This window comes from Scyliorhinus canicula, chromosome 18, assembly GCF_902713615.1.
Source record: "Scyliorhinus canicula chromosome 18, sScyCan1.1, whole genome shotgun sequence".
Taxonomy (NCBI): Eukaryota; Metazoa; Chordata; class Chondrichthyes; order Carcharhiniformes; family Scyliorhinidae; genus Scyliorhinus; species Scyliorhinus canicula.
Window position 1 is genome coordinate 110273609 of NC_052163.1, and position 138168 is coordinate 110411776.

General features: G+C 45.8%; 2 protein-coding genes across 2 annotated transcripts; one reads left to right on the top strand and one right to left on the bottom strand.

The window, feature by feature from the left end:
* Positions 1-20903: 20903 nt before the first annotated feature.
* On the top strand, positions 20904-83095 carry upf1 (UPF1 RNA helicase and ATPase; the record flags this gene model as incomplete). The annotated part of the gene is made up of 23 exons (XM_038776578.1): positions 20904-21070; positions 21891-21980; positions 24038-24205; positions 29850-30030; positions 31937-32098; positions 34322-34406; positions 42475-42573; positions 58001-58109; positions 64262-64421; positions 65879-65997; positions 68940-69104; positions 70898-71012; positions 71418-71561; positions 72231-72444; positions 73833-73950; positions 74290-74446; positions 74865-75007; positions 75781-75955; positions 76908-76989; positions 77382-77546; positions 78380-78600; positions 78914-79033; positions 80304-83095. Coding segments are annotated over 22 exons (3156 nt in total), but the record flags the coding sequence as incomplete, so codon positions are not given.
* A 1187-nt stretch (positions 83096-84282) lies between these two features.
* On the bottom strand, positions 84283-99670 carry ddx49 (DEAD (Asp-Glu-Ala-Asp) box polypeptide 49). The gene is made up of 13 exons (XM_038777972.1): positions 99522-99670; positions 98840-98963; positions 92530-92615; positions 92323-92444; positions 90389-90576; positions 89941-90081; positions 89725-89800; positions 88601-88677; positions 86486-86583; positions 86317-86391; positions 85730-85818; positions 85452-85523; positions 84283-84609 (listed from the first exon to the last, which is right to left on the bottom strand). The coding sequence occupies exons 1-13, from the start codon at positions 99658-99660 to the stop codon at positions 84436-84438; spliced, it is 1461 nt and encodes a 486-aa protein (XP_038633900.1). The 5' UTR covers positions 99661-99670; the 3' UTR covers positions 84283-84435.
* Between the last annotated feature and the right edge of the window lie 38498 nt (positions 99671-138168).

The window sequence follows — 138168 nt, forward strand, 5'->3', positions numbered from 1 at the left end:
ATTTTGCCTGGGATCTTTGGCAAATGATTAGGACCGTTGATGTTTAACATTTGTTATACAAACTATTTCTCAATTTTAAGTTGTAGAAATATCACAATCATCCTGTTGTGTGACTTGCAGTGCATCAAGGACATGGGCTCCGATAGCATTTGGCATTTTAGTTGTTTCCTTTTAGCTCCTATACTGTGTTTAAACACTCCTATTTTCAGCAGAGAACTAATATTGTTCAAAATATTGAATATGAAGTGTTTGATTTTTAAAAAACTTTTCTTGTAAACTATTCAAGCTATACTGCAGTTCAACCTCTGTACTACATGATTGGATCACTACCTACACTCTTCCCCATGTACTCATTTAATTGTTTGTATCCTTAAGTATCTATCACAACTTTTTTTTTGTCCTTTCCATCCCATACTATCCGCAAGAGAGGGCATGCAGCAACATGGGACTTGGGGTGGGCTGGCTAGATGATGCAGAACTGGCTTGGTTATAGAAGACAAAGAGTAGAGGTGGAAGGGTATTTTTCAGAATGGAGATCCGTAGTGAGTGATATTCTGCAGGGATCAGTGCTATGATCTCTGTTGTTTGTAGTATATAAATGGTCTGGAGGAAAATGTGGGTGGTGTGATTAATAAGTTTGTGGATGACACAAAGATTGGCGGAGTTTCTGATGCTGTTAAGGATTGTCAGAGGATACAACAGGATATAGATAGATTGAAGACCTGGGCACAGAAATGGCAGATTGAATTTAATCCGGACAAATGCAAGGCGATGCATTTTGGAGGATCAAATCTAGGTATGAATTATACTGGAAATGGCAGAACCCATAGGAACATTAACATGCAGATCTGGGCATACAGGTCCACAGTTCCCTAAAAGTGGCAACACAGGTGGCCAAGGTAATTAAGAAGGTCTATGGCATGCTTGCCTTCATCATCTGAGGCATTGAATACAGGTGTTGGGAAATCATGTTGCAGCTATATAAACCCTTGGTTAGGCCACATTTGGGGTATTGCATGCAGTTCTGGGCACCACATTATTAGAAGGGTGTGGAAGCTTTGGAGAGAGTGCAAAGAAGGTTCACCAGGATGTTGCCTGGTCTCGGTGTTGGCTATGAGGAGAGGCTGAATAAACTAGGATTGTTTTCATTGGAAATATGGAGGCTGAGGGGTGACCTGATAAGAGGTCTACAAAATTATGAGGCGTAGAGAGGGTGGATAGTTGGAAGGTTTTTCCAAGGGTGGAAGTGTCAATTACAAGGTTCAAAGTTTAAGGGAGAGGTGTGGGGTGGGGTTTTCATGCGGAGTGGTGGGTGCCTGGAACTTGCTGCCAGAGGATGTGGTGGGAGCAGGCACATTAGCAACATTTAAGACGTATCTGGGTGGTTACATGAATAGGGAGGAACTCGAGGGATACGGATCGAGTAAGGGCAGAAGGTTTTTTTTAAAGTTAGGCATCGTGATTGGTACAGGCTTGGAGGGCCGAAGACCCTGTTCGTATGCTGTACTGTTCCTTGAGACCTGTTTGTCATAATGCACCACACAAAAGATATCCTTCAATAGCACTGCACCTGTGCTTCCCCTGTGTAGATTTCTTTCCCATTCTCTTCCCCTCCTCACAGCTTGTTCATGTCTATGTATCTATTTTCCCGTTCCCCAGTGAGTGGCCGGTGATCGGAACACAGTATGATGAACCTACAGCGCGAGGAAGAAGAGCAATTGAAGCAAAAAGGTCTTTCCTTCAGACCCGAATGCTAGATAGTAAAATATATTTGGGACATATGTTTGGCAAGACAGGCTTAACGCTGTGATGTCTAACTGATTGATTTGTGGATTTTTACCGTGCACTCAGGCAGATTCCATGAACACAACACGGCACTGCTGGATATCTGACCTGCAAGACTGGTCAGAGGGATTTTGATGGCGTAAGTAAGTTGTTTCCAATGGCAGGCAGTCGGTAACAAGTTCGAGAGATTTGGCAAAGAACCGTTGGGAGATAAAAATGTTATTTTACTCGGCGTGTTTGAAAAGATGGAAACAGATTCCAAAAGTGAATTGGGTATACTTGATGTAATGCAAGAGCAGGCAATTTGATAGCTCTTTCAGAACAGCCACAGACACAATGGGCTGAATGGCCTCCTTTTTATGCTCTATAATTCTATTTCCTATACTTAACTTGTTCCTAAAACAATTAAAGACTGGGTGACAATGTGCAGCAGTTGTGCACAGTATTTCAACATTTTAAAAGTAAATAGTTATTTCCAGTATCAAATAGGCAGCACAGATGTTGAATATAAGCACTTGCAGTCTAGTTTAAATTAGAGTTTAATTTTAATGGAATTCCTACCATTTTATGATTTCATATACCCTGGCCTATACCCTCCTGTTCAGTGGGCTCTTAGCAGTGTGTATACACCATATCAGTTTGATATTTTTTTGTTGGTCAGAAGACTGCTTTGCACCATATGTGGTGTGGTTTATGTCTCATTGCTCTTGCCTTCTTTTCCCATATTCTGAAACTGGCGATTTAATTTGGAACATTGCAGTTTGGACTATGATTTCCATACTTTATCCGCCCGGGTTGGAAGTTGTGAGTATATCAAATTGTATCTCTGTTGGCAGGTAGGACAAAGCAAATTTGGGTCATTATCATTTGAAAGCTTTTGCTGTGAACATCAGATTGGTGGTTTCCATGGCTGCTTTCTCTGAAGTTCTATGTTGCATTTCCCATATTTTGTAATCACTTTCTGATGGAGCCGTGCAGTAATGACATATGAACCTTGTGTGTAGTTGGGAGTATTGGAAGTTAGTTCCACAATATATATTGCCCATCTTGATACCAGATCCTCTTGGTATAACATTTTTCATCAATATTTTTTAATGAATGAAAAGTAGCAACAAAGGGCACATGTTAATTACTTGTCAATTGTGATGTTCGTGTGAGGCATCAAAGTTGAAATGTAGCCTTTTGGGGAAATGGGGTTAATGGGACAGTGACCCAGAGCTGAGATCGAACCTGGGACCTCGGCGCCGTGAGGCAACAGGGCTAACCCACTGCGCCACAGTGCTGCTCCACCGTCCATTTTTAAACCCAGACGTATTCGTTTAATTTTGCAGTTCCATTATAAACTCCAGTTAAAATTTAAATGCAAATTGCTAATGTAAACTTCTTGACTTGTCACAAACTCTGCTAGTAGATGCCACAGCAGCACTACAGTATCACTACGGAGGGTATGAACAACAGTGACTTTTTCATTGTAAACGTTAACCTAGAAATTTGTCATAGAAAGTTCTGAAGCAGCACAAGGTCTTCGATTAGATTAAATATGTTGATGATGCGTCCCTGCTTTTTACTGTGAACAGTAAAATCCAACATTAAAAGATGCTCCAATTGGAATTAGTCCAGAGAGATGGTTGACTATCTCTTTGCACATTAAATTATTTTGTGAATTGGATCCCAAATCACGTAACAGATATTGCTTTGATGCAACAGTTGATTGACAGGAGTCCAGTGGTCAGCAGAATTGAGCTGCTGATGTTTACTTTTGGGCAGCACTGCTGGTTTAGCTCACTGGGCTAAATCGCTGGCTTTTAAAGCAGGCCAGCAGCACGGTTCGATTCCCGTACCAGCCTCCCCGGACAGGCGCCGGAATGTGGCGACTAGGGGCTTTTCACAGTAACTTAATTGAAGCCTACTCGTGACAATAAGCGATTTTCATTTTTTCATTTCATTTCATAACACTTTAAATAGCTGCTCAGCCACCCCTCCTTGGGATGCTTTACTCCACTTTTCTTGTACCCTAGCTTCAAATGGAGGTTCCAAGTACAAGCTGCTTCATGCTGACTGATAGTAGCTATGCTGTTTGCCTAGGTGTGGCATTTTAAAATTAGCATATTTGTACACTTTCTTTGAGTAATGCTGTAATTTGATTCTGTATCAGTGTTGGGTGAATATTTTATGATATAAAGGTGCTATGTAAGTTATGACGTTGGAATGTCTGAAGAAAGAAGCTCTTGGTAATGGAAGTTGTTTCTCTATATAATCTTCAGATATTAACATCCCATTACTTCTCTAGAAAAAGTTTGAACTCCAAGGCAAGAGTGTAATTAACTATTTCCCCGCCCAGCTTCAAACACTATTTTACATTAACAGATCATCAGTGATGAGCTTTATCTGTCAATCATGTCTATGTTGTTTTGATATTCCATTATTCAAGTGGATGTTCCCTGTGATGCATTGGAAGAGTCTTTGATATGTACACCGTCCCTTCACACGATCTACACTAAAAACTGTCTTGCACCAAAAATATTATAAATTATCCATAACTTTGACAAGGAATATAATTAACACTTGCATTTTATCTATTCATGAGTTCAAAACAGTTTTGATTTGGTTATCTACAGAATTAGGGGCAGCAGGGGTAGCATGGTGGTTAGCATAAATGCTTCACAGCTCCAGGGTCCCAGGTTCGATTCCGGCATGGGTCACTGTCTGTGTGGAGTCTGCACGTCCTCCCCCTGTGTGCGTGGGTTTCCTCCGGGTGCTCCGGTTTCCTCCCACAGTCCAAAGATTTGCGGGTTAGGTGGATTGGCCATGCTAAATTGCCCGTAGTGTCCTTAAAAAAAAAAAGTAAGGTTAATGGGGGGGGGGGTTGTTGGGTTACGGGTATAGGGTGGATACGTGGGTTTGAGTAGGGTGATCATGGCTCGGCACAACATTGAGGGCCGAAGGGCCTGTTCTGTGCTGTACTGTTCTCTAAGTATGGAAGATTTTGTCTCTGGTGAGTGCATTGGTACGGTTTTTTTAAAATCTAAACTGCTGGTCATTTGAATTGCTTTGAGTTTATTGAATTGTACATAACCAAAGGTGGCCATTTGACATCTTATATTTATTATGTCTCTGATATGTTATTCCCTAACAGAATCACTGAAGCCTTTACCCGTAAATATTTCTCGCTCCAAATATTTGTCCACTTCCCTTTCAAAAGCAATTGGGGATTTTGTTTCCACCACCGTTTCTGGTCACATTTTCGGCAATATAGCATCTTTAATGTAGAAGCGTTTCCACGGTGTTTCACAAAGCTAAGTGGAAAAAATATCCTGATAGCCTTCATATGGAAAGAAAATGATCACTCTATCAATCTAGGTGCTAATCTTGAATTCATGTTCATTGAGCAGTGGAGAAATACGTTTCAGACTTGTAGATAAGAGTTGCAGGTGGAGGGAGGCTCTGGTTGCCAATTCAGATGAAGCAGGAAGGCTGGTGGCAATTTTCACTTTTAAACTAGGTGGCTATTAGGATGTTTGGCCACAAGGTATGTGCCACTGCGAGAATTGCTTTATCTCCATGCTCTCTATCGCATGGGCCTCTTTTAATTTGCACTGGCCACTTTATATTAGAAATATTATCACCATAACCCATGCCTTTAAATATTGAGTTTATATTTATATGTATGCTCTGTAGCATTTCAGAAGAACAGATGGAAGCAAGCTGATTAAAATCCTTACCACAGATAGTCTTGTATACTCCAGCCGTGAGCACCATGCGTACCTCAGACTTCCTAAGCTTGCTTCTCAGAATAGAAATGACATTCTATCCCCTCAAAGATACAAAGAACCGTTAAATATATTCTGTTAATTAAATTATGGTATTTACTTTTCAGAATCCTGTGATGGGGTTAGATAATCTTGCACGTGCTGTACAAATTCATACAGGGTAGTACTGTTTTTCTCCCTCTCGGCTGAGCTCCAATGACGTCAAGAGTACCAATGAGTCTGAAAGATTTTTAAACTGTAGCAATTGAATCGTAGCCTGTGGCATCTACTTCATTCTATTATCTATTCCATTTTAAATTACAGAATACTTTTGCAGTGTTTCTTTTTGCGTTATAAATGTGCTGCTTGTCCATTCGTACTGAATGTTATCACCTTGAATGAACAGTGTCTACATTATCTAGTCAACCTTGTGCTGTGGATGGTGACTGCATTTGAACCCCTGGAACTGTACTTTTCACATCTCGCTTTTTTGTTTTTCCAGTAGTATGTAGTAGACTTTCAGTCGAATTTCTGAAGACCAAAATGCACTTCTCATAATTTTATGTTACAATTTACAACATTTGGCTGTTTTTTTTTTTAGGTCTACAATAAGCCATATGGCACCTAAATTATTTGACTTGGAGATTCATGTCTTCTCACTTTTGAGTACAAGTTGTTATCTTGTGATATGGAGCAAAGTGCAGCAGAAACTTAACAGTTTTCCATTGTGCAGTGCTCATGATAATAGGACTAGTGACACTTTGAGGTGCAGCATACGTATTTGTTTTTCTGTGTACAGTGCCATCTGATGAAACCCATCTATTGCAGTTAGAACAAGGAGATACTGTGATCTTTTACTCTGTACTGTAACTCATTCTGAATATTACAGCAGGTTTGCATTTATATTGTGACATTAATGTGAAAGAATACAAAGCCATTGGAAAATGGAAAGGCCCACATTTTGATTGGGTTGATAGCATTGTGTGTACTATTTAAATTGCAGCATGGTGATAAAAGTTGCCAGTAAATGTTAGCCAGGCTTGTATATCAGCCAGTGCTGACTGCCACCATTTAGTGATTTTGCATGCGAAATATGACATTGTGGGACAAAACGCAAACCAGCAGATCTATCAGAGCTACGCTCCGTAGAGGATTCCGTACAGTGACTAAAATAAGCTGTGCGTACCAACTGTAAACTGTAAAACAAAATGAATACAATTATCTTAAATTCATGACTTCATTGACAGCTGTCCGACCACCAGGTAACTGATTGATGGTAAAAGTATTAGATTCCTGTGTGATGTCAGCAAATGTGCTTTGTCAGTTTTTGATTGAGGTGCTGTATTGGTTAAGTGCTCCTGTAATACGAGTCACCAGTGGCACCTTCGATTGTGAGCTGCTGACATGACTTGGCTGTTGATTGTTTGGAATTGCCCTCCTGTGTCAGGCATGGGTTACAGGTTTCTAAGGCATTGGTTTAGGTTTTGTTGGTGCAAATTGGAAATGTTTTCTTTCAGTACTGTACTCTTTAAGCAAGTATTTGTTTAATGACTTTTCCTGAAAAGGTTCAAATGAGATGGTTGCTGTTTTCTCAACATTTGACATCTGTTTGTGGTGAAGGGATTAAATGTGGAATTTTGGGTAAAGATATGGTCAAAATCCAGTATATTTTACTCCTGTCTAGGTGAGGAAAGTGTCTTAAAGTGTAGTGATTTTCGAGTTATCAGCGGTTTGAACAATGCTATGGATTTTACTTAAAGACTAGTCTTTTAATGATAAGAACAGCAGGTGAACAATGATAGATGGAATAGAATGCTTTTGGCTCTAAAAACAGAAAATACTGGAAATCCTCAGGTCATGCAGCATCTGTGGTAAGAGAAACTGAATTAATCCTTCAGCTCAATAACCTTTCTCTTCAGAACACAATCTAGTGGTGCGCCACAGGGATCAGTGCTGGGGCCTCAACTTAAAATTTATATAAATTACATGGATGAAGGGACTGAAGGTATAGTTGCTAAATTTCCTGATAACACCAAGAGAGGGAGTAAAGTTGTGAAAATGTCATAAGGCTACATAATGGGCATAGGCAAGTGAGTGAGAAAAGCTCTGGGAAATGGAGTATAATGTGGGCAAGGGCCGCTATTTTAAATAAGGGTTCACCCATTTAAGGCTGAGATGAGGAGAATTTGTTTCTGGGGTTGGGAGTCTCTTAGGTGATGGAAGCAGAGTCTTTGAATATTTTTTTAAAATTTAGAGCACCCAATTCATTTGTTCCAATTAAGGGGTAATTTAGCATGGCCAATCCACCTACCCTGCACATCTTTGGGTTGTGGGGGCAAAACCCACGCAAACACGGGGAGAAAGTGCAAACTCCACACGGACAGTGATCCAACCTGGGACCTTGGCGCCGTGAGGCAGCAGCACTAACCACTGCACCATTGTACTGCCCATCTTTGAATATTTTTAAGGCAGTGGTAAATAGATTCCCGATGAGCAAGGGGTTGAAAGGTTATCGGGGTTGATGTTACAATCAGATCAGCCTTGACCTTACTGAATGGCAGATCAGGCTCAAGGTGGCCTGCTCCATTAGGTAAGTATGTTTACATCTACAAAAACGTAACTGTTTCTCTTGTCACCCATTGGTGCTGCAGGTCCTTCTGAGCATTTTGTTATTTCCAATTTCCAGCATTTGCAGTATTCAGCGTTTGTATTAAGTTTTTTTGATCTCCATTTCTGACTTTGAGACTTTCAGGGCTGAGAGCACAACTGTGAATCTGAGAGTACGTCATCTGTGTTTACCCACCTCCTAGCCACCTGCTTGGGTCAGTAGTGTGTGACTGGATAATCTGATTAAGGAAGATTGAAGTGGTTGACATAAACTTGAGTTAAAAAGCAAATATCATATATGACCCATTAGTGCAAGCTGTAGCTTTTGATATGCAATTAGAGTGGAGCAAAGTTTCTTCAATTGTTTTTTTTTTATTGAGGGACTTGCTGTCAAATTTCCAAAGCTGAGTTTTATTGCTGAAAGCCACAAATATTTTCACCTCCAGAAAAGGACATTTGGAGCATCATTATTGAGTTGACATTTTGCTACATTAAGTGAAAACTAATCTCATTGGCCTAATCTCTTGGTAGCAAAGTACTTCAAATGCTGGAGATCAGAAATAAAAACTAAGTGCTGGAAAAACTCAGCAGGTCTGGCAGCATCTGTGGAGAGCGTTAACATTTTGAGTCCAATTTACATCGGACTCCGATTTAATGTCTCCAGCTCCACCTTCAACACCATAATCCCAGCCAAAGCTCATATCAAAGCTCCAAAACCTAGGACTTGGCTCCTCAGTTTGCAGCTGGATCATTGAGTTTCTGACCCATAGACCACAATCAGTAAGGGTAAACAACTTCTCCACGATAGTCCTCAATACTGGGTCCCCTGCAAGACTGCGTACTTAGCCCCTTACTATACTCTTCACACACACGGCTGCGTGGCAAAATTTGGCTCCAACTCCATCTAGATGTTTGCTGACGATATGACCGTAGTGTCAAACAACAATGAGCCAAAATACTGGAGGGAGATAGAGAACCTAGTGGAGTGGTGTAACCACAACAATCTCCCTCAATGTCAGCAAAACTAAAGAGTTGGCCATTTACTTCAGGAAGCAAAGTACAGTAGTCCCCCTTTATAACGCGGGTGTTGGGGTCCAAGACAGCCACCCGCGTTGTATCCGAGCCGCGGATATCCATGATGGGGGTTTTAAATTTATTAAAAATCTATGCTAGCGCTTCCCATTGAGAGTCTACGGGGGGGGGCAGGGGGGAGAGGTCAGACCCCCGTAGACTCACAATGGGAAGCGCTAGCATAGATTTTTAAATAAATTTAAAACCCCCATCGTGGATCCAATTAAAATTTCAGCGGCCGGCTCACTTTGATCCGGAGAGGGAAGCTGCTCTCACTGAAATCAGCCGGCCGCTGAAATTGACACTGCCGGCTGCTCTCTCCCTCCAATCCAGTTTTAAGTTTAAATGTTTCTGATTGGAGGGAGAGAGCAGCCGGCAGTGTCAATTTCTTTTTTTTTCCTCCGGCTTGCCCCCTCTCCCCCCACATCCTCCAACTAGACCCCTCTCCCCCCACACCCTCCGGCTCGCCCCCTCTCCCCCCACATCCTCCGGCTCGCTCCCTCTCCCCCACACCCTCCTGCTCTCCCCCACAGCGTCCAGCTCGCCCCCTGTCCCCCACACCCTCCGGCTCGCCCCCTCCCCACACCCTCCGGCTTGCCCCCTCCCCCCCCCCTCTCCTCCCCCGTCCCCCAACACCCGCAGGGCCCTCCTCTCTCCCCCAACACCCGCAGGTCCACCCTCTCTCTCCCCACACCCACAGGGGGTCTCCCCCACACCCACAGGGGGGTCTCCCCCACACCCACAGGGGGGTCTCCCCCACACCCACAGGGGGGTCTCCCCCACACCCACAGGGGGGTCTCCCCCACACCTGCCCCCCTCCTCTCCCCCCCCCCAACACCCGCCCCCTCCTCTCCCGCCCCCAACACCCGCCCCCCTCCTCTCCCGCCCCCCTCCTCTCCCGTCCCCTCTCCCGCCCCCCCTCTTCTCCCCCCAACACCCGCCCCCCCTCTTCTCCCCCCCCCCCCCCCCCAACACCCGCCCCCCTCTTCTCCCCCCCACCAACACCCGCCCCTCCCCTCTTCTCCCCCCCCCAACACCCGCCCCCCCTCGGCAGTGTCAATTTCAGCGGCCGGCTGATTGTTTCAGTGAGAGAGCAGCTTCCCTCTCCGGATCAAAGTGAGCCGGCCGCTGAAATTGACACTGCCGGCTGCTCTCTCCCTCCAATCCAACCTTTAAGTTTTAATGTTTCTGATTGGAGGGAGAGAGCAGCTGGCAGTGTCAATTTCAGCGGCCGGCTCACTTTGATCCAGAGAGGGAAGCTGCTCTCACTGAAATAATCAGCCGGCCGCTGAAATTGACACAGCTGACAGTTGGGGTCCATAAGCCCCCCCGCGAACCGCGGTATTGCGGAGCGCGGTATAACGGGGGACTACTGTATTGTGTACACCCCTGTCTGCATCAATGGGGCTAAGGTGGAGATGGTTGACAGCTTCAAATTCCGAGGTGTGCACATCATCAACAATCTCCTGGTCCACCCACGTTGATGCTCCGACCAAGAAAGCACAACAGCGCCTATGCTTTCTTGGGAAACTATGGGAATTCGGCATGTCCACATTGTCTCTTACCAACTTTTACAGATGCACCATCGAAAGCATCCTATCTGGCTGCATCACAGCCTGGTATGGCAATTGCTTGGCCACAAGACTAAGAAACTACAGAGTTGTGAACACTGCCAGGTCCATCACACAAACTGGCCTCCCATCAATTGACTCTGTCTACACTTCCCGCTGCCTTGGGAAAGTGGGCAGCATAATAAAAGACCCCTCCCACCCGGCTTATTCACTCTTCCAACGGGCAGGAGATCCAAAAGTCTGAGAACACGCACTAACAGATTTGAAAACAGCTTCTTTCCCGCTGTTACCAGACTCCTAAACAACCCTCTTATGGACTGATCTGTTCTCTTCACACATTCTCTACTGAGTAGTACTACACTCTTGTGCTTCACCCGATGCCTGTAGTTACATTGCGTATTTTTATGCTTGCCCGGTGTATTTTCTTTTCATGTACGGAATTATCCTTCTGAGCTGTACGCAGAACAATACTTTTCACTGTACCTCGGTACAAGTGACAAACAAATTCAATTTGCCTCTTCGTAAGCGTTGTGTGCTGTTGGTTGTTGAAAATGGGGTGGGGGAAGGTGGAACAAAAGGAAGATCCGAGATAGGTTTGAGGATGGGGGAGGTTAAAAACCAAAAATGTAATTGAACAAAAGGCAAAGGGGGTGGTAAGTGGTAGGGGTAATGAAATAGTGCATTTGCCAGAGTAGGTGTTAATAGCAGAATAGAGGTCTTCTCTGAAAGTGTGAACATGTAAACAAGGCACAAACTGGCCCTTGAGGTGAGGGGGAAGAATCTTTCAGAATGGAGGACAGAGTTCATGGTCTGAAGTTGTTGAAAATCAATGTCCCGTGCAGATGGTTGTGAAGTACCTAATCAGAAGATGAGCTGCTGTTCCTCCAGCTTGTGTTGGATTTACGGAAATACAGCAGCAGCCTGAGGATAGGAGTGTGCATGACAGCAAGATGGTAAATTGGAATGGTAAACGAATGGAAAGTCACATCATACTTTTGGACTGTGCTAAGATGTTCCTCAAAGTGATTACCCAGTCTGCATTTGGCCTCTACACAAGAGGAGAGGTGTGCGAGTTGGTGAGAATTCGGACATAATCCGCCTCAAGTTTTTTCTCATAATTAGAGTGTCATCTTTGGTGTTTTCATGGTGAATCTTTATCATTTGATCTCTGTGACTTTAATACCCTTTATGTCTAAAAAATGTACTCTTACTGTAGTACAGTAGTCCCCCTTTATAACGCGGGTGTTGGGGTCCAAGACAGCCACCCGCGTTGCAACCGAGCCGCGGATATCCACGATGGGGGTTTTAAATTTATTTTAAAATCTATGCTAGCGCTTCCCATTGAGAGTCTACGGGGGGCGGGGGGAGAGGTCAGACCCCCGTAGACTCACAATGGGAAGAGCTAGCATAGATTTTTAAATAAATTTAAAACCCCCATCGTGGATCTAATTAAAACAGTGTCAATTTCAGCGGCCGGCTCACTTTGATCCGGAGAGGGAAGCTGCTCTCTCACTGAAACAATCAGCCGGCCGCTGAAATTGACACTGCCGGCTGCTCTCTCCCTCCAATCCAATTTTTAAGTTTTAATGTTTCTGATTGGAGGGAGAGAGCAGCCGGCAGTGTCAATTTCAACGGCTGGCTGATTGTTTCAGTGAGAGAGCAGCTTCCCTCTCCGGATCAAAGTGAGCCGGCCGCTGAAATTGACACAACTGACAGTTGGGGTCCATAAGCCCCCCCCGCGGTATATCGCGGAGCGCGGTATAACGGGGGACTACTGTATATGTTTTGTATTAAAAAAATTCCCACATGATTATAGATAAAACCCATAACACTGCTGGCCATTTTATGGTTTTATTTGCAGGTATTTTCACTTTAATCATCTCTTGGTCTCTCTTCATCCTCACCTTTTCCATGGTATTCAATCCCGTTCCTTATCCTCCCAAAATGTATTACCTCAGATTATACTCGGCCACCCTCTATTTTATGAAGCTTTGTTTCCCAAGTCTTAGAATCCTTGTTGTTTAAACTGACCAATTTCCAACCTGAGCAATGCTAACTCTGTTTCTTATCCACTGGTGCCAATCGCCACCAGAGTCACCAATAATGTTACCAATTAATAATGATGCCCTTTAGAGTCGCCAGGTATCAAACAATATCACCACAAGGCTTTACCAGATATCGATCAAAGGACCGCACAACCAGTAGTCAGTTCAAGTTCAAAGGTGGTTTATTTACACACAAGGATTACTTCGACATGCAACACAAAACACTACAAGTTAAACTACACCTAACAACTACAATAACCTATACTTTTTTAAAAATATAAATTTAGATTACCCAATTATTTTTTCCAATTAAGGGGCAATTTAGCGTGGCCAATCCACCTACTCTGCACATTTTTGGGTTGTGGGGGTGAAACCCACGCAGACACGGGGAGAATGTGCAAACTCCACACGGACAGTGACCCAGAGCCGGGATCGAACCTGGGACCTCAGTGCCGTGAGGCGGTTGTGCTAACCACTAGGCCACCATGCTGCCCAATAACGTATACTTAACTTCAGGGCAACCATGTCTATGCAGATGGACAAGGCCTTTGTCCGATCTTGCGTGGCTGGGTGGAACAAGTGGCTCTGTTTCTGCTGGGCTCATTCGTCTGGTAGCGATCGTTGGCTTTGAACTTGTCTGTCTGCTGCACTTGGGTTGGCATAGGCCGGATCCAAGAGAGACCGAGCACATGGCCGTGTCTCTTCTTGTCCTTCTGGAATTTCGCACTCTGGGGCGGTCCTTAACTTGGCCCCAATAATTCAACAGGCTTCGATCACTGCCTTCGATTTTGGCCAATAAAGGGGCAGGTGCCTTGATGGCTGGGCGTTTCCTTAGCGGTCATTGACCGTGGCTATTTGGGCTCTCTGAGTAAAGGGAGTGGTGCCGATTAGTCTGTATCTGTATTGGTTACCTGAGTACAGTTCTTTTGTTCTCGGGAAATGGGCCGTTAGAATGCAAACGAGCGGGGGTTTCGATCGGGTCTAGCTATCTGGGTTGCAAATACACACACAAGCTCTGAGTCTGGCCATAATTCCCATGGTCCTTTGCAGGTGGCCATCTGAGATGGCTACACCACCAGCTAATCTTCTTTATTTATTGCTACATTTGAACTTTGTCATTATGCTTTGAATTTTCCACCAATAATCTTTATATTGTCACAAGTAGGCTTACATTACCACTGCAATTAAGTTACTGTGAAGCAACAGTGCTAACCACTGTGCTGCCGTGCTCACCCATCGCCTGCCACTCCAAAAAAGACCCATTTATTCCAACTGTTTCCTGTGTCTGCTGACCAATTCTCAATCCATGCCAATATATTATCCCATGTGCTTTAATTTTGCACACTAACTGCTTATGTGCGACTTTCTCAAAAGCTTTCTGAAAAGCCAAATACACCACATCCATTGGTCTCTACTAATTACATCATCAAAAAACCCAACATGTTTGTCAAACATGATTTCCTTTTCATAAATCCATGTTGACGTTTATCTAATCCTGTTAATATTATTTAAATGTTTTATCGCACCCTTTATTATAAAATCTAGCATTTTCCCTACTACAGACATTAGGCTAGCTGGCCTGTAATTCTCTGATGACACACGCTGGATGGACTGCCAGGCCATTTTTTTGAAGATCTTGGCTGCATGGCACATTTAATGCTCAATTATTAGTTTGCAATTAATCACAATTGGTCTCTTAATTCATGTTTAACTTGTATTGATTTTGGTTCCGGAGCCTAGGTAGCTGTCCAAGATAGTATTGAGTGTTTCTTTGACTCTTGCACAGCATTTTCTAATTCATTCGTGGGATATCCGCACTACTGGCTAGGCCAGCATTTATTGCCCATGAGCCACCTTTTTGAAATTCTTTTGTTTAAAAAAAAATAAATTTAGATTACCCAATTATTTTTCCAATTAAGGGGCAATTTAGCGTGGCCAATCCACCTACTCTGCACATTTTTGGGTTGTGGGGGCGAAACCCACGCAGACACGGGGAGAATGTGCAAACTCCACACGGACAGTGACCCAGAGCCGGGATCGAACCTGGGACCTCAGCGCCGTGAGGCGGTTGTGCTAACCACTAGGCCACCGTGCTGCCCAAATTCTTTTGTTTAAACAATGGAAGCATGTGGCATCATTCTTTCAGTAAATAACAGGGATATCAATTTTTTTTTCAATGAAAGTTAATGGTCTCAATTGAGATCATAAACCTTGAAATTGAATTTAAAGGTGAAGATAAACTCCATGAATCATTTAAGCAAAGAGTTGTTTGTTGCAGTTGGGGCAACAAAACTTTAGTCTGATGTTGGATGGATGTACAATTGAGGACCAAATAAAATAGCCGTTCCCATTTATATCTCTTCTGTGGTGCTGCTTCAAGATATCAATTTCTCAACTACATTGGAGATCAGGAGGATGTATTGTTCAAAATTGTGACGTGCATTTAATACTTTATGCAGTTGAGCTGAGACTCTGGACTGAAAGACTGCCAACTCACTTTAGGGTCAATTTTGAAAGTAAATAACACATCTCTCAAAGGATGTGAAATTCCTTCAGGTTACTGTTGGCTATTGGCTAATCTAGAATACTGATGTGCCAACTTTCAGACCACATGCCCAACCTGACACAGGTGATCCATTGTGATTTCACTGCTTCCAGTATTGCAAACATTGTTGAGTGTATTTCTCCAACAACCTGACGCCATAACACCCCCCAGAGATTAAGTTAAATCTGCAGAGCACTGTGTTTAGCAGAAGCAGTGTCTCATGTATCAGTCTACAGCATTTGCCAAAATGTAGGATTTCAATTACCTTCTGTGTTTCAACAATGGGTGTTCACCTGAAATATTAACCAATGTTTCCTGGCTTTGAGGTGCTGACACATTTGATATATTTCCAGTAATTTACCATAGAATTTACAGTGCAGAAGTAGGCCATTCAGCCCATCGAGTCTGCACCGCCCCTTGGAAGGAGCACCCTACTTAAGGCCACACCTCTAATTTACTCTAATCTCTGCTACATCCGCCTTGTGGAGGTATTTCCTTTGGATGCAGTGTAATGTTGCTGAATGGTAAAGAATTAAAACTGCACAGTGTGAGTAAAAATCTGCTCAAACCTAATTGAGTACAGCTTCAGTTCCAAACCCTATTGAGCAGATGCTGCTGCATCCTGCTGTGGGTTCATAAATGGGACTGGGAATGACATGTCTGCCTTCTTCTGGAATTCCCTCTCAGCAGCACACTTCCTAGACTGGATGGAATGAAACATTTTAGAAAAGGATGTGGGGGGAGGGGTGGTGGGAAGGTGACTGGGACAAGGATCCTGTGAAATGTTGGAAACACTTCTGCCAACTTCTGCGTGATAGCAGACAGCTAATGTTTCAGGTACAGACAAGCTTTTCAGAGGAAGCATCTGGTGAATGGCCCAAACCATTGATGCTTGTCCCCATAAAAGCACGGTGATTGAGTGCTTCCAGTATTTTGTGGTAGCAGTTTGTAAGGACACAGGCGACAAGACCATTTTTTTTTTAAAGGAAGGGATGAAGATGGCCGGTTTTAAAGAGGCAGTGTGCAAGGAAACGTTCAATACATCAGGTGGCATGGGGGCCAAGAAATAATTTAGCAAGTGCAGGGCGGGAAGCAATGGTTCAGGCATTCACCAACACTGATGCAGTCCAATTGAGGCTGAGACATTCCCTTGTGAACAGACCCCAGATCTGAATATGCTATTCAAGCTAGCATACAAACTAATTAGCACGTTCTCAGACTTGTGCTCCATTCCATGGTCCCATTTGCCCTTTTCTCCATGGCTGTTTACTATCATTACAGTTTACAGTGCTTCCTGCTAAAACCCAAAACTCTGTCCTGTTTCATTCCCTGTAGAGTTCTTTTTTTTTGTATTCTCACTTTTAATTTCATGAATTTATACTTCTACACATTAAACACCTGGCTGCTCTAATTTCTAGACAGTTAGTCCCTGCTGGGATCTGTGTTTTAATCTCTAGGCAGGAAGGCGTCATATGCCCTAGTGTAGTACAATAACACACAATATACACGTGCATGACACAGGTGATAGAATCAGAATTGTTACAGCACGAACAGGCCATTTGGCCCAACCAATCCATATTGGCATTTATGATTCAGTGGAGTTTCCTTCAGCTTTTCCTCCTCTAAATCTATCAACCTAACCCTCTAGTCCCTTCCCCATCACGCACTTGTCAAGCTTCCATTGAAATGTATCTATACTTGTTTTAACTGCACCACGTTCTCACCACCCCCAAGTTTCTTCTGAATTCCCGATTGGATTTCTGGGTGACTACCCTATTCTGATGGTCTTTGTAGTTATGCTCTTTCCCATAACTGGAAACCTTTCCGTATGTCCACTCTTGTCAAAACATTTTATAATTTTGCAGACCTATATTAGAGCACTCCTCTGAGAAAAGAGGCCCAACGCTTTACAAAAGAGAAATCCTTATTGACCAAGTTATTAGACTTTTTTGAGGATGTAGCTAGTACGGGAGATAAAAGGGAGTTATAGGAATGAGATGGGAACTCTAACTCAATGTCATTTTCGCACTTTATTCCCATACCCCTTGGTGCCGTTAAAATCTAAATACTATCTCTTTCTTGAATACATTGTGACTTGGCCTTCTTGTCGTAGAGAAATCCACAGGGTCACTACCCTTTCACTGAAGAGTTTTTCCCCCCCTCATCTCAGTCCTAAAAGGTCTACACCGTATCCTGAGACTGCGTGCCTGGTTCTTGATTCCTCAACCAGGATTGGAGTTAATCTGAAGACCGGAAAAACCTGGGTTACTTGACCTTGAAAATAAGTTACTTGGGAGGGTCTGTGAAGTATGAAAGACTGAAATTGACGTGAAGGTAATTGCAGAACATTGCTAAAAGCTACATTGTACAGAGCTTCACATCAGCAAAGTGCTGAATTGGTGCTGATACTCTGGAACCTCTTTTCACTAATCAACACGATGAGGATTTTCCAAAGAGCTTGGAATGATTAGCTGCTGTTGAAACTATCTACTGTGCACCTCTCCGTGCAAAATCTCTAAACCAGAATTCAAAACCTTGCCCAATTCTATCAGTGACCTTGTTGGTAAAGTTTCTGTCCTGTATTCTGACACAGCTTTTTCTTGCTGCTTCTATGTGAAAGTATCGTGAAACTCATTTTACAAGAGTGACGTTGGTAGATTGTGGTATTCTTTAGGGAACCACCTAATTTCAACCTTAAAATGAGATTTGCAGTTCCAGCAAGGAAAAAGTGACCAGAGTAAAGTTGTAGGATTTTGACAGCACCAGGAATTATAGAATTTACGGTGCAGAAGGAGGCCATTCGGCCCATCGAGTCTGCATCGGCACTTGGAAAAAGCACCCTACCCAAGCCCACATCACCACCATAACCCCACCCAACCTTTTTTGGACACTAAGGGCAATTTAGCTAGGCCAATCCACCTAACCTGCACATCTTTGGACTGTGGGAGGAAACCGGAGCACACGGAGGGAACCCATGCACAGGCTCCGCACAGACAGTGACCCAGCGTGGAATCGAACCTGGGACCCTGGAGCTGTAAACCAACTGTGCTACCCATAATGTAGAAACAAAAATTTAAAGATCATTTGGCCAATCACATCTGGCTGCCAAAGAGCTATTCAACATAATCTCACTTTCCAGCTCTGGGTTCATATAGTCTTGTAGGTTACAGCATTTGAAGTGCACAACCAAATTTTAAAAAAATAGTACGGTTTCTGTCTCTACCACCCTTTCAGGCCGGGTTGCACGCCCTCACCACCCTTTGGGTGAGAAATGTACTGTAACTCCTCATATTTCTACCAATTACATTAAATCCATATCCTCTAGTTTCTCCCTGTATTCAGCCTGGGCCACTGGCCCCTCGGCCTGGGCCACCGGCCCCTCGGCTGGTGATAAGGACAGCCCTTGCACCGTCACTAAATTCAGACTTGCTAACCTGTTGCCTACATATTACGAGCAGGAGCAGGTCTTGTCTGCACGGATCCTTTGCTGATGTGTTAACCTGAGAAGATAGATTAAGATGCCCCACACTGAATGCAGAGTTCTCACGTCACCAGTTGGCAATTGAATTGTTGATTACAAATCTGTTGAATGTTGTGCATTCGTAACCGCTGTTGCCATAACATTGCCTGAATAGTAGGGCTGACTAAGGAGGGGAATCCTTGTAACTACTCACTAACCGTTCACTGTAGGACCAGAGAGAAATCGGAGCCAACTATTCTCATCAGACAGAGGAATATTTAAAAATGATTTCTGATCATTTGTTTGCATCTCGTCATTTACAGTTATAGATAATATGGGACTCCATCCCAAATTACTGAACGTTGTTCATTACTTGCAAAATATAAATATAATTGTCCATGAGTCTCAGACCATGGTACATTATATCAACCTGCCCAAGATCTGTAGCAGGAGGCATCTAATTTCTCCACTCGGGACCATTCCAGACATCCGATTGTTTACAATCAATGGAAAGTAGTACATTTATGTTACTTGCATTTGAGAATAAATGGCATGCAGTTTTGAGTCTGTTCCAATGTATCTATCAGTACGTAAAGTCGCCATAGTCCCAGATGACTATAGGCTGCTTTCCCCCTTAAAGGGGAGAGCTGACTGGTGTTGATTTAACCTGAGGATCACCACCCTTAACTCTTTACCTTCTCTAACTGCAGGAAGTCGTACAGGTCACCCAACCAAGCCACTACCCCGGTGGCGATGCCGACCGCCAGTCCAGCAAAATTCGCCGCCGTGCAATCAGAGAGACGAAGGCCATGACATTGGCCTTTCCCCTCTCCATGAGCTCCAGATTCTCTGAAACCCCAAATATCGCCACCAAATGGTCCATGTCCACCTCCTCCTCCACTATCCTGGCGAAGACCGCAAGCACTCCCGCCCAGAATCTTTCCAATTTTTTTGCAACCCCAAAACATGATGTGCGTGAAAGTGGATGCATTTAATGGTATTTAGTGAAAAATTATTTAAATGTATTACACAAGTATCTTGGTCTCAGGAATCCCACACACTTAAAAATAAATTTAGAATACCCAATTTTTTTTCTCCAATTAAGGGGCAATTTAGCATGGCTAATCCACCTACACTGAACATCTTTGGGTTGTAAGGGCGAGACCCACACAGACACGGGGAGAATGTGCAGACTCCACACGGGCAGTGACCCGGGGCTGGGATTGAACCCGGGTCCTTGGTACCATGAGGCAGCAGTGCTAACCACTTCGCCACAGTACCGCCCTGGAATCCCTCCCATTTTTGAGCTTTTAGGATGTTTGATTTTGTCGCCTATATTAATTTCTTTTGATGTTTTACATTTGAATTAACTGAACCTTAATGCCACTTGCATTATGTACTTGCTATTTTGAAAGCTTATGGAGAATTTTTCATTCGCCTGGATCTGGTTGTGCTCCATTTTGTATATAGTTAGAGAGGACCTGTGATCTGATGTTAAATGAACTTGGGCAGAATAGGATTGTGTAGTCGGGTTCTGATGAAATAGCGATGATCTTTCCAAGTACTGACTTAGAAATCCCTAGACTGTTCCCTAATGGATATTTAACATACTCTCTGAGCTCTGACGATTTTACTTAATGGCGATGAAAAGAGACAATTAGACCGGACTGGAGTAGATTGAATACTGTAGACATGTTCTAATTTTGGAGGACAGTCCCTTGCTGCTACCATTTTCAGTTGCACTTAATGTAAATCATGACCAGTGCTGTGCTTGAATTAGTGATGTTCTGTACAGGCCTGAAACTCTTCCCACATACTGACTTCATCTAACACCACAAGATGATCGAATAGTGAAAACTAGACCACATTCCACAAAATGATTGGTTCACTACTGTATTGTACCATGGCAGAGTGATACTGTTATTTAGGGAGGGGACTACAAGCAGGGCTCTGTACTTGGTACAGAAAAAGTTGAGCAAATCCCTTACTCGTATAACTTTGTATCATTTGAGAACAGAAGCCCATGAAGGGAAGGCAATTGCTTCATTTACCCTTTGCTGTGTGTGCTGACAACGATCCTTCATCTTCACACAGGTGAATGGACCAGACGGAGTTCTCCAGAATGGAGCAGTTGATGATGCCGTTGCCAAAGCAAGTCAGTTGTTACCGGAACTGAACTTTGAGGAGGATGAAGAGGATACGTATTACACCAAGGACCTTCCTTTGCATGCCTGCAGGTACCACAATCTGACTTTGTTTAGTCTGCAAAATGTGAAGTTGGAAGAAGCAGGAGAGCCGAGTCTCGCAGCATTAATCTGTTCAATATAATGAGCATCACAGTATACCTTATGTTATTATCAGCAATTATGAGGTGAAAGTAAACAGCTTGGGCTTCTCATAAAATGCCCTCCATGTGACATGATGTGGTGGCTTCACTCCACAAAGTGAGTTTCCTGTTAACAGGTTGACATAGAGTGGGTACATGCAGTGAATGGGGCCAATAGTTGTACCAGTTGTGTTTAGATTTTTGTATTGGAAAAATTATTGATCTTATTAGTTATCCTCCATAAGATATCTTTGATGACCTGCCCCAAAGCTGATTTTTTAAATTATAAATAATTAAATTTTTATTCAAGTTTTCATAAATTATCATCAACGAAAACACAAAGAAATAAGAACAATTCCCCCCCCCCCCTCCCCGTACACACAAGTAATAACTTAACAGAAATAATCAACACATAGGCACATATACCTGGCCAATCTTTCCTTCTAAGATAATCCCCATCCCAGCTATCAATCAAATGAACTTCCAACGCATTTATATCCTTCCTTAAAATTGAGACCCAAACTGTACACAGTACTCGAGATGTGGTCTCACCAACACCCTATACACCTATAGGAAAACATCTCTACTTTTCTCTTCCATTACCCTTGCAATAAGCAGCAACATTAATTTGCCTTCCTAAGAGCTTTCTTCCCTTAGTTGAAAACAAGCCAGTGAAATCCTCGACCTCTTAGCAAAAGCTTTTATTCCACTCATTCTGTTCTCTTTTGCAGTTACTGCGGAATTCATGATCCAGCCTGCGTTGTTTACTGTAATACCAGCAAGAAATGGTTCTGCAATGGCCGTGGAAACACCTCTGGCAGGTGAGTTGAGATTTGTGTTGAGCAAATTGTGTCCTCAATCTGAGACTTTTAGGATCAGAATAACTCATTTGGTTGCACTCTTGACTCTGAGTTTGAAGTTTGTGGGTTCAGGTCCTGCTTCAGGTCCTGGCATTTCAATAGAGTACAGGGGGAATTCTGCAGTGTTGGAGATAAAGTTTTAGGCTGAAGTTACCTATTCAAAAAGATTGAAAAGATCCATGTCATTATTTGTCGAAGAGCATGGAATTCCCCAATGCACTGGGCAACACAGCTGTGAACCAAAACCACAAAGCAGATTGGCCACTCCATCCGTTGCGCCTTGTGGCAGATTGGCTGCTGTGATTTCCCACAACAGTAACTGAAAAGTAGAATTGATAGTAGAGATAGCATAACTTGGTGTCATGTAAGGCGTGATGACCATTTACAGGACTTCCGCTTAAATTGATCATTAATTTGCTTCTCTCATAGACCTAGTAACCTCACCCCACTGCTATTAATAGTCTGTTTGTTCACCGACATCTAAAGTTTAGAAGTGGATTCAACTTGTAGTCTCTCTGTAAAACATGAATCTGTACAATGCCATGCATATAACTCTATCCTTATGTTTACATTTATTAGATTTTGACAATCTTGTTTATTTTGGTGGCCCTGCCTTTTCTATTCTAATACACTGAATAAAGTTAACTTGCATCATATTTAACTTGACTATTTCTTAACAATCAAAAGTTTATCTTGGTTAATATTTCATTTTCGTTTCAGGAGAAAATCACCTGCATTTATCTAGTACCTTTAACCAAATTTCCCCATAGTGCTTCACAGCCAGTGACCTACTTGAACTGTAGTCACTGATTTTAAGGCAAGAATCATGGCAGCCAATTTATGCAAAAGCAATCTCCCACAGTCAACATTTGCGAGAATGAGTTGCTAATCTGTTTTTGTGATTTGGTTCAGGGATAAATCTTGGCCAGGGCACTGGAAATTACTTTGCTGTTCCTCTTCGAGATAGCTAGGTGTAAAAGATCCCATGGCACGGAGGGATAGACGGGGCATCGGTTTCAACTCTCATCTTAAAATAAAATGGCATTTGGTCAATACTCACTGGAATGTCAGCCTTGATTATTGTGCTCAACCATGTGACTGAGGCAAGAGTACCACCAACTGAGCCATCACTAGCACTTGAATAAACTGATCTGTCATGAAATGAAATTTCCACCACTATATGTTAATTGATGCAATGCTACTAAAAGTGCTGGAAGGTTTTTGATTTTTCTTTTGGCAAATGTTCAGTCGAGTGAGCTACCAGATCACTGCAGCAGTGAGCAAAGGAAAATTAAATATTAAGGAAAGGATTCATTTCACTCACATTGCAATGGGAACTTTCAACAGCAGTGAAATAATGAAATGAAGAGATTAAATTAACTTTCTGATCTTTATATCTTGGAGCTGCAGAGTTACAGTTGTGAGATGCTGCTGAGCATTGAGTAATTCACTGAACTACTCTTCTACACCAACATTTTATTATAGTGAGGCTCCTATGAATCCTTTCAAATGTTAGTGATGACATATACTTGAAAAGATATATTTTCCTGCCAGTGTGCCTCTGTGATAACCCAGCTGATGCTTCATTGCAGTATTGGGGGGAATGCTGTCACTCGAAAGAGCTGCTAGATAAAACCTCTGTTTGCCAGTTCGGATAAATGTAAGAATTCCATGGCACTATTTGAAGATGGGCAGCAGGCTTTCCCCAGTGTCCTGAATTTCTCCCTCGACTAACATTATCATAAAGAGTTTAACTATTTATTTACCTAATTGAAACCTTGTTTGTAGTTTGCTAGATCTGTTTTGCTCATAAGTGGCTATGCTTCAGAAATATTTGATAGCTTTGAAAGAAGGCATGAAAGATATATTTCAGGTTAACTTCCTGTGCTGCCCACATGGAGCATCAGTATCAGCCTCCTGTTGATATTCAAAATATTGATTTTTGTCAGCTGAACGAGAGCTTGCATTTTGATTTTCAAGTTGAATAAACGTCCTTTGATTTCATTCCAACCTTGCAGCCATATCGTGAACCACCTGGTGAGAGCCAAGTGCAAGGAAGTGACTCTGCACAAAGATGGACCACTGGGAGAGACAGTCCTGGAGTGCTACAACTGTGGTTGTAGGAATGTATTCCTCTTGGGCTTCATCCCTGCCAAGGCTGACTCTGTGGTGGTGCTGCTGTGCAGGTGAGTCAACTTGGTTTGAAGCTGCAACGGGTTAAAAGATTAAACTGGTAATGTATGGTCTGATAAAGCTATTAGTTGCTAAGCTACAGAGATCAGGAAAAACCCAGGGTGATCGGTTGGCATGACATCGGAAGATGAAATTGGAGATGATATAACCAAAGAAAAGTACAGCACGGGGTGGCTCGTTGGTGCAGTGGTTAGCACTGCTGCCTGCAGCGCTGAGGACCCAGGATCGATCCTGGCCCTTGGTCACTGTCCCCGTGGAGTTTGCACGTTGTCTCCTTGGGTTTCACCCCCACAATCCAAATATGTGCAGGTTAAGTCGATTGGCCATGCTAAGTTACCCCTCAATTGGGGGGGAAAAAAATTGGATGCTCTAAATTTATCTAAAAAAAGAAAAGTACATCACAGGAACAGGCCCTTCGGCTCTCCAAGCGTGTGCCGATCATGATGCCCTAACTAAAAAATAAAAACTTTCTGCCCGTGCTTGGTCTGCTTCCCTCTATTTCCTTGCTATTCATGTATCCATCCAGATGCCTCTTAAATGTTGCTAATGTTCCTGCTTCCAGGCAGCAAGGTGGCGCCGAAGTCCCTGGTTCGATCCCGGCTCTGGGTCACTGTCCGTGTGGCGTTTGCACATTCTCCCTGCGTCTGCGTGGGTTTCGTACCCACAACCCAAAGATGTGCAAGCTAAGGGGATTGGCCACGCTAAATTGTCCCTTAATTGGAAAAAAAAATGAATTGAGTGCTCTAAATTTTTTAATTAAAATGTTTTTTTTTAAAAATGTTCCTGCTTCCAACACATTCTGTGGCAGCAGTTCCAGGCACCCACCACACCCTGCATGAAAAACCATTGCCAGTTGAAACTGCCCATGAGGCTCTGAGAGTGGTTATTCTCTTTTGAGAAATTTAAGAATTCCCTACCTTCTATAATAATAACCCATGTTGAAGACCAGAGGGTGAAAACTGCCAGGCAACCAGCAATTATGGCTGATGATTATGGGCTGATCCATAAGTTTAAACCTTTTTTCTGTCCCACCCATACTTTTGAAAAGTATAGTAAGTAGAAGAGTGTGAGGAAGGCAGGTGGCCAAGGTAAAGAATGGATAGTTGGGAAGGCTCCGAGACCATCTCCTCAGACAAGGAAAGAAGGTACTGAGGCTGGAGGTGAGACTTGGAAGGCTAGGTGTTACCATTGTAATAAGATAGGATACGTTCGTTCAGCATGTTGGAAGTTGGAAGGAAAGCTCAAGGGACTTGTGGGAATTCATTAGGAGGATTCTGAAAAGGGAACAAAAGTGGAGAATGTGAGAGGGCAGACTGTAGCGTTTACTGAACATGGGAGCCCTGAGGTGTGAGGAATGAGGTAGATGAGAGATATGCTGGTTTGGTGTTTACGGGGAAGGTCATTTCATTTTCCTCAATGCGGTAGCCCAGCCTATAACAATTTTAAGAGACAGGCTAGCTACTTAAGCTCTCTCACTAAGGGCAGCACGGTGACACAGTGGTTAGCACTGCTGCCTCGTGACGCCGAGGTCCCAGGTTCAATCCTGGCTCTGGGTCACTATCCGTGTGGAGTTTGCATTTCCTCCCTGTGCCTGCGTGGGTCTCAACTCCCACAACCCAAAGATGTGCAGAGTAGGTGGATTGGCCACATTAAATTGCCCCTTAATTGGAAAAATGAATTGGGTATTCTAAATTTATTTTAGAAAGCTCTTACTGGAGAAGGATTTGGTTTTCCCTCGAGAGAGCTCAATGAAAACTAAGGTATTGGTGAATGGGATCAGTGGAGATTATATCCCAGTTACATTGTTTAAGATACAATTGGAGTGCGATTTGGTGTCAGGTCCAGTCGTTGTCAAGGTGATTAAGTTGTTACCGGTAGATAGAGTTGACTTACTTTTGGGGAATGATTTGGCAGAATGAAGGTTGTAGTTTCACCCGTGATTATAGAGCGTCCTATGGAAGGTTAGTGAGACAAACAGTTGCAGGAACAATTTCCTGAGATTTTCCTCCTCGTGTAGTGATCAGGGCGATGGCTTTACAAGGGTCACCCCCTGGTGACTACTGTCACACCACAAGCAGGGGGTAGGGCAGCTGAAACTATCCTCGGGGATGAGAATAATTCCGGTGAATTGTTTGGAAGGACTGCTTTAGTTGAGGCACAGGAAGCCAATCCAGCGAGAGATGGGACACAGTCAGCTCGCAGAAGTTGAGGCTGGGGGGATCCTCATAGACCCGCGGATGAGGAGTGGATGGTTGTTCATCAGCTAGTGGTACCGCCAAATATTGCCAGGAAGTACTGCGGATAGCATATGAGATACCAATGGCAGGATATCTGGGAATTCAGAAAACGCAGGCCTCGGTCAACACATTTCTTCTGGCCGGGGCTGCAGAAGGATGTAGTGCAATTCTGTAGAACCTGTCAGGTAATAAATAAACCACATGATCAAACCCGCACCATTAATACCCATCCTGGAGTTTGAAGAACCGTTTAGTTGGGTGTTAATGGATTGTGTAGGGCCGTTGCCGAAAACTAAGGCAGGGCAGCAGTTTTTCCTTACAGTCATCGATATGACCACACGATTGCCAGAATCTATACCTTTTACGGCCCATTACTGACCAGTTTTTCACCTGCTGTGGTTTATCCATAGAAGTACAATCAGACTTTTCCAGGGCATAATTGGTAGGTTGGGTATTAAACAATTAACATCGACTGCCTAGCATCTACAAACTCGGGGAGCTCAGACTTTCCAGACCATAATTAGGGCCTTTTGCCATGACTTTCCAAAAGATTAAATTTCCTTCTATTTGCTACCAGAGATTCTCTGAATGAATCTACTGGGTTTAGCCCATTTCAGTTGGTTTACAACCATGAGATACAGGGTCAGTTAAAATTGATGAAGGAGACGTTTTTAAAAGCAGAGGACAATTCCATAATGTTGGATTGCATGTCTACATTTCTGGGAAGGCTTTCTCAGGGACCTGTAAGATAGTCCGGGAGCATTTGAAGGTTTCTGTAGCCAGAATGAAACTGTGGGCGGACAAGCAGACAAGGTTTTGAACCTTCCAGGCTGTGGTTGAGGTGTTGGTATTGCCGATGCAGGGTGAATCTCTGAAGGTGAAACTCAGTGGGGCCTATAAGGTCATTAGAAGAGTGAGCAAGATAATCTATTTAATCAGTACTCCAGACTAGAGTATAAATATGCTGAAGCAATACTATCGTGAGGAGGAAGATGAAAGGGTACCAGTATCATGTGGGTACAGATGGTGCAGGTGTGTCAGGTGGTGGAAGAGGACGATGACGCCAAGAGGGAGATGGTACACAGCAGAATGACCCTCCAATAGTACGACTAACTGATATTTTGGGATAGTTCGGAGGCCCAGTTTGTCTATTTAAAAGGACAACAGAATGATCTTGTGGAAAAATACTGATGGATTTGTAGGGACACCCCAGGGTGCGAACAGTTAACCAGACATGATGTGGACATAGGAAACTCGAGCTGATAAAGAAGCATCTGTACCAGCTGAATCCCTGAAAACTGGCTCAGTTAGGCAGAGATCCAATATATGTTGGAAAATGTTTTAATTGAGCCTAGTAGGAATAATTGGAGTTTGCTGATAGTATTGGGGCCCAAACTGATAGTATAGATTGCCACACAGTTCTGCATAGATTACCAGATTACCGGAAGATAAATGCTATCACCAAAACCGATTCATATCCCTTTCCAAGATTGTATTGATAGAATAGGTAGTGCCTCCTTCCTGTCAAATGTGGACCTTTTATATAAAAAAAAATGCAGTTTATTACAAACGTGTATCAAAACAGGTTACAGCGATTAAACACTCCGGGAAACATACTTCCCTTCAATCAACCATACAGTCTGTACAGATTCTTCCCCTTTTTCACCCCCTTCCTCCCCCACGATGAATAGCAAATCATACAGGTCACCCAACCAAGCCGCTACCCCCGGTGACAATGACACATGGGCAAAATTTACAGCTGTGCAATCCGAGAGGTGAATGCCAGGACATCGTTCTTCCTCCTCTCCATGAGCTCCGGCTTCTCTGAAACCCTAAATATCGCCACCAAAGGATCCAGGTCCACCTCCTCCACTATCCTGGCTAAAACCTTAAACACTCCCATCCAGAATCTTCCCAATTTTTCGCAACCCAAAAATATATGTGTTATTTGCTGGTTCCCGCCCACACCTCTCCCAAAGATGGACCTTGAACGGTTATTGGCAGACCCAGGGCTGGGGAAATGTTGAATAAACTCAGGAGGTCTGGCAACATCTCTGGCGAGAAAGAGTTAACACATGGATCTAAATGATCCTTCTACAGAATTGAGGCATGGTAGAAATGTACAGAATTATAAAATTGGTAAGGGGGCGGAAGAGGAGGTGGGGCAGAATAGATGACCATAGATGGGTCAGGCAAAGGAGATATGGACAAATTTGTCATGGACATGGGACAAATAATAATCTTTATTATTGTCACAAGTAGGCTTACATTAACACGGCAATGAAGTTACTGTGAAAATCCCCTCGTCGCCACATTCCGGCGCCTGTTCGGGTACACTGAGGGAGAATTCAGAATGTCCAATTCACCTAACAAGCGTGTCTTTCGGGTCTTGTGGGAGAAAACCGGAGCATTCGGAGGAAACCCATGCAGACACAGGGAGAACGTGCAGACTCCACACACACACTGATCCAAGCCGGAAATCGAACCCATGTCCCTGCCGCTGTGAATCAACAGTGCTAACCACTGTGCTACCGTACCAAAGGGGAGTGTTAATTAAGGGATGAACATGCTAATGGTGGCAAAAAGTGAGGTAGCAGAATGTGTTGATGGGAGCAACTGAACAGCCGGGGACAAACGGCGAAGTGAAGGATGGGTGTGGTTGTGTTGGAGCAGGCTGGGGACAGCAGAGTTGACTGTACACGCATATCAGGTTGACTGCATTGTATGCAGAAATTTGAGGTAGATTAACTTGCTGTTTTCACCTGGCTGCCCAGCCCCATAGCATAAATCATGGTTGCGCAATCCCCAAATCCAGGATTAATGTCTTTCTACCGTCAGTTCTTTTCATCAGTCAGTTTTCAAATATGTATTTCTGGTCATGTGGGAATCTATTAGTAAAGAACAAGAGACAGAATTGCAGAGCAGATTTCCTCTTCCTTTGAAAAATACAAAATTCATGTTCTAGCATAGAAAGCAAGGTCGTTTATTCTGTAATTGCAAGCTATAATTTTAAGTGAGTTGAGTCTAGCACCAGTGTGTTTTAATATAGTTGTCTTGACATTTGATGCTGGGCGCACAAGCTCATTAACTCATCTGGAATATTAATGGTGCCATGTTATTAGAAAATGATGTTTCAGCTAAACCCATTTTATGCAAAAGAAACAGACAAACTTAAGAATTTAAGCAGTCAGTGAGTGGCAAGCCGACCAAAGAATAGAACAAAACAGCAATGTTGGTTTATACTGCGTAATTTTAAATCTCGCCATTGTTGACGGTTGCTTTTTGATTGAGTTCAATTCATTTCTAGTGAGATTTATAATCTGATTCTCCTCACTTTCTGCCTTTAGAAGAAGTCAGAAACAATTTTAAAATGTTGCACGCAATTATTATTATTCCACAGACAACCTTGTGCCAGTCAGAGCAGCCTGAAGGATATCAACTGGGATAGTTCCCAGTGGCAGCCACTAATTCAGGACCGTTGCTTTCTGTCTTGGCTGGTGAAGATTCCATCAGAGCAGGAGCAACTGCGAGCCCGTCAGATAACAGCACAGCAGATTAACAAACTGGAGGAACTCTGGAAGGTACAAATTGTGTAATCATAGAATTCTTACAGGGGCAGCATGGTGGCGCAGTGGGTTAGCACTGCTACCTCACGGCGCTGAGGTCCCAGGTTCGATCCCGGCTCTGGGTCACTGTCCATGTGGAGTTTGCACATTCTCCCCGTGTTTGTATGGGTTTCGCACCCACAACCCAAAGATGTGCAGGCTAGGTGGATTGGCTACGCTAAATTGCCCCTTAATTGGAAAAAATTAATTGGGTAATTTAAATTTATTTTAAAAAAAGGAAGGAGGCCATTAGGCCCACCGAGTCCACATCTACCCTCCGAAAGAGCACCCTATTTTGGCCCACTCCCCTGCCCTATCTCTCCAGCCCTGTAACCCCACGTTTGGACGCTAAGAGCAATTTAGCATGGCCAACCCACCTAACCTGGGCTGTGGGGGGAAACTGGAACACCTGGAGGAAACCCATGGAGGCACTGGGAGACAGTGTGAACTCCCAAGGCCAGAATTTAACCCGGATTCCTGGTGCTGTGAGGCAGTAGTGCTAACCACTGTCCCATTGTACCGTAATGGGCAATTTATCAACTGACTCAAATCTACTGTTAATTTTGGAACAAGAAATTAAATGAAAATTGCTTATTGTCACGAGTAGGCTTCAAATGAAGTTACTGTGAAAAGCCCCTAGTCGCCATATTCCGGCGCCTGTTTGGGGAGGCTGTTACAAGAGCATTCAGATGAAATAGTATCACCACTTGCTAGTTGCGCAGCTGACAAACCTGTCATCAGTACCGTAGTTACTGGTTGTCCTGTATTCTGGAAGACCTGACAACCTTCTGGTTCCTGTAGATTCTTATCTGATTTCCCGTCAGTTAAATCTCAGTGCCAACTAAGCTCAATGTTTACTCTGTACTATAACACTGGCTGCTGAGCAGTATCCAAGGGCAGTGGCTGGGTAGCTCTTAGAATAGAATCAATGGGGCGGCACGGTGATGCATTGGTTAGCCCTGCTGCCTCACGACGCTGGTGTGGATATTGCACATTCTCCCCGTGTCTGCGTGTGTCTCACCCCCACAACCCAAAGGATGTGCCTGGTAGATGAATTGGCCACGCTAAATTGTCCCTGCATTGGGGAAAAAAATAATTGGGTACTCTAAATTTAAATAAAAGAGAATCATAGAATCCCTAAAGTGCAGAAGGAGGCCATTTGGCCCATCAAGTCTGCACCGACTCTTCGAAAACCTAGGCTCAATCCCCGCCCTATTCCTGTAACCCCACTTAACTTGTAGACACCAAGAAGCAATTTAACATGGCCAATCCACCTAACCTATGCTCTTGTACCAACCTTTGATAGAATAGGCCTCAAGTAATTTGTATGCATTCTGCGCACTCCGTGTGCACTGTTCCTGCTCCTCAAACGCGAGTGGGCCAAGTGGGGTGGTGGTGGTGGGGGGTGGGGGGAAGAAGTACACTAGTTGTATGTGTGGTATCGGTCAGTGAAATCAGAGAGAGAAACTCCCAGACAATTGTAGAGCATGGAGATACCAACTGGGAATACGTTACAGCTGATTTATGGTGCAGTTTCTGTGTGCCATTACTCAATGTTGATCACAAATTTAATTTGTCTTCAGAAATTGAAATGTACTCACGGTGCCAAGGACCCGGGTTCGATCCCGGCCCCGGATCACTGTCCGTGTGGCGTTTGCACATTCTCCCCATTTCTGCGTGGGTCTCACCTCCGCAACACAAAAGATGTGCAGTGTAGGTGTATTTGCCACGCTAAATTGTCCCTTAATTGGGGGGAAAAATAATTGGGTTCTCTAACTTTAAAAAAAAAATTGAAATGTCAAATCTAAAATTGTATGGGTGATCTTTCCAATTCCTTCTAACATAATGTGGTTTGTGTAATGGAGTGTTTCTCTCGCTTTAGGATAATCCTTCTGCTACTCTTGAGGATTTGGAGAAGCCTGGAGTGGATGAAGAGCCACAGCATGTACTCCTTCGTTACGAGGATGCTTATCAATACCAGAACATCTTTGGTCCATTGGTCAAGCTGGAGGCTGACTATGACAAGAAGCTAAAGGAGTCCCAGGTATTGTGCAGAGCTAACCGTTGCTCCAAAAATGCCACATTTGCAAACATCCCTTGTCTTTTTACAGTGCTACATTTAGCTGCTCTTTGTTGTTCCTTTGGGACTTATTCCCCGTGAACGTGTCTGGCAGCTGATTATCTGACTTTGGTGACTGAGGAATCCTGGAAAAGGCTTCTTCCATAGCCCAGAGTGTTTACCCAGTCAATTGCTGAACAAACACGATCAAGTGGCTCTTGAGTTTGCTCCTTACTGACTAGGCTAATTGCAACTGGACTGCTCCTCTGACAGTGCAGTGCTAACTCAGTACTGCATTTAAGTGTCTGCATCGATCATTGGATTATGTGCTCATTATTGGATTACGTTGGGGAGATGAATGAATTTTCCTCAGCACCTCCTTAAATGAGAGACAACTTATTTTTAAACTGTGCCCCTAGTTCTAGAATTCCCCATGAGAAGAAACATACTCTCAACAAGCTACTCTATTGGGCAGCACGGTGGTGCAGTAGTTAGCACTGCTGTCTCACAGCGCTGAGGTCCCAGGTTTGATCCCGGCTCTGGGTCACTGTCCGTGTGGGATTTGCACATTCTCCCTGTGTTTGCATGGGTTTCGTCCCCACAATCTAAAGGTGTGCAGGGTAGATGGATTGGCCACACTAAATTGCCCCTTAATTGGAAAAAATGAATTGGGTACTCTAAATTTAAAAAAAAAAATACTAGCTACTCTAGCAGTCCCCCTCAGACCCATGTATTTCAATAAGAACAACTTTCTTTTCTTCTAAACTCCAATGAGTATTGGCTCAACCATTCCTCATAAGACTATCCCTTATCTCGGGAATTAAGCTAATGAACTTTGACTGAACTGCTTCCAAAGCAAGTATATCCCTCAAGGTGACCAAAACTGCATAATACTTTAGTTGCAATCTCACCAATGCCCTCTTCAGCTATAGAACATAGAACAGTACAGCACAGAACAGGCCCTTCGGCCCTCGATGTTGTGCCGAGCAATGATCACCCCACTTAAACCCACGTAACCCGTATACCCGTAACCCAACTACACTACGGGCAATTTAGCATGGCCAATCCACCTAACCCGCACATCTTTGGACTGTGGGAGGAAACCGGAGCACCCGGAGGAAACCCACGCACACACGGGGAGGACGTGCAGACTCCACACAGACAGTGACCCAGCCGGGAATCGAACCTGGGACCCTGGAGCTGTGAAGCATTGATGCTAACCACCATGCTACCGTGAAGCCCCTTGCTTCCAAAGCAAGACTTCCTTTACCAATCCTCTGTTCCATCTGAGTAGCTTGGTAATTCTAGCATGGAATAATATCCGCTTGAGTGAGCTACTATGGTATAGAACTTCTCTTCTTGATTTCATATAATCTTCCTGCTTAACTGAACTGTATAAACCTATTGCCGCTGATATTTTAAACCACAATTCCAAAATAAGAATGGGCTGAATCTAAAATCTCCCTCACACGGGAGAGCTGGAACCCAAGCTGCTGAATGAATTCTGATGCATTTAAATTTGAGCCTGTGCAGATTGTACACATTATTAATGAGGCCTGAATAGACTTTGTTACATCATGTGTTATTTTGTTGGTAGGGTTTATGGTAGACAAACAGAAGTGATAACGATACGGAGCATCTTATCACAGTACTGGTTCCAAAAATGAAGCAACACGCTTATTATGCTGTACCAGGAATTCTCCAGCTTAATTAACCCAACTATTGTCAAACCAACAAGATTTTTTCTTTTACTACTCTTGAATTTACCTGCCTGTGAGCACTTGAGCAGGATGGCCACACCTTCTATTTCCCCACTGCATCATAATTCCATTTCTACAAGCATTGGGCAATAAATAGTAGTCCAGCCAGCGACGCCCACAACCCATGAATCAGTTAAAAATAAGACATAAAGTGAGATGGAGGCAGTAATTGAAGGGTCGGCATGTTCCCATGAGACCTGGAACAGCTGATCTACACGGCTTGTATTATCATCCACATGTGCAAACTTTCAAAAATATAACCTGGAGATTAATGAGAGCATGTGGGCAGGGGTTACTACTATTTTCTCTTTGTATTTAAGTATTTAGACTGGAGTATTCCTCCAGTAATCAATAGTGAATAATCTAATCACCTCTTTCCTTTTTATATCCAGCTAATTATCTCACTGCTTGAACCAATAACTGAGTTTAATTCTGTTTCTAATTTTAGACTCAGGACAATATTACTGTGAGATGGGATCTGGGTCTGAACAAGAAACGGATTGCATACTTCACCTTGCCCAAGACAGACTCTGGTAAATTGAACTGATTTGCATATTTTTTCTAATTGAAAGAAATGGAGCGGTTGGTGTATTGGCAAGATCCCAGTTGCTCAGTAAGGCTTTTACACTCAATATCCTGACAATAGGGCCTTTCTCACACTGGGGAATGGCGAGAGAGTGCAGAGGATCGGCTTCAGAAAATGATAGTCAACTCCATGTGGTTTCTGACTTGATTGCTGTAAGGAAGGTTGAATGTAGTGCTGTTTACTTCAGCAGTTGGCAAGTCTCAGCAGCTCAAGTGATAAACTCCTGAATTGGTTATTGCTGACAAGTAAATCTATTTGAAGTCCCAGGCAGTATTTGGTTTATATAGTGTCTGTCATAATGAAAAGAAAATACAAGAAATATTAAATGGTTCGTGTGTAAAATTCACATATTGTAGTGTTTTTCATTCTGGTGTAAATTATGTTCATGACTAGGGTTATAAAGCTAAATGTTGTGCAGCACTAAGTAAAGGTGACACTGCAGACAGTGTATAGCACCATCTGAGAACAGTAGAAAGGGAATAATTAGAATTCTTGAGCATTGGACATTCCCTCACTTGTGACCCATCCAAGAATGCACCCATTGCTTGACGAACAGGGTTCAAGAGAGTAGCTGGTAAGAAGTGCTGTGAGCACTTGACACTCACTTGATTCAACTTGATGTTGACTGCAGACACACTTGTTTGCAATTATGGATAGTCACTCACTATTACTTTCAAAGACAAACTGTTCCCAGGTTAGCTATTTCCACAACCCAATTAACTAAAATGGGCATCTCTAATCATAGATTTTTATTTTTTTTAAAAATAAATTTAGTGTACCCAATAATTATTTTTCCAATTAAGGGCCAATTTAGAGTGTTCAATCCACCTAACCTGCACATCTTTGGGTTGTGGGGGCGAAACCCACGCGAACACGGGGAGAATGTGCAAACTCCACACGGACAGTGACCCAGAGCTGGGATCGAACCTGGGACCTCGGCGCCATGAGGCACAGGGCTAATCCACTGCACCACCGTGCTGCCCTTCTAATCATAGATTGACTGAATAGCAGACTTCTACTCTAAATTCTGTTCATCCAAGATCTGGGTCATTGGCCAGTTTAATTTTTAATCAGTAAGCTCTGCCTAGTTGAATTTGTTTATTGAGTCATGCAAACCTGAATGGTGGGAAATCACTGTATTCTGCTGGGCCAGCCATCGAGATCCATACTATATTAACATGGAGAAAACCTATTATTTCTGCTCTTTGCTATCCAGCTTTCCCTATTGGAAATATATGGTGGTTGAGCTCTATGGTGATGCCGGTCGTGGTTGAATAATCTGCCAACCTCATTAGATTCACATGAATCATGGGTCTGATGTTAGATGGCACCCAGAATCCATGGAGCTACTGTCTTTGGTTCCTCCTACTAACACTGCTCACTCTCCTATCAACTTTATCCCTCTTTTTAGCACTGCTGCCTCACGGCGCCGAGGTCCCAGGTTCGATCCCGGCTCTGGGTCACTGTCCGTGTGGAGTTTGCACATTCTCCCCGTGTCTGCGTGGGTTTCGCCCCCACAACCCAAAGATGTGCAGGGTAGGTGGATTGGCTGCGCTAAATTGCCCCTGAATTGAAAAAATAAATGAATTGGGTACTCTAAATTTATAAAAAAAAACTTTATCCCTCTTCCTGGCAACCATCTGAGGTTGAACTATTTGCAACCTCGATCATATGTGACCCCAAGGTGCACTTTCGACCACCTATCCATTCCATGATTGAACTACTGATTTCAACTTATGTAACATCACCAACTCCGCTCCTGTCTCAGTTCTTTTGATTAAATCCTCATCCATGCTTTGTTACCTCAAGATTTGAATATTCTAATGCACTGCTGGTCAGCTTCACACATTATATATTATGTAAACTTGGTCATCTAAATCTCTGTTGTCCTTGCCTTAACTCGCCATAAGTCCTGTTCCTCCATCACCCATACTGAAGCAGACCATGTTCATATGCAGCAAAACCTGGACAACATTTAGGCTTAAGCGGACAAGTGGCAAGTAACATCCGCTTGAATGGAAGACAATCGGCTCCAACAAGAGAGAATCTAACCATCTCCCCATGACATTCAATGGCATCGCCATCACTGAATCCTCCATAATCCATATCCAAGTGGGGACCAGCCATATGAACATTGGTAACAATACCAGGTCAGAAGTTGGGAATTCTACAGCATGTAACTCATCTCCTGACTCACAAAAGTCTGTTCCTCGTTTACAAATCACAAGTCAGGAGTGTCATTGAATACTCTTCATTTGCCTGGATAAATGCAGCTTCAACAACACTTGAAGCTTGACGCCATCCGGCACAAAGCAGCCTACTTGGATTGGTGTAACTTTCAACATTCACTCCCTCCACCACTGCTGCACATTAGCAGCAGTGTGTTTCATCCCAAGATGCACTGTAGCAACTCACCAAAGCTCCTTCGACAGCACCTTCCAAACCTGTAACTCCACCACCTAGAAGGACAAGAGCGGTAGATTCATGAGAATACACCACCTGGAAGTTCCCCTTCGAATCTCACCATCCTGACTTGGAAATATATCGTCATTCCTTCACTGTCAATGGGTCAAAATCCTGGAACTCCGTAACAGCATTGTGAATGTACCTACACCACATGGACTGCAGGGTTCAAGGTGGCAACTCACCAACACCACCTCTAGGATAATGAAGGGGTGGGCAATAAATGCTGGTGTTGCCAGTAATGCCCACATACCGTAAAAGAATATTTTTAACCCTGTCCTTGCTGACCTGCACTGGCTCCTGGTTAACCAGTGCCTTGTTCTTAAAATTCTCATCCTTGTTTTCAAATCTCTTATGGCCTGTCCTTTTCATCAGCTGCCTCGGCAGCACAGTGGCACTGTGATTAGCACTGCTGCCTCAGCTCCAGGGACCCCGGGTTTGATTCCCAGCTTGGGTCACTGTCTGTGCAGAGCCTGCACGTTCTCGTCGTGTCTGTATGGGTTTCCTCCAGGTGCTCCGGTTTCCCCTCTCAAGTCCCGAATTGGACATTCTGAATTCTCCCTCTGTGTACACAAACAGGTGCCGGAATGTGGCTTTTCACAGTAACTTCATTGCAGTGTTAATGTAAGCCTACTGTGACAATAATAAAGATTGTTATTAACAACTCTGGCATTCCCTCTCTGGATTTCTCCACTCTTTCCTCAAAGATGCAGATTAAAACCTACCTCTTTGGCCAAGCTTCTGGTCATCTGCCCTAATATTTCCTTATGTGACTGTCAATTTTTATTGCACCTGTGGAGATTTGGAATGTTCTGGTATGTTTAAAAATGTTATCTAAATACAGATTGTTGGTGAATCATAACTTGGCAAAGATTTGGTTCTTTTGGAAACAATGGGAATGAGACAGGAAGGCGCTGGAGTGTTGAGTCACCGGGCTAGCAGATTGGCTAGACAAGGGAGTCAGGGGGGGGGTTTGTTCTGCTGACGTGGGAGGGACTTGAGCACTGGAAAGGAGGTCGTGGGTGGAGGCAGCCACCAGGCAGGCCAGGAATGGCGCGACGCACGGGCCGGGGGCCGGCCCGAGAAAGGCTATGGCTGACCAGCGTGGTGGGGGAGGGGGGGGGTGCCCCCCGACCAGGCTGATCACCTGGAACGTCAGGGGACTGAATGGGCCGGTTAAGAGGGCGCGGGTGTTCGGGCTCTGAGGGCGGACGTAATTATGTTGCAGGAGATACATCTGAAAGTGTCTGACCAGACCAGGCTAAGGAAGGGCTGGATTAGCCAGGTCTTCCACTCGGACTTGGACGTGCAGGGGGGTGGCAATCATGATCAACAAGCGGGTGCAATTTGAGGCGGAGGGCATAGCCGCAGACAGGGGGGGGGGGGGGGGCAGATACCTGATGGTACGGGGCAGACTGGAGGGGAGAAGAGTGGTGCTGGTAAATATATATGCCCCGAACTGGGATGACGTGGACTTCATTAAAAGAGTGCTGGGGAAGATCCCGGACCTGGATTCTCGCAGGCTAATAATGGGGGGGGACTTTAACATGGTCCTTGACCCGGCTTTGGATCGGTCATGTCCCAGAACGGGTAGACTCCCAGCAATGGCAAGGGAGCTGAAAGGGTTTATGGAGCAAATGGGGGCAGTGGACCCCTGGAGAGCCAGACAGCCGACAGGAAGGGGCTACTCGTTTTACTCGCACGTCCATAAAGTATATTCTAGGATAGATTTCTTCGTACTAAGCAGGGATTGTATAGGGGAGGTAAAGAACACGGAATATTCGGCAATTACTATCTCAGACCATGCCCCGCACTGGGTAGACCTGCAGATCGGGGGGGGTGAGCTACCAACGCCCGCAATGGAGGCTAGACGTGGGACTGCTGTTGGAGAAGGGGATCTGTGAGACTTCAGATGTGTATGCAAAATCACCTGCAGGTGAATGACATGGGGAGGTCTCAGCGGCGACCCTGTGGGAGGCGCTAAAGGCAGTAGTGCGGGGGGAGCTGATTTCAATTGGGGCCCACAGGGCCAAGACAGTCAGGGCAGAGATGGATAGATTATAGATTGGTCAGGGAAATGGGTCGGATAGATGAAGAGCACGCGGAGTCCCCGGGGAGGTTTTACTCCGGGAGAGGCAGAGACTACAGGTGGAACTGGGGGCACTATCCACGAGTAGGGCCGCGGAACAGCTTAGGAAGGCGAGGGGCGTGGTGTACGAGCATGGGGAAAAGGCTAGCAGACTGATGGCGCAGCAACTCAGGAGGAGGGAGGCGGCCAGGGAAATAGATAGAGTGATGGATGGGGAGGGGCGCAAAGTGGAGGACCCGGCAGGATTGAATAAGGTATTCCGGGACTTCTATCGCAAGCTGTATACTTCGGAGCCGCCGGAAGAACCGGAGGAGATGAAAAGGTTTCTGGACGGGTTAACATTCCCAACAGTAGATGGGGGCGAGTGGATGAGCTGGGGGTCCTGATTAGAGTAGAGGAGGTTTTGGGGGGCCTAAAGGCCATGCAGTCGGGGAAAGCCCCTGGGACGGATGGATACCCAGTAGAGTTCTATAGGAGGTTTTCTGAGCTGGTGGGCCTGGTCTTGGCGAGGGTTTTCAATGAGGCAAGGGACAGAGGGACCCTGCCGCCGACAATGTCGCAAGCCACTATATCACTGATATTGAAGCGGGGTAAAGACCCAGAGGCGTGCGGGTCCTACAGGCCAATCTCCCTGATTAATGTTGACGCCAAGCTCCTGGCAAAGGTACTGGCGGTTAGAATGGAGGACTGCGTACCGGAGGTGATTGGGGAGGACCAAACTGGGTTCGTGAAAGGTAGGCAGCTGGCGGCCAACCTGAGAAGATTACTTAATGTGATAATGATGCCCCCGGCGGGCAGGGAGGTGGAGGTAGTGGTGGCGATGGACGCCGAGAAGGCCTTTGACCGGGTGGAGTGGGACTATCTATCGGAGGTGCTCGGACGGTTTGGGTTCGGGAGGGACTGGTGGATTGGATCAAATTATTATATCAGGCCCCGAAGGCCAGCGTCAGGACTAACAGAGAAGTGTCAGAGTACTTTAGGCTGTACCGAGGGACCAGACAGGGCTGCCCGCTCTCCCCGCTGCTGTTTGCGCTGGCCATAGAGCCGCTGGCGATTGCGCTGAGAGCCGCAGAGGGATGGAAGGGGATGGTGAGGGGCAGGGTAGAACATAGAACATAGAACATAGAACAGTACAGCACAGAACAGGCCCTTCGGCCCTCGATGTTGTGCCGAACAATGATCACCCCACTTAAACCCACGTAACCCGTATCCCAACAATCCCCCCATTAACCTTACACTACGGGCAATTTAGCATGGCCAATCCACCTAACCCGCACATCTTTGGACTGTGGGAGGAAACCGGAGCACCCGGAGGAAACCCACGCACACACGGGGAGGACGTGCAGACTCCACACAGACAGTGACCCAGCCGGGAATCGAACCTGGGACCCTGGAGCTGTGAAGCATTGATGCTAACCACCATGCTACCGTGAGGCCCCTCTCTCTTTACGCTCTCTTTACGCAGACGACCTGCTCCTGTACGTGTCGGACCCAGTGGCCGGGATGGGAAGTATATTGCGAATGTTGAGGAAGTTCGTTTAGTTTTCAGGATACAAATTAAATACGGCCAAGAGTGAAATGTTTGTGGTACAGGCAAGGGGCCAGGAGAACAGATTGAGAGGGCTACCGTTTAGGCTGGTTGAGGAAAATTTCTGGTATTTGGGAATCCAGGTGGCACGAGACTGGGGCAGGCTGCACAAGTTAAATTTGGCCAGGGTGGTGGAGCAAATGAAGGGAGAGTTTCGGAGATGGGATGCACTCCCGCTGTCGCTGGCAGGGAGGGTGCAGACTGTAAAGATGACAATCCTCCCTAGATTTCTGTTTGTTTTTCAGTGCCTCCCGATCTTTGTCCCACAATCCTCCTTCAAAAGAGTTAACAGGATGATCATGAGCTTTGTCTGGGCGGGAAAATCCCCACGTGTGAAGAAGGCGATGCTGGAGAGGAACCGCAGTGAGGGAGGGCTGGCTTTGCCGAGTCTGATTAATTATTACTGGGCAGCCAACATCGCTATGATAAGGAAGTGGATGGTGGGTACGGGGTCTAACTGGGAGCGGGTGGAAGCGGCTTCGTGCAGGGGCTACAGCTTGGCAGCCCTGGTCACTGCTCCTCTACCGCTGCCACCGGCCAGGTACTCCACCAGCCCGGTAGTAGTGGCGACCCTGTGGATATGGGGCCAGTGGAGGAGGCATGTAGGGGAGACGGGGGCGTCGGTTTGGGCGCCAATCTGCGACAACCCCGGGAGTATGGATGGGGGGTTTCGAGCATGGCGGCGGGTGGGGGTGGGAAGGGTGGGCGATATGTTCCTGGAAGGGAGCTTTGCGAGTTTGAGGAGCTTGGAGGAGAAATTTGGGCTGGTATGGGGAAATGATTTTAGGTACCTATAGTTGCGGGACTTTGTTCGAAGACAGGTCCCATCTTTCCCACGCCTCCCGCCAATGGGGATCCAAGACAGATAGTCTCTAGTGGGAAAGAAGGGGAGGGTAGAGTCTCTGATATTTATAAGGTGCTCATGAGGGAGGAAGGATCCCAGATGGAGGAACTGAAACTTAAATGGGAGGAGGAGCTAGGCGGGGAAATGGAGGACGGGCTGTGGGCAGAGGCCCCGAGTAGGGTAAATTTGACCGCGACATGTGCCAGGCTCGGGCTGATTCAATTTAAGATCGTTCACCGGGCCCACATGGTGGTGGCTCGGATGAGCAAATTCTTTGGGATAGAGGACAAATGCGCTAGGTGCGCGGGAGGACCAGCGAACCACGTTCATATGTTTTGGGCATGTCCTAAGCTTAAGGGGTACTGGGAGGGATTTGCGGGCGTCATGTCCCAGGTGCTAAAAACAAGGGTGGCGATGGGTCTAGGGGTGGCAGTTTTTGGGGTTTCGGAAGACCCGGGAGTCCAGGGGGAGAAAGAGGCCGATGTTTTGGCCTTTGCTTCCCTGATAGCCCGGCGACGAAATACCATTGGCGTGGAGGGACTCAAAGCCCCCGAAGACTGAGTTGTGGCTTGCGGACATGTCGAGTTTCCTGGGTGTGGAAAAAATAAGTTCGCATTGAGGGGATCTGTACAGGGGTTCGCCCGGAGGTGGCGGGTAGTACCGGTGGGAGAGGAGTGGGCTTGTGCAGTATGTTATGATTGAAGTATTGAATGTACATGGATGTTTGCACATTTTTGCCTTTTTTGCTTTCTGTGGATGTCTGTAACTGTTTACAAAGCCAAAAACGACCTCAATAAAATTGTTTATTAAAAAAAAAAATTGGTTCTTTTGGGAGAAGGATATACAAACTGAATTGGTAAACTTTAGTCTGCCTCTTACTAAGACGTAGCCAACGTTTAACCAATTATCTAAAAATCAGCCAGCTATGTGTTGGAGCAGCTCTGTGTGAATGAGCGGACAGTTTGAAGTGATATTACTGTAATCTTGTGTACTGTGGCTGTCACCTAGCTCCCTTCACTCTTGTTTTTCAGACATGCGCCTGATGCAGGGCGATGAGATCTGTCTGCGCTACAAAGGTGACTTGGCACCTCTTTGGAAAGGAATCGGCCACGTGATCAAAGTCCCGGACAGTATCCTTTGTATCTTACTAATTGAAATCTATAACCGTTGTACAGCTGAAAAGCCTTCAGTGTTTGCATATGAATAATAAGAAAAGTTTCTGTTGTGTAAGTGCTGCATTCTGGGACAGTCCTCTGGATGCCACGTTAAACCAGTGCCCCATCGGTCACCTCAGGGACGTAACAAATTCCCATCACGCTATGAAAGGTGCACTGGCTGAGCAGCTTGGAAGCAGATTCAGTAATTTTCAAAAGAGAATTGAACAAATACGAGAGGCCAAAAAAAATTAGGGCTTAATTGTAAAATAAGCAGGGGCCCCCTACTAGGAGTGGCCCCCTTTTAATTTGTCCCTGAGTTGATTTTTGTTCTTCTATTAAGTTGATGAACCCTAAAATACTACAAGGATCAATTAGATGATTTTCAAAGAGCCAGGGTGGGCTGAATGGTTGCCTCCTGTGCTGCGACATTCTAGTGGATGGGGAAGTGGAATTTCTCTCTACTCAGACTCCTGAATAATATTTATCACTAAACCAATATCACTGAAACACATTACTGATCACTTGTCGCATGGCTTTGTGGGACCCTGCTGTGCATAAATTGGTTGCAGCATTTCCTTGTGTTGCAATAGTGACTGCCCTTCAAAATAAAAGTACTCGATTAGCTGCAAAGCACTTGAAATGTCTTGATTATGAAATGCTCTAAAATTGTTTCTTCACTGGTTTGAAATGTAGTCTTCAATGCTGACCCTCGTGCTGCAAAGTTTGTCTGCACCAGGTGATGGGAGAATTTTCAGTAACTGGTACGAGTTCCTATTTTAGTTCATTTCAACATGTGTTGAAATTGCAGCACTGAAACAATGTCACCCACTCCAAGTCTGTATTGGTGTGTATCAGCTTCATAAGCAATTTGTCCGTATTCTTATTCCCAAATGCTTTAGCCCACTTTAACCTATCTAACCTGTTTTTAAATGTTAACAGAGCCTCTACTTCAATCACTAGTTCATTCCACAGCCTCAACAGCCCAACTTTCCGGCTCTTTGTAAATTAATATTTAATGTCCTCCGTCTGAACCCCTCCATCTCTTTTCTATCTACTTTGTCCCACCCTATCTATAAAATCACCCCATGATAGTGCAATCAAATCCAATTTTTTCACCCTTCCTTGTGCCAGCAGAATCCAAGCGAATCTGTCCTACCTCCTCTATTATCCCAGTCATTGTTCCACAGTGTCGAGCCAAAGATTGCACATAGAACATAGACATAGAACAGTACAGCACAGAACAGGCCCTTCGGCCCTCGATGTTGTGCCGAGCCATGATCACCCTACTCAAACCCACGTAGCCACCCTATACCCGTAACCCAACAACCACCCCCCCGGACCCTGGAGCTGTGAAGCATTTATGCTAACCACCATGCTACTGTGCTGCCCTCAAATGTTCTCCCATCACTTGGTGCAGACAAAACATGTTCCGACACAGTAAGGGCTGCGAAGGTTCGGTAAGATCCACTGTTACATCCTCGATTGTATGTTCTGTACTTGTCCAGGACTTAATCATCATTTGCTCTTCCTGTATTCACTTACTACTTAATTACTTTGTGAAACCAAGTCGCCCTGTTTATCCATCTCCCATCAAATACCTTCTCATGGGCAGCACGGTGGCGCAGTGGGTTAGCCCTGCTGCCTCACGGCGTCGAGGTCCCAGGTTCGATCCCGGCTCTGGGTCACTGTCCGTGTGGAGTTTGCACATTCTCCCCGTGTCTGCATGGGTTTCACCCCCATAACCCAAAGATGTGCAGGATAGGTGGATTGGCGACGCTAAATTGCCCTTAAAAAAAAAAAAAAAAAAAAAAAATACCTTCTCACCATTCAAAGTATAATTATTACTTTGTTAGAAAAATGTACCATAAGACATGAGAGCAGAATTAGGCCACTGGGCCCATCGAGTCTGCTCCACCATTCTATCATGGCTAATATTTTTCTTATCCCCATTCTCCTGCCTTCTCCCCATAACCCCTGATCCCCTTATTGATCAAAAACCTATCTATCTCTGTCTTAAAGACACAGCGATTTGGCCTCCATAGCCTTCTGCGGCAAAGAGTTCCACAGATACACCCCCCTCTGGCTGAAGAAATTCCTCATCTGAAAAAGAAATGAAATGAAAATCGCTTATTGTCACGAGTAGGCTTCAAAGAAGTTACTGTGAAAAGCCCCTAGTCGCCACATTCCGGCGCCTGTTCGGGGAGGCTGGTACGGGAATCAGACCGTGCTGCCGGCCTGCTTGGTCTGCTCTAAAAGCCAGTGATTTAGCCCAGTGAGCTAAACCAGCCCCTTCTCTGTTTTAAAGGATTGTCCCTTTAGTCTGAAATTGTGTCCTCTGCTTCTAGTTTTTCCTACAAGTGGAAACGTCCTCTCCACGTCCACTCTATCCAGGCGACGCAGTATCCTGTAAGTTTCAATAAGTCTCTTCCCCCCCCCCCCCCCCCCCTTCTAAACTTCCAATGAGTACAGACCCAGAGTCCTCAACTGTTCCTCATACGACAAGCTCTTCATTCCAGGGATCATTCTTGTGAACCTCCTCTGGACTCTTTCCAAGGCCAGCACATCCTTCCTTAGATACTGTTCACAATACTTCAAATGGGGTCTGACCAGAGCCTTATATAGCCTCAGAAGTACGTCCCTGGTCTTGTATTCTAGCTCTCTCGACATGAATGCTAATATTGCATTTGCCTTCCTTTTTAAAAAAAATAATTTTTATTGAAATATTAACAAAATATAAACATCTCAACTCTATTAACAAAACAACCGCGGTAACACCCCAAGAACAATACCCACCCAACTTCAAAAGCAACTACAAACAAAAGACAAAAACAAAAGAGCACCCAAACAACAACAAAAGGGAAAGAGATAACACCCGCCACATCCCACAAACCCATGTATACAGTTCTCCCTCCCGCCGATCCAACCCCCCCCCCCCCCCGGTTGCTGCTGCTGCCGGCCTATTTCCCTACCGTTCCGCCAGGAAGTCCAGGAAAGGCTGCCATCGCCTAAAGAACCCTTGTACTGATCCCCTCAGGGCAAATTTCACCTTCTCCAATTTAATGAACCCCGCCATATCATTGATCCAGGCCTCCACGCTTGGGGGCCTCGCATCCTTCCATTGGAGCAAGATCCTCCGCCGGGCTACTAGGGACGCAAAGGCCAGAACACAGGCCTCTTTCGCCTCCTGCACTTCCGGCTCCAGTGCAACCCCAAAAATTGCGAGTCCCCAGCCTGGCTTGACCCTGGATCCCACCACCCTCGACACCGTCCTTGCTACCCCCTTCCAAAACTCCCCCAGCGCTGGGCACGCCCAAAACATATGGGCGTGGTTCGCTGGGCTCCCCGAGCACCTAGCACACCTGTCCTCGCCCCCGAAAAACCTACTCATCCTCGTCCCAGTCATGTGGGCCCTATGCAGCACCTTGAACTGTATGAGGCTAAGCCTCGCACAGGAAGAGGAGGAATTCACTCTCTCCAGGGCATCCGCCCACGTCCCCTCCTCAATCTCCTCACCCAGCTCCTCTTCCCATTTACCCTTCAGTTCCTCCACTGAGGCCTCCTCTACCTCCTGCATTACCCGGTATATGTCTGAAATCCTCCCTCCAACCCACACCCCCGAGAGCAACCGATCCCGCACCCCCGAGAGCAACCGATCCCGCACCCCTCGTGAGGGCAGCAAGAGGAACCCCTCCACCTGCTGCCTGGCAAACGCCCTCACCTGCATGTACCTAAACATGTTCCCCGGGGGGAGCCCAAACTTCCCCTCTAACTCCCCCAAGCTCGCGAACCTCCCCTCCACAAACAGGTCCCTCAACCTCTCAACCCCTGCCCTGTGCCAGCCCAGAAATCCGCCATCAATGCTCCCTGGGACAAACCAATGGTTCCCCCGTATCGGGGCCTCCATCGAGCCCCCCACTTCTCCCCTATGTCGTCTCCATTGCCCCCAAATTTTGAGGGTAGCCGCCACCACCGGGCTCGTGGTATACCTCGTTGGAGGGAGCGGCAACGGCGCCGTTACCAGCGCCTCCAGGCTCGTGCCCACACAGGACGCCACCTCCATCCTCTTCCGTGCCGCCCCTTCCCCGTCCATTACCCACTTACGCACCATCGCTGCGTTGGCAGCCCAATAGTACCCACAGAGGTTGAGCAACGCCAGCCCCTCCCTGCCCCGTTCCAGGAATGCCATTCTCACCCTCGGAGTCCCATGCGCCCACACAAATCCCGTAATACTCCTGTTGACCCCCCTAAAAAAGGCCTTCGGGATAAGGATGGGGAGGCACTGGAACAGGAACAAAAACCTCGGGAGCACCGTCATCTTAACGGACTGCACCCTGCCCGCCAGTGACAACGGTAACATATCCCACCTCTTAAACTCCTCCTCCATCTGCTCCACCAACCTTGTGAGGTTGAGCTTGTGCAGGGCCCCCCAACTCCCAGCCACCTGGACCCCTAGGTACCTGAAGCTCTTCCCTGCCTGCTTCAGTGGGAGCCTACCAATCCCCTCCTCTTGATCCCCCGGATGCACCACAAACAACTCGCTCTTGCCCAGGTTCAACTTATACCCAGAGAAACCCCCGAATTCACTAAGAATCCTCATCACCTCCGGCATCCCCCCCACCGGGTCCGCCACATACAGCAACAGGTCGTCCGCATAAAGCGACACTCGATGCTCCTCTCCACCCCGCACCAGGCCCCACCAGTTCCCTGACTCCCTCAATGCCATGGCCAGGGGCTCAATCACCAACGCGAAGAGCAGGGGGCACCCCTGTCTCGCCCCCCGGTACAGCCGAAAGTACTCCGACCTCCTCCTATTTGTGGCTACACTCGCCATCGGGGCCTCGTAGAGCAGCCTCACCCATCGGATAAACCCCTCCGCAAACCTCTCCAGCACCTCCCACAAATACTCCCACTCAACCCTATCAAAGGCCTTCTCCGCATCCAATGCCACCACTATCTCCGCCTCCCCTTCCATGGCCGGCATCATAAAGACATTGAGGAGCCTTCGCATGTTTGCATTCAACTGCCTTCCCTTCACAAACCCCGTCTGGTCCTCCTGAATGACCTCGGGCACGCAATCCTCTATTCTAGTAGCCAGGATCTTCGCCAGCAGCTTAGTGTCGGCGTTTAGCAGCGAAATCGGCCTATATGACCCGCACTGCAGAGGGTCCTTGTCCCACTTCAGGATCAAGGAAATCAGTACCCGTGACATAGTTGGGGGCAAAGCCCCCCCCCTCCCTTGCCTCGTTAAAAGGTCCGGACCAACAGGGGACCCAACAGGTCCAAATACCTTTTATAAAATTCCGCCGGAAACCCGTCCGGTCCCGGCGCCTTCCCCGACTGCATGCTCCCTATCCCTTTGATCACCTCCTCCAGCTCGATCGGCGCCCCCAGTCCCTCCACCTACTCCTCCTCCACTCTCGGGAATCGCAGCTTGTCCAAGAAGCGCCCCATTCCACCCCCCCTCCACCGGGGGTTCCGACCGGTACAGTTCCCCATAGAAGTCTCTGAAGACCCCATTAACATCTACTCTCCTCCGCACCACCTTCCCAGCCTTATCCGTCACTCCCCCATTCTCCCTGGCCACGTCCCGCTTTCGGAGCTGGTGTGCCAGCATCCTGCTCGCCTTCTCCCCATACTCATACACCGCCCCCTGTGCTTTCCTCCACTGAGCTTCCGCCTTTCTAGTAGTCAATAGGTCGAATCTGTCCTGAAAGGGCAGCACGGTGGCCTAGTGGTTAGCACAAACGCCTCACGGCGCTGAGGTCCCAGGTTCGATCCCGGCTCTGGGTCACTGTCCGTGTGGAGTTTGCACATTCTCCCCGTGTCTGCATGGGTTTCGCCCCCACAACCCAAAAATGTGCAGAGTAGGTGTATTGGCCACGCTAAATTGCCCCTTAATTGGAAAAAATAATTGGGTAATCTAAATTAAAAAAAAAAAAAGAATCTGGCCTGAAGGCTACGCCTCTCCCCCAGCAATCCCTCCTCTGGAGCCTCCGCATATCTCCTATCCACCCGCACCATCTCCCCTATCAGTCTCTCCCTCTCCCTCTGCTCCCCCCTCTCCCTATGGGTTCGGATGGAGATCAATTCCCCCCTCATCACCGCCTTCAATGCCTCCCAGACCGTCCCCACTCGGACCTCCCCGTTGTCATTGGCCTCAAGGTACCTCTCGATACACCCCGAACCCTCTCGGCCACCTCCTCATCTGCCAGCAGCCCCACCTCCAAGCGCCAGAGCGGACATTGGTCCCTCTCTTCCCCCAGCCCGAGGTCCACCCAGTGCAGGGCATGACAGAACAGAAATGCGGAGGCATTTCTTCAGCCAGAGAGTGGTGGGCCTGTGGAATTCATTGCCGCGGAGTGCAGTGGAGGCCGGGACGCTAAATGGCTTCAAGGCAGAGATAGATAAATTCTTGATGTCGCGAGGAATTAAGGGCTACGGGGAGAATGCTGGTAGGTGGAGTTGAAATGCCCATCAGCCATGATTGAATGGCGGAGTGGACTCGATGGGCCGAATGGCCTTACTTCCACTCCTATGTCTTATGATCTGAAATGGCAATGGCGGAATATTCCACATCCTCCACCCTCGAAAACAACCCCCTGCTCAGGACAAAAAAATCAATCCTCGAGTAGGCCGTATGTACGTGGGAGAAGAACAAGTACTCCCTGGCCCTTGGCCTCGCAAACCTCCAGGGATCCATCCATCCACCACCACCCCCCCCCCCCCCCAAAAATCTGGTCCATAAATCCCCTCAACACCTTAGCCGCCACCGGCCTCCTACCCGTCTGGGACTTGGATCGATCCAATGGGGGATCCAGTACCGTGTTGAAGTCTCCCCCCCCCCCCCCCCCCCCCCCCCCCCCAATGATCAGGCCCCCCCACCTCCAGGTCCGGAATGCGGCCCAACATACGCCGCATAAACCCCGCATCGTCCCAATTTGGGGCATAAACATTCACCAACACCACCCGCTCCCCCTGCAGCTTACCACTCCCCATCACATATCTCCCGCCACTGTCAGCCACCACATTTAACGCCTCAAACGACACCTTCTTCCCCACCAGGATCGCCACCCCCCTACTCTTCTCATCCAACCCTGAGTGAAATACTTGGCCCACCCATCCCTTCCTCAGCCGAACCTGGTCCACCACTCTCAGGTGTGTCTCCTAGAGCATGGCCACATCCGCCTTCAGCCCCTTCAGGTGCGCAAATACCCAGGCCCGTTTGACCGGCCCATTCAGCCCCCTCACATTCCAGGTTATCAGCCGGATCAGAGGGCTCCCTGCCCCCCTCCCCTGCCGATTAGCCATACCCCATCCCTTGCCCACCACCAGCCAGCGTACCCCGCTCTGCCAGTTTCCCACGGCGGCAACTCTCCACCCCCCCCCCCGCGTCCTCTAGCTCCTTCCTGACCGTTTCAGCAGCAACCCGGTACCCCCCCCCCCCCCCCCCCCCCGGCTAGGACCCCTCCCTCCATAGCACTCCCGTGAGCCAGCTAACTCCCCCCCCCCCCCCCTGCTCTTGCGCGGGGAAAGAAAACAGCCAGCAACGACCCACGATTCTCAACCCATGACCCAGGGCTACTCCCATTGTCAGTCCCCCCCACCAGCTCCCCGAACTCCCCATTTGCCCCCCTGCCCGAACCCATCCACCAGACCCCACAGAAAAACCCATATAGAAAAGACAAATCGACATCACCCCACCCACCCTAAGGCCAACCCACATCTTGCATTAAACCAAGCAAATACAAATACAGTATTATACAGCATCCCCCATCTTAGACCCTCAGTTTGAGTCCAATTTCTCAGCCTGCACAAAGGCCCACGCCTCCTCCGGGAACTCAAAATAACGGTGCCGCTCCTTATAGATGACCCACAGACGCGGCGGCTGCAACATGCCGAACTTCACACTCCGTCTATGGAGCACTGCCTTCGTCTGGTTAACCAAACGTTAACACAGTTATTTACAAACCCCCGACCCTCAGTCAGAGTCCAACTTCTCGGCCTGCACAAAGGCCCACGCCTCCTCCGGGGACTCAAAATAAAAGTGCCGGTCCTTGAATGTGACCCACAGATGCGCCGGCTGCAACATGCCAAACTTCACGCTCTTTCTGTGGAGCACCGCCTTCGTCCGGTTGTACCCGGCCCTCCGCTTAGCCACCTCCGCACTCCAGTCCTGGAAGATCCGCACCTCCGTGTTCTCCCACTTGCTGCTCCGCTCCTTCTTGGCCCACCGGAACGCACACTCACGATCCACGAACCGATGAAACCGCACCAACACCGCCCGCGGCGGCTCGTTCGGCTTGGGCCTCCTAGCCAGAATTCTGTGGGCCCCTTCTAACTCCAGGGGCCCCTGGAAGGACCCAGCCCCCATCAGCGAGTTTAACATAACCGCCACATAGGCTGCCAGGTCCGACCCCTCCAGCCCCTCCGTGAGGCCCAGGATCCGCAAATTCTTCCTCCTCGACCGGTTGTCCAGCTCCTCGAACCGCTCCTGCCATCTTTTATGGAGCGCCTCGTGCATCTCCACCTTCCCCGCGACGGCCACGGCCTCATCCTCCCTTTCGGAGGCCTTCTGCTGCAGCTCCCGGATCGCAGCCCCCTGGGCTGTCTGGGTCTCCATCAGCTCCCTGTTGGTTACCTTCAGCGACTCCAGCAGATCCAACCTAAGCTCCTGGAAGCAGCGCAGCAGAGTCGCCTGCTGCTCCTGAGCCCACCGCCATTTTGTCTTCCTTCCCCCGCTTTTTCAGGGGTGCTCTCTCCGTTTTTCTCCTTACCCCACTCCTGGTCCGAACCATAGGACTGTAGGGGTCGACTCCTGCCCTCTTCCCACGTCGGGATTTGCCGACACAGCTCCGTTGGGGGCCCTGAAAAGAGCCCCAAAGTCCGTTTTCAGCGGGAGCTGCCGAATGTGCGGCTTAGCTCCGCATTGCCGCCACCGGAAGTCCTGCATTTGCCTTCCTAACTGCTGACTGAACCTGCATGTTAACCTTCAGAGAATTGTGAACAAGGACTCCTTCTGATTTCCTAAGCATCTTCCCATTTAGAAAATAGTCTATGCCTTAATTTCTCCTTCCAAAGTGCATAACCTCACACTTTCCCACATTGTATTCCATCTGCCACTTCTTTGCCCACTCTGCTAGATGTCCAAGTCCTTCTGCAGCCCACCTGCTCCCTCAATCCTACCTGCCCCTCTACAGATCTTTGTATCATCTGCAAACTTAGCAACAGTGCCTTCAGCTCCTTTTTCCAGATCATTTATGTATATTGTGAAAAGGCGTGGTCCAGCACCGACCCCCGAGGTACACTAATCACCAGCTGCCATCCTGAAAAAGACCCCTTTATCCCTACTCTGCCTTCAACCAGTCGGCCAATCCTCTATCCATGCCAGGATCTTTCCTGTAACACCATGGACTCTTAACTTATTTAATAGTCTCCTATGCAGCACCTTGTCAATGGTCTTCTGGAAATCTAAATTAATCACGTCCACTGGTTCTCCTTTGTCTAACTTCCTTGTTACTTCCTCAAATAACAGACATGACCACCCCTTGACAAAGCCGTGCTGACTCAGTACTATTTTATCATGCACTTCCAAGTACTTCACGATCTCATTTTCAATAATGGACTCTAAAATCTTACCAATGACCGAAGTCAGACTAACCAGCCTATAATTTCCCATCTTCTGCCTCCCTCCCATCTTAAACAGTGGTGTTACATTAGCCACGTTCCAGTCCTCTGGGACCCTTCCTGCCTCCAGTGCTTCCTGAAAGATCATCACCAATGCCTCCACAATCTCGAAGTGTCTCTTTCAGAACCCTGGGGTGTAGTCCATCCAGTTCAGGTGATTTATCCACCTTCAGACCTTTCAGTTTCCCCAGATCCTCCTCCTTCGTAATGGTCACTGCACTTCCCTCTACCCCCTGGTTCTTCTTGAGCTCTGGCATCCCACTGGTGTCTTCCACCGTGAAGACTGATGCAAAGTAACTATTCAGTTCGTTCGCCATTTCTTTGTTTCCTATTATTACTTCTCCAGCCACATTTCCCAGTGGTCCAATGTCTATTTTTGCCTCTCTCTTGCCTTTTATATATTGAAAAAAACTCCTCTAATCTCCCTTTATATTACTAGCTAGCTTGCACTCATACTTCATCATCTTCCCTCTTATTGCTTTTTCAGTTGTCCCCTGCTCGCTTTTAAAGACTTCCCAATCCTCTTTATAAAAAAAAAATGTTATTAAGGTATTTGCAATTTTTATAATAATAACAATAACAGCGACATAAACATGGTACAATAAACATTTCCACCCCATCACAATCTTCACACACCCCAACCATAAAACAACAGTCTGGCCCTCCCCCTCTCCCCTTTGGCATTCTGCTTGTGCTGACATTTTAATTTTCCCCGAGAAAGTCGCCGAACCGCTTCCACCTCCGGGTAAACCCTAACATTGACCCTCGGAAGGCGAACTTTATTTTCTCGAGACTGAGAAACCCAGCCATGTCACTAACCCAGGTCTCTGCACTCAGGGGCTTTGAGTCCCTCCACATTAATAAGATCCGTCTCCGGGCTACCAGGGAGGCAAAGGCCAAAACGTTGGCCTCTTTCGCCCCCTGAACTCCCGGCTCTTCCGCGACTCCAAAGATCGCCACCTTTCTACCCGGCACCACCTGTGTTTTGAGTACTGTGGACATCACCCTAGCGAAACCCTGCCAAAACCCTCTTAAGCTTCGGGCTTGCCCAAAACATGTGGACATGATTTGCTGGGCTTCCCGTGCACCTCGCACACCTATCCTGTACCCAAAAACTTGCTCATCCGCCTCCATTCGCTCCCATCCCCCCATACCGACCTCCTAATCATGGCTATATTAGCTGCCCGGTAGTAATTACAAAAGTTCAGCAGCGCCAACCCACCCTCCCCCCAACTGCGCTCCAGCAACACTTTCTTCACTCACGGGTTACCCGTTCACACAAAGCCCGAAATAACCTTATTTTCCCATTTAAAAAAGGCCCTCGGGATGAAGATGGGGAGGCGCAAAGAGAAACACAAATCTGGGGAGAACCGTCATTTTCAGAGTCTGTACCCTCCCCGCCAGTGATAGGAGCATGTCCCATCTCTTATAGTCCTCTCCCACCTCACAACTTATGATACTGAATGTCTGGCCACTTTTCTGGCCATTCAACAATCTTATCAATGTTTTCTTCCAGCTTACTTTGATCTTCAATTATTTAAAATTCAGCACTAGTATAGTTTGCAATCAGCCCACTCCTCACTCTATATCAAAAATCATTAATGTAGATAGAAGTAATCCCAGAGCAGAACCCTTCAGACACCACAACCCATTTCTATCAATGCTGAGAAACTGCTTTAACTCCGCCTCTGTTTTCTCCCTTCTAACCAGATATTGGCCGAAGTGTCTAACTACTCAGCCTATTCTTTCCCCTTAGTCTTGCAATTTTTCCCTTTGTGTTATGACACCCTGGGCTAGTGCACGATCAATTCCAGCCCCACAGACCCTGGAGTACAAACGCAAGTGAAGTAACCAATAATTTGTGTATTTTCCTGTGATCTTTAACCCGTGACTGCTCCATGAGTTATCGGCAACAGATTTCTAAGTAAAATATTTTTCATAAACTATTTATAACAGGAAAAAAGATGAACATAATAATCATAAGAATGGAACAATGGTCTGCTAATCTTTTTTTTAAAAGTATTTTTATTAAGGTTTTGCAGAATTTTTCATAAGAAAACAGTAGTAACAATAATAAAACAAACTAGAGTGAACATTAACAGAGTGTAAAAAGAGAATATACAATAACAATTAAATAGACATTACCCCATTCGACCCAGTCTTCCCACACCAGCCCAATGAAGCACCCCCCCCCCCCCCCCCATCCCCCCACGGATTGCTGCGGCTGCTGGCATTTTCATTTTCCCCGAGAAAGTCGACGAACGGCTGCCACCTCCGAGAGAACCCTAGCGTAGACCCTCCTTAAGGCAAACTTTATTTTCGCGAGGCTGAGAAACCCAGCTATGTTGTTAACCCAAGTCTCTACACTCGGGGGCTTTGAGTCCGCCCGGTGGCCCTGACGTCAGTTGTAATGAAGTGCTTCGAGAGGCTAATCATGAAGCGCATCACCTCCATACTCCCGGAACGCCTTGACCCACTTCAATTCGCATACTGTCGCAACCGGTCCACATCAGACGCCATTTCCCTGGCTCGACACTCATCCCTAGAGCATCTCGAAAACAAGGACTCCTACATCAGACTCCTATTTATTGACTACAGCTCCGCCTTCAACACCATAATCCCAGCCAAGCTCATATCAAAGCTCCAAAACCTAGGACTTGGCTCTCCACTCTGCAACTGGATCCTTGACTTTCTGACCAACAGACCACAGTCAGTAAGAATGCACACCAACACAGGAGCTCCTCCACAATAGTCCTCAATACCGGTGCCCCGCAAGGTTGCGTACTTAGCCCCCTATTCTACTCCCTGTACACACACGACTGCGTGGCAAAACTTGTTTGCTGACGATACGACCATAGTGGGCCGAATCTCGAATAACGACGAGTCCGAATACAGGAGGGAGATAGAGAACCTAGTGGAGTGGTGTAACGACAACAATCTCTCCCTCAATGCCAGCAAAACTAAAGAGCTAGTCATCGACTTCATGAAGCAAAGTACTGTACACACCCCTGTCAGCATCAACGGGGCCGAGGTGGAGATGGTTAGCAGTTTCAAATTCTTAGGGGTGCACATCACCAAAAATCTGTCCTGGTCCACTCACGTCGACGCTATCACCAAGAAAGCACAACAGCGCCTATACTTCCTCAGGAAACTAAGGAAATTCAGCATGTCCACATTAACCCGTACCAACTTTTGCAGATGCACTATAGAAAGCATCCTATCGGGCTGCATCACAGCCTGGTATGGCAACTGCTTGGCCCAGGACCGCAAGGAACTCCAGAGAGTCGTGAATACCGCCCAGTCCATCACACGAACCTGCCTCCCATCCATGGACTCCATCTACACCTCCCGCTGCCTGGGGAAAGCGGGCAGCATAATCATGGATCCCTCCCACCCGGCTTACTCACTTTTCCAACTTCTTCCATCGGGCAGGAGATTCAGAAGTCTGAGAACACGCACGAACAGACTCAAAAACAGCTTCTTCCCCACTGTCACCAGACTCCTAAATGACCCTCTTATTGACTGACCTCATTAACACTACACCCTGTATGCTTCAACCGATGCCAATGCTTATGTAGTTACATTGTATATCTTGTGTTGCCCTATTATGTATTCTCATGTATTTTCTTGAATTTTGTTTAATTCCCTTTTCTTCCATGTACTGAATGATCTGTTGAGCTGCTTGCAGAAAAATACTTTTCACTGTACCTCGGTACACGTGACAATAAACAAATCCAATCCAATCCCTCCACATTAATAAAATCCGTCTCTGGTCTACTACGGAGGCAAAGGCCAAAACATCGGCCTCTTTCGCCCCCTGAACTCCCGGGTCTTCTGACACTTCAAAGATCGCTATCTCTGGACTCGGCACCACCTGTGTGTTAAGCACCGTGGACATTGCCCTCGCGAACCCTTGCCAGAATGGTCTGCTAATATTAACTATTCCCCAAGCCTTGGCCCACCCTCCACCCAGACAAACATAAGGTGGGGGAAAGGATTGAAAATAACATGGATTTAAATGGCCTGAGATGGTTCTTTACTGCTGACGTAGCAGTGTTTGTAGCTGGCGATCTTCCAAAGCATTGCAATCAACGGTTGTTTAGGATCTTCTGGGCCACACAGGCTTATTATCAGGCTGTGGGATCCCCTCCAGGGATATGCTTCAACGCGTGTTGGACTGAGCCTTACCCTCGGACAATGCACTTCAGGCCTGCTCATTTTCTGATATGTGGTCAGCTTCAGCAGACTCACCAACAGCTTGCCTCAGTTAACCAGAATATCAAGAGCAGCAATTTTCGCGAGGCCTTCGATTGGTTTGGTACCTTTTAATGGGAGAGTAGTCTGGAAAGTCACCCCTCCCCAGATCTATCTTCAAGCTTTGAATGCTTACTAACTGCTCTTTACCTAAAGGGAGTTCCAGCTAAGGTTTGAGAGAGAATTCCACTGCTTCAGCTCAGGAGAAAACACAGCTCCCAACTGGGGTTTTTGAGAGAGATCCACCCCCTTCTGGGGGAGAGATTCAAATGGATTCAGCTCAGCTGAGCAGAAAAAAACAGCCTCCAACTGGGTTTTTCAAAATAATTTTACCCATTCAGGGAGACAGAACTTGAAAGCCTTCTTCAGCTCCATCCCGAAATAAAACTGAAACCAAACACAGTCACCTAGCAAGGCATTCCGGAATAAAAATCGTCAATCTGCATTGAGGATCTGCAATGGAGTTGATTGGTTGATAGCGCAGTCCATCAAAACAACATCACAGGTTATGCCACAGAGCATCAAGGGGGAAGCCTGGGCCAGTATATTAGACCGGAGTGTTTTCAGTTTGACCAAGGTCTGCAGTTGAAAATGAAAACTGCAATGTTTCGCGTACAAGGATTAAAAAGAGAAACACGAAACAGACAAGTATTTAGCCAGCTCTTGCATTTGCAATTCCCGTTTGAAAGTTATTATTGAATCTGCTTCCACTGCCCTTGCAAACTACACATTCCAGACTATTGACACCACTTGGGGGGTGGAATTATGTTCCCTGGCCTGATTTGCCACTTAAATCCGTGTTCTCTGGTTATAGGCCTTCCTCCCAGTAGGAATGGTTTCTCCTTTTTTAGTTCACCAAAATGCTTCATGATTCTGGCACCTCAACTTCCAGCCTCTTGGCATGACATTAATTACCCTGGGTAAAGTAGGCATTAACAGTCATTTGCTGTACACATTCCTACCATCCTGAGGTATCTTTGCTATTTCACCTCCATTTTTCTTGGAATATGTTCCATCAGACCTGGTATTCAAATGTTCTTTAACTTCACTGACTTCTCTGATACTTTTTTTTTGTAGCATCTCGTCTCACTTTTGATCAATTCAGGATTTAGCTCCTTTCTAATTTCCTTTGCTGCTATTGTTACGTCTTCCCTGATAAATACTTCCAGGGCAGGCCAGACTACCTATTAGAACAGATTTGGGGGAAAGAGATGAGAACTGATCCACCTCCTAGATACCTCTGAATTTGCAAGGCTTTATTAAACTTCACACACAATACAAAACTGGAAATGGGTTTTGAGAGCAACTTGTTCAGTTGTGACCGTTTTAGTAGGCACATAAATGTATAGAAGTTACTTGATAATCCTGGAGTGTTTGAGGTCAACTGCAGGTTGGATGAGTGTGAAATGATTACGCCTGACTTGGTCAGGTTGAGTGTTGTGTCTCTAACCTACCTGTACAGATTATGGGGATGAGATCGCTATTGAACTCCGCAGCAGTGTTGGCGCTCCAGTTGAAGTAACTCACAACTTCCAAGTGGATTTTGTCTGGAAATCAACTTCATTTGACAGGTAAGCTGCTAATTTGTCCGCCACTTTTGCCCTTCAATTTGTACTATCAGCCTTTATCCTTTCAGGTGCATTGCCAGCACCCAAGTCCCCACCACCATAATAAAAAGTGCAAGTTGGGCAATGCAAATCAGCATACGGTTTGATTGATCCAACGATCCTACATGGCTTTTGCATTCTTTTTTTAAAAAATAATTTTTATTGAAAATTTTTGAATTTATACAACAATAACGCACCATAGTAAAATAACAATAATATTAACAATCATAAACATTCGCCCCACCCCCATGCACAACACAGCAGGCTTTTGCATTCTCAAGCACACTACAGGATACTTTTCTCAACATGTGTCTAATTTCTAAAAAGAGGTCCAGCTGTATTTAAAAAGTGCAGTACATTAAAGTGTTGTAGACATATTTATTATCCACTTGCAAGTGGTGTGTAGTTGTAGAATATGACCAAAAGACACTGCAGTTGTTCAAGAATAGAAGCCTGACCTATGGGTGTAAAGATCCTAAGCGCTCAGTGCTGCCTGTGGGAGTGAGCTTTAGTTTGTATGTGCATGTTAACAATGGGTTTTGTCTCCTCTAACCTTGGCTGCAGTTGTGAGTTTGTAAGAAGCACTCTTTGAGTATTGAATATAGACCTAATAATCTGGTGAATATTCAATGTGTTATGTTGAAGGATTTTTGTTGAAATTGCAGTACCTCACCAGTGACAGAAGCATTGAATCTTACAGCATAGGAGGGAGGCAGTTTGACTCATTGGACTTGTGCTCGCTCTCTGAGCTACAAATTAATTCAACTTTCCTCTTTCCCGAGAGCCCTGCATTTTTTTTCCTTCCGATGGAGAGATCCAATTCTCAAATTTTCAAAGAAAAACCTGAAAAATGAACATTCCTCTGTGGTATAAATGGAACATTACTTCACTAGAATCCTCTTCTCTTCTCACTTCCCACCCCAGATCAAATTATGTTTGGTAATTTTTGCTGGACTCTTTCCCCCCCCCCCCCCAAGATATTTCAAAGTTTATTCAAGAAGGAAACCACAATTCAATAGTATTAGACATTGGGGACTATGTAGGGGGGCACTGCTCACCCTTTCCTCCCGGATAGACTAAGATGCAGTAAAATCGCAAGATCATTACTTTCAGACCAAAACTAATGGCCAAAGTTTGGCAAATGAGATAATTGCACAGGAGTAGGAAACACAACCAGCGAGAGGTAAAAGCTTTTTGAAAACAGTTCCCTCTAGCTTTAGATTTGATCTCTGAAACATTGATTTATTTGTGAATTAGGAACCTTATTGCTCCATTGTGTATCCATTATTCTTTTCAATCAGGCAGGTACTTAAGGCAATTAAGGCACCTTTTTAACTCCTCAGATGTGGTATGAAGATTGATCTTTTGTCCATCTGGTGATTTATTTACCTGACAGTAGTGAAAGCCAAAGCCACTCTTAATGTCTGGACTAATGTCTGGGGTCTTATCCAGGAGCTGAAATCTTAACTCTTTTTTTTCATCTCTAGCTCAGGCATAGGAGCTAATTTCAGCAGTCACACGGTCCAAGCCAAGATCACAAAATAACAATTATAGAGCAGAAGGAAGCCATATGGCCCATCGTGTCTACACCAGTTCTCCAAATGAGCATCATGACTTAGTGCTGTTCCCCAGCCATTTCCCCATACCCCTGCACATTGTTTCTACTCAAATAATCATCTAATGCCCTCTTGGATTCCTTGATCAAACCTGCTTCCAACACACTTTCAGGCCCAGACCACTCGTTATGTGAAAACGCCTTTTCTCACATCACATTTACTGCTTTTGCAAATCGCCATAAATCTGTGCCCTCTCGTTCTTGATCCTTTTATGAGCAGAAACAGTTTCTTCCTATCTACCCATGATTTTGTTCACCTCTATTAAAACTCCTCTCCACCTTCTCTCAAGGAGAACAGTCCCAACCCCCCCAATCTACCTTCATAACTAAAGTTTCTCATCCCTGGAACCATTCTTGTAAACCATTCCTGCGCACACACTCTAATACGTTCACATCCTTCCTATAGTGTGGCACCCAGGACTGTACACAATTATTCCAGCTGAGGTTTAGCTAGTGTCTTGTATAAGTTCAGCATAACCTCCTTGATCTTGTACTCTATGCCATGATGAAAAAGTCCAGAATACTATATGCATTATTAATTGTTCTCCAACTATCCTGCCACCTTTAATGACATATGCACTTATACACCCAGGTGCCTCTGCTCCTGCACCCCTTAGGAATTCTACCCTTTATTTTATATTGTCTCTCCATGTTCTTACCAAAATGCATCACCTCCTCATTGAACTTTTATCTGCCCACTCCACAAACATTTCTATGTCCTTTTGAAGTTCTACATCATCCTCTTCACAGTTTACAATTCTTCCAAGTTTTGTGTCATCTGCAAACTTTGAAATTGTCCCCTGCCCACCAAGATCTAGGTGATTAATATGAATCAGGAAAAGCAAGGGTCCCAATACTGACTCCTGGGGAACACTATTGCAAATCTTCCTCCAGCCCAAAAAATATCCATGAACATTTAATCTTGGCTTCCTATTATTCGGCCAATCTTGTATCCAGGTTGCTACTGTCCCTTTTATTCCATGAGCAATAACTTTTCTGCAGCCTGTACTGTGGGACAGTGCCGTCTCAAAGTAATTCACCCTCAGCGATCCTTTCTGTTACCATCACATTTTCCCCTTTAGAAACCCATGCTGGCTCTTCCAAATCAAACCACATTTTTCCATGTGACGAAGAATTCTATCCTGAATAATTGTTTACAGAAGCTTGCCCACCATAGAACTTAAACTTTTAAAAAGTTTGTTATGGGCATGTGGGTGTTTATTGTCCATCCTAACTGCCGTTGAATGGAGTGCTTTGCTGGGCCACTTCAGAGGGCATTTAAGAGTCAACCACATTGTTGTGGGTCTAGAGCCGCGTGATCAGGTAAGGGTGGCAGATTGCCTTCTGTAAGGGACATTAGTAATCCAGATGGGCTATGACAATCAAAAATAGTATCATGGTTGTAATTAGATTTTATTTTATTTTTAATTCCAATTAAGGGGCAATTTTAGCGTGGCCAATTCATCTACCCTGCACATTGTTTTGGGTTTGGGGTTGAGACCCATGCAACACGGGGAGAATGTGCAAACTCAAAGAACAAAGAAAATTATAGTAAGAAGTCTTACAACACCAGGTTAAAGTCCAACAGGTTTGTTTCAAACACGAGCTTTCGGAGCACGGCTCCTTCTTCAGGTGAATGGAAAGGCTTGTTCCAGAAATGTTTATATAGACACAGTCAGAGATGCCCCGGAATGCATTCCGGGGCATCTCTGACTGTGTCTATATAAACATTTCTGGAACAAGCCGTTCCATTCACCTGAAGAAGGAGCCGTGCTCCGAAAGCTCGTGTTTGAAACAAACCTGTTGGACTTTAACCTGGTGTTGTAAGACTTCTTACTGTGCTCACCCCAGTCCAACGCCGGCATCTCCACATCAAAGAAAATTATAGCACAGGAACAGGCCCTTCGGCCCTCCCAGCCTGCGCCGATCCAGATTCTTTATCTAAACCTGTTGCCTATTAAAGAACTCCACACGGACAGTGCCCCGGGGCTGGGATCGAACCTGGGTCCTCGGCGCCATAAGGCAGCAATGCTAGCCACTGTGCCGCCCTGTTGTTAGACTTTTAATTCCAGATTTTTATTGAATTCAAATGTCACAATCTGCTGTGGTGGGTAGGATTTTTGAACCTTGTCCCCAGAGCCACCCCTGGGTCTCTGGATTACTTGTCCAGTGATATTGCAGAGACTATCCATACAACCGTTTTTGAACAGGATGTAATATTTGCAATTCTCCAGTCCTCTGGCAGCTCCCCATAGTCTAGAGAAGACTGAAAGATTATGGCCAGTGCCCCTGTAATCTCCATTCTCACTTCCTTCAATGTATCTCATCCGATCCTGGTGCCGTGTCAACTTTTATGTATCGTCAGTCTGTTCAACGCTCCCTCCTTACCAGTTTTGAACCCTTCTAGGGACAGAGTTTCCTCATCTGTCTTCATGGTCTGGGTAGCATCTACCTCCTTGGCAAAGATGAATACAAAGTATTAATTTATATCCCAGCCATGTCCCTGCACTCCCATGTGTAAATTCCCTTTTTAGTCCCTAATCACCTCTACTCCTGTTACTATTTAAAAGCAAAATACTGTGGATGCTGGAAATCTGAAATAAAAACAGGAAATACTGGATAAACTCAGCAGGCCTGGCCACATCTATAAAGAGAGAAAGAGCTACCATTTTGAGTCCAAATGACTCTTGGAACTCAACAGTAACTCTTGTTTCTCTCTCCACAGATGCTTCCAGGCCTGCTGAGTTTATCCAGCATTTTCTGCTTTTACTATTTATATGTCTATAATGGCTGCCAGTCTTTTCTCATTATCCCTCTCCACTTCTCTGACTTTCTTTTTCACCTCCCCTCTGAACTTCTGTAGTCCTCCTGTTTTCTACCTGACTCCTTCATTTAAAAAAATTTTTTTTTTTAGAGTACCCAATTATTTTTTTTCCCCAAATGAAATGAAAATCGCTTATTGTCACGAGTAGGCTTCAATGAAGTTACTGTGAAAAGCCCCTAGTCGCCACATTCCGGCGCCTGTCCGGGGAGGCTGGTATGGGAATCGAACCGTGCTGCTGGCCTGCTTGGTCTGCTTTAAAAGCCAGCGATTTAGCTGAGTGAGCTAAACCAGCCCCTAGTATATATGTATCTATGTACATAGATACATAGAATTTACAGTGCAGAAGGAGGCCATTCGGCCCATCGAGTCTGCACCGGCTCTTGGAAAGTGCATCCTACCCAAGGTCAACACCTCCACCCTATCCCCATAACCCAGTAACCCCACCCAACACTAAGGGCAATTTTGGACACTTAAGGGCAATTTAGCATGGCCAATCCACCTAACCCGCACATCTTTGGACTGTGGGAGGAAACCGGAGTACCCGGAGGAAACCCACGCACACATGGGGAGGATGTGCAGACTCCGCACAGACAGTGACCCAAGCCGGAATCGAACCTGGGACCCTGGAGCTGTGAAGCGATTGTGCTATCCACAATGCTACCGTGCAATACGGGGCAACGTAGCATGGCCAATCAACCTAACCTGCACATCCATGCAGACATGGGGATAATATGCAAACTCCACACAGACAGTAACCCAGGGCCGGGATCGAACCCGGGTCCTCAGTGCCGTAGGCAGCTGTGCCACCGTGCTGCCCCACGTGACGCCTTCATAAACGTACTTTTTTCTTAATTTCTTCGTTTTCATCCAGGGAGCTCAGTACTTGTTTGTCCTTTTAAGGAATTATACCGTGACTGCGTCTGGACCATTTTTGTTTTGAGGGTAGCCCATTTTGTTCAGTGACAGTTTTCCTTACCAAATGTTCATTCCTGTCTAACCAACCCAGCTCCGTCTTTGTCCGTTGAAGTCGGCTCTCCCCCAGCTAATTATTTCTACTCTGGATTTCCCGTTGTCCTTTTCTACCATCCTACACCGTACGAGGTAATGATCACTGTTCCCAAAATGTTCCCCCAGGCACTTGATCTACTTGGCCCACCTAATTTCCAAGAACCAAATCCAAAGGTGCATCTTTTCTTTTTGGACTGGAGATATACTGCTATAGAAAATCTTCCTGACACTCTAAGAACCGTTGCCCCTCTCTGCCTTTACACTCAGTGTCAGTCTGGATCAGCTAGCTCGGCACAGTTTAAGGGTTCAAGTTTGCAGCATCCAGTGGCAGGTCTCAGGTACTCACTTATGACACCATTGGGGGTGCTGACGGTTTCCTGTTTCAAACTCCACTATTTGTACTCAAAATGAGGGGCTGACAAATGAAACCATTTGAACTTCAATGACTACTTGATAGCAAATCACATGATCACACTTATCGGAGGTAGGTGGGAACTTGGTGTGGGTAACATGGCTTTTTTTGGGCTGATTCAATCACGATGGAAGCCCTTGGGACTTGGCCAGCCATTTATCAAAGGATTAGTATGGCTACCTACTCTGAAGTGCAAACTTGCATTGTGACCGATTGTGGCTGGTTAATGAGTGAACCATATTTTTTGTCCCTTTCAGAATGCAAAGTGCGTTGAAAACCTTTGCTGTGGATGAGACCTCTGTCTCTGGTTACATATACCACAAATTGCTTGGCCATGAGGTGGAGGACGTGATTATTAAATGCCAGCTGCCGAAACGCTTCACCGCCCATGGTTTACCTGACCTCAATCACTCACAGGTAGGCAGTTTTGAACAGCTTAATGTGTTTAGATTTATATCTGACTTTTTGGTGACTTTTCAACAAAGTGAACTTGTTCTGAAGTAAGCACCAGCGGTCTACACCCTGACAGTAGTAGCAACTCAGTACTTCCATCAGATCCAACCTGATCTTTCTCAATTGTCATGTGCCAGTAAACCCAATCCACTGAAATGCATTATACACAGATAGAGATGGGGAATGAGACAAATGAGTCCAACTGTTCATTCTCTGACTTTTAGATGAAGCAAATCATTGCCTTGTTGCCCTTTGAGGATATGTTTTAGCATTCCAATAATCTGCTCTGCTATATTCTGAAGTATCTCAGTACCAAATAGTCTTAGTAAGGGCAGGAGCAAATGTTACCTTTGCCTCAGCTGGGAGGGATCAGAACAAGGGACAGAAATGTGACAATTGGGAGAAACTGCATTTAGCGGGTTAGGTGGATTGGCCATGCTAAATTGCCCGTAGTGTCCTAAAAAGTAATGTTGGGGGGGGGGGGGGGGGGGGGGGGGGTTGTTGGGTTACGGGTATAGGGTGGATACGTGGGTTTGAGTAGTGTGATCATTGCTCGGCACAACATCGAGGGCCGAAGGGCCTGTTCTGTGCTGTACTGTTCTATGTTCTATGTTAGTCTGTGCGCACACTTGACTCTTCAGCCCATCGTTGCCACAAGGTGGCAGCATGTGCTCTCGGATGCTGTTGTAGCCTCAGTTTGGGCCCTTTCACCTCTGCAGGCAGCACTGCCATCTTGTTTACTTCAGCGTTGCTACCACAAGGGAAGACTTTTGTAATCAACAAAACTGCAGTGAATGTCTCCTCGCTGCCTCGGATTGATCAATTTGTGCACCAGCATGCATCTGTCAGCATTGAAACAGCTGAGCAGAAAATGAGCACCTTTCCACGGACATGATGGCTGTATAGCCTCTATTTTGCTGAAGGGACAACATGAATACAATAGTTTTCTAGTCTACTCCACATTGTAGGCTTTAATCTGTTAATTGTTCTGTGTACTAGAATCTGATCAGTGAAACTCTGCTTACGCGAACTGTGTTGCTATGAATGAGTCACTTTGTACTGCTACATATTTTTAGCGGTTGTGTTCTCAATCTGTTTATGTTCTATTTACATCTGGGTATCTTTAGCACATATAGTCAGAAGTAAACACTCTGCTTCTGCAGCTCATTATGCAGCTCAGTGAAATCTGAACCATTTAGTAAATCTAAACCATTTGATGTAATCTAGTTGCTGCTCACAAACTGTTGAAGTTCCATCAATTTTGAAGGACCTACTTCTATCAAGGGAATAAAATGCTGTACTGAAAGTAGAAGTGTAATTATCGGTTACATTGCAGTGAGTTGCATTGGCACAGCCAGAGACTAACTGTCATACAGTTGCCACCTGTGATTGATGAGATCCCATTTTAATCTTTCCAACAGGTTTATGCCGTGAAGACTGTTCTCCAGCGCCCCCTCAGTCTGATCCAGGGCCCTCCAGGCACTGGGAAAACTGTCACCTCTGCTACTATAGTGTATCACCTAGCCAGACAAGGCAATGGGTAAGCAGCAACTCCACGCTCACTCGCACAAAAAGGCAACAGTTTAGGGTATAGCTGTCATTTTATGTACTCACTTGTTTCAGTGACGTAGTGATCTAATTTCTGTCCCGATCGCAGCATGGGGATGACCAAAGTCGCAAAAGCTTCCCAGTTGTTGGCTCTCCTTGTTCGTTTATATTCTTTCATGGAATATGATTTATTTCCCTTGAGAAAGTGGTGGTGAGTTGCCTTTTTGAACCGCTGCAGTCCATGTGATGCAGGTGCACCTATGGTGCTGTTAGGAAGGGAGTTCCAGGATTTTAACCCAGCGACAGTGAACAGATGATATAGTTCCCAAAGTCAGGATGGTGTGAGACTTGGAGGGAAACTTGCAGATCATGGTGTTCCCATGCATTTGCAGTGTTTGTTCTTCTAGGTGGTAGAGATCATGGGCTTGGAAGGTATTGAAAGCGGCTTGGTGAGTTGCTGTGGTGCACCTTGTGTATGGAATACACTGCCACTGTGCATGGATAGTGGTGGGGTGTATGTTTAAGGTGTTGGATGCAGTGCCATTCAAGCAGGGCTGCTTATCCTGGATGGTGTCAAGCTTCTGGAGTGTTATTGGAGCTGCACTCATCTGGGCAAGTGGAGAGTTTTCCATCACACTCCTGACTTGCAAATGGTGGATTGGCTTTGGCAGTCAGGAGTTGAGTTATTCACTGCAGGATTCCTGGCCTCTGACCCGCTCTTGCAGCCACAGTATTGATATGGCTGGTCCAATTCAGCTTCTGGTCCATGGTAACAGCCAGGATGTTGTTGGTGGGGAATTCAGCAATGGTAATGCCATTAAATGTTATGGGGAGATGGTTAGATTCTCTCTTGTTTGAGATGGTCATTGCCCAGCACTTGTGTGGCGTGAATGTTACTTGCCGCCTATCAGTACAAGTCTGAATGTTTTTCATGTCTTACTGCATATAATGCAGCATCTTCAGTATCTGAGGAGTTGCGAATTGTGCAAACATCCCTACTTTTTGACCTGCCAATGGAGGGGAGATCATTTGATACAGCTTAATAGGGCTGTACCATGAGAAACTCCCACAGTAATGTCTATCCTGGGGCTGAGATGATTGAACTCCAGCAACCATAACCGTCTTCCATTTGTGCTATATATGACTCCAAATGGTGGAGAGTTTTCTCCCTGATTCCCATTGACTCCCAGTTTTTCTAGGGCTCCTTGATGCCATAATCAATTAAATGCTGCTTGTTGTCAAGGGCAGTCACTCTCGCCTCTCCTCTTCAGTTCAACACTTTGTCCATGCTTGGACCAAGGCTGTAATGAGATCAGGAGGTGAGTGGCCCTGGCTGAACCCAAACATCAATATCACTGTCGACGACCTCTACCATTTGCTGACGATTGAGAGTCAACTCATAGGGCGGTAATTGGTCGGATTGGTTTTATTCTGACTTTTATGGAGAGGAAAATCTCCTGGGCAATTTTCCAAATTCATGACCAACGTGGCATTTGATGGACCATCCATCCTCCACCGTTGCCTCTCCTATTGTCCAACTCTGTCAGCTCTGCTTGTATATTTCTGGACCAAGCTATTCAAATGCCGGCCATACATCTCACCAGCGGCTGCATAAGATGTAGGAGCAGAAGTAGGCCATTCGGCCCATCCAAGTCTGCTCCGACATTCAAAGAGATCATGACTGATCTGAACGTTTTTATAGCTACCAAATATTTGAGTTACTAAATAAAGAGTAGACTTTCGCCACCAGTTCAGGGTTCTCTACTTAACCACATGGGGTATGGGAGTTTCCTGGTGACACCAGTGAAATTTCCAGCTACCCAAGAGAATGATGTTGACAGCCCCTAATTGAAGAGATTTCCACATTTTGGATTTTTGCAGCCTAGAATCACAAGTAAATATTAACAATAGAAACTTTCACCCGTTTAATATTCCTTAAGTTTTCAGTGTTATTTTTCACTCCAACAATTCAGCAACAATTTGCACATGACCATTGGTGTTATAAGATTTCCCAAGGCATTTCACAGAAACGTTATCAAGCACAATTTAACACAACCATCCAATGAGATGTTTGGGCGGGTGATCTAAAGGCTTTAGTCAGAGGTATGTTTTAAGGAGTATCTTGAAGAAGGAGACGGGAGTTAGAAATGAAATGAAAATTGTTTATTGTCGCAAGTAGGCTTCAAATGAAGTTACTGTGAAAGCCCCTTGTCGCCACATTCCGGCGCCTGTTTGGGGAGGCCGGTTCGGGAATTGAACCGTGCTGCTGGCCTGCCCTGGTCTGCTTTAAAAGTCAGCTCTTTATCCCTGTGCTAGGAGGGAATTCCAGAGCTTGGAACCTCTGCAGCTGAAGGTAGGAGTGCCAGTGATAATGGGGATGAATATCAGGGATGTGCAAAGGAGGAGATTTGGCTTGCTCATTATGTTTGTAGTTGTCCTGTGTTCACACCTCAGTACCTAACTAATTATTGCTTCTGATCATGAATAAGGTTAATATTTCCTGGGTTCATGTGCATATTTCCCTGCTATCAGTGCATTAGGTTTTGATAAAGTCTTGCAGGCAGGAAACTCTTACTGTGCTTCGTTGGTCATGAGAGAATTTAATGTCTTCATGGAAATCCATCTTAAAAGACACATTTAGGAAACTTTGAGTTAGTCCAGAGTTGCATTCAATTTGGAGACGGTCTGAATTTCTTATCCATCTTTGAGGTATATTGGGGTGAATTGATATCTGTTAAAAAGGGGCTGGGTTTCTTGCAATTAATGGCTATTTCTAGAAATTCTTGTGTTTTTGCATTAAACCTGCCTGCCCAGGATATTCTGGTCGTATAAAATCATTGTGGGCTGCACTTCAAAATAAGCTTGAAATAAATGATATCCCTGTTGGGTGAGCTGGTGCTACATGGTTCTAAATATGCTTTTCTTAATTTATAGTCCCGTCCTGGTATGTGCTCCAAGTAACATTGCAGTAGACCAGTTGACTGAGAAGATCCATCACACAGGGCTGAAGGTGGTGCGCCTATGTGCCAAGAGTCGTGAGGCCATCGATTCACCAGTTTCTTTCCTGGCTCTACATAACCAGATCCGCAACATGGATAGGTAAGCAGCAACTATTACTTGCTGGCCTTTTCGCATGGACGATACAAAAGCGAGCACACTTGGATAATCCTGTGTTTGGTTTGAGCCTGGCCTTGTGATGTGTGGATAAGGGTGCCTTGAGTGGGCAATAGGTAATTGATTGTTTCAAGATTCCCACCCTTCCATGTCCTAGAGTACTTCAGGAACATTGAGGTGAACGACCAGATAATCTGTTTTTTTGGTGGTGATTGATTTTTGGGTTTGTCCCATTGAGGATTCCCTGATTGCTTTACCCTGTGTCCAGCCGGCTGTCACACATACGATCAAGTGCTGTTTGTGATGGGACTGACCTGATTAGATTATTTTACCAGTTAATCTACTGATACATGTTAATTATTTGAGCGCCTGCCAGTGAAATTGTCCACCATTCTAAAAATGAAAGCATCCTGTGCAAGATCCCAGCCAATGATACAAACATACTAATTAGGAGCAGAAGTAGGCCATTCGGCTCCTTGAACCAACATTGCCATTTAATCAGATCATGGCTATTCTGTTTGTGTTTGGAATTCCACCCCGGATAACCGTGGGAATCTATCTACCTCCACCATAAAAATACTTAATGACCCTGTCTTCACCACTAAGGCAGTGTTCCAGTTGCAGAACCTTCAGAAAAAAATTCTCCTCATCTCTATCTTAATAGGGTGACACCTACTTTTAAAATAGTGCTCCCGCGTTCTGGACTCACCCACAAGAGACACCATCCTTTCCACGTCCACCTTGTCAAGACCAATTAGAATCTTATATACTTCAGTCAAGTCATCCCTCGTTCTTCTAGACTCCAGTGGAAACAAGCCCAGTCTGTCCAAACTATCCTCATAAGACAACTTGCTCATTCCAGGTATCCATCGAATAGACCTCTTCTGAACCACCTCCGAACACATTTACATCCATCTTTAAGGAGACCTAAACTCCGCACAGTATTTGAGATGTGGTCTCACCAATGCCCTGCATAACTGAAGCATATCATCCTTACTTTATGTTCAATTCCTCTCTTAATAAAGGATAGCTTTCCAATAGCCTTTTTAATTACTTGCTATACATGCGTACAAGCCTTTTTGTGACACCTAGATCCCTCTGCACCTCAATTCTGCAGCCTCTCCATCAAAGATCAAACAAGGGACTGGAATATCTTGTGACCAAAGCAAAGTTGTAATTGGTGGATTTGTGGCCACTTTCTGAAATGCCAATACCTCTACTTGATCTCTGATGGTGGAGACTCCACACTGGCAGTGCAGCCATTCATTTAGCCTCGAGTATTTGACCACCGAGCAGTGTCATAGCTTAGCCCTTCCCTCATCCAAGTCACATTGTGTCTGCACTGGATAGCAATCAGGAATGACTGCTTTTCCCAAATGTTTAATTCAGCTTGAACTGAGAATCAGACCAGTCATTTCTGGTCTGTGTGACTCAGCTACTTTTTCTCTAGTGCACAGCTCTTCATTTATTGTTCACACTCAACACAGACTGAAGTGACCACTTGCAGTTAATATGAGCTGTTCCCGAGGACGGGTGATCCTTGTCCATTTGGAGGCTGCTCTCAACAAGGCTGCGAGTGACTAATGCTAGCTGGATTGGTAGCAGCTCCTTGATGAGGGCCACCAGTAACTAAGTATATTGCACCCATCCACCAATGCACTGTTCTGCTTGAGACACAAATCAAAATAGACACATAGATAGCTTATACCTCTAACTTAGCTGCATGGTCTTTGATAGCCGGAATTCTCACTGTGTAATATGTTTGCTTTGTTCTTCAGCATGCCTGAATTGCAAAAGTTGCAGCAGTTGAAGGATGAGACTGGCGAACTGTCATCTGCAGATGAGAAACGCTACCGTGCACTCAAAAGGACAGCGGAACGGGAGCTGCTTATGGTAAGAAACTTGTTGCAGTTTTTCTCTTCTTTCTTTTTCTTTATAAACTTAGAGCACTCAATTATTTTTTTCCAATTAAGGGGCAATTTAGCGTGTCCAATCCATCTACCCTGCACATCTTTGGGTTGTGGGGGTGAAACCCACGCAAACACGGGGAGAATGTGCAAACTCCACACAGAGTGACCCAGAGTCGGGATCGAACCCTGGGTCCTCAGCACCGTGAGGCAGGAGTGCTAACCACTGTGCCACCGTGCTGCCCTCAGTTTTTCTCTTCTGACGTCCATTTCATTGAATCCAATGCTCTGTAATTCCCAGAGTGCAAATACTGAGTATCTGCTTCAAAAATCCATTATTCAGTATGTTCTGATTGAGGTTTGTACCTCCTCTATCTGGTTTTTCTTTCAGAATGCAGATGTTATTTGCTGTACCTGTGTAGGAGCTGGTGACCCACGCCTTGCTAAGATGCAGTTCCGTTCCATTCTGATTGATGAGAGCACACAGGCCACAGAACCGGAATGTATGGTCCCCGTGGTCCTGGGAGCAAAGCAGGTATGTCACATGGAGCTAGTGCCAGGTCCAAGGCTAAGAATACACTGGATTTCATATTGTAATAGCAAAGTCTGTCTTCACATTGTGGGACTAATGCACAAACTTCATTGTCATATATTGTGATTCAATAGCATATTGTGGTGCAGTGTTTGTGTAGGTGAGCATGAAGATACCTGGCTCTACAGAATAACAGTGAGGTGATTTTTGCCAAAATATGTGTGGACTCGTCTGCCAAGTCTTGCAGTATAAACTGGTTTGAGGATAATTGATTAAAACGTTAAGAATCTGAATGGTTAGATTCGACTCTTGCATTTGGTGCTTGTTGAGACTGTCCATTTTATTGAGTACCTACAGTAAGGAGAGGGCGGAGAGATATTTTCATTCTGTTTGTTTGGTCTGGCTTCAGACTTTGTCCCTCAGAGGAGCTGAAGGTTGCTTGAATTAGAAGTGAGGTAGTATTAAGTCGATGAGTTAACGCCTTGATAACGCCGTATTATTGATTTATTTATTGATGCCACCCACCATCCTAAACAGCCAATTCTTCTCACTTGCCTTCCTATCCCTGTGCACTGTTCAGATTCATACTGAAGACATGCACTCGTATTACAATCTAGGCAATGTAACTGAGTAAACCAGTGAATCTGAGTTCTGTGCTTATGTTTCTTGCAGCTGATCCTGGTGGGTGACCATTGCCAGCTTGGCCCAGTTGTCATGTGTAAGAAAGCTGCTAAAGCTGGTCTGTCTCAGTCACTATTTGAGCGTCTGGTTGTTCTTGGGATCCGGCCAATTCGTCTGCAGGTCCAATACCGGATGCATCCAGCTCTCAGTGCCTTTCCATCCAATATCTTCTATGAGGGCTCACTGCAAAATGGCGTCACTGCAGGTATGGACATTGGAATCTGATATTTGGCAAATTTCTGCTTAGATGATTTGTTTCTAAACTGAGATGTCTGTTGGGCTATTAGGTTTCTGTGCACCTGTTGTCAAATTTCTGTACTCTGTGTAGACTAGTGTTACCTCTCTTGCTGTGAATTGGCAGACATTTTCTGCTGTCATACTGTTGATTTGAATGCCCTTCTTTCGGAGTTAGTGAATAGGTCTCTGGAGGTTTGGTCATATTTCTGGGTAACTCCCCATCCAGTTATAAAATCACTGACTCTAAATTATAATGTGGGATAGTTAGTCTTTTCCGTCACTGGAATGCTGGCCCGATTTGGCGTTGCAATGTCATTGTGACTGCTGGTCACAATGAGCAGAAGCTCATTTCCCTAAACTAAAATGGGCCATCTTAAATAAACAGATCAAGGAACATTCTCCAAATGTATGGCATATGACACTATTCTTGTTTCAATGTAAAACAACCCTATCTCTTGACATTGGTAAATCAGATTGAAGCCACAAAACTTTGTTCATAATGAACAAAATGATTAGTAAGTCAGCCCCCATTAATTCATTCTGTCAGTGCAGGCAGTACATTTTGCAGCCTAATTTGATTGTAAATCATTTCACTTGGTGGAGTTTAGCATTTTATTTCACTTTTGGTGGGTTTAACAGGAGACTCAAATGATTCTAACTATGGGTAGCATGTAGAAATCTTGCCGTGTGAATATGTGGACATGGTGGGGAGTTCAGACTCTGGTCTCTGGGATCATTGTTCTGACAGTGTGGACACGGCGGGGAGTTCAGACTCTGGTCTCTGGGATCATTGTTCTGACAGTGTAGACACGGTGGGGAGTTCAGACTCTGGTCTCTGGGATCATTGTTCTGACAGTGTAGACACGGCGGGGAGTTTAGACTCTGGTCTCTGGGATCATTGTTCTGACAGTGTAGACACGGTGGGGAGTTCATACTCTGGTCTCTGGGATCATTGTTCTGACAGTGTAGACACGGTGGGGAGTTCAGACTCTGGTCTCTGGGAATCATTGTTCTGACAGTGTAGACACGGTGGGGAGTTCAGACTCTGGTCTCTGGGAATCATTGTTCTGACAGTGTAGACACGGTGGGGAGTTCATACTCTGGGATCATTGTTCTGACAGTGTAGACACGGTGTGGAGTTCATACTCTGGTCTCTGGGATTATTGTTCTGACAGTGTAGACACGGTGGGGAGTTCAGACTCTGGTCTCTGGGATCATTGTTCTGACAGCGTAGACACGGTGTGGAGTTCATACTCTGGTCTCTGGGATTATTGTTCTGACAGTGTAGACACGGTGGGGAGTTCAGACTCTGGTCTCTGGGATCATTGTTATGACTGTGTACTTCCGGTTTCCCAGCGGATCGTATAAAGAAAGGCTTCGACTTCCAGTGGCCACAGCCTGACAAGCCAATGTTCTTCTATGTGACCCAAGGCCAGGAGGAAATTGCTAGTTCGGGGACCTCCTACCTCAATCGGTATGTACATGACTAACCAGCCGGGCTTTTCAGCCACTTGGAGGAAAAATAATTTATATGATCAAATGTTTCTCGGAATAATTATTTTCCATATGAAACAAATCTATAATTCATTGCATTTGTGGAAACAATCACATTGCTCTGGAGGCGTGCACAATAAGATCCTTACATTGGGGTGGGATTATTGTAGTGATTACAGGAAAGTGGTTGTTAAATGAGGCCGAGATACAGAGATGGTACTGATGGGAACTGTAATGTTAGAATGAGGACGGGACAGGAATTCCATCATCTGGCTTTGAAGGTTTGTTGAAATGAAGTTTTACCTTGCTCTGTTTTCAGGACTGAGGCAGCCAACGTGGAGAAGATCACCACTAAACTGCTGAAGGCAGGTGCCAAGCCGGATCAAATCGGCATCATTACACCATATGAGGGGCAGCGATCGTACCTGGTGCAGTACATGCAGTTCAGTGGCTCTCTTCACACAAAACTCTACCAGGTAATATTATAAATATCTGAATTCTTTCTAACCAAGCTCTCAATACTCAATTGTTGTCTCTGATTGTCCTTTCTGACAGGGTTGATATCTCAGCCAACAGTAATTGCTGAGTTTTCTTTTTCTTTTTTTAATAATAAATTTAGATATCCAATTCATTTTTTCCAATTAAGGGGCAATTTAGCGTGTCCAATCCACCTACCCTGCACATCTTTGGGTTGTGGGGGCGAAACCAATGCAAACACGGGGAGAATGTGCAAACTCCACACAGACGGTGACCCAGAGCTGGGATCAAACCTGGGACCTCGGCGCCGTGAGGCAGCAGGGATTACTGAGTTTTCTAATTAGGATTGACTGGAATCTAACAGTTGGACGGATAGTTGGTGATGATGTAAAATTTCTGTTTGTTTTCATGATCTAGGAGGTAGAGATTGCCAGTGTTGATGCGTTCCAAGGCCGAGAGAAAGACTTCATCATCCTTTCGTGTGTCAGAGCTAACGAGCATCAGGGCATTGGATTTCTTAATGACCCCCGCCGATTGAATGTGGCCCTCACAAGAGCAAGGTGAGGGGGGAATGGGGAGGAATAAAAGTATGGGTGAGGGAGACGGGTGTAGAACAAGTTGAAGGGTCAGGAGTTGGGGTGTTATTGTATTCCACTTAGTCACTGGGACTAAGTGGGTTCCTTCTTAGCAGAGGCTCCCTGATGTAAGTGACGGTATGTGTTGTTTGTGGCATTGTGTCAGAGTCTGTGCATGATCTGAATTACAGAGACTCCTATCCATATTCCTGATTGAATACATTTTCTTATAGTTGTCTGGAAGGGAGGATTATTTTTTTACAAGACTCTTCAGTCTAAACAGTATTTGTGCATATTCTATAATCTGTAGTGAACAGCTTGAATATCTATTTTTCTGCCTCCCCATAATTCGTTCTCTTTTCTTCAGTCCTGCTCTCTCCATCACCACATGAAGGCTGTCTCTTTTGCTCAGCTTAATAAATCTTGATTAATTCTCTGCTCAACTAGAGGAACCTGTCCCATGGGTGGGCAGTATTTCAACTCTTGATTAGCAGCACAAACACTTGGTTTTAAACTTCCAGGCTTCGTGTTTGGAGCAGTGTGTTCGGGGCCACTTCTGATGCATCCCCTTGTTTCACACCTCTGGGAGGCTCACTTGCGTGTGGCTGCTAATGGCATAACGTGCATGGGGAACAGCCTGGATAGCCTTGAATGTGTTGTTGGGTTGGGCTAAGTAAACTGGGATGATGGATGATTGCATTTTTCCTCTCTGGTCCAAATTGGAACTCACCAGTGTGTGTACGGACTCTGCTTTGTAGGTATGGTGTGATTATTGTAGGGAATCCAAAGGCTCTGTCCAAACAGCCACTGTGGAATCATCTGCTGAATTATTACAAGGAGCAGAAAGTGCTGGTGGAGGGACCACTGAACAATCTCCGCGAGAGTCTGATGCAGTTCAGCAAACCACGGAAGCTGGTGAATACCATCAATCCGGTGAGCACACTGTACAGCTGTGTTTAACTGCTGGTCCCAGATCACTGATTCTGCGACAAATTTATTTGCAGTGAACTAGTTCCCTGTTTGTCAGTTAATATGATTGTAAACAGGTTGAACCCGATTATAGGATGTTGACCAGCAAGTTCTGGCATGTTCTGTCTACCCACAGTTTCAAAATATAGATTTTATCCATATGCCCTTGCGGTGCGGGCAACTCTTGTGGCATTTCACATTAAACATTCTCTACTGACAACCACAGAAATTTTACACTGGTTCCCATACACACTCCTTTCTTGGTTTCAAAGTCGAGGCTTGGAGCAATTGCAGGTAAGTCGAGGTTGCGGGTTAGTGAACGATTTTCATTACCGGTACTTTTCGTGAGCACAGTTCTGAATTAGTTTTGTGATGCTCATCACCTGTCATTTAAAATAAATAAATAATCCAATTAAGCGTGGCAAATCCACCTACCCTGCACATCTTTTTGGGTTGTGAGGGTGAGACCCGTGCAGACATGGGAAGAATGTGAAAACTGCACACTGACAGTGACGCAGGGCCTGGATCGAACTCGGGTCTTCCGTGCCGTTAGGCAGCAGTGCTAACCACTTCACCACAAGCTACCCCATCACCTGTAATTATATTTGTGTTTTTTTTTTTGCTTGACCTGATATCTCTGCAAGTGATTAGCATTTCGAAACTGATGGGCTGTTCCTCGGCTGCGAACTTGTATCTGATTTCACTACATTGACCTGACCCCCATGTAAAGGGGCTGCATTCTGTCCCCTCTCCAAAGTTATTATGTGACTCCTTTGCACTGCTGCCATTGAGGTTTTTAATAGTTATATTGGGCTTTAATTAACTGGTGTTCATTATTCAAATTAATTCTTATTGATAACTCTAAGATCCATATTTCTGTAGCAGAGCTGTTCTAATCAATATCCTTGTGTTCTAGGGGGCCCGATTCATGACTACAGCTATGTATGATGCTCGAGAAGCTATCATCCCAGGCTCCGTGTATGACAGGAGTGGCCAGGGTAAGACTGCACTTGTGTATTTAAAATCTCAGGTTTGAAAAATAAAACAATTCTGGAATCAGTTGGAAAAAACTGAACCCAACAGGAAATACTCAGCCAGTTTGTATTCTGATATTCCACTGTTATGGGCAACTATCTGAAATCGATTGTGATGGCATTTCTTACTATCCCACAAATATTCATAAGTTCTCCTGCTGCTGTGAACTTCATTAAGGAGCCTTGGAGAGAGAAGCAGAGAAAGGAAGAGAGCACTTGATAGAGCAAATCCTCTGTGTGTGTAAACTGTCACACTATTGTCCACTACTTCTGACTAATTGCTATTCCCTGTCCCCTTTATAAAGTCTGTGCCAGGCGATCGTTGGGCCTAATATTGCACCTTTTTACTCCTCCAGCTGGACGTCCCTCCAACATGTACTTCCAAACCCACGACCAGATTGGAATGATTGGAGCCAGCCCCAGTCACGTTGCTGCAATGAACATCCCCATTCCCTTCAATCTGATGATGCCCCCAATGCCACCTCCTGGGTACTTTGGACAAGCAAATGGACCAGCAATTGGTGAGCACTTTAAGATGTGTCTGTATAGGGGCTTATGTGATGTAGTCCCAGAGTTAGTACTTTGGATAATGCAACTTGGAACCAATATGTGCAGGATACTCTGGGAGGGGTATTCATATTTTACACAGAATTTACAGTACAAAAATGAGACTTCTCTTCAGGGTTTAGTCTACAGACTTGTATAAACTGCTGGAGTTCTAATACTTTTTGTCACATGAACAAATCATTTATTTATTTTTAAAATAAATTTAGAGTACCTAATTATTGTTTTCCAGCAACGAACCTGGGACCTCAGTGCTGTAGGCAGCAGTGCTAACCACTGTGCCACCATTCCACCCTATAATTAATTTTTAAATAGGAATATTTTCCTCCATGATCTAATTCTGGTCCTCTTCCTGATTGGTCTAGGAAGGCAATTGAAGCATTTGCTCTTTGACCTGATAGTGTCTGTAGACATTTCTTTTCTTTTTATAATTTTAGAGTACCCAATTATTTTTTTCCAATTAAGGGGCAATTTAGCGTAATCAATCCACCTACCCTGCACATCTTTGAGTTGTGGGGGTGAAGCCCACGCAAACATGGGGAGAATATGCAAACTTCACATGGACAGTGACCCAGGTCTGTAGGCATTGCTTGGGCATTTGTGCTGGCGCTGGATGGCCCTGTATCAACTCACTCCACAGTTGTACATGACATTACATCCAGTACAAGGAAACTCAACATTTTGTGCAGTGGGATTCTGCAGTCCTGGTTTTGCTGTTCACTGCTGAGTTTTGGTAAGGGGTGTTTGGGTTACACTCGGGCAGATTCAAGGCAAGTGTTCTTGTTTCAAGGTCGTGGAATTCCTAAAGGAAAAGTGGGCCGTGGGGCTCGTCAGCGAAACCGTGGCATGGGGAACCAGCTGAACAGTCAGTCCAACCTGCCCAACAGCCAGGCCAGTCAGGATGTGGTGTCGCAGCCATTCTCTCAGGGGCCTCTGACGCAGGGATACATCTCGATGAGCCAGCCTTCACAAATGAGCCAGCCCGGCCTTTCTCAGCCGGAACTTTCTCAGGTAAATTGTGGTCCTGCTCACACTGGCACCTGTCCACCTTTCAACTAGAACCGTCTCCAGTTGGGCCTTTGGGATTATTCGCTGAAACCCTCTGTTATGCTCACTCCGGCTGCCTCCTTTTATCCCATGTTGGGCAGCCACACCTCCAGCTGTCCAGGCTCTAAGCTCTGGCTTTATCTTGTTTGTCTACTGCCTCTGTTGGGTTTTGTATAACTGCCTGATCTGATTTATTTATAAAGAATTCTATCCAGCAGTCCAAATCCACTTTGTCTAATAATAATATGATTTTTGAAGGTATTCTTTGTGATTGCAGGATAGTTACCTGGGAGATGAGTTCAAGTCTCAGATCGATGTCGCCTTGTCGCAGGATTCCACTTACCAGGGCGAACGTGCATATCAACATGGGGTGACTGGGCTGTCACAGTACTAGAATGTGAGCATGCTTCTTGTTACTAATCTAGTTATAGGCCGCAGGTGCAGCAGGGATTTCTGTCCATCCTTGCAAAGCTTGAACCTGCTGCTAACCCAGCTGTCACCACTGGGTTCATTGGGAAGTGTGGAGGGTGGGGATGATAAGGGAGGGTGGGAACTTGAGGATTAGGGGTAGGGAGGTGAAGGACTAGGTGGGGTTGGAGAGGAGGGGGTGTGGAGGGCTTGGGTGGATGGGAAAGAGGTAGGGATGTGGAGGATTGGGATGGCAGGGGAAGAAGTGTAGGGGGCTGGGTGGGGTTGGAGGGGAAGGGGGTATGGAGGGTTGGGGTGGGGGAGGAGTGAGGGGGCTGGTTTGGGGTGGCAGGAGGAGGGATATGGATGGTTAGGTGGGTGTGACGGGGTAGAGGTGTCGAAGGCTGGGTGGGGATAGCAGGGGGGTGGGAATAGCAGAAGGATGGGTGTGGAGAGCTGGGTGGAGTTGGAGGGGAAAGGGTATGAAGAGCTAGGTGAGGGCGACAAGGGGACGGATGTGGAAGGCTCGGTGGGGTTTGCAGAGAAAGGGATGTGGAGGGTTAGCTGGGGGAGGGTGTGCAGGGGTGGGTGAGGGCAGTAAAGAACTGGGTATGGAGGAATGGGTAGGGGCAGCAATAGAGGGTGTGAAGTGCTGGATGGGGGTGGGGACTGTGGCCTCTGTCAGGTCTACCTATTTCCAGGGGCAGCACGGTGGCACAGTGGTTAGCACTGCTGTCTCACGGCACCGAGGACCCAGGTTCGATCCTGGCCCCAGGTCAGTGTCCATGTGGAGCTTGCACATTCTCCCTGTGTCTGTGTGGGTCTCACCCCACAACCCAAAAAGATGTGCGGGGTAAGTGGATTGGCCACTCTAAATTGCCACTTAATTGAAAAAAAAATTGTGTGCTCTAACTTTATTTTAATAAAAATTTAGAGTACCCAATTAATTTTTTCTAACTACTCTGCACATCTTTGCGGGGGTGAAACCCACGCAAACACGGGGAGAATGTGCAAACTCCACACGGACAATGACCTAGAGCCAGGATCGAACCTGGGACCTCGGTGCCGTGAGGCTGCAGTGCTAACCACTGGTCCGCCGTGCTGCCCTCGTGTACTCTAAATTTATAAAACAAAGTCTACCTATTTCCTGTAACAAAGCTTTCCAGTCGTTATTGAATCAAGGGGGGGAAATTGAGTAATTGGGGAGAAAGACTGGTATATTTGTGCTGGAGTTTTGACATGCTGCCTTGTTTGTCCAGGTTAAGGAGAGGAGAGCTAGGCTTGAGCCAAGCTTAGTTCAACAGTAATTCAATCTGGGGAATAAAATCAAAAATGGATACCTGTTTCCACTGCGACTACCGAGGCATCAACTGTGAGAGAGCAACAGGAGAGAGAAAAACCAACCCAACAGGAGGAAGAGAAGAGAAAAGGGAGAGAGGAGGAGGAGGAGAGAGAAAGACCACTGCTAGCAGATTGAGACGAGGAGATTGACTGGAGGAACGAAGAAATAGAGGGCACTTGTGCGCCTTGTCAGCCGGGCCAGGCCTGGTCTCACACATCTACTAAACTCTATTGCTGTTACACGCAACTCGCCCTTGGAAAGAATATCACAAGCTGCTGAGACCCTGCTCCCAGCTCGTCAAACAAGGGAGAGAGGAGGGGCTCGTGCTAAACTAACAGTTACCTGCTACATCCGGACCACCCGTTCATGGAGGCCGCGGGAGACCTTCTTGGTTTTGGGAATAAAGGGAATGTTATCTCTCAGTTGTGCTCTGGACGCTACAATTAGCGATTAAACTGTAAATTTCAGCAGTTAGACCGTCGAGAAGCAAAGATTAATTTCTGGCAAAACGCAGTTGACACAGAGCTGCCTTGTGCCTCCACCCCCTTCATTCACTTCAGGTCGTGAGTTGATCTCAATTCAGGCTTTCTGCCCAGTGCTATCGTTTCATGTTGCTTTGTCAAACCTTCTGCAGTAACTGGTTTTAATGCGTGTTCCGAATTGGGGTTCGTGAAGGGTTAACTGTGGACTGTCTGTCAGATTCCAGTACTGGGCTGTGGGAGAATTCTGCTCCTCAGAGTTTTCTTTTTGCAAGTTTTAGATTTTTATTAGAAATGCACAGAACGACAGGAGAAGCTGATGTTGGTCACTGCTCCTCAGGAAAGAGCAATCAGTCAAACCGTGACTGTTCAGCCCATGGAAGAGTTTTTTTTTTAAACCCACCGTAATGGATGTTTTTCCTCTTGTGTTCCGTGAGACGATCTGCTTCCAAATCGTTTGTTTTAGTTTCTAGCTGTCCTGAGAGTGATGAGATCAGAAAAGGGATTGCGGCGGTGGGTAATGGGCCCCTGCTTTAGACCCACTACAATGAATCCAGGGAGGCGGAGAGTGCCTGCAGCATTCTCTCTTTGTTGGGCAAGCAGCTTATATATTGACACACAGTGTTAGTGAAGCACTCAAGTGGCAGGGGGGGCTGCAAGAATGTTTTCCACATGGAAGTGAGATGCTGGGCTTGACACATCGAGAATTGTCTGAGTGGCTGTTTAATTCTTGTCTACTGAACAATGCAACAAATCACTTGGCAGCAGGTTAACCAGATATTTAATAATGAAAGTTTTTAAAGTGCCAGTTTAACCTGTTTCATTAATTTAGTGTGATTTGCATTTATTTCTGAATTATTTAAACATACATTTAGAAAACCGTTTGTGCATGTATTAATGCCATTGCGAGGACTTGTGTGAAGACTGGCAGTGATTCCTATTGGCCCCTGCTCCAACCCCAATCTGAACAAACACTCATTTTAAACCAAAGCTGTTTTGGGAAGTGAATTACTTTCCACCACCAACAAGCAGTTAACAGAAAGCCTGGACAATTGTCTCTTGCACCCATGGTATGATGTTCAAGGTTGTAGTCTTGAACAGTCAATGATAAAGGCAGGGATTTTATCCTAATGCTATTAGATTGAGTGTAAGAAAGGGTTTTGTCTGTAATACTGTGTATGTCACACTTGCCTAGTTGCTATTGTGCAGAGGAAATTGACAATCTCTGGTCTATAAATTCTGCCTTTTTCCACATGAATTCAAGTGAGAAAAGTCTGGCGCCCAGGCAGAGTAAGGCAGGTGTACAGCTGGCTGCAATATAGAACCAGTTTCTAAATGGCCTAGCAGCTAACCCCAAGTGTGTTGCACTGTACAGAATAGTGAAGAATCCTAGCAGCTATTCAGAAATTCAATTTTATAAACAAAAGGCATTTGTGTGCAGGGCGTATGTGACCACAGGCTTTCGACCATTTCCTGACTTTTAAACCTGATTTTGTGTGGACTCTGATCTACTGAAGGCACAACAGGTGCATGGGTAGTGAAGCTTGTTCCACTCTTAGCCTCGCCCCTTCACTACCCAACCCTTTTTTTGTTAACCGTTGATCCCATTGATTCTGTGGTAGCAACCATATCGATTTGAAGGCTAAGGCTGTGTTGCTGAGGAGCACTGGGTTCGCCTATTGTCGCTAATGGCTGTACGTAAAGTGTATGGTTTTGGGCAGCTGTGCTCCCTCCATGCAATGGTCTCTGCTCAGCGATGCTGATCCTATTGGTGACCAGCAGTCTGACAGGTAGCTGCTGTGGACTTGGGAATGGGACTGAATGCTGTAGACCCTCCTGTCAAGTGGCAAGATGTTTTAGGGCACAGGGTCTGGCCGAAGGGGCTTCTCCTTTATTGAAACTTTTTTTTTTTTTTTTGTTTTGGCTTCCTGGCAGAATTGTTAAAAGTTCATAGTTGCATTTGTTCTGGTAGTTCATTCTATTCAGCTGTGAGCCCTCTGTAAAAGATCCATTGCCGATCACCTTCATTCGCCCCCCGCCCCCGCTTTGTGCTTTGTTTTACTTTTGTGTAGCAGGAAGAGAAGGTTCTGATTTTAAATCCATGATGATCCTAGTGCTGGTTCTGCATTTGTTCAGTGGAAAATGTGTTTTTCCAAATCTGTCTAAATTGTTTTATTTTAAACCTATTTGTCTGTAACACAAACCATTAATAAAATTAGCTCTGCATAAATATTGGCATCACTCTTTTTAATTTGTGTGGTGTCTCAAAAGGAAAACTGTTCCTCCATATCTTTAATCTCTGCCCTTCAATCAAATTCCAACATGTAATTCCCCTCGAGTATCTATTCTGGTTGAATGTTTAGTTCTGTTAATATTGTGTCTGGAGTCTGTGCTTATCAATTTGCAATTATTCTGACCTCTTGATTCCTGTTTGAAATATAGTAACATCAACTTTAGCGATCATCACCAGCTTCATAAAATGGAGCCCCCGAGTCCCATTGACTAACTGAACAGGGAGCCAATGGAATTCACTGACCCCTGAATTTAGGAAAGAGAAGAAAACTAGAGGCTCTTGTCTCTAGCATATAGAAACATTTATCTCAGTACGTTTGGAGAGAGAGCCCCTGCTGCCTGCACTCCAGCTTGAGAGATGTATAAAAGTCCAGGCACAATTTAGCAGTTTATCACACTTTGCAGACTGATGCCCTTAAATTTAAAGAACTATCATGGGGCTAGGTTATGAGATGCACAGGAATTAACCACCCAATCACTAAGATTATAAATGCAATGCATTGAGTTTTCTGCTCCTTGTTAACTTATCTTCAGTACTAGAACATCTGTAAATTTGACAGGTGGCCTCTTCCCTGTGACGTAACAAATGTATCTTTATTTTTTTTCCTCAAACTCTCTCCTCTAATGAGCACTCAATCCCATGGAGCAAGAGCCTTTAAGCTTGAACTCCTTTGTCAATCAGAAATATAACTCAGCCAGGGCAGCAGGGTGCAGTGGTTAGCACTGCTGCCTACAGCACTGAGGGCCTGGGTTTGATCCCAACCCAAAGATGTGCAGAGTAGATGGGCTGGCCATGCTAAATTGCCCCTTAATTGGAAAAAATAAATAACACAACCTTGAATATATTCAATCTATTTCCCAGTGTCTCTGGTGAAAGAAATTCCAAAGACTTAACGACCCTCAGAAGAAATTCCTCATCTGTCTTAAATGACCCTGTACTTTGAAACTCTGCCCTAGTTCTAGATGAACATCCCACAGGAACCTTTATTTCAATAAGTTCACCTCATTCTAAACTCCAATGACTTGGTTCAACACAGCAGGTAAGAGATTGCTTGGAACTGTTCCTGTGTTTCGTAACTCTCAGAATGGAAGAATTATTCCTGGCTCCAAAAACCGAGGGCAATATTGTCTGTACAACGGATATATTTAACACTGCATTGGAATTCGGACAGGAAGTCAATGTTACAAAATGTTTGAAATTGAAATGCCAGGTATAAACATCACTAATTGGCAGCTTTGGTTGCAGATCAGAGCCTCTTTTTTTTTTCCAGCGATCCTTCACTTCATTTTCCCTGCTGCCTTCTGCTGTCTTCTTTTCTTCTTCAGCAGTTTGTGTTTGAGCCGGATTGCTGCCTCTCGCTCCAAAGTCTCTTGCAGTCTCTGCTTAAATCTCTGCTTCCCCTCCTTTATTTTTGCCAACTCCTTTTTTCTTTTTAACTCCATATCTGGGTCCTTCAAACAGGTAAAAGAACAAAGTCAACACAAGCCAAAACTAATTGACAGGAAGGACAGGTTGATCATATCTTCAACTCCAAGACTGTCTGGAAGCTCACTCCCTTCTCCAGGGCAATTAAGGATGTGCTGTGAATGACGATATTGCCAGTGATTCTCACTTCCTATGAAAGAATATTTAAAGGCTAAATTTCCTGCCAACACCAAGCATGTTGTTGCTCTGAGATGTAATGAGTGGACAGGACCGAAGATGGTGCTGCTGAAATCCTCAACTGGGCGTCAGTCTTTTAAATGGGCAGTCAAATGAAATGTGAAACTGTACGCCATTGTGGGTTAATTTATAACTAAGACAAGTCGTATTGCACTCTTATGGATAACAGCTGTTTGTAACCAGAATTCATAAAAGCTAGTTAGCTTCAAGTACTTATTTGCCAGGAAGTATTGCTGAGTTGCCTGTGGAACAAGGAGTGACAGTAAATCAAGGGGTTTCACTGAAAATTAATGTCTGCCATCAAGAAAGCGCGTGCTTGATAACCATTGACGGGATTCCGTGAGTGTTTGCCAAGGGAGGGGATAAAAGTGAAGAGGAGCAAATAGGGACTCCTCATAAATACTGCCGGGCACTCCCTCTGGACACCCCCAGGAACCACTCAATCTTGCATCATCACACCATGCGCCCTTAATTGCGCACAGAGGAATGTCAGATTTCCACACATGCACATACTGCTGTGTGCGCAGGAGACTCATTGATTTTACTCCATTTCCTAATCGGGGAAAGGCTGAACTGTGTTAGCAACACTATTTATAATCTGTCCATATATGATTGACAGCAAGCCACGTACCTTTCCTTCTAGAATCATCTCCTTCCTTTTATTAATTTCCTTCTTTTCGCCGAAGTCAGTTGCCTCCAGTTCCTGGAGTAAACAGAAACAGATTCATGATCAGTGCTGCCAAATTTCCCATCCAGTTAAATCAGAGAACATACACACACAGAGCGGGAACACTGCCCATCTGCCTGCCCGTGGAGACCAGTGACTGCTGGGTCCCAGACAGGAGGGTCGCTTCATACTCTACAATGAAAAACCTCACCCAGGCAAATGACCCAACACCAGCTACTCACAATCTCACACTCCCGCCGGGTCACATTCACATGTGTGAGAATCTTCAGTACATTCCCCTCATCCACAGGAAACTCCTTCAGTTTGGTTTCTGTTGAGGAAATTAGACGTTTTAGAGTGTTCATAGAATTTACAGTGCAAAAGGAGGCCATTCGGCCCATCAAGTCTGCACCGTCTCTTGGAAAGAGCACCCAAGGTCAACACCACCACCCCATAACCCAACCCAACACTAAGGGCAATTTATCATGGCCAATCCACCTAACCTGCACATCTTTGGACTGTGGGGGGGGGGGGCAACCCACGCACACATGGGACAGATGTGCAGACTCCGCACAAACAGTGACCCAAGCCGGAATCGAACCTGGGACCCTGGAGCTGTGAAGCGATTGTGCTATCCACAATGCTACCGTGCTGCCCTTTTTTTTCTTGGATTCACCTAACAAAACACAACAGGTGTTAAACTGTCAAAGCTGAGGTCTGCAGCTATTTGACTAACATACACCTGCAAACTGCATCCCCATGCGCACACGCCCCAGCTGCACTCACTTATCCTGCTTTGGATGCAGATCCGCCTCCAGATGATACTCACTTGTTTCCTCCTCAATCGCGTGAACCAGATGAATGTCATACTGAGTAACAAGAGTGATTGAGATGCCTTGGCGACCTACAAGAACAGAATGATTGAAACTATTTAAACACAGGCCAGGGGGTGGAGGGACAGGAGAAGACAAACTGGAACACCAACCATCCCCGACTACCTGCTCTGGCGGTGCGGCCAACCCGATGGATGTAGATTTTAGGCAGTCCTGGTGTGTTATGATTGATGACGACATGGACTGTGGGTATATCGAGACCACTGCAAAGAAAAGGTCAGCGTTAGGGATTTGTCACCAGTGGAGCAGGAATGACTGTCTCCAGAGAATATTACCACCCCACGTCCCCAATGATCTTTGGGCCTCAAGAATCAATATCGAGCATCAGGGAAAACGCAGGCAGGCAAGGCACCGGAGCCAGATGGGTTCCCAGTGGAATTTTCTAAGACGTTTGCAGGCCGGCTGGTACCACTGTTGGTGGAAATGTTTGGGGCATTCCTAGAGACGATGAGGCAAGCTTCCGTTACACTTCTATTATTAAGACGGATAAGGTAGAGTGCAGGTCATACCGGCCGATAAATATGGATGCCAAAATTCTGGCTAAAGGTGCTGGTGCTCAGGTTGGAGGAGGGTCTTCCGCAGGTGGTTGGTGAGGACCAGACAGGGTTTATAAAGGGCAGGCGTTTGTCCTTGAATGTGCAGCATTTGTCAGGAAGGGGAGCAGGGGCAGCACGGTGGCCTAGTGGTTAGCACAACCGCCTCACGGCGCTGAGGTCCCAGGTTCGATCCCGGCTCTGGGTCACTGTCCGTGTAGAGTTTGCACATTCTCCCCGTGTCTGCGTGGGTTTCACCCCCACAACCCAAAAATGTGCAGAGTAGGTGGATTGGCCACGCTAAATTGCCCCTTAATTGGAAAAAATTATTGGGTAATCTAAATTTATAAAAAAAAAACAAAAAAAAAAAAGGAAGGGGAGCAGGATGTTATTAAGGCGATGGATGCAAAGGTGGCCTTTGACAGGGTGGAGTGAAGTTACCGGTTTGCGGTGTTGGAAGGATTTGGGATAGGGCTTAAGTTTGTGCTGTGGGTTAAGTTGCTTCATAGGGAGCCCAAGGCGAATGTCCGTATGAACGATTGGAATTTGGGTTACTTCCAGTTGTATGGGGGAAACTGTCCCTGGCCACAATTTAGCATTGCCAATCTACCATCTTTGGACTGTGGGAAAAAACTGGAGCACCTGGAGGAAACCCACACAGGCACCGGGAGAACGTACAAACCCCACAAAGACAGTGACCCAAGGCTAACCACTGCTACCGTGCTGCCCCAAATCAAAATGGAGAACGTGGGAATATTTTACTTCTGTTCCACTCTTTCTATGCCAATGACTGCCGGTGTTTTTACTGAAGGCGTTATTTCAGGGGGTGGAGCGGTTGATCACAGTTTGGGCGGACAAGGTAGCCAGAATTCGGAAAGCGGTGCTTCAGAGGGTTCAGCAGTCAGGTGCATTGGTTCTGCTCAATTTGATTTACTACTGGGAGGCGGGTTGGTATGGGGACCAAGAGGAAATTTGGGTTAGGATGGAGGCAGGTTCACGCAAGGGATCGGGGTTGGTGATGGTGCCCCTCCCGTTTTCCCCAGGGAAATACTCAGGCAATCTGGTGGTGGTAGCAACTCTGAAGATTGAGGCAATTTCAGCAGCATTTTAAAATCAGGGGTGGTGTCGAAGGTGGTGCCAATCTGTGCAAATCACCTGTTTGAACTGGCTAGATTAGAGATGCTAGGTTCTGGGGCTGGGAGGACAAGAGGGTGGTAGGAACAAGGGATTTGTTTCTGGAGGGGCGATTCGCGACTTTGGAGGAGTTAACTAAGAATTGTGGGACCCCATGGACCAAAGCTTTCTGGTATACGCAGGTGTGGGATTTTGCAAGGAAGATCTTTCCGATGTTCCCAGTGATAGGCCCTCCTTACTGTTTAATGCTATCAGTGGTGGGGGTTTAGGAGTAATTCGGGGATTTATGGGAGGATTCTGGAGGAAGATATGGTGCCACTGGAGGGGGTTAAGGCAAAGTGGGATGTGGAGTTGGGTAGAGCACTGGAGGAAGTGGTGTGGTGTGAGGTGTTGTGTGATCGAGGGGTTCTAGAAAAGATGGTGCCTGTCCATTCTGTATTTCAAACAGTTGGTCACCATCAGCTGCTAGGGTTGGGGGGGTAAGCTTTTTTTTTTAGTATAAAATGTAAAAAAAAAAAATCTTTTAAAATTTGCTAAAAAAAAGAATCCGTACCGAGAAGCGACATCTGTGGCCACAAGGATCTTGAAAATACTCGACTTAAACTGGGAGAGTGTGGAAAACCTCTGTTTCTGTAGAGAAAAAAACCCCAAAATGATCAGCACAACACAGAGCAGGTCCCATCCAGACATCCCTGTACCTGTCCTGGGAGTGTGTGATACTCTATCTAACCCCACGCTGTGCCTGTCCTGGGAGTGTTTGACAGGGACAGTGTAGAGGGAGCTTTACTCCCCGTGCTGTATCTGTCCTGGGAGTGTTTGACAGGGAGAGTGTAGAGGGAGCTTTACTCCCCGTGCTGTATCTGTCCTGGGAGTGTTTGACAGGGACAGTGTAGAGGGAGCTTTACTCCCCGTGCTGTATCTGTCCTGGGAGTGTTTGACAGGGACAGTGTAGAGGGAGCTTTACTCCCCGTGCTGTACCTGTCCTGGGAGTGTTTGACGGGACAGTGTAGAGGGAGCTTTACTCCCCGTGCTGTATCTGTCCTGGGAGTGTTTGACAGGGACAGTGTAGAGGGAGCTTTACTCCCCGTGCTGTATCTGTCCTGGGAGTGTTTCATGGGGACAGTGTAGATGGAGCTTTACTCCCCGTGCTGTATCTGTCCTGGGAGTGTTTGACAGGGAGTGTAGAGGGAGCTTTACTCCCCGTGCTGTATCTGTCCTGGGAGTGTTTGAGGGGACAGTGTAGATGGAGCTTTACTCTGTATCTAACCCAGTGCTGTACCTGTCCTGGGAGTGTTTGATGGGGCCAGTGTAGAGGGAACTTTACTCTGTACCTGTCCTGGGAGTATTTGATGGGGACAGTGTAGAGGGAGCTTTACTCTGTATCTAACCCCGTGCTGTACCTGTCCTGGGAGTGTTTGATGGGAGCTTTATTCTGTATCTAACCTCGTGCTTCAATTGTCCTGGAGTGTTTGATGCCCCTCCCAAAATTCAGTAACCCCCCCAAGATAGGATTGTGCAGTCTCAGGTCTAGCCCCTTGGAGAAAATGTAAATTATTTTAAATATTTCTTTACAAATTATTAGTTAAATCCAGATCAGCAATTTTTAGTTTAATTTGAACTTCTGATTATGAGATTGGATCGGGATTGATGTGATTCCAGACTTGAGGAGCCCCTCACCTGCTTCATGGTGGAGTGTAGGGCACCACAAGGAAAGTTGAATCTCCGCAGCATCATGTTCAGGATCTGGCACATTCTGCAAAGCACAAAGTTGAAATCAGATCAAACCCATTGCTGGGGTTGTGGCGAGTAATCTGTGTTTCACACGTTCTCCCATCTTGGATCATCATCTCACACACATCAACATGCACATTTAATATTACTTTTCAAACTTACTTGCACGTATTTGTGAAAATGATAATGGACCAATCTTCATGCTCATCCTGAAACTTCTGAATAATGTGCACAAGGAAAGCTTCTTTCACACGCTCGGGAACAAGGAGGTATCGTTGATCCAGCTCTGTCACCGTGCGAACCCTACAGAGAAACAGACAGCAGCTCAGTGCCAACGCTTTCCGTACGGTCCACCCTCCCATACCTGCAACTGGAGTTACCATAGGAATTCCCTCGGCTCCGGAATGTATGTACATTGCTCCCATTGCACTGGACTGTGTAGAGGGAGCTTCACTCTGGATCTAACCCTGTGCTGTACCTGTCCTCGGAGTGTTTGACGGGGACAGTGTAGAGAGAGCTTTACTCTGTATCTAACCCTGAGAATGTTTGATGGGGACCATGTAGAGGGAGCTTTACTCTGTATCTAACCCCGTGCTGCATTTTTAGTTACTCAGTCTCAGATTCCCAGAAGAAAGGCTTGTTCATGGCGATCTTCTTCAGCTCATGTAACGTGTCGGTGAGGGTGGCACTGAACAGTAGTGTTTGCCGTTTGGCCGGAACAGCGGCGATAATCGGCTCCAGGTCCTGTGTGAAATCTGTGCAGCCTTGTTCCAAAAGCCTGTCAGCTTCATCCAATACCTAAGGGAAAATGTTAATCGCAAAATTGAGCCACATTAATGTGTCATCCGAAGTCGAGACAAGCCGCAAAATGTGTACAGTTCTACAGCTCTCCAATAGGGCTCCAACTGGGAGCAATCCCTGCGGTGTGAGAGGAAACGACTACTGGGGGGTGATGTGCAGTGCTGTGCCTGGGGTGGTAACGCTGTTGGGACAGTTTACTGGTGACCAGCGAGGGCCAGTCTTCTCTGGGATGGTGAGATGAGACATTGCAAACAGAGGAATATTAATAAGAGTTCTGTTTAAATTCTGATGGGGTTTGGTACAATGAATGAGAAAGACTGTCTCTGGTTGTAGAGTCAGTAATTTAAAATTGTCACAAAGAGATTGAGACAGATTTACACAGATGGTCATTATAACAGACTGTCCTGCCACAGGCAGTGATGGAAGCAGAGACCATTATTGGAAAAATGAAAAACATGGAGCAGAGGGCTGTGGACTGTAGAGGACAGTGGGATCAGTTTGGGATTGATACAGGGCTTTGGGGAAAGAGAGCAGGGCAATGGGATCAGTTTGGGATTGATACAGGGCTATGGGGAAAGAGCAGGGCAGTGGGATTAGTTTGGGATTGATACAGGGTTATGGGGAAAGAGAGCAGGGCAGTGGGATCAGTTTGGGATTGATACAGGGCTTTGGGGAAAGAGCAGGGCAGTGGGATCAGTTTGGGATTGATACAGGGCTATGGGGAAAGAGCAGGGCAGTGGGATCAGTTTGGGATTGATACAGGGCTTTGGGGAAAGAGCAGGGCAGTGGGATCAGTTTGGGATTGATACAGGGCTTTGGGGAAAGAGAGCAGGGCAGTGGGATTAGTTTGGGATTGATACAGGCCTTATGGGGAAAGAGCAGGGCAGTGGGATTAGTTTGGGATTGATACAGGCCTTATGGGGAAAGAGAGCAGGGCAGTGGGATCAGTTTGGGATTGATACAGGGCTTTGGGGAAATAGAGCAGGGCAGTGGGATCAGTTTGGGATTGATACAGGGCTTATGGGGAAAGAGCAGGGCAGTGGGATCAGTTTGGGATTGATACAGGGCTTTGGGGAAAGAGAGCAGGGCAGTGGGATCAGTTTGGGATTGATACAGGCCTTATGGGGAAAGAGCAGGGCAGTGGGATTAGTTTGGGATTGATACAGGCCTTATGGGGAAAGAGCAGGGCAGTGGGATTAATTTGGGATTGATACAGGGCTTTGGGGAAAGAGCAGGGCAGTGGGATTAGTTTGGGATTGATACAGGCCTTATGGGGAAATAGAGCAGGGCAGTGGGATCAGTTTAGGATTGATACAGGGCTTTGGGGAAATAGAGCAGGGCAGTGGGATTAGTTTGGGATTGATACAGGGCTATGGGGAAAGAGAGCAGGGCAGTGGGATCAGTTTGGGATTGATACAGGGCTTATGGGGAAAAGAGAGCAGGGCAGTGGGATAAGTATGTGGAATGGAACTAAATAAAATCACGATTCATAGAACGAGCGGAATCACATTCATTCTGCCACAAGAGGGCCCCAGTGTATCATAGAACCTGATGCTCCAATTTGTGGCAGGAAACTTGCACTGACCCCTCCACGGTCCTCTCCTCTCCCCCACACGTCCCCCGCCCCCAAGGCCCCATCTCTCCCTGTCCCTCGTGAGGAACTGGTGTTTGTGGAAAATAAGCATCATTCCCAGTTTCTAATACGGGAGAAATATTATGAAATGTTTCCAGACTGTATCCTACCAGAAACTTTATTTTCTTCAGGCTGAAGGTATCGTTACTCCGTATGTGGTCAGCCAGACGTCCTGGAGTTGCTATGACAATGTGAGGTTTCCTGGAAAGTTCTAGAGCTTGTGTGACCATATCTGTGGGGAATATTCAGAGAATAAACTAGCATCAGGAAAAAGGGCATCACGAGATCAGGGGACAGGACATCAGACACGTACTTACCCATTCCACCAACAATAACACAATCCCTCAGACCTAGCGGCTTGCCCAGGACTCGAAACTGTTCCGCAATCTGATAGGCCAACTCCCTGAGAGAAATCACAAATACATCTTAGTCCAAAAGCTCAGTTTTGATGTCCTGCTCACTCTCGATGGTGTCTTTATCAGGGATAGCTGCGTGACACCATTAGAATGGAGGTGTGTCATGAGATCCAGTCTGAGTTTCACTTTGGCCTGTGAGCAGAGCACAGCACACACAGCTCTGCTGCTGGTAGCTTCACGTTTTCTAGCCAGTATATCTGTTCTCATGTGCCTAGTCTTAATAAACAAACCCACAATGTTACCCAATCCCTCATGAGTGATTGGGTGCATTTATATCATTATAACAACACAACATGATGCTCAGCGGTGGTCAAACAGCCTGGCAGTAAGATTTAGTACAGGTACGACATGGTGAAAAGCCTCCAAACGTGCTACAGGGTGTGAGACGATCCTCGGCATTTTAGTCAGAGCACGCAATGTCACTGCATCAGAGAGTGTTGAAACCGCAGCGCGGTGGTGGTGCAGAAAATCATTGAAGGCAGAGTGTTGGCATAGTGTTTAAGTAAGAGCTGGTAAACAGATGGTCCCTCATGATTCTACTGCAAGATATAATCTGTCAGTTGGGTGAGGACAGCGATTCGAGAGAGTCAGCACCACGTTAGCACTGGTCACTCGCCTGCCCAGACTGGGCGTGGGCTGGATCAATAGCAAGCGAGGGTGAGTCAAACAAACAAAACAAACAAATCATCATAAAAATCGGGCTAGATAAGGTTGCAACTAAGTGGGTGACTTCAGGAGGTGCTGAACAATATATTGAAAATAAGGAATCATTTCAAAGGGATATTGTTAAAATGTCCCAAAAATTTCCCAGTTTGGATTCTCAGGGCAGCATGGCGGCACAGTGGTTAGCACTGCTGCCTCACACCGCCAGGCGCCCCGGTTCAATCCCGGCCTTGGGTCACTGTGTGGAGTCTGCAAGTTCTCCCGTGTCTGCGTGGGTTTCCTCCGGCTGATCCGGTTTCCTCCCACAGCCCAAAGATGTGCAGGTTAGAAGGATTGACCATGCTAAATTGCCCCTTAGTGTCCAAGGATGTGCAGGTTAGGTGGGGTTACGGGGGGGGGGGGGGGGGGGGGGTGGGTGGAGGGTGTGGGAATGGGTCTAGATAGGGTGCTCTTTCAGAGGGTCGTACAGACCAGATGGGCTGAATGGCCTCCTTCTGCACTGTCAGGATTCTGGGGTTCTGTGAATTGGGGTGCAACTGACCTACTATCCAGATTCAAAATGCTTAAACAGCGTACAGAGCCATGGTGTCTTGATTCAGGCATTTCGGAACCAGACAAGCAAACCATGAAAATTCACCTCACAATTGGAAATGAGGATCTACACGGTCTGAACACATCAGGATTAACATAAGGAAAGCTAAAGGATGCCCAAAATTGGACTACATTGGAAGACTGGTTCAGAACCAGGTTAAACTTCTGAATTCAACAACTAGAGTTCATGTCATTTCAACAGTCTGCAGAATCCATCGGCCATTTCATCAGCTGATGCAGTGTGACTTTTCAGACACAGAACCAGCAGACTGAAGTGTTGAGTTGGCGATCGCATCCACTCCCATGGAAGCAGTCCAGAAAGGTCTGCCAGACAAGCCCAAAATTTGCAACAATGCAGAACTACTCATGGATGGATGCAAGTACAAAGTGATCCTCGGGTCAATGAAGCTAAGCTCCACCCAATGCTGACTCGCTCACAACACCTAAACCTACCAAACCAAGTAGAAAGCATAGCCTTCTGCATGCACCAAGAGAATGACCAGCTTTCTATCAAGTCTGAAAAGCACGTGGCAGAAAGGGCCATTGGCAGCAGCAGGGCACCAGAGCAAAGGCTGATGCAGCCACAAAGAGCCGTGTTCTGATCCAAACAGGCCGTACACATAGGGTACCTTCCAGCAACAAGAACGACCATCCGGTGTCCTATCAGAAACCTGCAATGGGGCAGCACGGTGGCGCAGTGAGTTAGCCCTGCTGCCACACGGCGCCGAGGTCCCAGGTTCGATCCCGGCTCTGGGTCACTGTCCGTGTGGAGTTTGCACATTCTCCCCGTGTCTGCGTGGGTTTCGTCCCCACAACCCAAAGATGTGCAGGCTAGGTGGATTGGCCACGCTAAATTGCCCCTTAATTGGAAAAAATTAATTGGGTACTCTAAATTTTTTTTGTTTAAAAGGAACATGCACGATAAACCAGAAAATGATGATGATGTGAACAGTGATTCGAAAAGCGATGAACACATGTTTCAAGCTGTCAATCTTGTGGAAAACATACCCACATCACAGGGACTGCAGCGATTAAAGGCGGCAGTTCATCACCGTCTCAAGGGTAATTAGGGACGGGCAATAAATGCTGGTCTAGCCAGTGCTGCCCACATCCTGTGAAAGAATTAAAATAAATGCAATCTCACCGCCCAAAGTGTTTGTCGAGACTAAATGATTTGTCCTGAGAAAACTGGCAACTACTCGTTATTGGCCAAGATTGATACAGGGGCAAGAAGCCACAGACTATCCCTGCAAATTCTAAAAGACATGCATCCACAGATAAGGAAGGTCATGGCAAAACCTATTACTACACAACTTGCAGTGTACAACGGTTCATTAAATCCATGTGCAAGATCCATAATCCTGGAGGGCAATTACACAATCAATCCTCCTGGATGTCACATATATTCTACATCGTGAAGACTAAAGGCCCAGTGATCGCAGGTCTAAGCCATGACTCTGCACTAATGACAATCCACGCAATCGGTCAGACCTTACAAGGCAGTGCAGCCTCAGCAGAACAGCTTCAGAAAATGTACCTATTGCCTCAGTTCATGACCCAACATCAGAATATCAAGGATGTTTTGAGAAAATTGGCAGTTTGAAGGGTGGTACAATGTTACACTTACAAGAGAATGCAAGACTGACCATTACTCTTGCCAGATGGCGGGGGACAGGCCTGTACTTGCAAAATCCTACCAACTGTCCTGTCTTGAGACAATTCACACCTCTTTAACCTGGGATTACCCCCTATCTCTGGATCTGTAATGATTTGATTACCTGAAAATGCTCGCATTCTAAGCATTGTCTAGCACCTCTGACTTCGTCTATATAAATGTTTCTGGAACGTACCCCTCCATTCACCAGAGGAAGGAGCAGTGCTCCGAAAGCTCGTGTTTGAAACAAACCTGTTGGACTTTAACCTGGTGTTGTAAGACTTCTTACGGTGCTCACCCCAGTCCAACACCGGCATCTCCACATCATGAATTCAGCACGTCTACGAACATGAGACCATTTTGGGCTTAACTGGGATGGGCTAGGCATATCCCGTGGTAGGCAGGCAGGTCATCATACCCGAATCCTTGCGACCTGATATTTTTCGACAACCGTAACACTTTCAGATGAACATCAATCAAACGGGAACACTTATAAGAATCAGTCTAACAGCTGTGTATGGACAATGACATTGATGTCGTTGTCGAGAACATTTGTCAAGTCAGCACAAAGAACTTTGATTCCTCGTGATGGTCCTACCAACCCTTAGAAAAAATCGCATCCACGGCCCTGAGCTCATCGCCTCCATCACTATTTTACTGAACATCTCATTATTCACCAATTGCTCAATAAGCCAAACACAACTGTCGCACACACTCTATATTTTCAGTTTATTTGTTGTGAGAGATCATCACAGATCATGGTCTGCAATTTATTGGTAAGCCATTTCAAGATACGTGCAAGAAGTGAAATATCGATCACACTACTTCTTCTCATTACCTTAGATCCAACAACCTAGTTAAACAAATGATTCACATGGTGATATTCCTAATTCTCAAATGTAGACAGTCACAAGAAAGATTGACACATTGCAGTGGTATATCAGAAAGCAACACCTTTTAAATGCAACAACTCCCATCAATGGCAGGGCTCATGTTTGGCAGACCAGGGCGTACCAAATTACCTACCCTTACCCAGTCTACTCTCCCAGAAACTAGAGAGCAACTTTGAAAACTACAAAAGAAGGTGAACGACATGCACGATAAAACCGAAGGTACAAAATTGGCAAGTTAGGACAACAAATTCACATCCAGCATGCCACAGAAAGTATGTGACAACCAGCTGAGATTTGTTTGGAACCCAGGTCCTATGAAATCACAAAGTTACTACACTCCTGTATGCTTCACCCGTGCCACGGTGAGGCGTGACCGAGGACAAATCAAATCCATTCCAGCTCCTCAATCACCGTCCAGTCCTCTTGCATCGAGAGCAAGATCCCAAATGCAACCAAAAACTCCATCCGGGAATAACAATCCCAAAGAATGGATTGGATTGGATTTGTTTTATTGTCAAGTGTACCGAGGTACAGTGAAAAGTATTGTTCTGCGTACAGTTCAGACAGATCATTCCATACATGAAAAGAAAATACATAATAGGGTAAACATAAAATATGCAATGTAAATACATAGACACAGGCGTCGGGTGAAGCATTCAGGAGTGTAGTACTACTCAGTTGAGAAGATGTATGAAGAGATCAGATCAGCTCATAAGAGGGTCATTTAGGAGTCTGGTAACAGTGGGGAAGAAGCTGTTTTTGAATCTGTTAGTGTGTGTGTTCTCAGACTTTTATATCTCCTGCCCGATGGAAGAAGTTGGAAGAGTGAGTAAGGTAGGTGGGTGGGTGGGTGGGTGGGTGGGAGGGGTGTTTGATATCTCACTGAGAAATTAAAGAGACCTCCAGACAAGGTTACTATAAGATGTGGGCATGCCAACAGATTAGCTCTACACTTTGTAAAAAGATTCTTCAGTCCTACACACTGGTAACTAAATGTAATGGTAACTAAACATGAACGTGTGTTATAGTTATACTTCCTGCGGGGAGCGGGGGAGATGGATGTATATTTAAAAGAGGGGATGTTGTAATATGCATTTGAGGCATAGCAGCTTGACATCACCAGAAGGGTCATGTGATCCAGTCTCAGTTTCACTTTGACCTGTGAGCAGAACACAGCACACTCACCTCTGCTGCTGATGGCCTCAAGCTTTTATCCATGTATATATTCTCGTGTGCCCAGTCTTAAAAAATGAACCCACAACGTGATTACACAATCCTTTGAAGTGATTGGTGCCTTTAAATTATAAAAACACAACACTCCCAATGAAACTCAAAATCAGAGGGACCTTCCTCCTCAGAACAACAACGATTTACATAGCACCTTTCAATGTATCAAAACATCCAAACGTGCTTCACATAATCCGTTAAAGCAATAGGTGAGGGAACATGTCGGCAGGAGATGGAGTCTGAAATCATCACGGGTACGAAATCACTCGGAGCAGAGGCTGAGGGTGGAAATTAGTGAGGAAGATCTTGGTGCAAACATTTTTGCAATACTTGGGAGTGTGAGAATTTGAAATCAGAGGTGAAAGGGGTGGACAAAGTGAGATGATCAAAGGAGGAGAAAGTGCCAGAGGAATAGTTATAAGAGCCAGAGCGACACTCTTGGCAAGTGGTGAAAGGTATAACCAGGCACAGAAGCTTCAGTTAGGCGGAAGGTGTCAAGGAAATTTGGCATGTCCGCATTGACTCTTATCAACTTTTACAAGTGCACCATAGAGAGTATCCTATCTGGCTGCATCACAGCCTGGTATGGCAACTGCTCGGCCCAAGACCGCAAGAAACTACAGAGAGTCGTGAATACAGCCCAGTCCATCACACAAACCTGCCTCCCATCCATTGACTCTATCTACATCTCCCGTTGACTTGGGAAAGCGAGCAGCATAATCAAAGACCCCTCCCACCCGGCTTACTCACTCTTCCAACTTCTTCCATCGGGCAAGAGATACAAAAGTCGAAGAACACGAACGAACAGATTCAAAATCAGCTTCTTCCAGACTCCTAAACAACCCTCTTATAGACTGATCTGATTAATACTACACTCCTGTATGCTTCGCCCGATACCTGTGTCTATGTATTTACACTGTGTATCTTGTGTTGCCCTATTACGTATTTTCTTTTCATGTACTAAATGATCTGTTTGAGCTGCAGATCAGTGGAGAGCACAGTGAGAACTGATCCACTGCTTGAGAAAGAGGCATAGTTTCTGTTTTCTCAATAGGAGTGGCTAAAAATGGCAACTCCAAGTGGAGGGGCAACTGTATCAGTGTTTTGTGCTCAGTAACCAGGACCTCCTGAGTTCCACCGCAAACAATTCCAATGACGGCTCAAGACTACTCATATTTGTCACCTGGTTGGAGCCAGCACCAAGCAGAATATTCCATACGGATCCTCCGAAAGTTTCTGAAGAATGGGGAGAACGAATGCCGCAGTTTTGCCACTGCCGGTTTTGGCACAGCCCAAACAGTCCTGTCCTGGATGAGAGGAAACACGATCATTAACTTACTGAGTGGTTTCTATACTGGAAAAGGCAGAACAGTTAAGGGTCAGAGAGCAAGGAGCAGGTCAGCGGTCAAAGGACAAGGAGCCAGGTATCGGGGTCAAAGGACAAGGAGCCAGGTATCGGGGTCAAAGGACAAGGAGCCAGGTATCAGGGTCAAAGGACGAGGAGCCAGGCACGGGGCGTCAAAGGACAAGGGGCCAGGTATCAGGGTCAGGCAGGGGTCAAAGGACAGGGGCCAGGCTCGGGGTCAAAGGTCAATGAGCCAAGTACTAGAGTCAGGGGTCAAGGGGACAGGTACCGGGGTCAAAGGACGAGGAGTCAAGTACAGGGTGTCAAAGGACAAGGGGTCAGGTATCAGGGTCAGGCAGGGGTCAAAGGACAAGGAGCCAGGTCGGAGTCAGAGGTCAAAGGACAAGGAGCCAGGTACCGGCTCAGGGGTTGCAAGCTCTTCCCCCTCCTCCCGATCCTCACGGTGGTCTGAGCGGCTCTGAGAACCGGGGGGAGGGGGGCTCCGCGCGGCCGCTCTCACCCCGCAGGATGGCCGGGATACAGTTCCGCTGCACCGGGGTCGGCTGGCGGATTCCGAGCCGCTCCGCCTGCTCCGCGATCCAGGGCCGGAGGCCGAGAGAAGCGAGTCCGGCAGCCGCCATGACTTCCTGAGACGTCATTACCCGGAGACCGGCGCCTCCTGATTACATCACTCCCGGAACACGTGGCCACCGCCATCTTTGGTGCTGGCAGAGCCCAAGCCCCGATTTGCAGCAAATTTTATTTTTCACCTGGCTACAAAACCACCAAAAATATGGAGTCAAATTATAAATCCATTAGTGACGAGTCTTATTTTAGTAAGCCACTGCAAAGGATTCCAAACTATGAGAGACTAAACAGCTGCACACAACAGTAAATTAAACAAAATAATTTGTTACAATTCAGTCAGGGACAGTTAACATTTAAAGAGTAATCCAAAAACCTAATTTTAACCAATAGGAATTTGCAATTTTAGATTTTTTAAAAACAGAACCACAAGCTTTATTGTATAAAAGATTAACCAAAAACAAACACTGCATTAAACAAAAGGTAACAACTGTGGGGAATTTTAATGAACCGTGACTATCAAATTGGCAAGAATGGTCAGACGATCAGTTTGTAGAATGATTTCAGAACAGTTTCTTGGAGCTGTATAGGGCTGACTAAGGACACCACTATCTTAGATCCAGTAATGTGTGATGTAGCCGGATTAATAGTAATGCCATAGTCAATATCCACTTGGAAATAATGATCATAATACCATTCAATTCCATATTTAAGTTCGAAAGTGACATTTTCCGAATCGCAAACAAATGCCATAAATACGACCAATTACATCAGCATGAGACGACAACTGGCTATGGTAAATTGGGTTAAAAAAACTAAAAGCTGATGAACAGTAGCAAACACAGGACTAAGAGTAGATCATTTGGCTTGTTGAGCCTGCTCCGCCACTCGATTGGATCATTTTTTAAAAAAAAATTTAGAGTACCCAATTCATTTTCTTTCCAATTAAGGCCAATTTAGTGTGGCCAATCCACCTAGCCTGCACACCTTTGGGTTGTGGGGGCGAAACCCACGCAGACACGGGGAGAATGTGCGAACTCCACACGGATGGTGATCCAGAGCCGGGATCGAACCTGGGACCTCGGTGCCGTGAGGCAGCAGGGCTAACCCTCTGCACCACCCGTGCTGCCCACCACAACCCAAAGATGTGCTGGTTAGGTGGATTGGCCACGCTTAATTGCCCCTTAATTGGAAAAAAAAATTGGGCACTGTAAATTAAAAACATATATATGTTTGTGTCTTGAATTCCACTTTCCCATCTATCCTCGATAACCTTTGATTTCCTTGCCTAACAAGAATCTATCTACCTCCATCTATCTTAAAAATACTCAGTGATCCTGCCTCCACCTCCTTCTGAGTGTTCTAAAGTTGCACAATCCTCTGAGAGAGAAAAGTTCTTCTAATTTCTGTTCCAAATGGGCGACCTAGTTCTGGACTGGCCCACAAGAGGAAACATCCTTTCCACGTCCACCTTGTCAAGACCATTCAGGATCTTATATACTTCAATCAAATTACCCCTCATTCCTCTTAACTCCAGTGGAAACAAGCCCATTCTGTCTAACCTGTCCTCATACGGCAGCCCAGTAATTCCAGGTATCAATCTAGTAAACCTTCTCTCAACACATTTACATCTTTCTTTAAATAAGGAAACCAAAACTGCACAGTATTCGAGATGCGGTCTCACCAGTGCCCTGCCTAACTGAAGCAGAACACCGTTACATTTATATTTGATTCCTCTTGTAAAAATGGTTAGCATTTAATTAATTTTCTTAATTACTTGCTGTACTTTTCGTGACTCATGCAGTAGAGCACCTAGATCCCTCTGCATCTCAGAATTGTTCATGTTTTGTAACCTTTTATATAAGTTTGGAATAAAATACATTTAAAAAATATCAATGCTTCAAGTTCATGGCGGCACGGTAGCACAGTGGTTAGCACTGTTGCTTCACAGCTCCAGGGCCCCAGTTCGATTCCCGGCTTGGGTCACTGTCTGTGCGGAGTCTGCACATTCCCCCCGTGCCTGCGTGGGTTCCTCCGGGTGCTCCGGTTTCCTCCCACAAGTCCCGAAAGACGTGCTGTTAGGTAATTTGGACATTCCGAATTCTCTCTCCGTGTACCCGTATAGGCACTGGAATGTGACGACTAGGGGCTTTTCACAGTAACTTCATTGCACTGTTAATGTAAGCCTACTTGTAACAATAAAGATTATTAATATTAAGTAGTATCCTCAAAAACTCTAGCAAGTTTATCAAGCATGATTTCCCTTGCATAAACCCATGTTGACTCTACCCAATTTTGCCATTTTTTGCTCAATGTCCAATTATCACACCGATTATAATAGATTCTAACATTTTCTCTGCTGCTGACGTCAAACTAATACGTCTGTTGTTCTCTGTTCTCTCTCTTCCTCCATTCTTAAATAGTGGGGTTACATTTGCTTCTTTCCAGTGTGCTGCAATCATTCCAGAATCTAAAGAATTTTGAATGATAATCACCAATGCATCCATTCTCTTTCTCACACCTCCTCCAGCACTCTGGAATGTAATTCATCTGGTCCAGGGGATTTATTATCCTTCAATCCAGTTAATTTACCAATATTAATTTGTTTTAGTGCCTTAGTTTCACAAGTCTCTTTGTTGCCTAGTATTTCTGGGAGATTTTCTGTATCTTCTTGCCTGAAGACAGATGCAAAGTAGCTGTTTAGTTTCTCTACCATTTCCTTGTTCCCCACTATAACTTCTCCCCTCCCCACCTGTAGAGGGCCCACATTTGTCCGTGCTGATCTTTTCCTTTTCATATACCTTTAGAATCTTTTACAGTCTGACTTCATGTTCCTCGCTAGTTTGCATTCCTGTTCTCTTTTCCCTTAAACAGTTTCTTAGCCCTCCTTTGCTGAATTCGAAATTGCTCCCAATGCTCTGGCTTACCACTTTTTCTGACGTCCTCATACAACCTTAGAAAAGCTACGGCATAAAAGGAGGCCATTCAGCCCATCGTGTCTGCGCAAACCAAAAAGAAACGAAAAGAAACTAGCCACTCATTTTAATCCTACCTTCCAACACCCAGACTGCAGCCTTGTAATTTACAGCACTCCAGATTTTTGCCCATTCATTCAACCTATTTGTCTGCAGCCTCCTTATGTCCTCTTCACAAAATACTTTCCTAACTATCTTTGTGTCATCTGCACATTTAGCTACCCTTTGCTCTCCTCGTCTAAGTCATTAATAGAAATTGTAAAAAGTTAGGGTGAACTCCTCCTCTTCGTGTGCGAGGCTTAGCCTCATACAGTTTAAGGTACTGCATAGGGCTCATATGACCGGGACAAGGATGAGCCGGTTTTTTGGGACCGGTGACAGGTGTATTAGGTGCTCAGGGAGCCCAGCAAACCCATGTCCACACGTTCCCATGTCCACATGTTCTGGGCATGCCCAGCGCTGGGGGAATTTTGGAAGGGTGTAGCAAGGACGGTATCGAGGGTGGTAGGATCCAGGGTCAATCCAGGCTGGGGACTCGCAATATTTGGGGTTGCAGAGGAGCCGGGAATGCAGGAGGCGAAAGAGGCCGGTGTTCTGGCCTTTGCGTTCCTAGTAGCCCGGGGGAGGATTCTTCTTCAGTGGAAGGATGTGAGGCCCCCAAGCGTGGAGGCCTGGGTCAACGATATGGCGGGATTTATTAAATTGGAGATGGTGAAATTTGCCCTAAGGGGGTCAGTGCAGGGATTTTTCAGGAGATGGCAACCATTCCTAGATCTACTGGCACAACGGTAAAAACAAAAGGTAAGTAGCAACCCGGGCCCGGGGGGGGGGGGGGGGGGGGGGGGGGGGGGTTGTCTCTTTGTTTTGGGTTGAATATCTGTTTTTTGCCAATGACGGGCGTTAATTTATTGTTTCTCTTTTGTATTTACGGCGGGGGGTTCTGTTTTTTTTGTTCTTAGAATTTTCTGTTATTGTTTTCTTTTTTGTGAAAATGTGAAAATTTGAATAAAAATTATTTAAAAAAAAAGAAATTGTAAAAAGCTGAGGCCCCAGCAAAGACCACCTTAGAACTCAACTCATAATAACAACAATAATAATCTTTATTATTGTCACAAGTAGGCTTACATGAACTCTGCAATGAAGTTACTGTGAAAAGTCCCTAGTTCCCACACTCCAGGGAGGAAACCGGAGCACACCCACGCAGACACAGAAAGAACGTGCAGACTGCACAGACAGTGACCCAAGTGGGAATCGAACCTGGGACCCTGGTGCTGTGAAGCAACTGTGCCACCGCACTGCCCTCACATCCTGCCAATCTTCTAGCCAGGCTAATATAGCTACCTCCTATACCATTAACCTTTAGGAAGAGAGTAGCTAAAGTAAAGCAGCAACAGGAGAAATTATAATGGGAAATGAGAAAATAGCAGAAGCATTGAACAAATATTTTGTGTCTGTCTTCATAGAAAAAACGCAAGTTCCACACCAGAAATAGCTGATAAACTGGGGGTTGAAAAGAGTGAAGAAATTAGGGAAATTATCAGCAGAGATAAAATATTTGTGCAACTTAAGGGACTAAGATCCGACAAATCCCTGGAGCTGATGGCCTGCATCCAGGTTTCCAAAAGAGATTGCTGCCGAGATAGTGGATGCACTAGTTATGATTTTCCAAAATTTCTTCCATTCAGGAATGGTCCCACTAGATTGGAAGTTGGCAAGTGTTGCACCACTTTTCAAGAAAGGAGGGAGAGAGAAGTCAGTGAACTACAGGCGAAGTTAGGCTAACATCATTAATGCACTGAGAAAAGCAGAGTATGATTAGAACAAGTCAACATGGTTTTACTAAAGGAAAATCCTGTTTGACAAATTTATGAGTCTTTTGAGAGTCTAACCAGTAGGATGGATAAAAGAGATTTAGTAGATGTACTATACTTGGAATTCCAAAACACATTTGATAAGGTGTTGCACAAATGTTTAAGGGCAAGATAAGGGCTCATGTAGTTTGGGTAATATAACATGGATAGAAGATTGGTTAATGGATGGAAAACAGAGCAGGTATAAATGGATCTTTGCTGGCAGCAGTGAATAGGATCAGTGATATCTTGTAGTTCCATTGTCAGAGTCCATGTCTTGTTCAACTTTTACAGGTGATGTGGTATCTCTGGAAATTGGCAAGCCTAAATCATCAGATGAGGATGAATGTGCAGTTTGTGCACAGTTCAATACTTCGAAGTAAAATGACAAACCGCCTTTTTGCCCAGTTTCGTCCTCATGCCTCACCTTCAAACCCAGCCCTTACACACTCTCCCTCCCTGTAAGTCTGTAAACCCAGGCTAATCCCCTCCCCGGCCACACACACACTTCTCCCCAGCCCCCACACCCTCACAGTCTTCTCCCGCACCCCTCCCATTCTCATTCTCTCATTGACCTCACTTGCGTCGGGTCTTCAAGGCAGCCTCCTGTCTCACTCGACGTCTCGTCGTGTTGGTAAGGTAAGCTTCGGCGAGAAACCTGCTTTTGTCACAAAAGGGGGCGGGATTCTCCATCCCGCCGCACTCATTTTCCGGTGCAGTGCGCCCCTGCCAACAGCGGGATCCTCCGTACCGGTAGCCGGCCAATGGGGTTTCCCTTTGTGGGCACCCCCATGCTGTCGGGAAATCCGCGGGCGTGAGTGCCCTGCCGGCGAAGTGGAGGATCTCGCCAATGGAAGATCCAACCCAGAATCGTCTACCTCTGCCTCTCTCCCTCCTCACTTAGTCACCTCTCATTCCCCACATGCACGTTAGCACGGTGTGTTTCATTGTAAATCCAACTCTGACTTTCAGTGCCTGTTTTCAGTTTGGTCATGTATTATTTCAGTTTCTCTACTTGCTGCTTTGTAGCTCAATCTCCTGTCTTCTGCCCTTTGGTGCGTAGCTTCTTGACATTGCACCATTTTCAAGTCTTAGAACTCAATCATGGGATTGTCCCTTTAAGAAAGGTTTTTGTCTTATCCCATGGCTTCAGTGATGTCATTATGTGGGTGGAGCTGAGCTGTGGTTTTAGATTTCACTTTATGTTTTGACTGCTGTGGACCCTCCCCACCCCCCATGTCCACCCAATGTGGTGCATGGTCAGAGACCACAATCACCGAATACCCCGAATCGACCACCCCCGCCAGCAGAGTCTTATCTTAATTATAATCCTTATTGTCACAAGTAGGTTTACATTACAATGAAGTGGTCCACCTCTCCCCATGCGCTCCATGAACACCTTCAGCTCCTTCGCCACCACCAACACCCTCCCCAACCGCAGACACGACCGGTCCAATCTCGGATCGATACCGTATTAAAGTCCCCCCCCCCCCGCCATAATCAGCCGGTGCGAGTCCAGGTCTGCAATTTTCCCCAACACCCTGTCTCATAAATTCACCATCATCCCAATGTGGGGCATAAACGTTCGCCAAGACCACTGGCATCCCCTCCAATTTCCCATTCACCATCACAAACCTCCCCCACCCCCAGAAATCTGCCACTATACTTCCCACCTCAAAAGCTCCCCGCTTATTTATCAACACCACCACCTCCCGTGCCTTCATATCTAATCCGGAAGACTTGCCCTACCCACCCTTTCCTTAGACTAATCTGGTCCCGATCTTCAAAAGCGTTTCCTATAAAAATGTCACAGCCGCCTTTAAACTCCTCAGGTGCGCAAACACACATGACTGCTTGACTGGCCAATTCAGCCCTCTCATGTTCCATGTGACCAGCCTGGTTGGGGGGATACCCCAACTCCCCTCCCCTGCTGATCAATCCCTGACCCGCGTCCCACGATCCTCCAGGCTCACCCTTGGATGTCCACTGTCATCAACTCCCTCCTTATTGCCCTTTGACAGCCACACCCCTGTCAGCAGCACCCCCCCTTCCCTTAAACAATACAACACTCGCATCCCCTCTATTTCACTAACCACCTGTTCACCCCCCATTGTGCTCCCGTGAACTAGCCTGCCCAGCTAGCCTGGCAGCCCCTGTCCAAGATGCCAAACATCCTACCCCCCCACTGATTCCCTGCCCCCTGCTCGCACATTTCCATAGTGCAAACAACAATAACAATAAGAAAAAAGATGCACTCCCCCTCCATGGTTCTCCAACATCCCACCAAATAACCCCACAAGGGACAAAGAAAAATGACCCCGGAGAGAAAAGAGGTTCTCCCCTAACCATTATCCAAAAAGAAACAGAACAATAAGGCAAAACAAGGCGGAGAGAACCAGCATTTCCTCATACCTCCTCCAAAGTTCAATGTCTTCCCTCTCCTGCCAGCTCATTGTCCTTCAAAAACTCCATTGTCTCCTCCGCTGTTCGAAAATAATGCTCACAGCCGTTGGGGGTCACCCAGAGAAGGGCCATGTACAGCATCCCAAACGTCACCCCTTTCTTAAAGATGGCAGCCTTGACACGATTGAATCCAGCTCTCCTCTTGGCAAGTTCCACACCCAAGTCCTGGTATATCCAGAGCTCATCCCCCCCCCCCCCCCCCCCCCCCAACCCCAGGTACATCTCTGTGGTATTGTGTGAAGCAAATAATGGCATGATGGGAAAACTAGTCAAGTCTTCTTGGTACAATTGAATTTAACCTAAGACACAGATTCAAAATACACAGATGTCACCCCACGTGACCCTTTCTGTCAACGAAGGCTACAATGCCAAGTCCTTGGGATTTCTGGCAGCTGCACTACGAGGACAAGCTGATCTTTTCCTTAATGATAGTCAAACCCTACCCGCAGGCACTTTAGAATATTTTAAACGCCCATTTGTCCACATTGGCACACTGCACCATCATCATTCAACCCAATCTACAACTTTTGAAATACCCGCAGATTTATGGGCAGCCTCCAAACACGAAGTTGTTCTCACTAATGTCCCTCCTCTTGTTATTAGAGTCAAACCTGATATGCCCTTGCCCTCTATTTCACAGTACCCTTTGCGTCCCGAGGCTGAAAAAGGAGTCTCGGTCATGATTCAATCGTTCCTTCAACAGGGAATTTTGATACCGTGCCAATCGCCCTGTAACACCCCGATTCTTCCACTTCCTAAGATAGGAAGACCATCCGAATAGCGTTTAGTCCAAGACCTCCGGCTTATTAATCAGATAATTGAACCCTTACATCCCATTGTCCCAAATCCAGCGACAATCCTTAGCAATGTCCCACCGGAATCGACTATTTTTACCCTTCTTGATTTGCAACATGCCTTTTTTGCGATACCCCTCGCCCCTGAATCACAGTATTTGTTTGCCTTTACATTTAAGAAGACGCAATACACTTGGACTCGACTCCCACAGGGCTTCATTCATTCTCCAACCCTTTTCTCACAGGCATTGCACTCCCAGTTAGCGACATTAGCACCTCCTGGTGGCTCCACCATCATTCAATATGTTGATGACTTACTCCTTGCCAGCCCTGATTTCATCGCTAACCAGCGTGACACCGTTTACCTGCTCATCAGTCTCCATTCATGGGGATATGTGATCCCGCCCGCTAAAGTTCATAAAGGCCAACGACAAGTCAAATTTTTGGATGTCCCAATTAGTGCTACTGATCGCTCCCTTACTCAAGAACGCATTACTCCTATACTGTAGACCCCATTTCCTACATCGCCCAAGCAGGTGCGAGCCTTTTTAGAATTAGTGAACTTTTGCAGACAATGGATTCCGAATGTTACTGTACATACTAAAGAATTAACTCCGTATTCTTCTCAAAATGCTCCTCTTAAGTTTGAACTACCTGATTCAGCAAAGCTATCTTTTATTACTCTGAAAAACGCCCTGGCTACCGCCCCAGCACACGACCTATGTATGACAGACCTTTTCACCCAAATTCTTACTGCTGTCCATTTGTTAGTCCAGGCAGCCTCTAATCTAACCCTTCACCAACCAGTACAAGTGCATACTTCACACTCTATTGTGGCTCTCCTAACGTCTCAGCAAACCCAGCATCTGACTCAAGCGCGATTGAGCCGCTATGATGTTTCACTATTGCAAAACCCCTACATCTCTTTTCATTATTGTTCAACCTTAAATCCTGCTGTGTTCCTCGAACAGCCCCCCGATAACCTTGAGGACCCACCACACGATTGTTTACTTCAGAATCACTTCCTTTCCACACATCGCCCGGATTTAACAGACAGGCCTTGTGATAATCCAGATCTAATTTTTTATGTTGATGGCAGTTCTTCCATTTCCCCATTTCCCGTCCCACAGTCGAAATATGCCGTGGTAACCGACACTGACGTGCAGGAAGCAGCAGCCTTCCAGACCCCTGTCTCTGCACAAAAAGCCGAGCTATTCGCCCTTACTCAAGCATGTATTTTAGCCACAGATAAAAGTACTAATGTTTACACTGATTCTAGATATGCCTTTGGCATGACCCCATGATTTCGGCCGCCTCTGGCAACAGCGAGGTTTTCTCACCTCTGTGGGAACTCCCATTCAAAATGCACTTTGGGTTAAAAATCTCCTCGATGCTATTGAGCTTCCCCGTCAATTGGCAGTTATTAAATGTGTTGCGCACACGAAGGGTGACACTCCTGTTCAATTAGGAAATGCCCGTGCTGATTCAGCTGCTAAAACTGCAGCTTCATCAACCTCTTTAATTGTTCCCAGTGGGGCTAATCAGGCTCTAAACCAGGTACCTGCATTGCGGACGAAGGGCATGCCAGAGATAGCTGAAGTTCAAAATTTACAGAGGGACGCCTCTGATTCTGAGTGAACACTATGGAAGTCAATGAGGTGTTCGCACTCCTTGACACGAGACCTCTGGCTGACTCCAGTTGGTCATGTTTGTATTCCGAATTCTTTATTGCCGTTACTTGTTGATTATTTGCATCTTGTACCCATCTTGGTAAGGAGGGAGTGGTACAGCTACTCCTAAAAACTTGGTGGCACCCAGATTTGAATACAGCAGCGCAAACGTGGCTGGATCGATGCGTCATTTGCATGAAACATAATAAGAGTAAAGGTATTAAATGACCCCGGGAACCACCCCCTTGCCAGATGATCCTTTTGCTTGTATACAGCTTGATTTTATTGAATTGTCAAAAGCACAGTGCTATAAATATTGTTTAGTAATAATCGATGTGTTTAGTAAATGGATTGAAGCATTCCCCACCACTAATTGTATGGCACATACAGTAGTGAAGTTGTTGTTAACGGAAGTCATTCCTCGTTTTGGGGTACCCAAAATGGTGAGCTCAGACAATGGACCACATTTTGTAGCTCAGATCAATACTGAATTGTGCAAAGCCCTTGTAATTAAACAGCAACTGCACTGCGCGTATCACCCGCAGGCAGCAGGACTTCTGGAAAGAGACAACGGGACTTTAAAAGAAAAATTATCTAAATTAACTGAAGAAACTGGATTAAATTGGCTAAAAGTATAACCCGTGGCACTGTTTCACATGCGAGTGACTCCCCATTCGCGGACCAGACTGTCAGCTGCAGAGATAGTCTATGGTCGGCCAATGAGGACTCCCTGGGATGCCCATGAAAAAAACTCCTAGAGGGAGTAGACCTCCATGTGATGGGGGAACAAATGCAGAACTATTTGAATCAATTAACACTTTCTTTGAAGTTTCTTCACTCACAGGTAAAACAGGTACATCTCCCAGTAACGACAGGGACAGCCGTCCCTCGATATCCAGTGGTCAAACCCGGAGACCTCGTGTTGGTAAAAAAACTGGGACAGAAAGAAACTAGGACAACGCTGGAGCGGACCATTCCTCGTACTACTGACGACGCCAACTTTGGTCAAACTTGAAGGACGTTCAAGTTGGATACATCTATCCGATTGCAAGAAGATAGTCTCCAACCCAGACGAGAACACAGGATGAAGATCTTCAGTATAATTTTTGGACTTTCTGGACTACTTAGCCTTGATGGCCACCCAGTAGTAAAAAAACGAACTAAACGAGACCTGCCTCCCAATACCTATTCACATATGTCATATCTTTACGCCGAAAAATTGAATATTAGCAAGTGTTGGGTTTGCACCCACATTCCTGTCCATTCAAGGGAAGGAATACCTCTCCAATCTCTCCCCCTTCATACCGCACAAACAGTTGAATTGATTTTACGACAAAATCAAACAGGAATCAGGGGAGATAGGGGGAATATGAAAATATGGAGATCTGCTGGCTATGACATGACTAAATTTTCAGCTTCGTGTCAACCTACCTATAATCATACCTTAACTCCACCCTCCCTCACTGTCCACTCATATAATGTTCAAGGTTCCATATGTTTTAATAAAACAGGGAAAGGAAAGTTAATGGGGCAAAGTAGATGCAACCTACCAATACAATCCCCTGGATGACATCAGCTGATGATTTTACAGCCTACAATGGAACCTATTTCATATGCGGCACTAAAGCATATCCGTGTCTCCCCATTGATTGGACAGGATCCTGCTTTTTGGGATATGTCATACCCCAAAAGCGTCACCAATCCACCCTTAAGCACTCCCCCTCGCGAGCAAAAAGAACAATTTCTAAAACGGAACGGGCAAGGCATGAACGAACTGATCTACATGGCCTCAGCATTGGAACATCTGGCAAACGTAATGGCAACAGAAGCCAGGGACACTAGACAGGCACTGGCCGAGGTCTCAGCTGAGCTAGTGGCTGTCCGGACCGTGGCATTACAAAATCGACTGGCTTTGGATTATCTGTTAGCCTCGCAGGGAGGAACATGCGCTATAATAGGCCAAGAATGCTGTACTTAGATTCCAGATGGCTCTGAAAATATCACTAACCTGGCCGACCATATTAAGAAACAGGCTGCTCAAATTCAAGAAATTGGCAGTGAATTTCACGACTATAACCCGCTGGGTTGGCTAGGAGGGTTGGGTCATGGATTATTTGACTGGATCTTTAAGGCCTTTATTCTACTTCTACTAATGCTATTAGGGATAGGATTGCTTTCCTGCTTGTGTAAATGCATTTTCAAACGAATCATGGATATACCTATTTAGCTAGTTGTCATGATATGACAAAAGGGGGGAGTGTGGTATTGTGTGAAGCAAATAATGGCATGATGGGAAAACTAGTCAAGTCTTCTTGGTACAATTGAATTTAACCTAAGACACAGATTCAAAATACACAGATATACACAGCCGAGGTCGACTTGACCTAAGAACCGAGTGACTCTAAAATTCTAAGATAAGGTGTTTTCATCATTCGCCTAAATGTAGTCTCAATAAATAACAAGCTGAACAACAGTCTCTGCCCGTATGTAAACAACTTCTTCCCTTTCTTAAAACAAAGACAAGATAATGATATGCGACTCCAGTCCCCTAAAGGTCAAAAGGTGACGCCATGGTAACGATTATTACTTATGTTTTACTTTTGACCAAATTCCTGACCAAGCTGTATTCATGTTATCTTGATCCTATAATGTATAAGAATCGCCTTCTTTTTCTGTACTAGCGCAGACTTGGGACGGACTCCGCAGTTTGTAATTGACTGCCTTCCGACTCCAAGTATCAGCCATTTTCTGCTAGCAGTTCTAATTAGTGAATAAAGTTCAGTTTTGCTTATCTAATGAATGCTGTTTGAATTTCTCTATCACAGTCAAGACGCGGGGAAAATATAAAATACAACATCTCCTCATCTGCCTGGCCCACCGCAAAATCTTCTCTTTGTCCAAGAACCTATGTAGCCTCAGCACCATCCTCCTCGGCAGCTCATTCGCCTGTGACGTCGTCATCAGCGCCCTATCTGCCCGATTGACCTCCAGGGGCCGGTCAAAGGCCCCCTCCCCCAACAGCTGCTCCAGCATTTTGGCTACACAAGAGCCTGCGTCCGCTCCCTTGATACCTTCCGGCATCCTAACTATTCTCAAATTTTGCCTTCGGGAGCGGTTCTCCAAATCCTCCACTTTCTCCTTGAGCCGCTTCTGGGTCTCTCTCAACACCCCAATTTTGGCCACCAACGAAGGTGCTCCTCGTGCTTCCCCACCGCCTCCTCCACCTTCTGGATCACCTGGCTCTGGGTCTCCAGCCTCAGCTCCACGCGGTCGATCGCCGTTCTCAGCGGGTCGACCATCTTTGCCAGGTCCTCCTGAGCCTCCCTCTGCTGACTGATCGTTTTGTTCAGAAAGTCCACCAACTGCTCCGTCGACCGTTGGGCTGGTAAGGCCAACACCTTGCCCTCCGCCATCTTTCCCTGTGTCGCACAAAGAGTTTCTTGCTCTTGCAACTCCTTTCTGCTAAACCCACTTCGGGGTCCACAAATCCATTCACCGACCTCACCAGTGGAGAATGACTTTCCTCCATGGCCTCTGCAAGCTTTTCCTCCAAAACACCCGCCCTGTAACTGGGGAAAAGGACCGAAAAAACCGCCTCAAGCGGGAGCTGCCAAATGTGCGACCACTCACTCCCTGGCCGCCTTTGGAGGTCTTTTAAGAGGGCATTTAAGAGTCAACCACATTTCTGTGGGTCTAGAGTCACATATAGGCCAGGAAAGGAAAGGAAAGGGTGGCAGATTGCCTTCCCTGAAGGACATGGGTGAACCAGATGGGTTTTCAAGACAATTGACAATGGTTTAATGATCATTATTAGACTTAAATCCAGATTTATTCATAATCTGCCATGGTGGGATTCAAATTTAGGTCCTCAGATCATTTCCCTGGGTCTCTGGATTACTAGTCCAGTGACTATTGTCATGGGAATGTCCATTTAAGAAATGCTTTTGTCTTATCACATGGCTTCAGTGATGTCATTGCGTGGGTGGAGCTGGGCTGTGGCTCTGTAAATTTTTACTTTCGCTTTGAGTTTGGAGCTGGTTTGTTACTCTGTGGGTTCTACTTTTGTTTTGCGGTTTGGACTGGTTTTGAACTGCACAAGTTGAAAGAAGTGTTTCTCTATACTCATTTTAAAAACTGTTTCCAGACTACTTGATAACTTAAAAGAGATCATTGCTTTCGGAAGGAATTCAAACCTGCTGTTTGAAAAAGGAAACAGAGCATCAATAACAAGTCTTAAGGACAGTAAGAGTGCCGTGTGCTGGGCCACACCTTTGAAAAGAAGTTTTTGGTTTATGGGATCTTGTTATTGAATTGGAACAGTTAAAAGGGGAATTCATTAAGAGTTACACATTGATTATTGTCGCTGTGTGGGGTCTTTGTTTGTAGTTGCTAAAAATGCTTACTGTGTGTGTTTATACAAATGTTATCTAAATTCATAGAGTAAAACTTGTTTTTTGATTAAAAGCGTCGAAGAAACCTGTTGAATAACAGCTGAAAGGCAGGCTCTTGTGCTCACCGTAACCAAAATCAATTAACAGTTATATGTCAGGTGAGCTCCATGCTGTACTTTGGAGTTTTCTAAACCCTGGCCCAAAACATTATGCCACTGCCTCCCCACTGGCTTAAAAGCTTTTAAAAACTTGTTCTGGCCAAAACCCAAGTTATTTAACTCACCCCTGCCATGCCTTCTGACTCTACTCTTTGGGTATTGAAGCTCGGCTTCCACGAGATTCAACAGAGTTTTATACCGAAAAATCCCAGTTTGGCACAAATTTATTCCCAACAAAAATTTATCAAATTCAGCATTGAAAATATCAATTGACCCCTAACCACAAGAACAGGAAAGGAGAAAACAAAAGAGAATATGTTGTCATGAAATAACTATAGTTTTAAGTAGGTTGATTTGTTTTTGTGTGCGTTGGGCATAACCCATAGCTTTAAGTTTTAGTTTTTTTTGTGTTTTTTTTATAAATTTAGAGTACCCAATTATTTTTTCCAATTAAGGGACAATTTAGCATAGCCAATCCACCTATCCTGCACATCTTTGGGTTGTGGGGGTGAAACCCACGCAGACACGGGGAGAATGTGCAAACTCCACACGGACAGTGACCCAGGGCCGGGATTCGAACCCGGGTCCTCAGCGCCGTAGGCAGCAATGCTAACCACTGTGCCACCGTGCTGCCCTGTTTTAGTTTATTTTTAAAAGTTGACTGTAAGTCTGTGGGTTTGCTTAGATACTTGAAAAGAGGTTTTTAATTACCTTAAAGCAAACATAAGGTACTAAAACAAACGGGCTGTTGCCTAGTAACAGAGAGGCCACAAGGGAACAGAAAGCAATTGTGTTCAGTTGGAATAAGATGACATAAGAACATAAGAACATAAGAACTAGGAGCAGGAGTAGGCCATCTGGCCCCTCGAGCCTGCTCCGCCATTCAATGAGATCATGGCTGATCTTTTGTGAACTCAGCTCCACTTTCCGGCCCAAACACCATAACCCTTAATCCCTTTATTCTTCAAAAAACTATCTATCTTTACCTTAAAAACATGTAATGAAGGAGCCTCAACTGCTTCACTGGGCAAGGAATTCCATAGATTCACAACTCTTTGGGTGAAGAAGTTCCTCCTAAACTCAGTCCTAAATCTACTTCCCCTTATTTTGAGGCTATGTCCCCTAGTTCTGCTTTCACCCTGCCAGTGGAAACAAAATGATGACAGAAGGAAACAAAAAATCTGTAGAAATTGCTGGAACAGAGGGACATAAAGAGAGACTGCAGAGAGTATACCACAAACTGAAGAACAGAAAAGTTCCAGGAACCAGGGAATGGGACAGACAGAAGTTTTAAGAAGACTGTGAAGTCAAGGAACAAAGAATAGGAATCAGGGTAAAAAACAAATGTTCTGATCAGTAAACGTGAGAGTGAGAAGCCGACATGCTCCAAATTAAAAAGACAAAGCAGCAGACAGAAAGCAAAGTCAGCTTACAAGAAGTCAGAGATCCGAGGTGACCCAAAGTTTGGGGACTCCTTAATACTGACCGTGAAGCAGAGATGTTCTGCATGCACAGATGGGTATCTGAGACAGTTTGTGAAAGGTGAAGCTTGAATGCAGGTGGCAATCCGGGGGAAGGAACATCGGAAGGAAAGACTGAAACCCTGGAGGTGGATTCTTGGTGAAGACATCCGAGAGAAAACATCGCTTGGAGGAATATTCCAAAGTGTGTTCTTCAAGAGTAGGGATTGGAAACCCTTGCGTGGAAGATAGAGTTCAATGAGATAAGTTGGCTCACAGAGTGACAAGTGTCTGGGGAATTGAGGAAAAATCTGTAAAAGTTGTTTGGGTGTCACTTGGTTTCAGAGTGTGATGTGTCTGATCACAGTTCATTTATTGGTTTACATATACTTTGTACAGACGAAGAACATTACAGTTTAAGATAGATTTTATAACTTGTGCTATCTTTATAAATGTATTTATAGCTGTAAAGGCATAGCTGGGATGAAGTTATAATTGTTTCTGTTTAATAAATGTTTTATTCTTTTGTTAAAAGTTCATCCATAGACTCTGCGACTCTGTCACAGAGTGTTAATAAACTAATCAAATTTTAAAAGGATAAATCTCCTGGTTCAAATGGATTGCCTCTGTGCATATTGAAACCGAGAGAAGAGAAAACAGAGGGACTATTACCAGGGTCAGCAGAAGGGCATTTTCCCCTATGCTTTCTGAATGGGTGAATTTAAAGTGCCCTGCACTCGGTTAAGTCTCCCATATTAATGATAAAGTCAAATCGATATCAGAACTCTAAAGTTTTACAACTCAGACTTCAGATTTTTGCCGCAATGTCAATACTGGAATGCCACCTCCCTCGCCAATCTTGCCACTCTCAGTGACTGCCTCCTCTGCACTGGCCCAGACTATTACCGATTTCTTAATATCCAAGAGAGAAATGAGGGACAGATAACGTGATTCCTATGTTTATAAAGGGAGAGAAAGTCCAGAGAGCTAGAGACCAATTGACTTAAATGCCAGTGGTGACCAACAATGTTGAATTATTTTTAGGTTATCAAAAGGCGTAAAGACAATACACAAGCATAATATATTTGGAAAGGTATTTGCACAGTATACTCCTGACTGAAGTATGAGCATGTGGCTATGTGAATGGAAAGCAGGCTAGCTACCAAACAGAAATCAGAGAATAGGGGTTAAAGGTAGTTACACAGATTGGCAAATGGAGGGAGTTTAGTTTACATGGTTTGATGATGGGGTCATTTGGTTCACCATTTACAGAGACAACTTGAAGTATAATTACAAACATTTGCTGACAGTGCCAGATGTGGGGCATGGGGTGGTGGTGGTGGCAGGTGTGCCCTGTGATAGATACAGAGGATGGTGATTAAATGCAGGAAAGCATCAATATGCTCACAGTGTGAGCTGATACTTGTTGGTATGGAGAATAAGGATGCCACTTATCCCTTGGAAATAAGAGTTAACGTTAATTAAGGCTCAGACTTGGGTGCTGAAGTCCCAATTCACAATTTGGCCACGTCCAACCACATTGAGGGAAGCAGAAAGCAAACTTGGCATGAACTGAAAATCCTGGAAAAACTCAGAAGGTCTGGCAGCATCTGAGTGGTGAGCCACATATCAACTTGAAACCATGGGCGGTATTCTCTCTCCCCCCCCCCCACGCCGGGTGGGAGAATCACCGGGGCGCCGTGCGAATCACGCCACGCCGCTCCGACACCCGCACGTGATTCTCCCCCCCCCCCCCCCGAAACCAGCGCTGTGAGAATCGCGACGGGCTGCTCGGAGAATCGCCGCAAATGGCGAGCGGCAATTCTCCGGCCCGGATGGGCCGAGCGGCCGGCAGAAAAAATGACAGGTCCGCTGGCACCATTCGCCCCTGGTCGCTGCCGGCGGGAACCGTGCAAGAACGCTGGGGGGGGGGGGGGGGGGGGGGGGGGGTGGACTGTTGGGGGGGGCAAAGAGGGTGGCTCCTTCACCGGATTCAGATTTCCAGCATCCACAGCTTTTATGTTGCTTTTATGTTAGTCGCAAACTTGGTGCTGCCTCCCAGTTTGGGTGATCTAAATTTAGCATTGGTCTAAGGCAGCACAAGAAGGAACCAGTTTGTTCCTCTTAGAGGGGAGCTGCAGTCAATGTGTGGCAGCTGTTTTTGGCTGCCTGTACTGTCACTGGTTACAATTAGGAGCTCAACATCTGAGCATTTGGTGAGTGACAAGTGAACATGTTCAATAGAGCTGCATTGTTTCAAATTTAGGACATGTGTGTCAAATCAGTCAGAATGATCAGGCCAGACGTTTCCAGGGTGGCAAAGGCAGGCAAGTACCTTTCCCAGGGTGGGGCCCCATGCAGATTTCCTGAAAGCTTCTGAGGTTTTCCAGCTTCCATAGAGCAGATGTTTTTGGTCCAAGTGTTGAAATGGGTTAGACGAAGAGAGCAATCCGAAGGTACAGACAAAAAAAAACACTAAAGGGAACAACCCAGGTTAATGAAACCATAAAAAGTAAACTATGCACTAGGATTAATTTCCAAAAGGATTGAATTTGTTAGGACTCCAGTATGACAATCTCAACCATTTCCAATTGTAAGACCGTGATGGAAAACTGCTGAACCACAGGAGTGATATCATTGGCCAATAGATATATTTTATGTTAATACAAACTTTAATTTATACACAAAATCAATCACATTAGCAACACAGTAATATCTTTCCAATGAATAGCTAAAACGATTCTTAAATAAAAGTGAAAAAAACTTTAACTTTCTATTTACACCTGCCACTATATATTCCAATTAAGTAACCCAGTACATTTCAAATGCCACTTATAAATAAAGTTAACAATCAGGGTTATTTGCATCTCTCTGCAGACCTTTGGAGAGAGATACTTTCAGGAACAACCTAAAAATCCTTCTGTCTCGTCAAACTAAATTCCTATGGCAAACTGCAAAACTACAGGCAGATGTGGCCCCACCCAATATTACATCATTTGAATCTCAAGCATAAGGCATTCTCAAGTCTCCTGCCACTGAGATGTCCCATGACCTGCTGAGCTAGGACTAAACACAATCCCTCAAAAATGATCTACACCCAGGAAACCTCCTAGACATAAACAATAATCCATTAGCCATCTATATGGAAACAAGGAAATGGTTAAAATCAATGATTTCCTCACCTTTACAAACTCTTAATCACAATTTTAGTAGACAAACTACCTGTATACATCTAAATGGGTTAGGGATTTTAATTAGAACACTACAACAAAATATGAAACATAATAATATATAATGATTTCCTACACTTTTTCCACTTAAAAAAGTGAGCCAGCAATACGAAAAGATGGCTTCATTTTCCAAAGCCTTTTAAATGTAAACACCACTCATTACTAAACACTGTTATTACACTATATGATACACGTATCATCATACTTATGCATGCAAATTTAAACATGAATATAGTCCATTTCAGTCTTCTTTGCCCAAGATTGAACATTCCAGTCTTCTCACATTTCAAAGTCTTGAAAGTGTATTTGTAATTACATTTCCTTTTCCTACTACATGTATCATTTTCAAGTTAAATGGTTGTCGCAATAATCTCCATCTAAACAGTTTTGCACTTCAGCGTTTAAACTCCTCCAGAAGCTACAATGGATTATCGCCTGTATATACAATTTTCTCCGATGAGTTGTTCGCAACATAAATGTTAAAATGTTGTAACTCCAATACCAAACTCAATGTCTCCTTCTCAATGATCAAATACCTTTTTTGATGAACATTTAGTTTTCTGGAAAAATAACCAACAGGTCTTTCTATACCTTTGTCGTTTCCCTGTAATAGTACAGTGCCAACGCCCACGTCACTCGCATTAATGGCCACCTTAAATTGCTTGTCATAATTCGGTGTTGCCAAAATTGGCGGGGTGGTTAACACAGCTTTCAAATTGTCAGATGCCTCTTGACATTCTGACGCCCGCTGAAATTTCCTGTGCTTTTAAGAAGTAGAATCAGTGGAGCCACCACACTGCTAAAATTTGGCATGAATTTTCTGTAGAAATCACACATGCCCAGAAATATCAAAACTTCTCTTCTCATTGACAGTAGTGAAACTCCCCAATAGCTTTCATTTTCTCGTACTATAGGGCCATCTGACAATGTCCAACAGTATGGTCTAAGAACGTGACTTGGGCATTCGCAAACTCGCTTTTAGTCATGTTTAGCACTAAGCCAGCGATCCCTTTAGCACTATGTAGTCGATCGAACAATTCCTTCAAATGTACAAAATTCTCCACGTTTGACTGAACACCACCGGTTCGACTATGTACACTGTACAATTCTTTAGTCCAGAAATGATCTTGTTGGTTAGTCTTTGGAATGTTGCTGACGCATTCTTCATTCTAAACAGCATAACTTTTAAAACAAATGTTAGAATACCCAATTCTTTTTTCCACTTACGGGATAATTTAGTATGGCCAGTCCACCTAACCTGCACATCTTTGGGTTGTGGGGGTGAAACCCACGCAGTCATGGAAGAATGTGCAAACTCCACACAGAGAGTGACCCGGGGCAGGGATCGAACCCGGGCCCTCAGCTCCACAGGCAGCAGTGCTAACCACTGCGCCGCCATGTCACCCTAAAATGGCATAACTTTAAACTGATACTGACTATATTTCATTACAAAAGACACAACTTCCTTTTCCCTTACTTTTTTTTTCCAATTTAGAGTATCCAATTGTTTTTTTTCCCAATTAAGGGGCAATTTAGTGTGGCCAATCCACCTAACCTGCACATCTTAGGGTTGTGGGGGTGAAACCCACGCAGACACGTGCAAACTCCACACGGACAGTGACCCAAGGCTGGGATTCAAACCCGGGTCCTCAGCGCCGCAGTCCCAGTGCTAAACACTGCGCCACATGCCACCCACCTTTGCTCTTTCTGATAAAGGTACTTGCCAGGATCCTTTTAGTAAGTCAAATTTGTGATGATATTTGCTTGTCCTACCTTTTCAATACAGTTTTCCAAACAAGGAATAGGATACAAATCTGACTTCATAACTTTGACTTTCTTATAGTCCACACACAATTGTTGCGTTTCATCTGGTTTTGGTGCTAGCACAATAGGTGGGCTCCAATCTCCGCAACTCACTTCAATGGTATCATTTTTTTAAATTAAAAAAATAAATAAATTTAGAGTACCCAATTCATTTTTTCCAATGAAGGGGCAATTTAGCATGGCCAATCCACCTACCCTGCACATCTTTGGGTTGTGGGGACGAAACCCAGGCAAACATGGGGAGAATGTGCAAACTCCACACGGACAGTGACCCAGAGCCGGGATCGAACCTGGGACCTCGGTGCCATGAGGCAGCAGGGCTAACCCACTGCACCACCGTGCTGCCCAATGGTATAATTTTTAACCATGTTTTCGGGGTTTCAGAAAAGCTGGATCTCATGGAGAGGAGGAAGGCCGATGTCGTGACCTTCGCATCTCTGATTGCACAGTGGCAAATTTTACTGGAGTGGCGGTCGGCATCGCCACCGGAAGTAGCGGCTGGGTTGGATGACCTGTGCGGCTTTCTGTGGTTACAGAAGATAAAATATGATTTAAGGGGCTCTACATGGTGGTTTGAGAAAAGGTGGGGGATGTTTGTGACTGTGTTTGAGGAGCTATTTGTCGTGGGGGGGAGGGGGGTTGAAAAAGGGAAAAGCGTCCTATGTCCCCCCCCTGCTGTTTGCACGCGCGATTGAGCCGTTGGCCATCGCATTAAGAAGTTGGGGGGGGTATGGAAAGGAATAGTGCGGGTGGGGGGGGGGGGGGGGCGGGGGGGGGGGGGGGGGGGGGTAGAGCACAGGATGTCCTTATATGCCGATGACTTGTGTCGGAACTGAGTGTCGATAGGGGGAATATTGGAGCTGCTTCAAGTGTTTGGGTCTTTCTCGGGGTACAAATAAATCTGGACAAGAGTGAGTATTTTGTGGTGTCTCGGCCGGGGGTGGGGGCAGGGGTGGGGGTGCCGCTGCCATTCCGTAGGGCAGGGACTCACTTTAGGTTGCCCGGGAGTTGGGGGGGGGGGGGGGGGCTTCGCAGGTACATTTCTAGTTTGGTGAGGAGAGTGAAAGCCGACCTGGCAAGGTGGGATGGTCTCCCTCTGTCACTGGCGGGTCGGGTACAGGCGGTTAAAATGAACGTGTTGCCGCGATTTTTGTTTATTTTTCAATGCCTGCCGATTTTCCTGCCAAAGGCTTTATTCAGGGAGATTGAGGGAAGGATTACTTTGTTCATATGGGGAGGGAAGGTGGCCAGAGTGAGAAAGGTGGTGCTACAGAGGGGAAGGCAGGCAGGGGGTTTGGGTCTTCCGAACCTGATGTACTACTACTGGGCGGCGAATGTGGAGAAGGTGCAGAGCTGGGTCAGAGGGGTTGATTCCCACTGGGTCAGAATGAAGGAGAGTTTGTGCAGGGGATCGGGACTGAAAGCACTAGCAACAGCGCCACTCCCGATAGCCCAAGGGAAATACTCAGGGAGTTCGGTAATAATAGCTTCATTGAGAATTTGGAAGCAGTTTCGCCAACACTTCGGGTTGGGGGCAGGGTCAAGGGAAATGCCAATTCGGGGGAACCACAGATTTGAGCCAAGGAGGTGGGATGGAAATTTTCGGAAATGGGAGGAGAAGGGGATTAAAACACTAAAAGATTTGTTTCTTTGGGGTCGGTTTGCAGGGCTGAAGGAGCTGGAAGCGAAATATGGGCTGGAGCAGGGGGAAATGTTTAGATACATGTAGATTCGAGATTTTGCCAGAAAGGAGATACAGAGCTTCCCGGTGGAGCCGGCTTCCACATTGCTGGAGGAGGTGCTGACAATAGGGGGACTGGGGAAGGGGGTAGTGTCGGCGGTTTACGGAGTTATTTTGGAAGAGGAGAAGGCACCACTGGAAGGGATCAAAGCAAAGTGGGAGGAAGAGTTGGGAGAGGATATGGAGGAGGGGTTCTGGTGTGAGGTGCTCCGGAGAGTGAATACCTCCACCTCGTGTGCGAGGTTGGGGCTGATACAGCTGAAGGTGGTATACACAGCACACCTCACGAGGGCGAGGATGAGCTGATTCTTTGAAGGAGTTGAAGATGTGTGTGAACGTCGCCGGGGGGGGGGGGGGGGGGGGGGGGGGGGGGGGGGGGCGCTAATTATGTTCATATGTTTTGGTCCTGTCCAAAGCTAGAGGATTACTGGAAGGAGGTTTTTAGGGTAATTTCTAAAGTGGTGCATGTGAAACTGGACCCAGGCCCCCAGGAGGCCATATTCAGGGTGTCGGACCAGCCAGAGTTGGAAAAGTGTGTGGAGGCAAATATCATAGCCTTCGCCCCGTTGATCGCCCGAAGGCGGATCCTGATGGGATGGAGGGTAACCTCTCCACCCTGTGCCCTGGCATGGCGGGGGGACCTGTTGGAATTTTTGACTCTTGAGAAGGTTAAGTTTGAACTGAGGGGAAGGACGGAGGGGTTCTACAATTCATGGGCATTATTTGTTATGTACTTTCAAGAACTGGATAACGTTGAACATTAGTTGGGGGGGGGGGATAGGTGGGAGGGTTGGGGGCTGTGTGTATTAATGGCGGCTGTGGGTGATCCCTAATTCCTTTTTGTCATTTGTTTGTGTGAGCATGCGGGCTAATGTTTGGGGTTTGGTAGGAAGATGTGATCGTTGTTATTGATATGGGGATTGACATATTTGTTACTGATTATTGTTTATTGATGGTGGGTGTAAATTTGGGAGAAAATGTGAAAAAGGAGGAGAATAAAAAAACATTTTTTTAAAAAGGGAAAAGATCTGTACAGACTGTATAGTTGATTGCTGGGAAGTATGCTTCCCGGGTGTTTATTTGCTGTAACCTGTTTTGATACACGTTTGTAATAAAATACATTTAAAAAAAATTAACCATGTTTTCAATCTTCTTTTGAACCTGTGCCAACGTTAGTGAATTCAGTCTATATGGATGTTGCTTAATTGAAATACAATGTCCTACAACTACATCATGCACCTTTGTACTTCCGAGTCTGTTCCCACCTATAGCCCTATGTGACTGTAATAACTCTTTCAGGTCACTCTGCTTTTCCTCTGGCAGGTAACTCAGTAATTTATCCAATCTAATTTGAGAAATGTCAAATTCAGAATTGTCTGGATGCATCTCTTCTCTCCGAGTTATAACTACTAATACATCTTCCTGCTTTTCTTCCCTATCAAAATACATTTTGAGCATATTAACATGACATACTGAGTTTTCCTTCTATCTGATGGGCGGAATTCTCCGCTCCTGGGAAAAATCGGGAGGGCCGTCGTGAACTCGGCCGAGTTTCACGACGACCTCGGAGGCCGCTCCTCGCCCCCTATTCTCCCCTCCCGGCAGGGCTAGGAGCAGCGCTCCGTAACGCTTGGCCGCGGGGGCGTCGCGCCAAGAATGACGCGGCCGGCTGCCAAATGACATCAGCCGCGCATGCGCAGGTTGGCCGGCTTCAACCCGCGCATGCGCGGCTGACGTCATGACGCTGACGGCACGAACCCGCGCATGCGCGGTGGCCATCTTTCCCCTCAACCGCCCAGCAAGACGTGGCTTGATCTTGCGGGGCGGCGGAGGGGAAATAGTGCGTCCGATTTGGACGCCGGCCCTGACGATCGGTGGGCACCGTTCGTGGGCCTGTCCCCTCCCAAGCACAGTCGTGGCGCCCGTTTCATGACGGCAGCGACCAGGTGTGTTTGCCGCCATCGTGAAACGGTCGTGAACGGCCGGCCGCTCGGCCCATCGGGGTTGGAGAATCGCCGTACCCCGTGGAAAAAGGCGAGCGGCGATTCATCCGAGCGGGGGGGGGGGGGGGAGAATCACGGGGTTCGCCAGGGGGGTGTGAAAAATGTCGGGGGGCCCCCCCGTGATTCTCCCACGCCACGTGGGGAGCGGAGAATTCCGCCCGATGTTTTTATCAAATAAGTTACCTCACTCAATTTTCTTTCGATTTGATAAGGCCCACTAAATCTTGCTATTAATGGTTCACCTACCACTGGTAAGAATACAAATACTTTCTCCCCACTAACAAAACTGAGTTTTTTATTTCTTACCGCCTCTTTTTTCATCACATGGTGTGACAATTTTAAATGCTTTCTAGCCAACTCACTAGCCCTAGTTAATCTCTCCCTAAAGTTTGACACATAGTCCAATAATGTCGTCTCTGAACTCTGACTCACCAATTTCTCTTTAATCAATTTAAGTGGTCGTCTTACCTCATGACCAAAAATCAACTTGAATGACCTGAATTTTCTTGCTTCATGAGGTGCATCCCTAATTGCAAATCATACAAATGGAATTCCTTTATCCCAATCCTCTGGATAAACCTGACTATCGGCCCTCAACATGCTCTTTAATACTTGGTGCCACCTTTCTAATGCTCCCTACGATTCTAGATAATCATAGAATCATAGAATTTACAGTGCAGAAAGAGGCCATTCAGCCCATCGAGTCTGCACCGGCGCTTGGAAAGAGCACCGTACTTAAGCCCACATCTGCACCCTATCCCCGTAACTCGGTAACCCACCTAACCTTTTTGGACACTAAGGGCAATTTAGCATGGCCGATCCACCTAACTTCACATCTTTGGACTGTGGGAGGAAACAGGAGCACCCGGAGGAAACCCACGCACACACGGGGAGAACGTGCAGACTCCGCACAGACAGTGACCCAACCCAAGCCAGGAATCGAACCTGGGACTCTGGAGCTGTGAAGCAACAGTGCGAACCACGGTGCTACCATGCCGCCCCAACCCGGGACCCTGGCACTGTGAAGCAACAGTGCTAACCACTGTGCTACCATGCCGAACTAAAAGTCTGATGCTCTACCGACTGAGCTACCAAGGCCCAAAGGGAAATGTCAGGAGTGGGATGCACAGTTTATTTAAATTGCTTTACTCCTAAACTATCAATAACTTCCCTGAATAATCTTGACATAAAATTGGATCCTTGATCTAATTGGATTTTTTTTGGTAGTTTGTATCTGGTGAAACATTCAGTTAACTCCTCTACAACCCTCTTAGCCATAATATTTCATAATGGAATGGCCTCCAGAAATTTATTAGGTACATCCATTTTGGTTAACAAATACTGGTTCTCACTTTTTGTCTTAGGAAAAGGCCCCACTATCAATTACCCGAGTAAAAGATTCTTCAAATGCCAGGATGAGTATTAAAGATGCTGGTTTGATTACCGCTTGAGGTTTCCCTATTATCTGACATGTGTGACATGTACAGCTAAATTCATCTACATCTTTATGCAGTCCAAGCCAATAAAAATGTTTTTGTATTTTTGCTGGAGTTTTCCTTACTCCTAAATGCCCCCCCCCCCCCCCCCCCCCCCCCCCTCGCACAGGAACGTCATGCATTACCTGCAAAACCTCCTTTTTACAACCCGACTAGTAATACAACTTGATGAACTTAATAATAACAATAATAATCGCTTCTTGTCACAAGTAGACTTCAATGAAGTTACTATGAAAAACCCCTAGTCGCCACATTCCGGCGCCTGTTCGGGGAGATCGGTACGGGAATTGAATCCGCGCTGCTGGCCTTGTTCTGCATTACAAGCCAGCTGTTTAGCCCACTGTGCTAAACCAGCCCATAATACTAATCGCTTACTGTCACAAGTAGGCTTCAATGAAGTTACTGTGAAAAGCCCCTAGTCACCACATTCCGGCGCCTGTTCGGGGAGGCCGCTATGGGAATTGAACCCGCGCTGCTGGCATTGTTCTGTATTACAAGCCAGCTATTTAGCCCACTGTGCTAAACTCTGCCCATTTCTCATCTGCCTGAATAATGTTATTTCTAATGTAATAGCACTTTCGTGTACACTCAAATTCTGTTTCTGTGTACGTTTTCTGATACAACTGCTTTATCTCTGAAACCTTCTGTTGTAATTCTATCATTTTTCCTGAACTGATGACACCTGCTTCATCGTCCACCTGCTTTAATTCTTTACCAACCATCTGGCCAAAGATTGTTTCTGATGACTGAACCTCAGCCTCCTTAACTTTACTTCTTGATTTTCTTCCCTCTGCCTCAATTTGTGTCTTTGTGATCTTACCACACAATCTGGAAACACCCCAGGATATGCTTCTTGCAATGCCTCAGTTGACTGATACGCCACTGGCTTTTCAACCACATTAGGCATCACTCCCACCTGTGTTCATTTATATCATTACCCAGGATAAATTGTACCCCTGAATTTACCATCTTTTCTGGCAATATTCCTTCTAAACTACAGATCTCCTTCTCTCTCACCATAAATGTTTGATGAGTGGACCATTGTTCTATTATTCCATTACATGTTTATCTCTTTTCTTGTTATAAATAAAGTTTTTTAAAATGTGTTACTTACAATCTGGTGCCTGTAAATCGTTGGAGCAGTTGAGGGCCAAAGATCTCAGGAAAACATACAAATTTATTGGTTAATTCACTTATGTTGGGACTCCGGGGCCTGTGGGTCTGGAATTGACCACGCACTAGCCCAGGGTGCTTTATGCAATACAGTTCAAATGCCACATAAATAAAGTGAATAATCAGCGTTACTTGCGTCACTGTGCAGACCTTTGGAGGCAGACCCTTTCAGGATCAACCTTCAGTTTTATCATATTAAATTCTTGTGCTGAACTGCAAAACTACAGACAGACCTGGCCCCTCCTATTAATTACATCACCTGTATCGCAAGCATAAGGCATTCTCCAGTCTCTCCACTAAGATGTCCCATGACCTGCTGAGCAAGAACTAAATACAATAAATTACCTACGCACTCCAAGGAACCTCCAAAACATAAACAATATTCCATTAGCCTTCGATATGTCAACACATAAATGGTTAAAATCAATGATTCAATCACCTTTACGACTCGGTAATAACAGCTTTAAAAATGTATATTTTTATTAAAGATTCTCCATTTATATCAAATTTCTAACAAACTAACACACAAATGACGGGAGTTACACAATACAATGCAATTTGGGGCAGCAGGGTAGCATGGTGGTTAGCATAAATGCTTCACAGCTCCAGGGTCCCAGGTTCGATTCCCGGCTGGGTCACTGTCTGTGTGGAGTCTGCACGTCCTCCCCCTGTGTGCGTGGGTTTCCTCCGGGTGCTCCGGTTTCCTCCCACAGTCCAAAGATGTGCGGGTTAGGTGGATTGGCCATGCTAAATTGCCCGTAGTGTCCTAATAAATGTAAGGTTAAGGGGGGGGGGGGGTTGTTGGGTTACGGGTATAGAGTGGATATGTGGGTTTGAGTAGGGTGATCATGGCTCGGCACAACATTGAGGGCCGAAGGGCCTGTTCTGTGCTGTACTGTTCTATGTTCTATGTTCTAATGCAGCCAAACCCAACCAACCAGATAAATCCCAACCAAAAGGAAGAACCCTACCCCCACTCCCAGTAAACTAAACTAACCCCAGCCCCCGATGACTAACTCTTTAAAGAAGGAAATAAATGGCTGCCATCTCGGGTAGAACCCCTCAACTGGCCACCCAACGTGACCTTCTCCAGAAGCAGAAATTCCAGAAGGTCACCCAGCCACACAGAGGCACTGGGCGGAATAGAGGAGTCCAGCAGAACTCATCTCTGGGCTATTAATGAGGCAAAGGCGAGGAAATCCATCTTCGCCACCAGTCTGCAGCCCTGGTGAGTCAGACACCCTAAAAATGGGCATAATGGGACAAGGCTACAGATCAACATTGAGAATCGCTGACATGATGCTAAAGAAGGAGGCCCAAAAGTATAGCCGCTTAGGACATGACCAAAACATATGGGTGTGTTTAGCCGGCCCCCGAGAACACTGCTCACACTTATCGTCTACTCCCTGAAAAGAAAGCACTTAAGCTGCATCGGGCTGAGCAGTGCACAGGAGGATGTGGAATTTACCCGGTGAAGGGCTTCACTCCATACTTCCTCATCCAAAACAGGTCGTAGTTTCCCCGCAATCTTTGCCTTCACCCCACCCACCGGGGCCGACTCCACTGACAGAATCTGCCCACGGATATCTGAAAAACTTCCCTCACCAGATTCTGCTAAAGGTAGATCCTCAGCGGTGCCATGGGAAATAATGGGAAAGGCCTTTCGAACAAACTTACGAATCTGGAGGTATCTGAACAAGTCCGTTCCAGAGACTCAAAACTTTGTCGACAGCTCCTCCAGACTGGCAAACAGCCCCATCCACGAATAAATTCCCAAATGTCCCCCCACGACCCAAATGTCGAGTCTAAGCTTGACGGCACAAATAGGTGGCTATCACAAATAGGGGCCAGGGCGGACGGTGGCGCAGTGATTAGCACTGAGGACCCGGGTTCGATCCCGGCCCCCTGTCCGTGTGGAGTTTGTACATTCTCCCCATGTCTGCGTGGGTCTCACCCCCACAACCCAAAAGATGTGCAGGGGAGGTGGATTGGCCACGCTAAATTGCCCCTTAATTGAAAACAAAATTGGGGACTCTAAATGTATATTAAAAAATCACACATAGGGGCCAGAGAGAACATGGATCTAAACCTAAAATGCTGCCTAAATTGCTTCCATATCTTTAGAGTGGACACAACCTCTGGGTTCGAAGAATACCTCGCCAAAGAACAAAGAAAAGTACTGCGCAGGAACAGGCCCTTCGGCCCTCCAAGTGTGCGCCGACCATGCTGCCCGTCTAAACTAAAATCTTCTACACTTCTGGGGTCCGTATCCCTCTATTCCCATCCTATTCATGTATTTGTCAAGATGCCGCTTAAACATCACTATCATCCCTGCTTCCACCACCTCCTCCGGCAGTGAGTTCCAGGCACTCACTACCCTCTGTGTAAAAAATGTACCTCGTACATCTCCTCTAAACCTTGCCCCTCGCATTTTAAACCTATGCCCCCTAGTAATTGACCCCTCTACCATGGGAAAAAGTCTCTGACTATCCACTCTGTCTATGCCCCTCATAATTTTGTAGACCTCTATCACGTTGCCCCTCAACCTCCTTCGTTCCAGTGAGAACAAACCAAGTTTATTCAATCTCTCCTCATAGCTAATGCCCTCCATACCAGGTAAATTCATGGTAAATCTCTTCTGCACCCTCTCTAACGCCTCCGTATCCTTCTGGTAGTGTGGCGACCAGAATTGAACACTATACTCCAAGTGTGGCCTCAATAAGGTTCTATACAGCTGCAACATGACTTGCCAATTTTTATACTCAATGCCCCGGCCAATGAAGGCAAGCATGCCGTATGCCTTCTTAAATACCTTCTCCACCTGGGTTGCCCCTTTCAGTGACCTGTGGACCTGTACACCAAGATCTCTCTGACTGTCAATACTCTTGAGGGTTCTAACCTTCACTGTATATTCCCTACCTGTATTAGACCTTCCAAAATGCATTACCTCTCATTTGTCCAGATTAAAACCAATCTGCCATCTCGCCGCCCAAGTCTCCAAACGATCTAAATCCTGCTGTATCCTCTGACAGTCCTCATCGCTATCCGCAATTTCACCAACCTTTTTGTCGTCCGCAAACTTACTAATCAGACCAGTTACATTTTCCTCCAAATCATTTATATATACTACGAACAGCAAAGGTCCCAGCACTGATCCCTGCGGAACACCACTAGTCACAGCCCTCCAATTAGAAAAGCACCCTTCCATTGCTACTCTCTGCCTTCTATGACCTAGCTAGTTCTGTGTCCATCTTGCCACCTCACCCCTGATCCCGTGTGACTTCACTGTCATAATATACATCCATGTATATGATGGAGTGCAGACAGGCAGTGATTGACACACAGGATGACCAGTGAGCACACAGAACACAGCAGCCAATCACCAGACAGGACACGACCACTATAAAGCCAGAGGGCACCAGTTTTCCCGCTCTCTTGGGATCCAGCCTCTGAGACAGTGAGAGCTCGTGAGCAGCAGCTAGTACAAACACCATGTGGTCGTGAGTTAGTCTGGTCAGGCTAGCCTCAGGTCTCCAGTCAAGTCAGCATAGTGTCAACCCACAGTTAAGCATGTAATATAGTTAGATGTTAAATAAAAGCATGTTGCATCTCATCAAGTGTTGGAAGCCTGTCTCTCGCTACACTGCATTAAACGCAGTCCACATAGACCCAGCTTACCCAACACATCATTCATCTTTTATACCAGTCTGCCATGAGGGACCTTGTCAAAGGCCTTACTGAAGTCCATATAGACAACATCCACTGCCCTACCTGCATCAATCATTTTTGTGACCTCCTCGAAAAAATCAATCAAGTTAACATAGAACATAGAACATAGAACGATACAGCGCAGTACAGGCCCTTCGGCCCTCGATGTTGCACCGACATGGAAAAAAAACTAAAGGCCATCTAACCTACACTATGCCCTTATCATCCATATGCTTATCCAATAAACTTTTAAATGCCCTCAATGTTGGCGAGTTCACTACTGTTGCAGGTAGGGCATTCCACGGCCTCACCACTCTTTGCGTAAAAAACCCACCTCTGACCTCTGTCCTATATCTATTACCCCTCAATTTAAGGCTATGTCCCCTCGTGCTAGCCACCTCCATCCGCGGGAGAAGGCTCTCGCTGTCCACCCTATCTAACCCTCTGATCATTTTGTATGCCTCTATTAAGTCACCTCTTAACCTTCTTCTCTCTAACGAAAACAACCTCAAGTCCATCAGCCTTTCCTCATAAGATTTTCCCTCCATACCAGGCAACATCCTGGTAAATCTCCTCTGCACCCGTTCCAAAGCTTCCACGTCCTTCCTATAATGAGGCGACCAGAACTGTACGCAATACTCCAAATGCGGCCGTACCAGAGTTTGGTACAGCTGCATCATGACCTCATGGCTCCGGAACTCAATCCCTCTACCAATAAAGGCCAACACACCATAGGCCTTCTTCACAACCCTATCAACCTGGGTGGCAACTTTCAGGGATCTATGTACATGGACACCGAGATCCCTCTGCTCATCCACACTACCAAGAATTTTACCATTAGCCAAATATTCCGCATTCCTGTTATTCTTTCCAAAGTGAATCACCTCACACTTCTCCACATTAAACTCCATTTGCCACCTCTCAGCCCAGCTCTGCAGCTTATCTATGTCCCTCTGTAACCTGCAACATCCTTCCGCACTGTCTACAACTCCACCGACTTTAGTGTCGTCTGCAAATTTACTCACCCATCCTTCTGCGCCCTCCTCTAGGTCATTTATAAAAATGACAAACAGCAACGGCCCCAGAACAGATCCTTGTGGTACGCCACTCGTAACTGAACTCCATTCTGAACATTTCCCATCAACTACCACTCTCTGTCTTCTTTCAACTAGCCAATTTCTGATCCACATCTCTAAATCACCCTCAATCCCCAGCCTCCGTATTTTCTGCAATAGCCGACCGTGGGGAACCTTATCAAACGCTTTACTGAAATCCATATACACCACATCAACTGCTCTACCCTCGTCTACCTGTTCAGTCACCTTCTCAAAGAACTCGATAAGGTTTGTGAGGCATGACCTACCCTTCACAAAACCATGCTGACTATCCCTAATCATATTATTCCTATCTAGATGATTATAAATCGTATCTTTTATAATCCTCTCCAAGACTTTACCCACCACAGACGTTAGGCTCACCGGCCTATAGTTACCGGGGTTATCTCTACTCCCCTTCTTGAACAAAGGGACCACATTTGCTATCCTCCAGTCCTCTGGCACTATTCCTGTAGCTAATGATGACCTAAAAATCAAAGCCAAAGGCTCAGCAATCTCTTCCCTGGCTTCCCAGAGAATCCTAGGATAAATCCCATCCGGCCCCGGGGACTTATCTATTTTCACCTTGTCCAGAATTGCCAACACTTCTTCCCTACGCACCTCAATGCCATCTATTCTAATAGCCTGGGTCTCAGCATTCTCCTCCACAATATTATCTTTTTCTTGAGTGAATACTGACGAAAAGTATTCATTTAGTATCTCGCTTATCTCCTCAGCCTCCACACACAACTTCCCACCACTGTCCTTGACTGGCCCTACTCTTACCCTAGTCATTCTTTTATTCCTGACATACCTATAGAAAGCTTTTGGGTTTTCCTTGATCCTACCTGCCAAAGACTTCTCATGTCCCCTCCTTGCTCGTCTCAGCTCCCTCTTTAGATTCTTCCTCGCTTCCTTGTAACTATCAAGCGCCCCAACTGAAACTTCACGCCTCATCTTCACATAGGCCTCCTTCTTCCTCTTAACAAGAGATTCCACTTCTTTGGTAAACCACGGTTCCCTCGCTCGACCCCTTCCTCCCTGCCTGACTGGTACGTACTTATCAAGAACATGCAATAGCTGTTCCTTGAACAAGCTCCACATATCCAGTGTGCCCAACCCTTGCAGCCTACTTCTCCAACCAACACATCCTAAGTCATGTCTAATGGCATCATAATTGCCCTTCCCCCAGCTATAACTCTTGCTCTGCGGGGTATACTTATCCCTTTCCATCACTAACGTAAAGGTCACCGAATTGTGGTCACTGTCTCCAAAGTGTTCACCTACCTCCAGATCTAACACCTGGCCTGGTTCATTACCCAAAACCAAATCCAAAGTGGCCTCACCTCTTGTTGGCCTGTCAACATATTGTGTCAGAAAACCCTCCTGCACACATTGTACAAAGAACGACCCATCCAATGTACTCGAACTATATCTTTTCCAGTCAATATTAGGAAAGTTAAAGTCTCCCATAACAACTACCCTGTTACTTTCGCTCTTTTCCAGAATCATCTTCGCCATCCTTTCCTCTACATCTCTAGAACTATTAGGTGGCCTATAGAAAACTCCCAACAGGGTGACCTCTCCTTTCCTGTTTCTAACCTCAGCCCATACTACCTCGGAAGAAGAGTCCCCATCTTGCATCCTTTCTACCACCGTAATACTGTCCTTGACTAGCAGCGCCACACCTCCCCCTCTTTTGCCCCCTTCTCTGACCTTACTAAAGCACCTAAACCCCGGAACCTGCAACAACCATTCCTGTCCCTGCTCTATCCATGTCTCTGAAATGGCCACAACATCGAAGTCCCAGGTACCTACCCATGCTGCCAGTTCCCCTACCTTATTTCGTATACTCCTGGCATTGAAATAGACACACTTCAAACCACAGACCTGAACACTGCCGCCCTCCTGCGAAGTCAAAACTGTGCTCCTGACCTCTCTACTCTCAATCTCTCGCACCCCAAAACTACAATCCAGGTTCCCATGCCCCTGCTGAATTAGTTTAAACCCCCCCAAAGAGTACTAACAAATCTCCCCCCCAGGATATTGGTGCCCCTCAGGTTCAGATGTAGACCATCCTGTCTATAGAGGTCCCACCTTCCCCAGAAAGAGCCCCAGTTATCCAGAAATCTGAATCCCTCCCGCCTGCACCATCCCTGTAGCCACGTGTTTAATTGCTCTCTCTCCCTATTCCTCATCTCACTATCACGTGGCACGGGCAACACCCAGAGATAACAACTCTGTTTGTTCTCGCTCTGAGCTTCCATCCTAGCTCCCTAAAGGCCTGCCTGACATCCTTGTCCCCTTTCCTACCTATGTCGTTAGTGCCAATGTGGACTACGACTTGGGGCTGCTCCCCCTCCCCCTTAAGGACCCGGAAAACACGATCCGAGACATCACGTACCCTTGCACCTGGGAGGCAACATACCAAACGTGAGTCTCTCTCGCTCCCACAAAATCTCCTATCTGTGCCCCTGACTATTGAGTCCCCAATTACTAATGTTCTACTCCTTTCCCCCCTTCCCTTCTGAGCAACAGGGACAGACTCCGTGCCAGAGGCCCGTACCCCATGGCTTACCCCTGGTAAGTCGTCCCCCCCACAAGTATCCAAAACGGTATACTTGTTACTCAGGGGAACGACCGCAGGGGATCCCTGCACTGACTGCTTCTTCCCAGTCCCTCTTACAGTTACCCATCTATCTCCAGTCTTTGGTGTAACTACTTCCCTGAAGCTCCTATCTATGACCCCCTCTGCCTCCCGAATGATCCGAAGTTCATCCAGCTCAAGCTCCAGGTCCCTAACACGGTTTTTGAGGAGCTGGAGTTGGGTGCACTTCCCACAGATGAAATCAGCAGGGACACTGACGGCGTCCCTCACCTCAAACATTCTGCAGGAGGAGCATTGTACTGCCTTCCCTGACATCCCCTCTAGATTAAAAAAAACAAGAAAAGAAAAAGAAAGGAAGAGCTTACCTGATATTACCTCAAACCCTGATCCCGCTGAAAGGTAAGCAAATTTAAAGGCACTCACTCACCTTCACGACAGGCCCCTGCTCCCGCTTCCCAACCACCGTGGGGTGGGGGGGTTGGTTAGAGGAGGAGGTAGGGTGGGAAACACTCACAAAGTGTTTCGGGTTTAACTGTCACTTGCCAACAGCCCCTCCACAAACCACCTTCAACTTAGGCTGACCGCACTGCACGTATGCAAATTTCCCCAGAACAGCTGATCAGTAGCTCTGCTCTGCTGCCCTCTGCTGGTTCTGTGAGACACAACCTCCCCTTCACAAAACCGTGCTGCCTCTCGCTAATACGACAACTTCCTTCCAAATGGGAGTAGATCCTGTCTCGAACAATTCTCTCCAGTAATATCCCTGCCACTGACGTAAGACTCACCAGCCTGTAGTTCCCTGGATTATCCTTGCTACCCTTCTTAAACAAAGGAACAACATTGGCTATTCTCCAGTCTCCGGGACATCACCTGAAGACAGTGAGGATCCAAAGATTTCTGTCAAGGCCTCAGCAATTTCCTCTCTTGTCTCCTTCAGTATTCTGTATCCACCTTAATATTTTTCAAGACGCCCAACACCTCATCTTTTTGGATCTCAATGTGACCCAGGCTATCTACACACCCTTCTCTAGACTCAACATCCACCAATTCCTTTGCGTCAGTGAGGCTGTTACCAGCACTCCCAGACTAGAGCCCCTGTACGAACTCACCTTCATCCCCCCCATGTGGCACTTGGATTGTTGAACCACCCCAACACCTTCTCAGTATTGGCCACATAATAATAAAAAAACAAATTGGGCAATGCTAGACCCCCCAACTGTCTGTCCCTTTGAAGAATCCTTCATGTCTTACCCGCCCATATAAAGAAAGCTATCAACTATTGACCCTAAGAAAAAAGGATTTAGGGAGAAAAGCGGGGAGACACTGAAAAAGAAACAAAGACATCGAGAGGATATTCATTTTGATGGTCTGGATTCTGTTCAGGACAGGGAGAGATTATCCCACCTTTGCAAGTCGGACTTAACCTTGCTCACCAGACAGGCATAGTTCAATTTATGGTGCAGGGCCCAGTCGTGGGTCACCCGGATACCCAGATAACGGAAGGTAGAACTGGCAAGACGAGAAGGTAGCATCCCCAGGTTGGCTCCCCTCCCCAGGGGATTGACTGGAAAGTACTCACCTTCTCCAGATTCGACTTATACCCCAGAAAGAAAGCAAAGCTCCTCAGTAGCTTAATTATTTCAACCATAGTGGATACCGCATCCTTAATATAAAGCAGCACGTCATCTGCATACAAGGATCCCTCCCCCCCCCAAACCTCAATAGTGGAGCCAGTGGACACCCCTGTCTTGTACCCCTATTCAATGAAACGTTTCCTGAACTCAAGGCATTAACAAAGAACATTAAAGCACAGGAACAGGCCCTTTGGCCCACCAAGCCTGCACCGACCCAGATTCCTTATTTAGACCTATTACTTATTTCCCAAACCATATCTCTATTCCCCGCCCATTCATGTGTCTATGACTGGGGGATTTTCACAGTAACTTCACTGCAGTGTTAACGGAAGTCTACTTGTGACACTAATAAAGATTATCAAGTGTCATGTGAAAGTACCTTTAAGAAATGGGTGTTTATAAATGGGTGTGTATATAAGTATCTGTAGTGAGAGTATCTTTAAGAAATGGGTGTTTATTACTGCAGTGATGTCAGAGAGTGGGTGGAGCTGGGCTGTCTGTCAGATTTTTACTTTCGTTTTAGGCTGTTTGCTGCAGAGTGTGTTTTAGTTTCGTTTTCAGTGTTGGAGCTGAAGCCAGACCAAGCAGGTGTACTGTTGATCTCTCTGCCATGAAAAGACTATCCCTTGATCATTTGGTGAATTCAGAATTACAAATGTTTTCAGTAGTGACTTTCACCTGATGTGCTTCTGTTAAAAGGTGTTTCTTTTGTAAGTCTTCTGGATGTTAAAAGGACAGTGTAAGCGTTACTTAGTGTTGTATTCTTTGGGGGTGTATTTGAATTGATGGTTGCTAAGATGATCACTGTATGTTTTAAAAAGGTTAACTTGAGTTCATAGAATGAATATTGTTTTGCTTCTAAAACATACTTTTCCATTTCTGCTGTACCACACCTGTAGAGTGGGCCGTGTGCTCCCATTAACACAATCTATTAAAGGTTGTGGGTCAGGTGAACTCCATGATACACTTTGGGGTTCTCTAAACCCTGGCCCATAACACAAGATAAATTTTAAACGTTGCTATCGTGCCTGCCTCAACCAGCCTCCGTCTTTCCAACGAAAACAATGAGTTTATTCAACCTCTCCTCATAGCTAACACCCTCCAGGCCAGGCAACATCATGATAAGCCTTCTTTGCACTCTCTCCAAAGCATCCATGTCTTTCCGGCAGTGTGGTGACCAGAACTTCACGCAATATTCCAAATGTGGCCTAACTAAAGTTTTATACAACTGTAATATGACCTTTGATTTGATTTGATTTATTATTGTCACATGTATTAGTGTACAGTGAAAAGCATTGTTTCTTGCATGCTATCTATACAGACAATGCACACCGTACATAGAGAAGGAAGGAGAGACTACAGAATATAATGTTACAGTCATAGCTAGGGTGCATGAGAAAAGATCAACTTAATACGAGGTAGGTCCATTCAAAAGTCTGATGGCAGCAGGGAAGAAGCTGTTCCTGAGTCGGTTGGTACGTGACCTCAAACTTTTGTACTTTTTTCCTGACGGAAGGTGGATGAGAGTATGTCCGGGGTGCGTGGAGTCCTTTATTATGCTAGGTTGCCTTTCAGAGGCAGATGGAATTATAGACAGAGTCAATGGATGGGAGACTGGTTTGGGTGATGGACTGGGGCTACATTCAAGACATTTTGTGGTTTCCTGTGGTCTTGGGCAGAGCAGGAACCATGCCAAGCTGTAATGCCTTCAATAGTGCATCTGTAAAAGTTGGTGAGAGTCGTAGCTGACATGCCAAATTTCCTTAGTCTTCTGAGAAAATAGAGTCGTTAGTGGGCTTTCTTCAGTGTCAGCATGGGGGACCAGGACAGGTTGTTGGTAATCTGGACACCTAAAAACTTGAAGCTCTTGACCCTTTCTACTTCGTTCCCATTGAAGATTGTCGATGACAATCTCCTTCATTTTGTTGACATTGAGGGAGAGATTATTGATGTTGCACCAGTTCACCAGATTCTCTATCTCATTCCTGTACTCTGTCTCATCATTGTTTGAAATCCGATCCACTACGGTGGATTTACTATCAGTAAATTTGAAAATTGAGTTGTCCCTGCCAACTCTTGTACTCAACGCCCCGGCCGATGAAAGTAAACATGCCGCTTGCCTTCTTGACCACCTTATCTACCTGTACTGCCACTTTTATGGAACTATCGACCCGAACGCCCAGATCCCTCTGTATGTCAATCAGTATGGACACTAGCCGTGGGGACTCTGTACAATAACCAAACCCATGAAATGACCCTTTGCCCAAACCAAACCTCTCAAGGATCTCAGATACCCACACTCCACCCTAT

Bases quoted from the DNA above. Each gene is read 5' to 3' on its own strand.
- ddx49 (XM_038777972.1), bottom strand. From the start codon at position 99,660: ATGACGTCTCAGGAAGTCATGGCGGCTGCCGGACTCGCTTCTCTCGGC. The intron at 98,964-99,521 runs GTGAGAGCGGCC...CCTCTCATCCAG, and splicing joins TATCCCGGCCATCCTGCGGG to GACAGGACTGTTTGGGCTGT. The intron at 92,616-98,839 runs GTGACAAATATG...GATTTCTCTCAG, and splicing joins TTGGTGCTGGCTCCAACCAG to GGAGTTGGCCTATCAGATTG.